A 144,179-nucleotide genomic window follows, 5' to 3' on the forward strand; every position below is an offset into this window, starting at 1 on the left:
AAGTAACTGTGTTTTCAAAATCAAGGGACGTTATGAGAACTAGTGGACAAAATGCAAATACATTTCAGACACAATTTTAGACATTTTATAAACATTGATACACTTTTTTGTTTAAAATTTTATTCGAGTGCTATGAAACTTTGGAAAGTTAATGAAATTACTTCCGAGAAGGATTCTACAAATATAAAATGTAATTTCTAATAGGCGGCACTAGGGAGGGTTAAGATTTTTTATAATACACGGCTTGGCGCCCCGAGTTCCATAGAGGAATTCTTAGCACTTGCTATCCGTTATTTGGGAGCGTCCCGAAAAGCGTATAGGGGTACTACTATATTCAGCAGTAAAGCTGCAAAAGACGTAGCCGCCGGCACCCCCCCCCCCCCCGTACCCTGAAGCCGAGTGACCCGAAGCGCCCCGGGCTCCTTTTGCTTTATAATTTCGTTTAAAACATAAGACTATACACCAATATATTATGGGCAATAAATTCGTTAATTGTATCGAATCAGGCGGGTCAACCGGCGACCTATCAGGGGGCGATTTGGCACCCCGGGCTTTCCGGTGAGCGCAATGGCGCCTACGTTCTTTCTTCCTTCCTTCCTTATACGGAAACCGGCTTAGAAGGTTCACTTCCATTAGCCAGGCAGGCCTCAGTGTGGCAAACCCCGAAAGAGTTTCCCACACATCGGTCGCTACTTCCGTGGGCTCTCACCGGGCTTTCCTTTCCCACCCACCAGACGCGGGACGTCGTCCTACCGCCTGGTACCCAGCTTGATCGTGGGGGGCATTCCGCCAGATCAAAACCCTCTAGCTGCTGTTATCTGCCACTGGCCATTCCGCAACCACTAGGGGGGACATGAGTTTGGTCGGACCAGTGGCATTATTCCGAAGCCCCGTTAAGGCCGCCGCTTAAAGTCAAAATAAAGATCTGGCGGCGAACTCTTTTGGTTCCCGGCAGTCTTTTACCTCTCCTCTCCCAAGCTATTATGTTGGGGACTTGGGAGTCGGACGTACCAAGCTCTTTGGAAGAGCCGAACGCATACAGCAGTTTTACCCGACCAGATAAAAAACCTCCAGCTGCTGTTGGCTACCACTAGCCATCACGCACCCACCAAGGGGGTCATAAGCTTGGTCCGATTAGTGGCACACATCCGAAGCCACGTGAAGGCCGCAGCTTTTAAAGTCAAGACATCTGGTTAGGGTCGAGAGCAAAACCCTTCTTGGTTCCCGGCAGTCTTGCACCTCTCCTCCCCAGTAGCGTACGCAGGGGGGGAGCAGGGGGAGCGGCCGCTCCCCCTCTGGCCATTTTCAGCAAAGTGGCGCCTTTTTGGAAACCTTTTAAACTCAAAGTTTTAAACAATGATTTTTGTTAAAAAAGTTATTTTTATTCGGCACATCTATATAAATCACAAGATTTCTTTTCATGCAGCAATAAAGCAGAGTTGTACTAGTCTAGTAGTGTCTACGTTTACAACACATATTAACAGCTGTATCAAGTTTGTCATTCTAAAAATAACCATTACGATCCATTGCAATTTTAAAAAACCTCTACGGGTAGTATCACTTGGCAAGAGGGGTGTTAAGTTTAAGGCAACTGTATAATGTATTTGCTTAAGAATAAGTGATCTAGAAAATATTATACATAAATCTTCACCCATAATTACTTTATATATACAGTTTAAATCGTGTAATTAATTTTTTAAAATTACAATACAGACACAAATACAACTGATGTGGCGCCTCTATTTAAATTTACTTATAGGCAAACTGCGTAGTGGTGGAGAAATTTTGACAAGGTCAACAACGTCATCACCATGACGTAGTAGTATTATGACAGTTTGGGCGATAGTGATTACGATTACAAATTATATGAAACAGTTACAACCCCCTCTCGAATGGACCCCTCTGTAAAAAATATTGTCATAATACCACTGCTACTCATTCAAATCTATTTCTGAATCAGTATATATGTGTATTGAATATGTATGTTTAGAACAGTCATCTAAAAACTGACGCTATGTTCACTCTGAGTTGGTTATCCCCCCCCCCCCCACCCCCCACACCTCACCACCACAATTATGTAGAGCGACATTAATGTCACACCTAAGTATACACTGGGTTGGATAATTGACCTAAAGTGACCGGACAGTGGTGAATGAAGTTGAACACCCCCCCCCAACACACCCCGAACTGATCTGTTAAGTACTTGTAGAAAAACGCGTAACGATGTACCAAAGTACCATGCCGCAAGAATCAGAGCTTTTGCAACAGGTAAAAATCTGTGAATATTGTTTTTGCAATTACCAATAAAAAGGTGTGTTATCAATACACTGATCTAACCCATACCTATCACTATGTTAAAAAATGATATTTAAAGAACAGTAAATTAAAAGATGTATGATCTGAACAAAAGACCGATATTTTAGTTAAATGTAAGCTATAATTCCGAAAGTTTTTCTATTATATTTTAAAACGTGTTTTTATACGAACTCTTGATTTCAAAAACTTTCATTATGCTGTAATACTTTAGCATTTATGATGACGATATATTTAATTCTGATTGTAGAAAAAAAATTATAAACACGAATATTGTTAAACAAGTATATTACATGCTAAATCTAAAGTAATTATTGATTTGTTTTGACATTTATAATTAAATATGTATTAAATTTGTAGATATATACATATTTATATTAAGAGAGTGAATATTTCCCCTATTTTGCTTGTCTTAATTAATGTACCAGGAATTATTATGTAAATTTTTTTTTTACAAGAATAACAAAACAGATTCTGTTGCGTTTATTTTTAGCGCAATTTCCATTCTGGAGAATTGCGTTTATTAACCTGTCATTTCTGGATGTATGAATGAATGGATGGATGTGTCTCCGCAGCTTTAAGTCGTATCTTCTCCTCAACGAAGCAATATCGAGGACTAGTTCCAAAAGCAATTATATTAACCCTTTATCTACTGACGGTACTTATAAGTACCACTTTAATTAAGCGCCTGTATAATTTTTAATTTAATACGAATTTTAAAAATTATTGATGTAATTAATAGTACCATCAGAGCACACGGTCATTTTTTAGGATTTTTAGAAAATCGAAGATTTTTTATGTGGAGTTACATAAATATTGTCCTGATAATTAATTATCGAAATGTACTCAAAACATAATATTTACACATTTATAAGAAAGTTAGCATATGGTTTACCTAAAAAATATTGTAATTACATGTTGATTTCTAATAGTAAAAGAATAACAAAAATGAAAGTAGTAGTTGCATGCTCGTTTACTAGGTTTAGTATACTTCATTTGTATATCAAAGCCTAGTTCTAGTAGTAAGATTTAATTTGTTGGGTTTCTTTCACGGATTTCCCGGAAAAGCCAAAACACCTCGAAAAAAATGCAGTTTTTTTGCCCATATCTCGGCAACCAGACCACGTAGCGACTTGAAACATGTACCAATCGATTCCTGTCATAATTTAGAACAATATTGCCGAAGAAAGTTCTCAAAAATATCCTTTCGTTCGGTCACAAATTTATTTTTAAATTAATTAAAATTTGGACCGAATTAGTAGGCATTTTTATCCAACCACACCATACGCGTCATCACGTTCAATAGCTGCGCCATCACGTTCAATGGCTGCGTCATCACGTTCAGTAGCTAGGCGCGCAATGGTTTTTAGTCATGTAACTCTATTGTAAATAAAACATGTATTTTAACCAATGGTTTTACTAACCCTGCTCTTGATTTACGCTACGACAGAGCTATTTTTAGATAACATAAGGAAATTGCGCTAAAATTGTCACTATACTTTTTAATTACCTTGTTTTGGTTGTGGTATATATATATATATATATATATATATATATATATATATATATATATATATATATATATATATATATATTGTTTAGATTGATACATTTTTTGTTTTGTCATCCTACATTGTGTGTTTTTTCTTATTTCTTCAAGTGCTACTTACAATTTATTTTACAACGTAGCGAAGTAATGACATACAGCTAGTAAATAAATAAATTAATTAATTAATTTAAAAAAAACAATATATATATATATATATATATATAATACACGTATATACTACGTGTTAAAAATTCGGCGCCTTTTTTTGCTCTTTTCGCTCCCCCTACAACGAAAACCTGGATACGCCTCTGCTCCTCCCCCACGTTATTTAGAGCAAGCAATGGAGATTCGCCCGTCTAGTGCGGACAAATCTCCTGGCTCGCTAACATGTAGGGATTTTGGAGTCCGACGTACCATGCTCTTCGGACGCCTACGTTGCGAAAGAAAATATTAAAAGTCGTTTACTAAACCAAATCAGGCGCTTTACCCGGCGTCCTGGCAAGGTGCAATTCTGCGCTCTGGGCTGTTTTTTGAGCGCTACGGTGCGATAGAATAAGGATAAAATAGGACGCTGTAGTCGTTCACTAAATTGAATCAAGCACGTCCGATGGCACCGCGTCAGGCTGCTATTTAGTTCTCTGTTTAATCGCTAGAGCACCATGGCGCCTACCTTAGTTTTAAGGAGACAGGGGCCGTACGCGACGCATCTGAAGTCGTGTAAAAGCGTGCTCCAGAGAGCGCCCTGATACATGGACGGTCACCGAAGTGTGTTCTACTTCACTATTACCGTGAGTGATTAACGTAAACTCAATGCTTTCATGAAGTAGTATAGGTAAACCTGTGCCCCGATAAATATGGTTCAAGCTCAGGCATTGTTTACATTTAAAGAACTCAGTTTTAGAAAAAACAAATATCTAAGAATATACGATTGAGGCAACTCTTCTTATAAATTTCGTCAGAATTTTTTTCTATTCTCGCGGGGACGGGCAAGCTAGTTTTTAAATATAATTTATAATTATTTTGTAAAGCTCATAAATATATCTATTTTTGTTTGTTTTGTTATTAACTATGATTAATGTTATTAAAAATATTATTTTTTCAGAAAATGAACCCCGTAAGTGTGTACGCAATTCATATTTTAAAATATATAATTTTACTTTTAGCATAGATGAATGACTCTCCTTTTAATATAAGAAATTTTTTAAAAACAATTTCAATTTGCTTCGAAAAACAAAATTGCGAAGTAACTCGCATAATGTATACATTTAAAATAATCAGTATAAAGTGTTTAAAAACAATTTTTTTTTCTAAATTTAAGGCCACTATGGAAAAAATTGAAAGACGCCAGGGCGGTGAAAACATTGTCATCTATGGATATCCAACCAACGATACCTCACAGTTTGTATTAATACATAATTAACCTTTTTGGTTCAGTAGTAAATATTTTTTAATTAAATACCACAAGTATTTACATGTTATACTTTGCCTAGAATTGGGCATGTGATTTATTTAAAATCTGATGATTACAAAGAATGCAAGACAAATGATTATGCAAAATATGTTGGACGAAAATGTTTCACATTTTAACATATTTTAAAAATTTTAATCAACAAGTAATGTATAAAAAAATAGAGAGTACTTTTTAAATTATCAATTACTATTATTTCAAATTATTGCCATTTATAATTAAGATATGTTTGATTTTTTTGTTCATAGTAAACTATTTTTTTCAGCTTTAGCATTAACATTAAATGCATAGAGGATGGCAGTGGAAATACTGTTTTCCACCTAGACGTAAGATTTAATCACGCGGGTGACATTAGAAAAACTGTCATTGACCATTATCAAAACGGAAGATGGGTACAATATCTTGGATATGACGATTTTGACTTCGAAGTTAAAAAGCAGTTCATCATACAGATTTTAACACGTCCAGGTTCAACTTCGGTAATTTTACAATTTTTTTTTTAATTTAGATACCACAGATAAAAATTATTTTTATTTAACATGTTTCAGCGTGATTAATAAATCCATATGTTAATAGTTGTTAACCTTCAGACAAAAAAAAGGATATAGCCACTAATAGCAGTTCTTGTGGTCATGGAAACCACGAGAAGGTGTGAAAACTAACACCTTTTCAAAACTTTGTCTGTTCTCAAAAGAGATTTCTTATATCTGACATCATATTTAAAAATTTCTCAAACGAATCTATACATTTATATGTTTTGACATTTTGATAGTATGTATTCATTTTTAATACACATTTTTACGAACAACTACGAACAAACATTAGGGGGTTGTGCTATATAAATATCAATATTGCCTGGAGCATTGCAGTTAACTTACAAACAAAGTTTTGAAGATTGGAATAAAAAGGTGAATGCATTTAAAAGTTTCAGTCTTTTACGACAAAGGGTTCCAGATCATTAGCGATTTGAATTTCGCGAAAAATTTCTAAGTGAGAAAACTTGAAAAGAATGTTGGAAATGGCACTGTACGGTTCCTCTTACAGGAAACAATAGAAGACGTCTTGTTTAATGTGGAAGATTCATTCGAATAATAAAATGCATATTGATTTTAGTTTTAAATTTCAGAGTTTTTTTTATATAAGCAGAAATAATGTATACAGGATTAATGACTATTATAATTATACATTAAATATCATATTCTCCAAGTACTATTCTAATAACAACTATTAATTGACTAGAATAAGTTCTGTTTGTTAGCTTGTTTTCTCACTTCTATACAGTGTCTATCACTTCTTAAATTTTAACGTGCACACGTTTATTGACTCTTGATAATAGCCTATAACCCAATTCTGTGTTCAGTGCTAGAGACTCCCCCCACCTGCCCATTGATGTTAATGATGTTCAAAGAGCCTTAAATTACAAATGATCATTCAACCGTGAATAACACTTCCGCGTAGTTAGCATCAAGTATTACGTTAATGCTTCAGCGATCCGTTTCGAATTTACATGAGTGTTTGTAAACCCTACAAGCAACAAAATGCTTACAAATTAACACATGTGTCGTTTATAGTACGGTGTAAAGTCTAATGTACCCGTTCAAACCTAACACAAAATAATGTATCGCGATTAAAAATAAGTCGTTGGTTGACTATCACACAGAAGAATAAGGAATGGGCTTTCGTTCATTCTTTAAACTTACTGGCGTTAACTCAACGTCTCTGAAATATGATCTTTCAATAGTTGCATCTTATGAGTATCAAAGGTAAAAACAAAACAAAAATGACAACCAATTGAAAAATGTCAAATTTTACTTATATCATCAGACATACTTTACATATTTTGCGCTTAGATATTTTGTCATGTTATATTTTGTTCTGTGATCTTATGTTAGTTAGATCATTTGTTTCTTGGTTGTAATTCGATTTTCCTAAGCCGCATTACCAATAAGTGTAACTTAATTTTAATCCCTCGTATGCAAAGTTAGAGTAAGTATAACTGTAATCCTACATAAATCGAAGTCGGTATTTTCACAAGATACGAATTTTTACACCTCCCTGAGTCAGAAAAACTTAATTTTGCAAGTTTTTCCGTATGTCGGTGTGTCTGTCAGCCCGTGGTTCTTTTTTCTGTGTGTCTATAAACACGATTTCATACATGTTCAATTTGTGTGCACATTTTTTTTTCTACTCTGTTCTAGAAATGTATTTCAAAAATGAATTTCAAAAATTCTAAAGCCCTGTCGGATAGCAAATGCCGTCCTAATTATTTTTATATCAGAATATTCGAGAAAGATTATGATAGATTAATCCTGGTTTATTTTAAATTTGTAATGATAAAACTAAATTTCTGTGAGATATCAACTGATTCGTTCTATAAAAGTTTCTTAATAAAAACGTGTAGTAAAAATTATTTAAAATAAAAAAATGATAACGATTTGAAAACGAATTACTTCAGGTTAAAGTAAACTCCAAATTCGAAAAGAGGTTGGATCACAAAATGGACTGCTATGATCATGTGGAATATGGGGGATACGTGAAAGTGGAGAAAATATTGACGACATAAGCCTACAACAGAGCTTTACACTTGCACATACGATGCATTGTATTTTCTGTAATAGTATTACTTTTAGAAATAATAAAAACAATTGTACACATTTTATTTAAATAGTAAACATAATTACAAAAACAATCTTATACTGAAAAATGTATTATTGCCTATTTGTAGTAATCCAATTTTCGAATACTAATTGACCAGGTGCAATTTCAACTTTTTTTTTATTTGGTAAGGGTAATTGTCGATGCTCTCTTAAATTTCAATTTTAAAAATCAAATTTATTTAAAAATTAAATTTGTTAACCTTGTTTTAAAATTGTATATGATAGTTTGTCATAAAGCTCTGAATCAATTGATTTTGTGTTTATTACTTAATTTCAGAAAAAAGTGTGTTTTTCAATGTTATGATCCTTGTTAGATCATGCAAATAGGTGCGAATGAATGTTGGTGCGGGCGTAAATTGAACTAGTGAAAGTGTAACTCGGTACACGTTAATGTGACGTTTAGGTGTAGGATCGTTGTTGCCGGGGAAGAAGCTTAAAGAAGTCTTGTTCTTTCTGTCTAGGGTGAGGTCATGTATGTAGTCAGGTTTCAATATCGTCCGCCCAAGTCGTAATATGTATTATTATGGTGCTATAAATAATGAACTTAAATAATGCGATCTTGTCAACGTTAATGTCGTCGTACTTGTCAGAACTCTAGTGTAAATACAGAATTGGTTAGAGAGGAATTGAATGATAGTATAATCCATCTCACTGCATAACTGCTGGTTACATAGTCCCCAGTTATAACACTTGAAGGTATTTACAATAAACGTAAGGATATTGTCTGATTGAATATTGAATAATTTTTACTAGTATTAAATGCAAAAATCCAAATGAATCACGAAACAATTCGTTTTTTTGGTAAAGGTGCCAAATTGCACAATTGTTAAAGGTTAATTATAATTAAGGTAGTTGAAAACAATTCTGGTTTTACAATATTATTTTTTCTATCTTTTGCTTTCTTGATGAGGTCTAGTCATTTGCTCTTAGTGCTTTACACCTTCCAGCCATAGGCCAGAGACAGTGTTTGCAGGTTTACGTAGTAATACACTCAGAGAAAGACCACTTTAAAATCATGGCAAAGCATATACATTTTAAGGGAGTACTGTTTTAATATTTTTTTTTCTTTTTTTTGTTTTCATTTTAGGATTTCAATATTTTTCAATACAAAAAAAAAACAAATATTCATTGTTCAACCTACTATTTAATTTTAAAAGTGTTATTAATTGTGTCTAGATTTTCGACCAAGCATCTGAAGCCCCCCCCCTCCCCGAAGAAAGTCTACCGCTCCCCTCCGCGCGAACGAAATTAAATTTATATAGAAAACTTATACCTTTACAAGTATCCGCCATCGTGGAAAATTTAGCCCGCCCCTCCTGAAATTATCAAGTGCCCCTACGGAGAACAAATGTCTGGAAGAAACACTGATTGTGTTATGGTTTTTCGGGATGTGTTTCAATTTTTAAAAATTTCCTGTTTAAATAGTTAAATTTAACTGTTAAAACTACAATAAACCTTAAACACAAGTCAGAAACCTCTGCAGATGCGTTTGTCGCAAAGGCCAGAGCTGGACCTGGACGAGACGGCTCGTACTAATTCAAGTCTATAGTTATTACTATCATCATCAATCATGCTTTAAAAGTATCAATATAGTTTTTATTTTCTCACGTAAAATCATTGCCAATTCTGTTTAATTATTAATATAAGTTATCTTTTGATTTTGACAACCGATGCAGGGTAATCCTGAAAAAAATAAAGCGTGGGTTACCTCCCGTAGTTATTAATCATGTACTAATTAATTTCGATAACTCGCTACAATAGGAATATATTTAGACACAATACCCTTGTATAACCTTTTCAATTTAGAAATGCAAGTAGGGGTTGTTAGTACTACACCAATTTCAAAGCAATTGATGGGGGGGGGGGGGGTAGTGACCCAATAACAAACTCCTTTTAACGAAACAATCCTACATCCAGCTTTATTAACAACCGACTATATATAATATCGCTAAAACTATCTGCTCACAATTTAAATCAATCAAAAGTGGAGGGGGGTGGGGGGAGATCCAATATAACAATTTCAAAATTTACCCGAGGAAAGTTTTTTTTTTGGAGAAAATGTAATAAATGACTAAGTCATCCACGTCTGGAATGAGGGGCTGGTGAAGCATTTTTTATTTTACTACAAAGACCTTTTTTTTTCATAAAAAATAATGCCTTTAACCCCATAATGTCTAAATTATGGTCCAAGCGTGTACAAATGTATTTGTGCTGATTTTCTCTCATCATACTGACACTGAATTTGAGGTATATAGTAAATTTGGATTTATTTTTATGCTAATTACGGTATGTCGCGAAAACGCGACATCAGGCACTTATGGACCAAACGGCTACTCAGTGCCACTGGTGTGGGTACTCACTGCTATTGTTGATGGTACCCTATGCTTCCGATTCGTGCTACAGCAATTGTGCTCGACTGATTCTGCTATTGATTACAAATGACAGTGCTGTAGCTACACATTGCAATTGGTATGGGTACTCAGTGCTGAAACAGTGTTACTGAAGTCGGTTCTTGGTGTCACTGCTGTGGGTACTCAGCGCTGGAGCTATTGGTAATCGATAACGTTGATGTGGCTACTCTGCCTTAGCAGTGGGAACTTAGTATCACTGCTGTGAGTGCTTATTGCTCAAACTGTGGTTGCTCAGTGTCACTGATGTTGGTACTCAGTGCTGAAGATGTGGGTACTCAATAACACTGCAGTCGGTACTAAATGCCAGTATAATGCCACTAATGTGGGTATTCAAAAGCACTGCAAAGGGTATGTTTGACAGTACTCAACTTTACTGTATTTATTACGAGGTGTAGGTCTATGCTTACTGTTATTATTGTCAAGGTCACTGTGAAGACCTTTCTTTGGTGGTATCCACGATAGTGGTCCACCACCTCACTTCCTGTTGTCTATTTATTTTTTTATGTTCTCCTAATATTTTACAATGATATTTCAAAGCTAAATTCGTTATATTGTAACCAGTAACATTATCAAATTATTCCAGCATCGCTCTCTCTCCATATGCCAATGGCAATAAAACAGGTGAACTCTCCTTCACCTACCATGTGGACATTAACGTTCTAAAGTGCACTTTTATATATAGGCAAAGACTTATTGTAAATCCTTTACTTATTTATAATCATACTTCAATGAATGACAGCTTGGCGATGCATCGTATTTCGTTATACCTGCTTGCCACACAAGTTCCATTTTATGTCTTATTGCCGGATGTCACAAAAAAGCGACAAACCGTAATTAGCAAATAACTTCCAAAATTATTCTGATAAGTGAGTTATACTGTTTATATACATAAAAGAGTGAATAATGAAGTTATTAGTATTTTTGTGTCAAAAATGGATCACCTATTCAGTAATAATAATCAATGTAAGTAGGCTGAATTCACAAAGTTAAAAAAAAAAATTACGATGCGCGTGAGTCAAGAGAGTGTGATGTCATAAATTTCGACTTGACAACGTGACCAGAGGCGTAGCGACCCTTCCCGGCGCCCGGGGACATACTTTCAATTTGGCGCCCCCTTGGGAGCAAATTTTCGATTTGCACCCCCCCCCCTCGAACTTTTCATTTGCACCCCCCCCCTCAAACTTTCGATTTGCACCCCCCCTCGAACTTTTCATTTGCACCCCCCCTCAAACTTTCAATTTGGCGCCCCCCCTAAGGTCGGCGCCCGGGGACATATGTCCCCCCCCCCGCCCCCCCCCCCCCTCGCTACGCTACTGAACGTGACCATTGGTACCGATACAACCGTCTGAATGTACCCAATACACAACGACCGGCAGCAGTAGGATAAATGTACCTATGCGCAAATGCTATGCGCTAAATCGGTATGTCGCGAAAACGCGACAGTCAGCGTTAAGGGGTAAAATGCTTTTTACTGGTGGATTAATATTATGTTTGCACAAATTGACGATATTCGACAAAACGTCAAGCTTGCCGTTTGAAACTTATGTCGTTTGTTTGTTTCTAACATGCCTTTACCAATTTGAGACGAGATCAAGACGTAGTGCAGGTCAATTTAAATTATTGATAAAATATCATGTGAGATTTATCTAAATAATTAAAGGGGACGGCGTGGTCTAGTGAGTTCGAATCCGGGTTCAAGTTAAACGAACACTCCCGAGTCTTTCTAGCTCTTTAATAAATAAATATTTGTTTAGGATTTCAAAAACACAAGTCATTTAAAGGGCCACATTATCTCTTCACACACCATTTGTTTATGCCTTATTTTTCGGCAGTGGAATATATACATCAGTTTTCTTTGCGTGAAAGATATCAGATGTTCATAGCTTATCTGTAGAATATTTATTTACATTTAAAGCGACATTTTGAAATTTACTTCCACTTTGTTTTTTCGTGTTTTTTGTTAGTACACACGCCATATCAACGATTTTCAAACTCAAACCAGGTGCGATATTGAGCACCTTTGTAGTAGTGCAGGGGTCTCCAAACTACGGCCCGCGGGCCAGATGCGGCCCGCGAGGTCCTCTCATCCGGCCCGCGGCGATCTTTTTGTCCACGGAATAAAATGTTTGTTAGAGGTGGCTGAGGAAACTATGCCCAGAAAATTCAAAACAATTTGAAAATGTAGCTTTGGATGCAAATACCATTGCCCGCCGTGCTGCAAACATTGGTGAAAACATCGTGACTCAAATAGCAAAAATGCAAGCAAGTTAGGCAATTTTTAAAATTGTAATGGATCAGTTCCACATCTCAACTGCTTATGTTCATTAGAGCTGTGGATGAAGACATAAATTTAACACAAGAGCTGGCTTCCCTACATAGAATATATGGCACTTTTACCGGAGAGAATATAGATAGTTCAAAGACATGTTAAAAGATAGAAACACAGAATCGCAAGATTTACCATATTTCACAGCAGTAAGATGGCTAATTTGCGAGAAATTTTTCTGAGCAGAATTTTAAGTTAAGGAAATAGGTGGCTTCTTTGAAAGTAAAGGCAAGCCACAAGCTGATGTACTTACTGTCTGATGAAGAGTGGGTATAGAAATTGGCTTCTGCTGCAAACGTAACTAGTCATTTAAATTTTCTGAACCTAAAACTACAAGAGATGGAAATATAGTTTCTGATCTGTACACCCACCTAAAGACTTTCAGATCCAAACTTGTCATGTCTTTGGAACAAGTACAAGCCAACAACTTACGCACTCTCAGTAGTGCAAGGTCTTTAGGCTGAAGCAACCACTGAGTTCTCCACGTCATTTGCATACGAGATCATCAAAGACTTCAAGCTGCAGTTTCAGTAGCGGTTTTTTTACTTGGATTCAAAGACAGAAAAATAGTGAGACTGTTTCAGAACATCAGAAGCAAATGTGGCCAGTTGCAAAGGTGAACTGCAGCTGGAGGTCACAAGAGACACGTTCAAAGAAGGTCGAGTGGGTTTTTATAAGTTTTTGCAAAAGGAAGATTTTCCTAATATTAAAACTTTTGCATCAAAGTAACTTTCAAATTTTGGAACAAGTAACCTGTGTGAACAAATATTTTCAAGATTGAAATACGTGAAGAACAATTTGACAGCAAACTTGGACCTCGAGTGTGATTTTGTGTATATTTCTATATAAATTATATTTCATTAAGAGGGGGGGGGGGGGAACGGTACACGTTTTTTCGGGGGGGGGGGGGGCACTGCCACCCCTAAGATCTAAGGTGACATCTGGCAAACAATTAGCAGCTAAGCCTTTCCAGGAGCCACGTCACTTGCCACGTATAGGCCACGCAGTAAAGTAGACGCCACATCTAGATATCGGCCCAGCAGTTATTACAAACAGTACTTAGCAACTTGAAAATAAAAATGTTGCCTGCTTCATAACTTGAGAATTCTGGGTGCGGATAGGTAAGTTTAGTGTATTTTAGTCTACGAGATAAATAGCCCGTTTAGGAAGGATACAATTGGCACTAGGTTGATAGTGTTGTCTTTCTCTTTAAAAAAAAAACCAAAAACAAACTATCACCACCTCAACTTCAAATTTAACCGTAAACGAAAAATGTAATTGGAAACAGATTTCCGACCAGAATCGACATTTTTACCGGAATTAAGTTTGATCTACGCGAGTTACTGCATATTGATACTAAACATAGTGAAAGTCATATCCCTAAACCTTGCATCTAATTTCAAACACGACATAAGTCGCCTTAAGGGGGAGGGGGGTTCTGCCCTGCGCAACCCCCCCCCCCCCTCCCCACACACACCCTAAAGGACGTCTACCGTCCTATTCAAGGAAATATAATTTTTATAAAAACATATTTTTACCAGTGTCCGCCCCCTTCCAAAAAATTTAGTCCAACCTCACCCAACCTCACCCGGATTACTTTCAATTTTTGTTTTCCTCTGATAAACGGAACTCGTACTTTGATCTGTTTCTAAAGTACCAATAACTCATACCGCTTACGTTGGCGTTACACATTTTCAACATAGGTAAACAATCCTTTACTATTCATTCTTTCAAATGTGTGCGTGATTCCAGACGAACGAAAGTATTACTTTCTGCGTTTCTTCTTTTTTTCTGAAAACAGATTACTTCAACAGGAAAGATTTGTATGCAAAATTCACATAGATCTAAACTCGATAATATAAAAAAAAAACTTTCGCTGCGTTAAATTTTTAATAACTTTTTCAAAACTAGTTTTTCCTATACATTATACGCAGATAACTTACGTATTTTTGAATTCTTTGTTTGATTATACGATTATTTTCTAATTAATTGATAAAATGTAGGAGACATTTTAAACTCTTGAGATGAAAGTATCGTGTTTTTATCTGTAAACTCTGCCGCCGTTATTTTATTATATTAAGTCAAGTACTTGTCATAGCTTGTTTGAATAGAGTCTAGTATCAGAACTTTCGGGTTTGTTATCTGGTTCTATATAATTCGATAAAAATCTTCACCGTTCCCCATTAAATGGGTTCTCACTAACCGTCCTTGTTTACTCTAGTATACTAAATATGAATCATAGAGCGGGTATTGTTTTGTTTCCTAATATAGACCTACGTCTATGTATATAAATATGTGTATGTGTACGTGTGTACGTGTGTACGTGTGTACGTGTGTACGTGTGTACGTGTGTACGTGTGTACGTGTACGTTTACGTGTACGTGTACGTGTACGTGTACGTGTACGTGTACGTGTACGTGTACGTGTACGTGTACGTGTACGTGTACGTGTACGTGTACGTGTACGTGTACGTGTACGTGTACCTGTACGTGTACGTGTACGTGTACGTGTACGTGTACGTGTACGTGTACGTGTACGTGTACGTGTGTGTGTTTGTGTGTTTGTGTGTTTGTGTGTGTGTTTGTGTGTTTGTGTGTTTGTGTGTGTGTGTGTGCATGTGTGTGCGCGTGCGCGTGTGCGTGTCCGTGTGCGTGTCCGTGTCTTTGCCGATGCCGATGCATACGCAAACGCAAATGTATATGTTTACGCAAATATACATACATACGCCATTCGACAAAAAAGTACTTTGGATTAAGATGAAGCCACTTTGACAATTTTACTAATCTACACATCATTCTATCAAGCAATTTTTTATATTACCAAATACGATTGCGTAAGAGTGTGTATGTAACTGATGGCATGTACGTAAATAGAGGATGGTGGCTGATATAAACTGTAGCTGTAGATTTGATTATTCTTATGTTAGTTAGCCTTATATCAATACGCAAAATTTTTCTTTAAAACACTATAAGTAGCTGGTTAAGGACGATAACCACTCCTCTCCTTCCCCCCCCCCCTCAGTTAAAGTAAACTCTCTTAGTTTTCTCCCCTACGTTTAAAATAGTTTCAAACTAAATTATCTGCCCCTAATAGTCGTCACTTAACCCGGCTCTGCATGTAAACATTTAGCGTGAACCACAGCTCACCAGACCATGTAGGGGTGGGGGTGGTAGGGATCGCGCTTACAGCTTGTTTTCTAGCGTCTCCCAGAAGAGAATTATATATATAGATGATTTTTAATTTGCAGTGTTTCTTCTAGACTTTTGTCTAAGAGGGGGGGGGGGGAATGTAATTTTCGGTGGGGGGGGGGGGGGGGGGGGATCACTGTTAAAAGTATATATTTTCTATATAAATTCCATTTCACTCGGCGGTGGAGGGGGCGGTAGACTTTCTTTGAGAAGAAATGCCCGGAGGAACCTCTTTTCATATGTTTAATGGGCTACTTTCTATTTCTATTAAAAGTTGTGTTATGTGGGTGAAATAAAATTTATATATATATATATATATATATTTTATATATATATATTTAATATATTTTTTCACGGAATTGTTTCATTGACATAAATATATTTATGACAATATATATATATATATATATATAATATATATATATATATATATATATATATATATATATATATATATATATATATATATATATATATATATATATATATATATATATATATATATATATATATATATATATATATATATATATATATATATATATATATATATATTTATATATATTTATATATAAGTATATATAGTCCTAGGCACTATACGTTTTTTTTCTTTTTAGTTCAAGACGTAGTCCAAATCATTTTTAAGTCTTTATGAAATACGATGTAAAATTATTTTTTAAATATTTTTAATTAGTGATATAATATTATTAATCTGTCTAAATAATTAAAGGGGACAACGTGGGATAGCGAGCTGTTAGTAGAGCAAGTTAGTAGATTCGAAAACGTAATGATAACATTAACAAATAACAGACACTTATAATTGCATATACGTTTCATTTTGTTTTCTGTAATGGTATTGTTTTCGGTATCAAAGTAATTAAATACTACAAGGAAGTGGATTTTATATATATATATATATATATATATATATATATATATATATATATATATATATATATATATATATATATATATATATATATATATATATGGATACCATAGAAAATACCAAGCTGTAAGTGCGCCTACTACCCCCACCCGCACATGGTCTGGTGAGCTGTGGTTCACGCTAAATGTTTATAATTGTAGAGCCGGATTTAGTGACGGCTATTGGGGACAGATAATTTAGTTTTAAACGATTTTAAACTAAGGGGAGAAAACTAAGAGGAGGCTGCTTTCAATAGGGGGTATGGTAGGGCTTGGGGGAAAGGAGGGGGGGGGTATCGTCCTTTACGACCTACAGTTTTAAATCAAATATTTTAAGTGGCAGCATTGGTACTCTCGAATTCACAAATTATGAATTACTGAAAAGTAGAAAATAAAACAAATAAATAGCGGCGTATGATACGCACACACACACATACACACACATTGTGTACACTGAAATGTTCATATAATTAGTTCTTCGTTGCTCACATTGTATTAATAGTAAAAAAAAAATTAAAAATAATTTCACACATTTTATTTAAATAGTAAACATAATTGAAAAAATGAATCGTATTAATATATGTGTAATTAACAGTGATAAAAAATATTAATAACTATACAAATATTGTTGAAAATGTCTGGTATAAAGTTAATGGTTTAATTTAAATAATTTTTTACATGAACAAGATTATTGATCTCGCTGATAATTTAATTACTGAGGTCTGTGTTTATTCACTAATTGAACAGATGCTGTTTAAACTTTTTTTTTTAATTTTTTACTTGTTAAGTAAATTTGTCGGTATTTTTTTATATTACAATTTTCAAAATCAAGTTATTATCCTCAATTTTTTTTATTGCTCATAACCTCTCAATCAAAAGGTATTTTGTTTTTCACCTATTAAGGACAGAAACCACACACGTTTTCGAAAGTTTATATTTATTTCAAATCTATACTAAACTATTTCAGACCGTAATTATTTTACATAATACTTTGTTTATTTAAGTATGGAATTGGATAATAAATTATAAAATACAGAAAATGAGATTTTCAGAAGTTATGCTAGAAATTTGTCTGATCTGACATTTTTAAAACATGCTTATGATTTCAAAGTTATGTAATTTGTCTGTTTATTTAAACAGAAATCAAATTGTGGAACTAATTGAAAAATGTGTGCAACCATTATATTTTGACACGTCCATAAAACGTCATAACATATTCAATTATGTAAGTAATTAATGTAAGTCAATTTAAATCAGTGGTAACACCTGGCAAACAATTAGCAGCCAAGCCTAACCCGAAGCCACTTCACTTGCCACGTATAGGCCACGCAGAGTCTTGTAAACGCCACATATACATTTCCATCCAATATTTATTACAAACAGTGCTCAACAACTCCAAATACAAAATATTCGTTGCATCAGAAGATAAGTGTTCTTGGTACGGATAGGTAAGTTAAGCGTATTATAGAATATATTATTAAATTAAAGCTCATGTAAGAACATATCTCTCTCACTCTCTTTCTCTATCTCTCTCAACATTTTTCCTAAACTATTAGATCAGCATCTTTAGCAACTTGTGTAGAACTTAAAGATTCGAACTTTCGTTGAGAAAAAAAATGATAATACAAAATGGGTCATCTACAAAGTATTTAACAATGGAATTAAAATTAAAGTCATATTCCTACGTGGAAACACACCTTTAATTTATGCAACCTGAGCAATCATTTTTCAACAGAACTTTCGAGAGAAACAAACAACTATCACGGCAAATACAACGACGTCATATTAAAGGAATTAGACAATATTTAAAACGAAACAAAGTAAATAAACGGTTTAAATGAAAGAAATAATTGATTGCAGAATTTTAAAAAAATAGAATAAAAATGTAAATGTTAAGAATAATACATAATTCTAATTACGTTATTAATAATTGAGCAACAACCACAAAGTCCTAACTTATTTGTCTCATATTTAAAAAAAAAATCAGTTTGCGTTTAATTTAGTTGCTATTTTGCTCCTATTTTGATTATATGTCCGTCTCCGTATTAAATTTGTGGATCCAGTTAAAATACCGGTTAAGAAGTTTTAGTTTCGATTAAAATTTGTTTAGGCTTAATATTCCGTTTCTCCATTAACTTACGTTTGCAATTAGATGTCTGATTCCTATTAAAATACAGGTTTAATTTATCAACATTTACGTTTTGTAATACAGATAAGAATCTAGTTTTAGGGTAGGTTCCGTTTCATCTTAAATTTCGTAAGTGTTAACGAGTTGGGTCCGGTAACTGTTTAAAATTTAGTTTCCGGTTAAATTTCCGTCCCCATATAAAGTTCCGTTTTAGATAAAAATTTCGTCTTCAATTACATTTTATATACTGGCTAAATTTTCATTTCCGATTACATTTCAGTATTTGTTTTAAAAGAAGTTTCCCGAAACAGTTTAAGTGAAGGTTAGCGATCATATTCTGTTAAGAATTGCGGTTACGGTTAAAGTTCTATTTTCGGTTTTGTTATCCGGATTGGAATAAATTTCCAATTTGAATACAATTTTAATTACATGCCCCAATCATCTGCATTTATTTGCCGTATGACTTTCGTTGAATGTTATTTTTGTTACTACTGGGCAAGAAGACTATAACAGTGAAATATTGGTGGATCGTATCTTGGGAGTGTGTGTGTGAGATTGCATCAGGGAGACGGTGGCTGTGCGCATGCGCGTAAGGAAGAGGGGAACAAGGAGAAAAAGGAGGCAAGAAGATGGCGTAGCTTGGTTGAACATGCGGCCTGTGTGAAAACGAAATAAATATGGAAACTGTAAAAGAAGGCTTGTCTTTTGAGTTCGTATGTGTGATATATAAAAGGTAGGAGAAAGGCCTGTGACAAGTTTATATCGTGAACCCAGTCACACAAAAGGCTTGTGACAAAGACTTAAATTTTTGTTTAAACACTTTTTCTGAGAAGCTCTACTTAAGTGTTTTTATGATTTAGGGCGTCGTGTAACGACAATGAAACTACAAGTGTTGTTGGTTTCTTATCTGACTACTTTAAATTGCTTGTCGTGTGTGGATGGCAGAGATGACGAGACCAGCACTAATCTTCAAAGCAGATCATCTGAGGGAGTAAATCTTGCCTGTCGTTATAATTATATATTATTTATTAAATCTTAAACTCTTCTATATTAGGTTCACATGTAATTTGGATACACACACACACACACACACACATATATATATATATATATATATATATATATATATATATATATATATATATATATATATATATATATATATATATATATATATTACTTATTACCTATTTTACTTTCTCGCATACAAATAATAGAGGAAGAAGAGTAGAAGTGTGAAATATCGCAATCGAGATTTTCTCGAAAAAACGTAGTGTTTTAATTTAGTCTGTCGGCCTGAATGCCAATCCGAGTGCTTAGTGTCTCTTTGTCTTTATGAAAACAAGATAACTTGATAAACGTGTCAGTTATGTTAACAAAATGTCATCTATGGGTATTATATTTAATTTGTAGCTCTATATTTATTTTCTGTATTATCTTTTGAATGTTTTCCGGTAACAGGAAATATTCTAAATTAATATCATCGATTCAAAAAGCCAAGAAATTTTGTATCGTTTGTTCAAGTTGACGAAATTCGAAGTAAAATTAAAGTAATTACATTTTAATTAATTTTAATAAAATTTTTACCAAATTGTAAACGATTTCCGCTAGCCGAAAGTGTATTTTACTCTATTCACTTTTGAAGACTGTACTTTTTATTATGTATTCTAAAATAATTATAAATTGAGTACCGTTTCAGCTAGGTGTGCGAATTTATAAAGAAATAGGTAAACAAGTCTATTCTATTGATTCTTTCAAATGTGTATTTACTTTCAGTGACAGAAATTTCTTCTTTCTCTTATTTCCATTTCTGATGAAAGATTTTTTCTACAAAAACGTTTTTTTTTTTCAAATAATTCACTTTTATCTAACCTCGATAATATAAAGTTTTGCTAAATTAGATGTGTTTTTTACTTTGTGAAATATTTACACAGTTAAGAATTGCAATTTTTTAAAATCTGAGGCCATTGTGATAATATATATATATATATATATATATATATATATATATATATATATATATATATATATATATATTAAGATTATTTTTTTACAGTATCCATTACCTTATGTTGGAGCAATTAAGTTTCCAATGTATTCAGGAAAAGAGATAGTTATTGAAGGAGTTATCCAAAACCAAGCTTCATAGTTAGTTGAAAAATATTTTTACGAATTGAATCGAAATTTATAACTCTTTTCTTTTTTAGCAATTATGTTGAACTAGCCTTCCTTGAAAGGTCATGTACTGGCTAATAATGTATCTACAAAAGACCGTGACTTGTCTGTTTATTAAGCATCATATACGCAGCATCGCTCTGTTTTAGGAAATACACTAAACACAATCAACCAAAACTAAAACACACAATCAAACTCAAACTCAGTGAAAAAACAAACGAAAAGAAAACGAAACGCAAAAATTAACGCAAACGCAAACATAATCGTAAACACGCACTGAAACACAAACACAAACCCAGACACAAATTAAATACAACACAAAGCATAAACACAAAAAGGATAAAAAAAAAACAGCAAAGAAGAAACGCAAACAAAAATACAATTTAAAAAAAACAATTCAAACACGATGGGAAATTAACGCAAACATAAATACAAACGCATACGGAAATGCAAACACAAACGCAAACACAAAAACTAACGCAAACACATAAGCGAAAAAAATCAAACACAAACAAAAGCACAGACGACAACATCAAAACAAACTAAAAAAGCAATTTATTTATGTATTTATTTCTATTAATTTTTTATGTAACTGATAAAAAATGATCTAATTTGCATACGTTTTTGAAACAAAATAGAACATTTTGCAAAGGTAATATTTTTAGTTTAGCTTTGTTCTTTGCACCATAGGTCAATGAAAAATAATGTTGTAAAATGAAATAGTAGTTTGACATTAATCAAAAAATATGTTTTTAATCAATAAATGTCGATGAAGTTGGTTTTTTTAACTAAAAGCATGTCATACAAGCATGTCCGTCCGCCCGACACATAAGCGCAGATTATCTTTATAAATTAAATATAAATAAAGATTAACTCAGCATTACACGTCTTTTTTTTAGAGGAAAAAAATCTATAAAGTTGGTGCGTTTCAGTTTTTTAATGTCAATGAATATCGATTGCAAATAAATTCCAGCCTAAAGAAAAAAAAAGAACAGTAATTATTATGAAGGAGAAGTAAAGTACAATTTGAATTTAATTAAATTTTGTATATACCACAGCTTCTCAGTGAAACTCTGCAATTCTGATATGTGTGACTACAACTTGCCTTTCATAATGTTAATTGACTTCGTTGAAAACAAGCGGGTGATGTCATCCTATTATGATTTCCCCACTGAAGGAATAGAAAATACAGGAAACTTACCTTTCAAACATGGACAGCAATTTAGAATCGATTTAAAAATTACAAATGAACTTTTTACGGTAATTACACGCATATATATATATATATATATATATATATATATATATATATATATATATATATATATATATATATATATATATATATATATATATGGTGACAGGACAAATGATCTGCGGACATATGGTCTCAGAAAAAATATCTCACGGACAAATGATCTCAAGACAAATGATCTCAGGACAAAAGATCTCAAGGTAAAAATGATCCCACGGACAAAAGATACCAGGACAAAATGTATCGGTACAAATGATACTATGGACAAAACCATATTGACAGTCTATAAAAAAAAGTTTAAATCAACTAAAATCATCGTACATCCTATTAAAATTTTGCTCTAAGATATTTTGTCTGTGATATTTTGTCTGAGATCATTTGTCCATGATATCATTTGTCCTAACATATTTTGTCCTGATATCTTTTGTCCTTGAGATAATTTGTCCTGAGATATATATATATATATATATATATAATATAATATATATAAGGTTCAATTCTGTATGTTTTTATGTTTGTCGTAGATTACATAGGAATAAAAAAAAACCCGATTCTTCCATTGTGTCAAGTGTTAAATGTCTAAAGTACTCATCGTCTAAATTTATGAGTTAAAAAATTAATATTGAAAGTCTTTAAAAACAGTTTTCGTTTTGCAGACTTAGAATAATAATTTTCAATATGAATATTACATTGAATTAAATAAAAATGTATCAACGTTTATATTATTTGCATTTATTCCTTTGGCGCTCATTACGTCCCCTAATTAGGAAACCACAGTTACTTCTCCTTAAAAAACATTCCATGGGGGTGGGGGGGGGGAGAATTTACTTTTTATTACTTTGTTTTAGTGTTAGGAAAAAAAGTAATTAAATGATTAGCGGAGAATTATTAAATGCAATGTTGTTTGTATTTTTAATACTGCCTTTTATTTATTTCATACACTGATTCTTTTTTTACTCAATGACATTTGACATAAAAAAGACATTTTTATTAGAGAACGGAAATTTAAATTTCAACATGTTATTATTTGTGGGTTTTTTTGCGCATTCTTTTTTGTCTGTTTTTTTTTTTGCGCACGAAGAGGAATTCGTTTTGGTCGGTCGCACTAGAAAGCTCTTTTTTAGATACCTGCATCTAATTGCAAGAAGATATACCATTTGGTACAATACTAGCTGTCCCGGATTGTGTTGTGTTTGTGTTTGTGTTGTGTGTGTGTTGTGTTTGTGTTGTGTTTGTGTTGTGTTTGTGTTGTGTTTGTGTTGTGTTTGTGTTGTGTTTGTGTTGTGTTTGTGTTGTGTTTGTGTTGTGTTTGTGTTGTGTTTGTGTTGTGTTTGTGTTGTGTTTGTGTTGTGTTTGTGTTGTGTTTGTGTTGTGTTTGTGTTGTGTTTGTGTTTTTTTTGTGTTGTGTTTGTGTTGTGTTTGTGTTGTGTTTGTGTTGTGTTTGTGTTGTGTTTGTGTTGTGTTTGTGCTGTGTTTGTGTTGTGTTTTTTTTTGTGTTTCTAACATATCATGTCTCAGGTTTGGGTTGACGGAAAATTGACTGACTCTTTCAAAAATGAAATGCCTTTGGAAGTTATTATGTACGTGCAGGTCGACGGGCAAGCAGAGGTTAACTGGATTCTATTCTCAGTAAGTTTTCAATGTGCAATATGATGAAAAAAAATTGACTTGCCCTGTCGCAAATACGTTTTATATTTTATTTATGTCATTTACTACAACACACAACGTACACAAGCATTAGCAATGTATTATATCCAGGAATTAAATATATTTTTTATTTTTTATATACTCTTTAACACACGCTGTGTCTTTTATGCACTACTACAACTTTCATCGGAGCACCGTGAAACTTAGCGAAAAAGCTTAGAATACTCCTAGAGAGGTGTATTCGTAAAAAAAAATTCAAATTTGTAGGGGTGCACCGATAAATATGGTCCAAGCTCAGGCATTGTTTATATTTAAATAACTCAGTTTTAGAAAAAAAAAAATTACACGTCTAAGAATGTAAGATTAGTGAAACTCTTCTTATATATTTCGTCAGAGTTTTTTCTATCCGCGCGGGGACGGGCAAGCTAGTATTAAATATAATTTATAATTATTTTGTAAAGCTCATAAATATATCTATTTTTGTTTGTTTTGTTATTAACTATGATTAATGTTATTAAAAAACATTTTTTTTTCAGAAAATGAACCCCGTAAGTGTGTAGGCCTACGCAATCCATATTTTAGAATTTAATTTTAGTTTTAGCATAGATGAATGATTCTCATTTTAATATAAGAAAAACAATTTTTATAACAATTTCAATATGCTTTGAAAAAAGAATTTGCGAAGTAACTCACAGAATGTATACATTTAAAATAATCAGTATTAAGTTTTTAAAAAAAACAATTTTTTTTTCTAAATTTAAGGCCAGTATGGAAAAAATTGAAAGACGCCATGGCGGTGAAAAAATTGTAATCTATGGATATCCAACTAACGATAATTACGGGTTTGTATAAATACATAATTAACCTTTTGGTTCAGTAGTAAATATTTTTTAATTAAATCCCTCAAGTATTTACATTTTATACTTTTCCTAGCATTGGGCATGTGATTTATTTAAAATCTGAGGATTACAAAAAATGCAAAACCAAAGATTATGAAAAGTATGTTGGACGAAAATGTTTCACATTTAAAACTTTTTTTTGAAATTTTAATCAACAAGTAATGTATAGTTATAATAAAATAAAATAGAGAGTACTTTTTAAATTGTCAATAACTATAATTTCAAATTATTGCCATTTATATGATAAAGATTTGTTTGATTTGTTTGTTTAAAGTAAACTATTTTTTCAGGTTTAGCATTAACATTAAATGCATGGAGGATGGTAGTGGAAATAATGTTTTCCACCTAGACTCAAGATTTATTCACGGGGTTGATATTAGACAAACTGTCATTGACCATTATCAAAACGGAAAATGGGTTAACTATGTTAGAAATGACTATTTTGACTTCGAAGTTAAAACGATGTTCATCTTATAGTTATAGTAAACTTTTTTTCAGATTTTCATTTAACATTAAATGCGTACAAGATGGAAGTAAAAATATTGTCGCCCACCTAAACCCAAGGTTTACCACTAGAGAAACTGTTATTGACTATATGCAAAAAGGAGAATGGACTATCTATGCTAACTATGACTATTTCGACTTCAAAATTAGAGAGCAGTTTATCGTTCAGTTTTTAACAAGTCCAGGTTCAACTTTGGTAATTTTACCATTTTTATTTTTTTTAATTTAGATACCACAGATAAAACAAATATTTTTATTTAACAAGTTTCATCGTGATTAATAAATCCATATGTTAATATTTGTTAACCTTCAGACAAAAAAGTATATAGCCACTAATAGCAGTTCTTGTGGCCATGGAAACCACGAGGTGTGAAAACTAACACATTTTCAAAACTCTATAACTGTTCTCAAAAGCGATTTTTTATATCTGACAACATATTTACAAATTTCTCAAAATAATCTATACATTTATACGTTTTGACATTGTGATAGCATTTATTTATTTTTAATACACATTTTTCGTAGAACTAAGAACAAAAATTAGGGGTTGTGCTATATAAATATCAATATTTCTTAGAGCATTGCAGTAAACTTAACTTACAAAGTTTTGAAGATTGGAATAAAAAGGTGAATGCATTTAAAAGTTTCAGTCTGTTACGACAAAGGTTTCCTGAGCATTAGCGATTTGATTTTTGCGTAAAATTACATAGTTGAGAAAACTTGAAAAGAATGTTGGAAATGGCACTGTACGGTTCCTCTTACAGGAAACAATAAAAGACATCTTGTTTAATGTGGAAGATTCATTGGAATAATAAAATAAATATTGATTTTAGTTTTAAGTTTCAGAATTTTTTTTATATAAACAGAAATGATGTATACAGGATTAATGACTATTATAATTATACATTAAATATTGTATTCTCCAAGTACTATTCGAAGAACAACTATTAACTGACTAGATTAAGTTCTGTTTGTTAGCTGGTCTTCTCACTTCTTTACAATGTCTATCACTTCTTAAGTTTTCCTGTGTTCAGTGCTTGGCGCTAGAGACTCCGCCCCCTTCCCCCCATTGATATTAATGATGCGTGAGGGATAAAAGAGCCGTGAATTACAAATGATCATTCAACCGTGAATAACATTTCCGTGTAGTTAGGATCAAGTATTACGTTAATGCTTATCAGCGATCCATTTCGTATTTACATGATTGTTTGTAAACCCTACACGCAACATAATGCTTACACATTAACACATGTGTCGTTTTCAGTACGGTGTAAAGTCTAATGTACCCGTTCAACCCTAACACAAAATGATGTAACGCGATTATAAACAGGGCGATGGTTGACTATCAAACAGAAGAATAGGGGATGGGCTTTCGTTCATTTTTCAAACTTACTGGCGTTATCTCAACGTTTCTGAAATATGGTCTTAAAATAGTTGCATCTTATGAGTGTCAAAGGTAAAAGAAATGAAAACCAATTGAAAAATGTCAATTTTACAATATTATCAGACCTACTATATATATTTTGCCCTTAGATTTTTGTCATGTTATATTTTGTTCTGTGATCTTATGTTAGTTAGATCATTTATTTCTTTGTTGTAATTCGATATTTCTAAGCCGCATTACCAAAAAGTGTAACCTAATTTTAATCTCTCGTATACAAATTTAGAGTAATCCTACATAAATCGAAGTCGGTATTTTCATAAGATACGATTTTTTACACCTCACTGAGTCAGAAAAATTTAGTTTTGCAAGTTTTTCCTTATGCCGGTGTGTCTGTCAGTCAGCGAGTCTTTTTTCTGTGTGTCTGTGAACACGAATTCATACATGTGCGTTCAATTTGTGTACAAATTTTTTCCACTGTTCTAGCAATGTATCATAAAAATGAATTTTTAAAAAATTCTAAAGCCCTGTTGCGCAGAAAATGCCGTGCTCATTATTGTTATATAAGAATATTCGAGAAAGATTATGATAGATTAATCCTGGTTTATTTTAAGTTCGTAATGATAAAACTAAATTTCTGTGAGTTATCAACTGAAATGCCAGGTTAGGTAGGTTCGATCTATAAAAGTTTCTTAATAAAAACGTGTAGAAAAAATTATTTAAAAAGAAAAAATGATAACGATTTGAAAACGAATTTCTTCAGATTAAAATAAACTCAAAATTCGAAAAGAGGTTGGATCACAAAATGGACTGCTATGATCATTTGGATGTTCATGGAGACGTGAGAGTGGAGAAAATATTGATGACATAAACCGACAACAGATCTTTACACTTGCACATATGATGCATTGTATTTTATGTAATAGTATTACTTGTAGAAATACTAAAAATAATTGTACACATTTTATTTAAATAGTAAACATAATTACAAAAACAATCTTATATTGAAAAATGTATTATTGCCTATTTGATGTAATCCAATTTTTGATTACTAATTGACCAGGTGCAATTTCAACTTTTTTTTTAATTGGTAAGGACAATTGTCGATACTCTTTTGAATTTCAATTTTAAAAATCAAATTTATTTAAAAATTAAATTTATTAACCTTGTTTTTAAAATTGTATATGATAGTTTGTCATAAAGTTCTGAATCAATTGATTTTGTGTTTATTACTTAATTTCAGCAAAAAAAATGTGTTTCTCGATGCTTTGATCTGTGTTAGATCATGCAAATAGGTGCGAATGAATGTTGGTGCGGGCGTAAATTGAACGAGTGAAAGTGTAACTCGGTACACGTGAATGTGACGTTTAGGTGTAGGATCGTTGTTGCCGGGGAAGAAGCTTAAAGAAGTCTTGTTCTTGTTGTCTTAGGGTGAGATCATGTTTGTAGTCAAGTCTCAATATCGTCCGTCCAAATCGTAATATGTATTATTATGGTGCTATAAATAATGAACTTAAATAATGATGTCGTCGTACTTATTCAAACTCTAGTGTAAATACAGAATTGGTTAGAGAGGAATTGAATGATAGTATAATAACTCTCACTGCATAACTGCTGGTTACATAGTCCCCAGTTATAACACTTGAAGGTATTTACAATAAACATAAGGATATTATCTGATTGAATATTGAATAATTTTTACTAGTATTAAATGCAAAAATCCAAATGAATCACGAAACAATTCGTTTTTTTGGTTAAGGTGCCAAATTGCACAATTGTTAAAGGTTAATTATAGTTAAGGTAGTTGAAAACAATTTGCTTTCTTGATGAGGTCATTTGCTCTTAGTGCTTTACACCTTCCAGCCATAGGCCAGAGACAGTGTTTGCAGGTTTACATAGTAATACATTCAGAGAAAGACCACTTTAAAATCATGGCAAAGCATATACATTTTAAGACATTGCTGTTTTAATCTTTTTTTTTTCGTTTTGTGAGGATGTAGTATTTATTTGTACTTTATTTATTTGTACAAAATTTATTTGTTTTCATTTTAGGATTTTAATGTTTATCAATACAAAAAAAAACCAAACAAATATTCATTGTTCAACCTACTATTTAATTTTAAATGTGTTATTGTGTTCAGATTTTTGACCAAGCATCTGAAGCCCCCTCCCCTCCCCGAAGAAAGTCTACCGCTCCCTTCCCCGCGAACGAAATTAAATGTATATAGAAAACTTATACTTTTACAAGTGTCCACCATCCTGGAAAATTTAGCCCGCCCCTCCAGAAATTATCAAGTGCCCCTACGGAGAAAAAAGGCTGGAAGAAACACTGATTGTGTTATGGTTTTTCGTGATGTGTTTCAATTTTTAAAGATTTCCTGTTTAAATTGTTAAATTTAATTGTTAAAACTACAATAAACCTTAAACACAAGTCAGAAACCTCTGCAGATGCGTTTGTCTCAAAGGCCAGAGCAGGACCTGGACGAGACGGCTCGTACTAATTAAAGTCTATAGTTATTACTATAATTAATCATGCGTTAAACGTATCAATATAGTTTCTCGCGTAAAATCATTGCCAATTCTGTTTAATTATCAATATAAGAAATCTCTCGATTTTGATGAAAGACAACTGATGCTGGGTATTCCTGAAAAAAAAAATAAAGCGTGGGTGACCTCCCGTAGTTATTAATCTTGTACTAATTCATTTCGATAACTCACTACAGCCGGAATATTGAGACAAAATACACTTGCACAAGCTTTTCATTTTAGAAATGCAAGTAAGGGTTGTGACTACTACATCAATTGCGTTGAAATTTGATTTGCACTTTATTCTATTGTCTATACATAATATACATTTGTTTCCATGAAAAGAGTTATTTTGTGAGCTTAATTATCAAAGCATTGTTTAAAAAAAAATCTGGCATTTATCCCCCTGCATAACCTCTACTGAATGTATGTTTTATTCTCAGGCAAAAAAGGAAACATTGATTATGATGAAAGGCTAAGAATTTTTTGTTTCATTGTGTTACTTTTCGTGTAACAATACATCAACGATTGACCCAGACATGTTATAATTTTCGTAGCCGTTCAATAATGGACTTTCATAGTTACTTAATGTGTTAAAACATTGACACAAACATATATATATATATATATATATATATATATATATATATATATATATATATATATATATATATATATATATATATATATATATATAAACTAGGCATGCTGCCCAGCTTCGCTTAGGCTTTCGAAAACATTGAGAATTTGAATGCTTAATTAACTTTATTTACGGAATTATGTTCTGAATGAGATTTTTACTTAAACAATGTGTTACTATATTGCTTTTGGCACATTCAAAGCATATGTCGAAGGAAATTTCGTTTCATAAATTTTTAATGGCCCAAACACATATTGTTACTTATAAGTACCGTCAGTAATCTAGGACATTTTTTTTCAAAATTTTTTTTTTACAAAACAGGAACAAACGATACAATTTATTAACTAATAACATGGCAATCATTATAACACTCATTTTTTGTAATTTTCACACATAAATACAGCACAAACGTATATTTTGAGTACGATTTTTACTGGATTTTCTATCGGAACACATCTTAGACCTCAAACACAACAAAAGTAGTCGACATGTCATGCTCCCTCAATCTTGTCTGTGGTCTTTCTGGTGTAGCAACGGTTGCCGGAATGAATATGCTTTTGCTGGAAGCTTCCAATAACTAGTACAATGAGCCGCATAAACAAACAAAAGCCTAGTCATTCAGCACACAACTACTAGTAATACTAGTATAATTGTAGCCTACTAGAATGTTATGACAAGTCTACACTACAGTGCAAAGTTCATAAATAGGAGTGAGCTCAATGTGTTTAGGATAGCCGTAGTGGATTACTCTTTTCTGTTTACTGATTAAAATTTACCTTATAGATCTATACTATATGCAGAAGTATGGACTATTACTAATCTACAGGTATACATTATGTAAATGCTAGTTGTTGTAGGCAAGACAGTTTATTGCAATAAATATAACTAACAAATTAAATCTTACAACTAGAACTAGGCTTTGGTATACAAATGAAGTATACTAAACCTTGTAAACGAGCCTGCAACTGATACCTTTATTCTTGTAATATTTTACTACTAGAAATTAACATGTAATTACAATATTTCTTAGGTAAACCATATGCTAATCTTCTTATAAATGTGTAAATATCCTTTTTTGAGTACATTTCGATAATTAATTATCAAGACAATATTTATGTAACTCCAACTATCAAATCTGCCATTTTCGAAAAATCCTAAAAAAACATGACCGTGTGCCCTGACGGTACTTATAAGTCCACTTGTAAACATCGATCTAATACAAAGACAATTTGATGAAAATTGTATATTTAGAAGTTAAACGCGTTTGCCTGACTATTGAAGGTGCCTATAAAAATATTTGGGGTTGAAAACTTGAAAAATAAGGTAAAACAAAGGGAAATCAGGAACGTGTGTGAGAAATGTACAGAAAAATTGAGAACTACCGATATAGCAAGACATTGAAAAAGCGCCACACCATTAATTAAAAAAAAAACATTGATACCTCCGACTACCGGCGACTCAGGGGAGACAATACTATGAAATACATCAATAATTTTTAAAATTAGTATTAAATAAAAAAAATACAGGCACTTAATTAAAGTGGTACTTATAAGTACCGTCAGTAGATAAAGAGTTAATTCGCCCGAGGGTCGGTCTACGACCTCAGGAGTTATGAAGAGGTTCCTACGTGGACATTTATTTTTCGATTTATAGCTCATATAAGGCGCCGGTCAGTCGAGGTCAGTTTTGACCTTCTCATCGTAGACTTTTCGGCCAACCGGCCCCGTGTTCTGTCGCCCAAGGCAAGATCCTGCCAAATTTGAAGCTCCTGCGGCGCCGGAAAGTGCCCTGTCGGGCACCCGATAACTTTGCTTTATATATTATAGAGATTAGCAAATTGCATAGATAAACAAATATTTCAATAAAGTAAGTAAGGCCTGAAATACTTTAGTATTGAAATGTATTATTTGAACAGATTCTATATTTAGGTAGGGTCTATATCTGTGTAAGTCTAGTTTTTTCCGTAGATCTAGATCATCTAGATCTAGATCTAGAATCTCTAGATCTAGAATCCTAATAGCATTTTTTTCTTTGTTTAGCCCGAGCAAAATTGTATTGTATAAATTTTATAGCGTACGTAGATCTAAATCAAATTTGAATGAAATAGTTCATTTCTTTATATTCCAAAACACGGCAAATGACGTCATTAGTTAATGTATAAACATTAGTGACGTCACTGTTTTATGCATTCTTTTTACAACTATAAACGCTTTTCCTGTTGCATAATTAAAACTGTTTCTCTACATTCGAATACGCCTTTATTTTTTATTTTTCTTCTTTAAATAAAATTGTGGCTATACATTTAAAACATCTAACATATTATTTTCAACAAAAGTCCGTATAAAGGTATCCATATATCGCTGCCGATTTTGACGTGATATCCGGCGAATATATTTTGCGGGCAGACAGAGAGAGAGAGTAAGAGAGAAGTGCGCACATGGTCTATTATATATTATGATACATATATATATCAATCACAAACCGTCTATCTCAAAAAAATCAATTTTTCTTACATAAATCATAAGCCAATTTGATTCCCCTGAAAATATTCTAGAAATCTGTTGTATGATTATCGAGATATAATCATTTAAACAAATCGCCTATTATTTCTAGCGCTAAAAATCTCGGCGCGATACGAATATCGCTATATTTGTAAGTACACTTTTCAGTGGCGTAGGCAGGAAAGGGGGGCGGGGTTAGGACCCAAGGATCCATCTGTAAAAAAACAATTACCTTCATAATACCATAAAAATAAAATAATAAAACAGAGGTCATCAAAATCATAACAGCCAGGACCTGCCCATACAGCTAAGTCGAGAAGATTTACGAGAAACAAACACATTCACATATCTGTGGTCAATAAGAACGGGGGAGCAGACGAGGAAATAAAATGTATCTAATAAAGATAGGCTACAGTCGTTAGACAAACACATGCTAACGACATATAGGGCCTACTTAAAATAAGATGGCCAGACAAAATATCAAAGACATGTAACAAATTTCAAAACAACAGCCAATAGATAAGGATATCAAGGCCCGTAAATGGAGATGGATCGGACACACGTTAAGAAGAGAAAAAGAACATATTTTAAAACATGCTATGGACAAGAATCCCCAGGGAAAAAGGAAAGTGGGCCGGCCAAAGAAAACATGGAAAAAAACGATAGAGGAAGAGGCTGAGACCGCTGGGTTCACTTGCGCACAGATTAAGGGAGCAGCCCAAAAACCGAGGATATGTGTAGTTGCAGCCCGTTGCTTCCCATGGGCCACAAATGAACGCTGATTATGAATACCACTGTTACTTGTTGAAATCTATTTTGAATCAGTATCTATATATATAATTCTCTTCTGGGAGCCGTTAGAAAACAAGCTGCAAGCGCCTACTTACAGTCCCCTCTCTTTCTCTCTATCACTAACACTACCACCCCCACCCCACCCCCACATGGTCTGGTGAGTTGTGGTCACGCTATTTTTAAATGTTTACAAATCGTAGAGCCGGGTTTAGTGACGGCTATTAGGAGCAGATAATTTAGTTTGAAACGATTTTAAACTTAGAGGAGGTAACTAAGAGGATGCTGCTTTCACGTGGGGGGAAGGGGGGGGTTTAGTGTTTTAAAGCAAATATTTTCAGTGGCAGCATTGGTACTGTCGAATTCACAAATTATGAATTACTGAAAAGTAGAAAACACAACAACAACTAAATAGCGGCGTATGATACACCGCGGGTCGGCTCGTATATGTATATTTGTACATGTATATTTAGAACAGTCATCTAAAAACTGACGCTATGTTCACTCTGAGTTGGTTATTCCCCCCGCCCCCCACCTCACCACCACAATTGTCACACCTATGTATACGCTGGGTAGGATAATTCACCTAAAGTGGCTGGATAGTGGTAAATGAAGTTGAACCTCCACCCCGACCCCCAACCCATCCCGAACTGATCTGTTAAGAACATTTGGGAAAACGCGTGATGATGTACCAAAGTACCATGCCGCCAGAATCATAACTTTTGAAACAGACAAAACTCAGTAAATATTGTTTTTTTCAATTACGAGTAAAGAGGTGTATGATCTATACAGTGATCTAACCAATACCATATCATTTGTACACAAAAACAGTAGCTAATTAAAAAAAACGAATGTTCGGAACTTGCAAGACCAATAATTTAGTTATATGTAAGCTATTATTCAGAATGTTCCACTTATAAAAATTAGTTTTGCTATCAGATAGAAAAGTTTGATTTTATACGAACTCTGATTTAAACACGTTTCATAATGCTGTAATATTTTAGCATTTATGATGACAATATATTTCATTCTGATTTTAGACAACATATTTTTGTAAAAACAAATAGTGTTAAGCTACTGAATTACATACTAAAGTAATTATTAATCTGTTTAAATTTGTAGAAATATATAAAGTTATATTAAAAGAGTGATTATTTCCCCTAGTTCCCTTTTAATTAATTTATTTTCTAGGAATCATTATGTCAAATTGTTTTTTACGTGGATTACAAAACAGATTGTGTTGCGTTGATTGTTTTTGGATGCATTGTGTGTATATTTTTGTTTGTTTAGAGTGATGAATATTTATTAAGTTTCCCTTTCAAACCTGACGGTCTATGGGGCAAGTGAAGTAGAGTTCACTTGTTTCTGTGACCTCGGCATATGAAGAGATAGTGTGGTCAGCACTATGCCCAGCCGCTTTTACTTTCCCTAACGTGAGTTAGGTACCCATCAGAGTTGGGTGGACTCAGGGACTTGAACCCGGATTAGAGCTCTCTACCGCTAGACCACTCCGCCCCATATATAATGCTGGGAAAAAATTGCCAATGATGTAAACATGTAAATTATAGACAAAACAATGCTACATCAAGCTGTATTAATAATCGACTATACATAAACAGCGTTAGTATTAAATGTGAACCTTTTAAACCTTTTACTTGGGTAGGGGGGGGATAACACGTGTAAAATTTATAGAGAATAAAAAAGGGGGAGTGACACCATCAGTTACCTAGCGACGCCACTGAAAATTGAGATGACTATTCCGTTTAATAAATAAAATGCATGCTTGAAAGATTACCACATTATAAATTGGGCTTAGTAGTTAGCATGCTAAAGTGATAAGTGTTAAATGTTTAGATTTCAGATCAACATTGAAATTATCAAATCACATGATCTGAAATTGTATTTACAGATAGTACCATACATTAGAGCGAGGAAGCTGAGTAAACTTAACTGGCAACATCAAGCCCTCAAGCAACAAAATAATTTCATTTCTATAGCCATAAAAATATTCCAGTTTGAATTACCAACAAACGATTAGTTTTATCTTTTAAGATACCAGTCTCCCTCAGCAGACCAGTCTCTCTCAAAAGACCACTCTTACCATACACAAGATAGTCCTATCTCAAAACAACACTCTTACAATACAAGAGATCAACTGGGTCAGGGGGGGGGATAATTACACTTGGGTTATGTTCTAAGCGTAAGTGAGCTAAAATGTAATTATACTTGACCTGAAGGTGGGATAATTAAAGGGGGTTATTGTTATAATGCGAGCTCTTGGACAGGGTCGATGCTGGACGTTGAACAATATAGGACGACGATTCAATAGAGTATACAGAACGACGATACGATATTTCATTTTTTATTATATACAATACATACAGCTACATTGACGACGACTTCTAGACATCCTCACATGACGACGACAAGACTCAGACTGACTTCAACTATCTTCCTAACAACCAAAACATACTCTCCTACGCAGAGGCGTAGCGAGGGGGGGGGGGGGGCGGGGGTGCGGACCGCACCTGGTGACACCATTTAGGGGGGTGACACCAAGGCAAAAAATAGCAAAATATATAGAGAAAAACTTGAGGGGGGGGGGGTGCAAATCGAAAACTTGAAAGTTTGTCCACGGGAAGGGTCGCTACGCCTCTGGGGGGTGACACCATTAAGTGCCGCACCGAGTGACACCCGACCTCGCTACGCCACTGCTCCTACGTCACATGCTTATTTTCTTTTTCACGCATTCAGAGTCTTTTATTAATCACACTACACTCATACTCTCAAACCATCAACATCATTATTAAACCCGTTCAACCACACACATACTCTCGAACTCATTCAATACACTAAAGCCCATTTACAACAGTTATGTTGTAAAGCCAGTTAATACACACCATATCCCAGACACAACAATGACATGATCACAACAGTTTGAGACCCCCTTTACTCAAGTGCGTGATATCCCCCTATATACCAGTTTCATACTTGAAACTGCATTGCTTTGTGTTCCTTAAGCCTTACTTTGGTTACACCAGCTAACCCAATCCTCTAATCCAGATCTAACTCAAGCGGTATCCCAGATACTCATGTTTCGTCTACACATCACAAACACCGCCACTTGACTGAGTTTTAACCATGTCTGACTAACATGCGGGCTCATAAATACTGGTCGTATTGATTTTTTTTTTATTTCAGGGTTTGTTATTTGGAAAATGGTATGTATAAGCAAAGGGGGGCGTAGCGACCCTTCCCGGCGTCCGGGGACACACTTTTCTATTTGCACCCCCCCTCTCTCAAGATTTCGATTTGCACCCCTCCCCCTCAAACTTTCAATTTGCACCCCCCCCAACAACCTTTCAATTTATTTTTCCAACCCATTTTGGCGCCCCCTAAGGTCGGCGCCCGGGGACATATGTGTCCCCCCTGCCCCCCCCCCCCCCCTCGCTACGCTACTGTGTATAAGGGTAGGATTAAAGATAGGCAAGAGATACAGACTAGATTAACTGATAGGGGTAATAATAAAGACATTAAAATTAGAAAAGGAATAATGATAAAGAATATCAATAGTAATAGTAATAGAAGTATTAAGAAGCATACGGGTAGGCATAGAGTTACTGGAAAATTGTTATTTAAACTTCCCGCATTCGTTAATCTTTTTTTTTATTTCATTTTTATATGAATTATAACAATCTTTGTTTTTGTCTTATTGGTTGTATGGCCGTGTGGTAGAGCTTATGATTGCTATCCCAGAGGTATCAAGTCAGAATCCTGGGCTCGTGTGAAACAATGTTCGACTGTTCATAGTGCTTACCAGGTTTATCCCACAGTATCCACATCCACTGAATCTACGTTATATTTTTCATGCAAAAAATAACGGAAACATTGCTTATGACAGTTATGTATTCTTCGTGAGATTGTATTACTTTTCATGTAATTTTAACACAAGGATATAACACAATGTTTTAACTTTAATAGCCGTTCAATACTGGACATTCGTGATTACTTATTGTGTTAAAACATAACAGTATTGACACAAACCTCCTGTTTGATCGTACTGCAATTTGGCCAAAGTCAGCGGAAATATAGAGGAGGGGGAGGTGAGTGAAACGAGTGGGACGGATTTAATACGACATACATAGGCCTACGAACTGCTGTTACTGAACAGAAGGTATTTAATTATCTTTTTTGTAAGTCCAAGCCTAAATTAATCTACACACAAGTGTTATTATTATTATTATTATTATTATTATTATTATTATTATTATTATTATTATTATTTTTATTACTATTATTGTTAATATTTTTATTATTATTATTACTATTATTATTATTATTATTATTATTATTATTATTATTATTATTATTATTATTATTATTATTATTATTAATATTATTGTGATTATGATTATTATTATTATGATTACTATTATTATTACTATTATTACTATTACTATTATTATTATTATTATTATTATTATTATTATTATTATTACTATTATTGGTAATATTTTTATTATTACTACTATTATTATTATTATTATTATTATTATTATTATTATTATTATTATTATTATTATGATTATTATTATTATTATTATTATTTTTATTATTATTATTATTATTATGATTATTATTATTATTATTATTATTATTATTATTATTATTATTATTATTATTATTATTATTACTATTATTATTATTTTTATTATTATTATTATTATTATTATGATTATTATTATTATTATTATTATTATTATTATTATTATTATTATTATTATTATTATTATTATTATTATTACTATTACTATTATTATTATTTCTATTATTATTATTATTATTATTATTATTATTATTATTATTATTATTATTATAATGATTATTCTGATTATTCTGATTATTATGATTATTATTACTATTATTATTATTATTACTATTATTATTAGTATAATTATTATGATTATTATAATTATGATTATGATTATTATTATGATTATTATTATTATTATTATTATTATTATTATTATTATTATTATTATTATTATTATTATTATTATTATTATTTTTATTATTATTATTATTTTTATTTTTATTATATCTTTATAAAGCTACACAGTTTATTCATTTATGCCATGATATCAGTATTTCCGGTCGGGTAGATAAGTTAAATAGGTGTAATGTGACTGGGGGGGGCATTTAAAGTTGACGAAAAAGATTAAAGATAGATATAGACAAAAAGACAAACTGAACGGAGTTTGAAGGCGCCCCCTGGCCTGACGAAAAAGCGGTTTGGTAAATTTAGATTGATGCCACATATTTGATTTTGTAATGATACTTGCATTTTTGTTTTAATTTGCCTTTCAAAATTGTCATTTAAAAAAAAAAGTTCATGCTAATTTGTATCAAACTCGTGTGTGTATACCGAACAAAATGGTTATTTTTAAATACAGTTATGAGTGAGAATATGTGGTGATACATTTCGCTAAGTCAACTGATGTTTAAACTGCAACCAAAATAGTTATATCAATATTCCACTGATTTAATATAAGTTAGATGATAATTACTTCTTGTAAAGATTATAGCTAGCTAATTTAATTGGAAGTTACATCATTTGACTAAATTTCCACGTATGTGCCACGTAAAAGTTTGGTAGACGCCACATGTACATTAAAGTAAAGTAAGTTTCCATATAGCAAATATTACGTTTTGAGTTATACTTTCATTACAGATTTGTTTAAGTGCAAAATTAAAGTTTTTAAAAATATAATTTATGAAAGTAATTTTAATTTTAAACAAAACATAACGCAATTGTGTTTGTTCTGAATTATACTCGAGAAATTTGTATTGCAGTTACCATCATGAATCAGAACGTTTTGGTAATTTATTTTCTGGCAAAAGTAATTGCTTGGGCATGCGTAGAAGGTGCAGATAGCAACACAAGCTCAACTGTAAATAGCGTCGGTGACATGACCATCACACATTTTCAAAAAAGATCTTCTGAAGGAGTAAGTCTTGATTGTTAAAATTTTAACTTTTGACGTTTTTAAATGTGAGTCTTGCATGGTATATATATATATATATATATATATATATATATATATATATATATATATATATATATATATATATATATATATATATACGAACATCGTATGCGCCATAGTGCTAACGAGGATGCATGGGGCACTCTAGGTCAAGATGAACTTCTCTTATGTTACAAGACTTTCACTTATATTTCTCTAATTTACAAACACCGTACTGACCATTTTGAAATTTACTGCATCAAGTTTGAAGTGTAAAATAGATAATTGCAAATCTGACTTACACTGGTACAAATCTAAACTCAAGCCACTACCTGCAAAAAAAAAGTAATACGATAATATATCTTGTATAAAATTTATTACTTACTTCAATAAACCTCGTTAATAGTTTCATGTAATATCGTAACTTTTTCTGATAACATATTATTTCCATATCAATTACACGGTATTTTTTTAAAAAATGAAATAAATAAAAGGTTTGATATTAACTAAAATAACTACAAACTAGAAATTTATACAAAAAAATTATTTAAAACATGCATATATGTAAAAAATATGATTTTCATTAAATATATTATAATACTCTTCTATGTATATAATTTTAAAGAAAAGCGTGGGTCAGTATAATATGTATAGGATACTTTTACTAATATTTAAGAAGAGTCTAATGCTTGTTATTTTAGTTATTTAAACAGTAGACTATGGCAATTTATTAAAAGAAAATCATTTGTTTTCTCCAGTTTTTGTGAATTATTTCATAAAGCGTTTCATTAAAACGTTTTTATGCATTTTTTTAATAGGCTTACTTTAAATTTCTTACTAGAGATGCATGACTAAAAATAAAACGCACCTAATGAACATGATAACGCGAGTATAATAATGCGGAATACTTGGATAAGCCTTGTGACCTACTTAGGTCTGTTTTGCTTTATTTATATTTAATCTCCTGAGTTATGTATTTGTCCTTGGGAGAATTGTCAGTTCACTGGTACAAACCGGTCAACTGAACTCTGTCACATCAGGTGATTCTATCTTTAATCCCTGGCAGAACCTCAACCAATGGTCTTGCGACCGTGAGGATCCTTGACAGATCCTCAACCAATAGTTGTAAGACTTGAGTTATTTCCCCTATTATTGAATGCTATTTAATCTCGGGATTCTCAAGTTCAAAGGCAGCCAGATTGACTTTGGACCAGGAGAGCTGTGCCAGTGGTTATGTACGCCATTTTGCAGTATTGTCATTATGTGACATGATTTTCACCTTTGTATAAGGAATTATGTGACTAGTTGTAGTTTACTGAATATTTTGTTCTGGTGTATTATTGCACCTTTTTGATTACTTCGGTGATAGTTAGATCCTTTATTTGGATTTCTATTGTTGTAGAGGCAATAAGTCTCTTCTTGGTTTTTTGTGGTATTTAATATGCCATTCAGTTGTGTGTAGTAATGATTTATTGGTGTTTAATATACTAAGCCACAGCTGTGATATATTGTGATTTTCTCAAACTGTAAGTTGGAGTTTTTGAGGTTATTTATTGTACTCATAGAATCTGTACATTTTGATCTTACCTAGTGTCATTATCTTGTACATAAATTAAAAAGGTATTCATAGTTTAAGTCGTGTGAGTCTCTTCGATTTGTCGTGTTTTACCCCTAGACAACATTAACGAGTTCACGGCAAGTTGTTGGGATTCCATTACAATGACTTCTATCGGTACCATACCAAACGAACCTGGGGTGTCCGCTCCCTCCGCGGCTGTCGGAGGTCGGACATAACAGCCTACCTAAACATGTTTAGTCATACATTTAAGTAAAATTCCATTTGCCTCCAAGTCATGGCCCACGTGCCAACTTTGAAACAAATCTGTCAGTTAAAAGTGTCCGAAATTTCGCTCGCCGTTTCAATCTATGACGACAGACAGACTGTCTAGAGACGCCTGAAGGCAGGCAGAGGATGCAAGTCAAATAAAAGGTTTTAAAATGCAAAAAATAATATGTGCAAAAACATGTATAAGTTGCTAATATGATAAATTCAAATTAAAAATTAGTATAAAATAAAAATAAAAAAATAATGTCGTTCTTCCTAGATTTTGTTTTATTGTTGCAATGATAAGAAATAATCATTTTGTTATCGCTATAGTAAATAATAATTGTAGCTATATATTTTTAAGTCTTCCCATAACTTTTATTTCAGTATACTTTACCATATTTTGGAGAAATTCGTTTTCGAATGTACTCAGGAAAAGAGATAACAATCGAAGGAGCTATCCTAGAAAATGCTACAGAGTTTGTGGAAAAATTTTAACCTTTGTAATAGTATAAGGTCTTTGAGATTTTAATTAATAATATAATGGTCTTGCAAGTCTTTTTTTTAAAGCGCGCATATAGGTTAATTAACGTGAATTATTATTGTTAGATCTATGCAACACTACATATGGCCTATAATTTTTTTTTTTAACTTTTGAAATTTTTTATTTAGTATGAGATTTTTCTACTATTGATTGTTACTAAAGCAAATAGATTATATCACAGCCCTAACTGGCTTGAAGTAAATAACCCAAACTTGTTTATAATTCTAATAATATAAAAATAATTGTAAACTTTACTTAGTTATACAATGTTTTGATTATGTAATCTTAATTAATTATTATTATAATTTTTTATAGCTAAAATATATTTACTAACAAAAGTATGTAACACTTGAATCAAGACATTTTTTTTTTAACTTTTTCAAAGTTCGGTTTATCTATCCTAACAGCTTCACCGTTAGGATTTGCAACACACCTTCGTGTAATGTAATTATGCCTCTCGAGCTTCACTTTAATTTAAAAGGCAATAAACTGGTCAGTTACAACACATTGGGTGGCGAAAGAAGAAGACTGAAAGAAGATAAAACAGGTCTACCTTTAAAGAATGGACAACAATTTAAGATAGATTTAGCAATTTACGACTCCGAATTTAAGGTATCCATTTTTCTCTTTCTGTTATGAGTGTCTGATGTTGACGGGGGTTAAAGGATAATGAACGCAGAAATATATATCATTATAAATTAGCCATCGGTACCCGTTACAAGGGCAATTCCGGTGACTGTTTGCTCTCTTCTCTTTATATAAAGGCTACCCGGTTTTTCTTTTAGATATTTATCTCGGGGTAGGGCATTTAAAACTGTTCGTGGGAGCGTGTGGGGTATGGGGGGGGGGGATAGGGGGTAGCGGATTCTGGTATTTCTATTTTTTTTATGAAATGAAAAAAAAAACGGTAGGGATGCCTGAAGAAACTGTATATATATACGGAAAGTGAGAGATACAATGAATTGTAGTTCAGCTTTTAAAAAAAGTCACTATCGGAATATTAGAAAAAAGAAATATTTTATTGATCAGGATAATTGAAATAAAACATTGTTAAGATTTTGAAAAAAAACGAAAAGAAAGGGTTTTGTTTAATGTACGATCTATGTTTATACTTGTTTAAAATAACATAGACTACTAATACCAATTAGAAAAATTACAACCAAATTATACACATTATTAGTCAACACTATATTAAATGCACACTCATACCCATTCAGTACCCTAAAATACCATTCACAACTCTCTCATCATATATATTTGTCCTGAGATCATTTGGCTTTTATAATAAAAGCCGCCAGTAGCATTCGCACTTCCGTTTATCCGTCATTGGTGTGGCCACTTTGTCTTCGCTGATATAGCTGGGAAAGTGCAGTCGCGAGTGGGGAGCTTATGCGCTGACGTCCGTGGAAACGTGTTGTTAGGCGACAGTTCAGATTATTCCTCGGGTCTGGTGGAGAATTGAAATCTGAGCGGACGTTCTTGACATTGTTGGCTCATCTTTTTTTTACCCTAGTATAATTTTCGTGAATATCCATATTCACACCAAAGTGATACAGCTCTGAAGAAATATCCGCCCCAACACCGAGACGGCCACCAATTTTCACAAATTTTACACATACTCAAGGGGCGTGCTACAACCACCAGAAATATATATATATATATATATATATATATATATATATATATATATATATATATATATATATATATATATATATATATATATAAATACAGTATTTTTTCAGATAATTCTGGACAAAAATTTATTTGTCACTTACCCAAACCAATTGCCCATTGACAGTATCAATTACGTTAATGTCTTTGGCAACATTGTGGTGCACTGGATTCTATTCTCAGTAAGTTGTCTACAATTTCATGTGATGGAGAAAATTACGTTCCTGTGCCATGTTACAAATTTTATTGCCCTACATTTGTTTGATGTCAAGTGTATCATATTAAAGTAAAATTTTGAATAAAGTGCAAATAGATTTTTCTCCGCTGTTTTACGTTCTTTGAAAAGAATGTATAAACCAAATAAAATCGAAATATATTAAGTATTACTTTTTGTATCTATATTTTCTGTCCTTGGTGTGTTGTTAAATAGAGTTTGCAGTTGTCTAAAAATAAAAATAAATATTATTTTATTACAGGATGTTTTACCCGTAAGTGAATATATATGTAATAATTACTAATTTGTTTTGTGCGAAGTTAAATTTTAATAGCATTATATTATTTCTTTTTTTTTAACATAGGTTTTATTAACATCAGTAAAGCTAAAAGTATATATGACTGTGATTTAGGCTACTATACTAATTCACTTAAACCTTTACGAATTTTTCTTTTTTAATTGCAATGTAACTTGAACAATTTTTAATATACTTTCTCAAATTAAAATGTTAAAAAAAATCTATTTTGTTGAAGGAAAGTCCAGTAAAAATTGAAAGACGTACGGGCGGCGAAAAAGTTATCATCGATTGTTACAGATATGCAAATACTATTGAGTAAAACAATATATTTTAAAATATACATATCATTGTTTAATTATTAAACATTTATTTATTAAAACATCATTTTATGTTTAGGTTTATGATTGTGTTGAAATTATGGTAATTTGTTACTTGTTTAAAAAAAAAAAACCAAGGATTAACTATTTTACACGATTCGACAAACATAAATTGATTTACACTTTAAAAAAACACATTCCAATGTACACATTTTTCTCTTGTAAAATGGTTTGACATTTATGTATAAAAATAGGCATAAGATTTTTTGTAAAAAATCATATTTCTGCAATTAAAATTAAACAAAAAATTGGAAACTTACGAATCAGATTTGATTTAAAATTTAAAAAAAAATTAAATAAATGCAAAAAGTGTTTATGATACACACAAATCTGTTATTCACACCACGTATACTATTTAAACAGCGTATTTAAAATAGCACACACGCACACACAGACACCCACAGACACACAGACAGACACACACACACACATATATATATATATATATATATATATATATATATATATATATATATATATATATATATATAAGTTTAATACAATAATTATTTATTAAGATTACTAATCTGTTTAATTGACAGTACACTAATTGCTCACAGGTTTACATTTAACATTCGATGCCCACCTGAGAGAGCAGGAGTAATGGTCCAATTTACCCCGAGGTTTTATGGTGATTTTAGTGATGTCTATTTTGTGTGCAGATATCAAGATGGAAAGTGGTTTGGACCATATTGTTATAAAATAGGCTACGTCAGTCCTGAAACAAACCTTCAAGTAGAATTTGTAACAAACCCAGGTTCAACTATGGTAGGTTTAACATAATCTATCTATAAACTACTAAAAAAGAGAAGTTTGTATGTATATATTTTTTGGTCTGTTGAGTTAGATCAGAGCATCTGTATTATGTGTAGACCTGAAAAATACGTATTTATGTACGGAATAATGTTCATTTTCCCTTAATGTTATTTACAAATTTATTTAAAGACGATAATTAATTTATTTATGTTTTTATTAGTAGAAACACCCCTTTAATTTTTAAAGTTCAAAACAAATACTTTATTTACTTATTTTTATAAAAAAACATTACTGATTCCATTTAATAACATGTTGTCAATTCAAAAGTTTAATGCACTATAAAGCTAAACTTTCTGTCGGCTATATTTTAGAAGATCCGTCTGTTTGCTAATATTTTTTTAGGGTCCAGCACTATTATCAATTGTCAATAGGATATGCTTGGCAGTTCGTCTAATTTGAATATGCAATACATGTATTTAGATCTACCGATAGGCCAAAACAAAATAAAATAGAAATAGAAATTTAAAAAAAGTATAAAAACCTAATAAATAATTGAGTTTCCTTATTAAGTTATTTTTGTCCTTAAATATTTCATATAAATCATAGCTTGTAGCTTTACAACTATTCTAAAATACAAGGCATTTATCTTCAGCTACGGATAAACTAGATTTAAGCCATTTTCGCCAGCTCTAGGATGTAGATTTAGCTCTATCTAGATTCTAGATCTATAAACACATCATGTTAATGTTCATTTTTATTTGTTTTAATTCTTCTCCATAGAGAATGTACAGGAATAAAAAAAAAAATACACGCGACTGATTCTAAATCAACATTATTAGTTTGTCGTTAGCTTTAATATTTTATTAATCATTTTAAAACACTTGTAAGCTGAGGTGTGATTTCCTTTTAGACGTCAATGATAAAATTTCCTCTTTGGACTTAGCTGGACACTGGGCAGGTGGAGGAGAGTTCGCCTGTTTCTTTGACCTGAGCGTGTGTATCGATAGTGATTTCAGACCCTCGCTCAAACGATTTCGGTGTTTTCAAAAGAAAAAAAAATCATGTCTGAATTGTGACTTCTTTTTAATATGGGTTCGGACTTTGTGTGACGATGTGTGACAGTGGGGAGGAGGAGGAGAAAGAGAAAAATTGTCAAATAAGTGACGTCATTTATGCATATGCAGAGGGGAGGGGAGGGGAAAATATACAAATCATCAAACGTGATGACATTGATAGATGAACCCCGAAACCCCACTGTTATCCAAGGATAACGATGAGTCTATTATATCACTAAAAGCGATAGGTTTGTATGTTGTTTATTTTTTTTTTTGCTTTTTTTGTTTACTTGTCTGTTACGTTAGATGAGAGCATCTAAAATAGAAACACAACTTTAATTTTTAAAGTTCAACAATCATGGCGGCTTCCATGAGAAATAATGTTGCCCATTCAAACGTTTAACGCACCATAAAGCTATTTAAGACTATAGCCTTAACAATATGGTTATTTGCTATTGTATTAGGTTCCGACACTGTTATCAATTTTCAATAGGATACGCACAAAAGTTCTCCTGATTTGAGTAGGCCTATACAATACATTGATCTCGATAAGGTATTCAATAAAAAACGGGCCAACCAGGGGGTCAGAAAAAAAATTGTGTTACGCTATTTTTTTAGATAATATAAATAATTGTTACAAATCTGGAATATAGACCTTAACATGCAAAACAGAAAAAAAGAAGTGTCATAATAGTTCTACTAATAATTTTACCTCTTTTATTAGCGAGTGATGTGGTGAACGGATAATAACGTCACGAACCCGAGTAAAGATATTACTTTTAGTTTCATGCCCACCTACCCCGACTCCCACCTCCTCACAAACGCTTTGTTTAATACTAGCGGGTTCCGCTGGAGATTATTTGCCTTTGCCGTGCAAGCATTGTAATTCCTTGATAGCCTTAGTGGGTTAAACTGATTTTTAAAAAAGTAAGCCGTCCTCAACAGGTATATACAATTCTAATAAATATTTGCTATAGATCTAGATAGTGAGATGCTACCAAAAAATTAAGGTATATCATGCATTTTTATCGATGTCACGATCAGCAGAATCTCTTTTAAATACAAAACAAGTTGATATAATATGGAAATGTTTTATCTAAACAAAAATGTAACGCTGAAACCGTATCGGCTTAAAGAAATTTCAAGGCGTCGATAGAACCCTCCACCCCTCATTAAACGCATTAGCTTTATGATCGACTCATATCCTTATTCCACCACTTCCCCACCTTTAAATACACTCACTGCTAACTACTATTTAGAAGATGAAAGTTTGTCCTCTGCTAAACTATTGACCCTTCCTTGTAAAAAAGAATATGGTTGAGTGAGGTGGTGAAGGGGGGTGGGAGGGAGTGGAGCCAGGGAGTCATGAAGCATTTAGATTTGTTATACTTTTAACTGTTAGCGGTTTGAATTTTGTTCGAACCGTTCTGCTCCTACCTTCCTCCCCCACTCCTACACTGAGTACATAAAATCTCTAGGATTTATATTTTAATATTCACTCTTTAATACCGTAACTACGCTCCCAGCGTTCGATCAAATTTTCTGGATTAAATTTGTTGTTTTTCAGAATCCAAGTTTTTAATTGTAAATCTAGGTCATGATAACGCTAGAGCGGCTATTTACTTCTTGTAGTTTTCTCGTTACGTTGATTTTCTCTTTTATAAAAAATTTTTTGTAAAACAACTCTCAAAACGGCTTTTTTAACACTACGGAATGCCGCATCTAAACGTTTACGTTGCCGCATTGTAAAATTAACTAAAACTAAAATATGTATACTTAAACTAATCCAATCCATGCTTTTTTATAGAAAAATGGATGTACTTTTTTTTTCTATGAATAAGATCTTATGAAAACGAATTCTTAATATTAATTTTCCCGACAGAAGCGTAATTTTAGCCCGAAAAAAATCAACTATTTAGTTTTTCTCCTTTATGACTAAGTAATTATCTTTCTTCAATCAATTAATAATTACTTAAATTTTATATTAGTGTGTAGGTCTTTCAAATGCAATTAACTTTTATCATTATGTGTGATGTTTGAATCAACGGGTAAAGAGATATGGGTCATTTAGCCACACGGGGTACTTAAAAAAAAAGGAGTGAAAAAAAAATAATTCCGTTAAAACGTGAAAATAATTACGGGCTTAAAGAGTTTATTGAATTGTTCAAGTCAAAATCCATCAGCATACCCCTCCCACCCCCCCCCCCCCAGCCCCACTCAAATTACTACGCGAGGATCGACCTCAGCACAAAGCTTTCAATATTTCAGATGTCAAAAAAAAAAAATCAGGAAAGGGCGTCTAGTCTATGTAAAGACCTCACCTTCATTATTCAGCTGAAGAATGGGGTGGATGGGGTTGATTAGAATGTAACTGTATGTAATTGATTAATAAACTTGGTGGGTATCCAAAGCGAGCAAGATTAAGTGATGCCCCTAAGTCTTCTAGATTCAGCTTTTTAATAATGATAATAACTAATAACATAATTTCTTTAACACAATTTAATTTCATTCGCTCAATGAAATTTCGTTAGCTCAATTAAATTCCCTTCCCCCAAATAAATTTGAATCTGTTGTGAAATACTCTCACGAGTGTATGTAGGGCGGGTTGGGAGGTTAGAACATGTTCCCTATTGTCCGTATTGAAATATGTCGAAGGCAGAAACTATTTAATTGGGTTATTACGTGATCAGACACTGTGCGGTGGGTTTGTAAATAAATACAACAAAATTGCATGTCGCACAGCAGTCGACGCATTTTTTAAATTTAACATTTTAAAATATATTGATAGGTATATTAATGAGGCTCTGGTAAAAGAAAAAAACTTTTTGAATACTCGTTAGAAAACAGTTATATTTTTACAGCTTTACTAAGATACATCCGCATATGCATTTATACTAATAAAAAAATTGGTGGAGAAATCTCTGTAACTAAGACAACGGCGGCCATCTTGAAAAAAAATCCCTTTGTAGGTTTTCCCACCATTCATAAAATATTATATTTTAAGCCCAATAAACAACGAATTCATAATCTTCTTCCATATTTTGGGGTACTCAGCGAAAAATTTTAAGTGCATAACTTCTAGATAATTTTTTATGAATTTTCAAATTGTGGGTCCATTAAAAACACTTGTTTTAATGCTCAGAAATTCCCTAAAATTAGGGTTTTTTTAAACGTTTATAGACCGATAATAATTTATTGACTATTTTCTTTCAATGTCTTCAAATGCGATAGTAGGAAATAAGTCAAGGAAAAATTTTTACAAATGTATATTTGCGTGGATTTTGTTAACAACTTTATATATTAAAAATTCATAAAGTGCAAATCAACTTTTGATTAATTAAACGTAGTGTAAAGTGCGTAGGTTGTATTCGTATAGTGGTATTTATAACACACGTAAAAAATATTTAGTATGAAATTTGCAGGTTGTATTCCATTATAATATAATTGTTGTAGTTCAAACCGTTGTAAGTCAGAATTACTATTGTAACGATGTTTCCAAATACTCCAAAAACAGCAAAACAAGGACTTAATATACAGTTTATGATCAAGTTTTTGACAATAATTACATCGTATGGTAAATCACAGGCTGATAAAATAATTTATTTTGCCAAACTTTCATTATTAGTCATATTGATGTTAACGTCTCAATCATAAAATAATCCATAAGATGCTGAACATATTAAAAAATAATGAAAAAATATATAATATGTTGACATATATATATATATATATATATATATATATATATATATATATATATATATATATATATATATATATATATATATATTAGTATTATATTATTAGTATTTATATAATACATATATTAGTAGACTGCTTCATTAAATTTTAATCTATTTTTTTTATTGTCCAGCATTTCATGTTAATTGAAAATTGTAAACCAAAAAATACATTTATACAAATCTATACATCGACCCTTACTCTTACACTCACAACAATTACACCTTTATTTTAACTAATTCCTAAATTTACAACCACACTTATATCTACACCAACCCCTACACCTACACCTACAACTGCACCTGCACTTAAACCTTAAGTCGACATAAAACATTTCATCATAAGTAAGATTAATTTTTTAAATAAAAAAAAATAGCTACGCTGTGTAAACACTCCACCGCTTTAGCCAACGTCGTTTTAGAATTTTTTTTCGACCTCTTTTCTATTACGTTCTCCCTATCCCCCACCACTTTTCTATCTGTTTCGAACATTCGTCACTGTTCAGTTGATTGAGAAAACTATTATGCTACATCTATAGGAGAAGATAATTTTTTTAGGCCTAAATGGTATAGTGGTTTACTTTCTTGTACAATGATGGGAGAGTTCTCAAGTAACATGTCAATCAAACTCGACCTAAATTGTAAGTGACAGACAAAGGCTCAGCATATTTACTCGTTTACAAATTTCAGTACTCTAACTCTCAAGAATGTGTAATTTGTATTTGTTATTGGTCCATAAAACACAACTGATGATTATATGCCTTAACCAGTTTAACTGTATAGCTCGTCGTCTGTTGAGCGCGTAGGGAAGTATTGTCTCTTTTTCAGAAATTATATATATATATATATATATATATATATATATATATATATATATATATATATATATATATATATATGAATTTAATTGCTTATTTTAAATATTTCTTTCAGTATAAAATAAACGGCGATTACGAAAAGACAGTCTCCACTTATATCAACTGTTATGACCGTTTGGAATTCACAGGACCTGTCAATGTAACTTTTATTAGGATGTCATGAAAGCGTATGCTTCAGATACATTTTATTTTATACATTTTAGAAATTTTATCATTTTTTACTATTTTAAAATAGGATTTTACATATTAGGAAGCTTTATTTAATCTTTTTTTCTCTCTCTATCTCTTTTTTTCTATCTTTTTCTTACACAGTTGCGGACAATTAAACATATAGACACACATACACTGTAACACAAATACCATAATATGCTTACTTTGAAATAAAATAAAAGATGTAAACATTGATACTTTTGTTTTCTCGTTGTTATGACGACAACTCGTATAAAATATCCATAGCCATGTATACGTAATTTTTAGTAAAATACTCTTTTGAAACTTCTTGCTTTTTTAAAAGTAATTGAAACCCCAAATTTAAAAAAAATATAGTTATATTAAAAAATCATATTTTAATACAAATTGTTCATCGAATGGAACATGAAAAAACTTCAAAATATTGTATTAACATTTATTCTACTGATTAAAATAACAAAAATACTATAAATGCAATTAAATTAACACATAATATAATTTGAATTTATTAATTTTTGGGATGGCTTTTTATTAATTAATCTTACATTATTTATTTATAATATTTTCAATTTTTTATGTTTTGTTTAAATGAAAGTGTCGTAATTTCATCTCAGTAATGTTTAGTTTTAGAGCAGTAAGTGAAATCTATTCATTTATTAAATAGTTTTTTCAAATAAAAGTATACATTTATAATAGAAAAGTGCATTTGTAGTCAAGTCACCAATTGTTTCAAAAACAGCTCTAAACACTAATAAAGGAAAAATGCACCAAATATTTAATTGTTATTTAGTGTAAATTAAGCACAATACAGATTTACAGTTTCAGTTATTGGAGTTAATAACATTATACCGTACCTTGTTTTGTTTTCTTTTGCAAATAAAAACATAACCTAGAATCAATTTTTTTTACCGAAAAATTGTCTATTTACACACTAACGTTTCTACGATTTCATGGGTGAGTATGCATTTGTGATGTTGTGTGTTGGGTGTGTTTGCAAAAAGTATGCGTAATGTGGGATGATGTGGTATAATTTCATAGAAAAGGCATACAGAAAATAAACCATACATAGGTTAATATTGCCAAAATATATACATAACGCAATGCATTTTGTACATTGCAAACATTCCAATGTAAATTTAGGTTAAAAAAAAATAAAACTGACTGAGAATTATGTATTTTATCCATTACAAACATTCTGCTATTAATTGAGCTAAAACAATTTACAACTAAGAATTAGCTCTTAAAATGTATGATGATGGTTTTGAACACGTTTTACTTGATGCTGCCGAGAATGCGGATGAAAATGGAAACATAAGCGAAATTTGACCCCAAGAAAAGACAGAGACATAAATGTCAGTTTGAATATGATTATGTTATTAATGACACGACTTTAAAAGAATCAGAACTTCAAATGTGTGCTATTATGTGTAATGCAGCAGCTACTTTCAACAATAGAATCTTTCAATTAAACAAACGACACAAAATTATAGACAAAAACAAGGAATATAAATTATCTCAATTGCTGTGTTTGTGTGGTGACAGCCTTCTGTTTTTATTATAGTTGTCCAACAATATTGAACACAAGACAAAAACCAAGGTATCTTTTTTACAAGGAGACAATTATACGAAAGAAAATATTTCCTTATCTTTAATTCCCAAAATTGTATACAATTATTGTAATGCAATTGATTTCTTCTTTGTATACGTAGTTGCAATATCTCTTTTACCTACATTATTAAAATGATATTAAACACTCTTTTTTACATTTCTTTCTTATATACGTAGGTCTATTTTCCAGACGCGTGAGAAAAAAAAGTACTGACAGATGGATACGTTAAATAAATATTAGATACACGTTTATATTTTCTACATTATACAAATTAAGATTATCAAATACATAAGAAATCCAGCTTTCCAGTGATGCCAAATACAATATGATAGTGGATATATAACTTTTCGTAGATAGGGAAAAATTAATTTTATTTTTTATTAGTTGGGTCACAAAATGGTATTTTAAACCTTAACTTATTTTAAATCTTACTATATAACAGCTCAGCATTTTTCAATACACCAATATATATATATATATATATATATATATATATATATATATATATATATATATATATATATATATATATATATATATATATATATATATATGTGTGTGTGTGTGTGTGTGTGTGTAAACATATTATATATTTTTACATTATTTTTAAAATATGTTCAGCATCTTATGGATTATTTTATGATTGAGACGTTAACATCAATATGGTTAATAATGAAAGTTTGGCAAAAGAAATTATTTCACCAGCCTGTGATTTACCATACGATGTAATTCTTGTCGAAAACTTGATCATAAACTGTATATTGAGTCCCTGTTTGGCTGTTTTTGGAGTATTTGGAAACATCGTTACAATAGTTATTCTGACTTACAACGGTTTAAACAATTCAACGAACATTATTTTGACCGGGTTGGCTGTGTCTGACATGATCTACTCCTTGGTTAACATATGGAGCCTTGTGCCAACAATTACTTCGTACTTTAATATAGAAGCTGCACTAAACCTTAGTGCTTACTACATAGTTTATCTACTAGGCTGGAATCAATTTGCTGTGTGCTTGAGTATCCATATGGTGACACTAATCGCTATAGAAAGGATGATTGCTGTTTGTTTTCCATTCGTAACCTCATCGGTTCTCAATCCTTACAGGATAAAGTGTTGTGTTATAGCCATTTATCTGTCTGACGGAAATATTTATATTCCACGAGCGTTTATGAACTATGTAACGTGGTCATTTACTACAATGACTAACAGCACTGGGGCATTTTATTATCCTACCGAGTTCGTTATGAGCAAAGGCTTTTCAATTTACAACCAATATTTTATTGCTATTATAGCTATAATTGTTCCCACAGTAACTATAATAATATGTTCTATCATGATAACAGTAAAACTTACAATTTCACACACAAAAATAATGAATATGTCTTCATCTGACGCTTTGTCTAAAAGAGTCAAAGACATCAGATCCGTAAAAATAACTCTCACTATTTGTTTACTCGTTATAATATTAGTTTTATTCCCAACTAACTTTTACAATTACACTTCTGAAATTCAACCTCTTTTTTCCAGAAACTGCTCCTTGTTTATCCGATTTTTTGCTTACTTAATCTACCAATTAAACGCTTCTATTAACTTTATTATTTACGTTATAATAAGCCCTAAATTTGCAAGAACGTACAGAAAATTGGTATTGTGTATGCATTAATAAAAACACACTCAAATCAGTACATTCAGATACACATTTTAATTTTATATGTATATATATATATATATATATATATATATATATATATATATATATATATATATATATATATATATATATATATATATATATATATATATATATTAATTTAAATTTATATATATATATATATATATATATATATATACATTTTGGTTATGTCTGTTGTAAATTTAGTTTTTCTCTTAATCAATTTTGTAATCCATCGTTAAATAAATGTTCAAACTCTGATGTGTGTCTCTGAACATATTAAACAAAATGCATGCTTATGTAATTATATGCATGCAAATTCCTTGCAACTAAATGTTCCTAACAAAAAACGTAATTTTCATACAATCCTGGTATTTAAAATAAAAATGTACGTAGAATGTTATTAATTTGTTTTACAAATTAAAATAAACGAGCCGACCCGCAGCGTATCATACGCCGCTATTTAGTTGTTTTATTTTCTACTTTTCAGTAATTCATAATTTGTAAATTCGACAGTACCAATGCTGCCACTGAAAATATTTGCTTTAAAAACCTAGACCCCCCCCCCACTTTCCCCTAACCCCGACCCTACACCCGACCCTACACCCCCCCCCCCCCCCGTGAAAGCAGCCTTCTCTTAGTTATTTCTTAGTTACCTCCTGTAAGTTTAAAATCGAACTAAATTATCTGCCCCTAATAGAAACCCGGCTGTACGGCTCTTCGATTTGTAAACATTTAGCTTCGTAAAAATTTAGAGTGAACACCGCTCACCAGACAATGTTGGGGTTGGGTGGGGGGGGGGGGGGTGATAGTGATAGAGAGAAAGAGAGGGGACTGCAAGGAGGCGCTTGCAGCTTGTTTTCTAACTGATCCCAGAAGAGAATTATATATATAGATATTTAAAAAAAGAATAATGAAACGTTACCTAGAATTTTTTTTTGGAAATCTGTCTTTAATTACCTTAGCCATAGCCAACTTAAAAACACATTTGTTATAAATAATATTTTTAAAATATTAAATGAAATCTTAATATTATAGTAAAAACACATTTGATATAAATAATATTTAAAACATATTAATTAAAAAAAAGACATTAACATAAATATTTTAAGAACAAAAATGTATAGACCGCTTTCTATCAAAGTACAATTGTAAATTACAGTAAAGTTAATAAATCTAGTGTTTGCATACTTCACATTACCATTGTAAGCTTACATATTTCCATTTGACATTTTCTACGTTATATTAATTACACAATAGAAATATCATTACTAGATTTTTCGCGTCAATGTCATTTTACTGAAGGACAGACTATAATATCTACTGTCAATTTGCATGCTCGAGTTTAGGAAATTTTGATTAAGTTAGGACGTAATGTTTTAAGTCAAGGTTACGCTTGATCCCACTTTTTTTTACAACAAATATTATATATAATTACATTTAATAATTCTTAATTAATTAAATAATATGAAGTGAACTGAAGCTCCCCATTCAGACCAAAGAAGATGAAGTAGAGCTCAAAGGTTTCTGATCTCGGCATATGAAGGATGATATGGTCAGCACATGTATGATGGGGGGGGGGGGGGGGTTATGAATATTCCTCCATATTCTACTACTATTCATACGTCAGCTTGTGAGGAGGACGGGAATCACTCTTATGTTCCGCAGACATTAATTAACAGTATCAAAAACTTTGTTTATGAAATAACGTGAACTATATTAACACACACTTATAGATCATTTGCACAATATCAAAGAATACGTACGTCCTTTTCTATAGCTAACCCCCAATTAACTTCACTGCTGCGTCTTACGTCATCAGTACATTGTCGCGTCATGCTCACGCCACAAATATTTTATTAAACACGCGCACAATACTCTCGCACCAAATCGTCTACTGTCAAGTTCGCACCGCCCTCAGTAACCTCTACCAGTCTAGTCCAATTCTATATATCTACGCTATGACACTATGCCAACCAGTCATTACTTTTCCCAGTGAGTCATGTACCCATCAGTAGTGTTTGGACTAACATATAGTAACTATTACTAAACTGAGTTGTAAAAACGCATTTAATTACTTAGACCTAAATGCTGCTAAATAGTGCAATCAATATTTTTTTTTTCAATTCGTCCCTGTATTTATTAAAGCTACCACTTAATTATGATACAACTATAATTAGTGCAGTAACGTTTTTAGACATACGAGCCGACCCGCAGCGTATCATACGCCGCTATTTAGTTGTTTTATTTTCTACTTTTCAGTAATTCATAATTTGTGAATTCGACAGTGTTATGATAGATTATAAATATCTATCATGGTGTCTCCACCTCTCCCCCCTTCTTGCTACCCCACAGGTAACGGTACACACCTGGACCCTAGTCCAGCGGTATTGTAAGGCTGACCGGGCCTCGACCTCAGACTGCGGTCGTGAGGGCGGAGCCTGAGTCATGTGACCTGTAGGGTAGGGACGCTACAGTCCAGTCACTCTTCCTTCTCCCCTATTCGGAGGTACACGTTTTTTTGGTGCTTAGGCACTAGCCATTATTACATTATAATTATTTTGGTGCTACGGCACTTGTTCTCCTCGGAGAAATTAAACGTACGTTTGGCAACGTGTGTAGAGGACTGTGTGGCTTCTTTGGAAGGTAATTAACACTTACTTTTATTAGCTGTAATGTTATAATACTAATTAATAAGTATGGAATGAGTATAAAACAATGTATGAATGAAAAGCATATTTTCTAGTAATGTTTATTGTAGGCCTTATGTAAGGCTAATGTAAATGTATTATCTTGGTAACAATTGTAAACTTGTATGTGTCTGAATGAATGTGTATATCACACATATGTTAGGAAGTTGTCACATGTATTTTACAGCCGGCGAGCTTGGGGCTAAAACTTAGTACAGAGGTCTGTGTGTGAGGAAGTGTGACCACGCCGCTCTGAAGACCAGTCGCCCCTTCCAGGCTACTTTAAATTGTATCGTTATTACTATGCCAATAATTAATGTATTAATAAAAGTTAAAGGATTGTGAAACTGAGTTAATTACTCAATCATAATTTTAACCCTTTTCACTGAGCCAACTATCGGCAATCAGTCAATAATAATAACACAACATTGTGACAACATTAATAAACGCAATATTACTATTAAGGGACCTCTTGTCCAACGAGACAAACCCTAGACTAAACAGGTCATTCTGTAGCTGCGGCTATATTTATTTATGTGCGGTATGACTCGCTAGAGCATATTTGCCACAGACAGTACCAATGCTGCAACTGAAAATATTTGCTTTAAAACACTACCCCCCCCCTTTCCCCTAACCCCGACCCTACACCACCCCCCCCCCCCCCCGTGAAAGCAGCCTCCTTTTAGTTATTTCTTAGTTACCTCCTGTAAGTTTAAAATCGAACTAAATTATCTGCCCCTAATAGAAATCCGGCTCTACGGCTCTACGATTTGTAAACATTTAGCTTTGTAAACATTTAGCGTGACCACAACTCACCAGACAATGTGGGGGTGGGGTGGGGGTGGTAGTGATAGTGATAGTGATAGAGAGAAAGAGAGGGGACTGCAAGGAGGCGCTTGCAGCTTGTTTTCTAACGGCTCCCAGAAGAGAATTATATATATAGATTAATTTTGTAGTGAAATATACAATAAATATCAATTTGTTTTTAGAGAGAATAGGATTACTACACACATTACTTTAAAATAGAAGAGTTGCACACTGTTTGAAAAGACGTTGGGTTTAGCCTGCTAAGATGATCATGAGTTTTGGTATATTAGATTTCTTTGTTCTTTTCAGTAATTTAGTTAATTAACTATATTTTAAATTCAATCTAATTATATTTCTTTTTTCTCGTGGTTATTTTGAAAATTTAAATAATCTTAGTTTGAAAATGATGAAAATGAGCAACAAATTAGAGACACAATTTATAGTTATTGAAGTTTATATGCTAAATAATATGGTATCATTATATAAAAATTCAAACACTATTGAACTAACGATAAACAGCTGCAGTTTACTAAGATATACACATTTTTAAAAATATGGTTTTATCTTTTTTATATCTTTATTATATACACTACCTATAAACAAATGTTATGTCTTTTATTTTATTTTATTTTTAGAAACATCGATTGAAATTTTGTTTTATTATACATTTTAACATGTTAATTAAATGATTTATTCATCTTAGATATTCGTAAATATCTGTGCATATTTTATTTGAAATTCATGAACTAAATGTTTTTTTTTATATTATGTATTTTGTTTAATAAAGGGTCAATTTTATAACAAGTAGTATTAAAGTTTCTTAACTTTTTAGAAATATATTTTTGTGGTCCAACCACGATAACATTATCATTTTTGTTTATCCTTACTTTTTCGTATTGATGTTTATATTATTTTTATACTGTCTCGTATTCTAAATATAGTGAAGCTTTTTAATTGTGAAAAAAAGCAAATGTGACTGACAAATTTTGTCAGTTTTTAGCATTCTGAAGCCGAAAAAAAACGTATCTTATCAATTGTGTATGTGTGAGTGTGTGTGTATGTGAGTGTGTGTGTTTGTGTGAGAGAGTGAGAGAGTGAGTGAGTGAGAGAGAGAGATAGAGAGAGAGAGAAAGAGAGAGAGAGCATGTAAACAAGATTACTGGAATACCATTTCACTTAGGTTGACGAAATAGTACATTTAAGAACAAGAATTTATTCTTGAATTGCTCTATTATTTTGAATGAACTCTGATACACGGAAAACTTACATATTTGTGTTTCCGGTTTCTTAAACCGGTTTTCTTAAATGTAAGTACCGATTAACTTAGGTGTAAATTTTACACATGGGTATACAATATATTACCTTCATGTGTTTAAAATTGTTATTGATTTTCGATTATAAACTCCTACTTCTACTAAAACGATTTGTTTCAAAAATTTTAAGGAGGTCAAGACATGCACTGTGGAATAACAGCTTAATTAATTCGATATTTAATAAACTTTTTAAACGATTATTCAAATTTTCTTAATAAAGTGCTATTTTTTTTCGCAAATATTATTTACGTTCTTTTGGTGTGCAATCACTTTTTATACCGAATGTACTGTAATTACAATTGGGAAATTATATTGATAAAAAAAAAACAATTTCACCGAAAGTACGTCATTCTTATAAATATATAATACACTACGATAACGTTTTGGGGAGATTACCCCCTCTTTATTTATTCTCACGATAGTGAACGGTTAAGAAAAGATCAGTAATGCTAGTAGATATATATTAGTTAGAACGCAAATAATTTACAACTAAGCCTGTACAAAAAAAGTTGATAAATAGAAATAAAATTTGAGTATTCTAAAAACATCTGTCTTATATTCTTACAAAAACGATGTTTAACGTTTAATGGTTTATATGTGTTTTTGAATAAATTTCTAGCTTAGATATACTTCCGTTCACGCCTCAAAGTTATTTTAATTTCAATATAAAATAGTATATTATTATTAGTTATAATAATTTAATTAAAAAAGTAAATAGTGATTGATCTCTAATTATTTACTTATAATTACATGATTAAATAGACGAATTTTTAAAAATCAATTTGCATTCCGACAGTTAAAAATTTGTTTTAATGAATAAGCAAACTTTGAATTGTAACGTATATAAATAATAAAATTAACGGACGCATTGAATTGAAAAATAAGATGTGAAAGATCCACTAAAAGAGATAACACTAAACCACTAAATTGTGAATTTTCAAAGTACGTGAAAAATATATCTAAGGTATTCGAAGGAACTAAAACTAAAGCTACTAAACTGCAGCATAAAAATAGAGTAACTTTTATTGATTTTATGTCGTTTATTCTTTTCTCATAAGAATTTAATGAGGATATTTTAAAATAGTTTTTCATTGACAACGTTAGTCTTAAAACAATTAAAAAAGAACACGCTATTATAGTGACAGTTGGGAGTACTGCATTTGTAGTTAACATACCGAATTTTCTATACGCTACGAAAAAACTTTGATTATCTTCATAAAATTGTGTTCGTTGAACCAATACACGTGTAACATTAGTACCATTAACTGTTATTTCAAATAATCCGTAAGACAAAACAATTGGAATATATATTGGTACAAAAACAAAATAAATTATAATAACTAAACATTTCATTCGAAAGGGAGATATACGACGAGATACAGAAAATGGATACCAGACCGCGATCATTCTTTCTACAGCAATAACTGTTACAAGTTGAATGCTGATTGTCGAAGAATACTGATTCCAGGTATACAGATAAACAAAAAAATATGAAAAAAATGTTTCCGAATAATCAATATCAAATATGTAGATTAAAAAAGGAATTTGATATACCAATTCAGTTACCGAAAAGAACAAATCTGATCCTGCCAAACCAACTAGTGCGATGTTTGTAGAAACATTAAATCCGTGATATACAATAACTTTGATTATGATAATATTTCCTAAGATCCCTAATAAACATATTATGTTTATTACAAAACATCTAATAAAAGTTCTTAACAAGATATATGTATCAAAAGGTAAATCATAAACATATGCATCATAACGAATGTTTATAAATACACTTGAGTTTTCACTAGGCATTACTGCTTTTTATTACTTCGTAGGTGCTGTAAGTGAAATAGAAAAAAAAGAGAATTTATTCGTTTAAATATCATAAACTATATTTAATTAGTGTATATTCTTTAAACAACGCTTAATTTCATATGTAGAAAATATTACTAATCGCATTTAAATGCACACTGGTTATTTGAATACTTCACAAACTTTACTTTACAACATTATAATATTGATATAAAAATATAAAAATATAAGAGAGTGAAAATGTGGCGATATATTTATATATATATATATATATATATATATATATATATATATATATATATATATATATATATGTTTTTACGTATAGGATTTGATGTTTTTATACTTTGGTTGAAGTGATTCTAGCAAATTGTATAAGCCCTACCAACTAACTAATCAATTTTTGATTGTATGTGATATGTATGAAATAACGTTTCTGGATGCAGTTAACTTGTATTAAACGTATTTTAGTTACGCTGGCTTTAAATGTTTGCATAACATATTCGATGATATCACAACCTATACTAACACACGCTAATTTTAAATGATTACAAATTCTTAATCAATCATTTTTCAGAAGTATTTAAAATAGTTACTATTCAAACCTTCTATGATATTTTAGTCTAATAAGGATCATAATTGTCAACAATGTAAGAAAACTTTGGTACAGAATTTAAATTAATCAACAAAACACTATCTAGTAACAAAAAAATATATCAAATCTAACAAAGTTGAGTAACATTTGTTGCAACAACACTAGAATCTATAAACAATTCGAATGATAATTCCATAAAATGAAAACAAAACACATGTAGCGTTCATAATAATTAAATCGATTTGTTTTAATACATCTAACCGTATTTATATAATTTCTATACATTTACGAAACAGCCATTTATTTTACAATAATAACAGCTTATTTTGACAATTTTGTGTATTTATACCTAACATAAAATATGACTTTGGTTACAAAGAAGAAAAAATGAGTTTTAATATATGGACAGTTGTTTTCGACTGAGAATAGGCCTATATTACTATAACAATTGTATACAGTATCTTATAATTTTTAATATCGCCCATAAATTTGAAGGTAATACATTCTTAGAAAGCACAAACCAAACAGTGAATGATTTTAAAGTCAGTAGTTCTGACAAAACGCATTTACCTATTTAAATGCACCTGAAATAAATACAATTTGCTTTCATTTAATGCTAGAAGAGTCATTTATATAATACCCGCTTTAGTAGGTTGTGGTATCTATGTCATAAGTCCAAAGTTCTTTTAACACGTTAGAATATTCTCGGGAAATGTTCTAGCTTTCAGTATTTAATATATGCTCTGTGAACATAAAACGAACATAGCACTATAATCATTATTTGTACGCCAAATGACTCATATATATATATATATATATATATATATATATATATATATATATATATATATATATATATATATATATATATATATATATATATATAAGAGCATGTTCATGTGCCTCAGAAATGGTTTACTTTGTTTAAAAAAAATTAATAAACAACAGGTACACTGTAAATAAAATAAAGATATTACTTTTATGCACATGTATGTTTTTTAAAAACATAAATGTGTTTGAAAAAAGCAAAAGGGTAGCTAACTATATTAGTTACTAACCAACCTCAGACAAAGAAGGAACTGAAAATTGTCTTTTAAAGAATGCAAGCTATTGAAATCGTTTTAAAGTTGTGTGTTATTCACTTCAGTAAGAATAAACGGTGTACACACTAAAATGTGTGACTGTATAATGTTTTGAATCATAAAATATTGACTAACGATATAATTTTTATATTTAATTTATTTTTAAAATGTAGAAAATAAAACAACTATTTGAAGCGTTTAAAAATTGTGTAAATACACTAAAAAAACACCATTTTTCTTTTTAAAATTCGTAGGTAAAAAAATATATGTAAAATGACATATTTTCTTATTTTCAGTGCATTTAAACGTTTATAATTTTATTTAGTTAGTTTAATTTTCACTTTTAACATGTGTCTTTTTTTTCACCAAATTTATATTAGTAAAAATTGCTTGCTCTGGTCACAACCTTAATGACAGCATCTCCATTATCAGCTATTGATATTCTTGGGTTGAAGGAGGTTTGATTCAATAACGATCTAAAGTCTGAAGTCCATTTAAGTTAGATCGCACCATCTATCTTTGTCACAAAATCTCAATTAGCATTTAATAACTCTTGCTAAATTAAATAGTATAGTTACTAAAATGTAGACAATATTCTTTAATTAAGTTGTAATAATACAGTTGCGGAAATATAAATTAATAATAGGTTTCTTTAAATCATTTCCAGTATTTTTCAAAATAGTAAGTAGCTTCAGTTCCCCTTCCAAATATGACGATCTATGGTACACGTGAAGTAGATTTCACCTGTTTCTACGACATCGGAATATACAATGGTTCCGTGGTCAGCTCTATTCCCACCCACTTCTACTTTCACTAACACGAGTTAGGTACCCATCATAGCTTGGTGGACTCATGGACGGTCTACTCACTGGAGCCCGGATTCGAACTCGAGACTTGCGGGTTAGCAGTCTAGCTCTTAAACTGTTGGCCACTCCGTCCGTATTCTTCTAAATATACCCCTCAGTATATGCCGTGAGCAACACTTATAAATCGTAAATATTTTTGTTTTCGTGTTTGAAAATTACGTTGAGCCTGCTAATATAATCACGAGTTTGGGTAACTGGATATAAACGGCCGAAACTTGCACAAAGTTGTTAAGCTAACTAAAGACAAGGAGCTTAACAGATTGATTATTTCCATTCTAGTTTAATAAATAAGGAAAAATAACAGTAATGAACATTTTGTATGCTCTTGCAAAATAGAAAAAAATTATATTAAGACCGTATAAATAAGAGTTTATGTCAAGGATTTCATCACTATGAAAAGGGTAGTAAGATACTAGAGTGCCTTCAATAACCCTTCTGACGAAATGAAAAAAAAAGTTTTTATAGGAAACATAATATATAAAATCTAACCAGTGTCCACTCTCTCCAACCCAAAACAATGGAAATGCACCCTTCTTAACTTCCCCCTTTCCCACACCCGTAGAGAAACATTTCATAAAGAAAGCCAGGCATAAAAGAGCCATGTGTGGAAGAGCATTTTACCGTCAGTTGGCCGAACTGACCCTTATGTGCACGCCAGGTGGGTAAGGAACACGGGGAAATATAGAAAAGAGAGATTATTAATCCTTTACAATATAGTAAAATATAAATTTAATATGATATATTTTTACCAAATACTTTTCTACTACGAAAATAAACCGGGAGTGATCTCCCCTAAACTTTCTCGAATATTCTTATATAAAATAACAGGGGATGGGAACTCGGGCTATAGACATGATTTTTAATCCATTTTAAATACTTAAAGTTTTAAAAATAGAATAAAATCTCGTAGACAAATTAATTGCACACCAAGTGAACGCCTAATAAAAAAGCGCATAATAGTGCGCAATAGTATTAGTACTTAATAAATTTACATTAGTTTTTGAGAAATCGAAAGTAGCGTAAATTACTACTTCCGGTCAACGGAAATTACTCAAAATTTAACAGAAGGTAGAGAATTAGATCTTTTACTTACATGTGAAATTTCATTTATCTATCTGAAATAGTACTCAAGTTATAGGCTTTTGAAAAATTCAAAGTAGAAAAAGTACCACTTCCGGTTGTCGGAAATCGCTCAAAAGTTGATACGGATCTACGATTTTGATATAATACTTATATATGAAATTTCATCAACCTAGCTGTAACGGTACTCAAGTTATCGTGTTTACACACGGACAGACACACACACAGACACACACACAGACATACGGACAGAATTGCAAAGCCCAGTTTTTCAGACTGGATTACGCATAAAACCTCTTAATTTTGATAAATCTGGATTGATAATTTTTGCCCGATTAAAATAAGTCCTCTATACTTCGGATGTGATGAAGGACTGAGGTGTAATACGGTGAAAATTGTTAAAATTTCAAGTTATTTTTGTGCACGATTACAATACTTTCTCTATACTTCGTATATACGAGAAAGTAAAAATAAACTAGATACATATTGCACATTTTTAACACACATTTAATTCACAAAATTAATGCTACAAGTGATCAAATTTGTTTTCAAAAAATCATATTTCCTTTCAGAAATAGGTTTTAAATTCAGCAGATAAATACATTTTTTAAAGCATTTTTATTCAGATTATACGATTACATTTTTTTTATTGTCAATCTTTTAGTAATATTGTAAAACATGTGAGATAAAGTGAATATATAGGTTTTAAATTCAGCAGATAAATACATTTTTAAAGCATTTTAATTCATTTTATAATTTTATTTTATTGTCAATCTTATAGTAATAAAGGAAAACATATAAGATAAAGTGAACATATTTTAACTATGTTCCAACCTGACGCCCAAGGAGGGTATCAAACACTTGATGTCCTGGAACTTGGTCGTAGCCTGCAGGGCAGTCAGTGACGTAACGGCCTGGGTGGGAATCACCAGGAGCTTGACCACTGCGTTGTTGCAGTCGCTGACGCTAAGTGTGTCAGGATTAAGAGAGAAGGCGCCAAACACGTCGTTCTGTGAGAGAAAAGTGGTGGGGTAGATAACTCCAGCTACTTCAGGGACACAGTCGATAAAGGTTCTGTCTTCTTCTTCTTCGTTCTTAATTTGAGTGCTGGAAGGAATCCCCCTCCAACACAATTAATTAAACGTGTTAACTGGTTATGCTCCATTGAGGCCATAGACTTTAATTTCAGCCTGCTTTCCATTTTGGATTTTCTTCAATAGCCTTTTGCCCAACCAAGAACAAACTACAAGTCATGCTAATTATATAATTATAGCTTGTTATAGTTTAGCCTCAACTTGAATTGTATTCAATGATTATCTCTTACAACTCTAACCCGCCATATTGTTCTATACTACACGCCTAGCTCTAGTTATGTTATTTACTTTATGTTATTTACCTTATGTTATTTACCTTATGTTATTTACCTTATGTTATTTACCTTATGTTGTTTACCTTATGTTATTTACCTTATGTGATTTACCTTATGTTATTTACCTTATGTTATTTACCTTATGTTATTTACCTTATGTTATTTACCTTATGTTATTTACCTTATGTTATTTACAGAGGTCTAGTTCAGGAACAAATCCTGTGGTGACGGTGACAAGGCGAGCGCAGTCATACGCGTTGTAGGCAGAATCTAGTGGTATAACTGATCTTTTTAAATCTACTCACTTTTCGGTTGCCATGACTTACCATGTGGCTTTGATTTACCGTGTAGCTATGACTTATTGTGTGGCTATGACTTACGTGTGGCTATGACTTACCGTATGGATGTGACTTGCCGTGTGGCTCTGGCTTACCGTATGACTTACCGTGTGGCTATGACTTCCCGTGTCGAAACGACTTACCTTGTGGCTATGATTTACTTGTGGCTATGAATTACTACCGTATGGCCATGACTTACCGTGTGGATGTGACTTACCGTATGACTTACCGTGTGGCAATGACTTAACGTATGACTTACCGTGTGGCTATGACTTACCGTGGGGCTATGACTTACCGTGTTGCTATGACTTACCGTGTAGCTATGACTTACCGTGTTACTATGACTTATTCTGTGGCTATGACTTACCGTGTTGCTATGACTTATTCTGTGGCTATGACTTACCGTATGGCTATGAATGACCGTATGATTTACCGTATGGCCATGACTTACCTTGTGCCTATAACTTACCGTGTGGCTATGATTTACCGTGTGCCTATGACTTACTGTATGGCCATGATATATCGTGTGCCTATAACTTACTGTATGGCTATGACTCATCTTAGTGATATGACTGATCCTTTTCAACCCACTCACCTTCTGTACCATGACCTGGCTCTCCACGGGTACCTTGTACGTCCTTCTCCATCCAGGCTCACACGTGAAACTGTTGGTGCCGACATGCTTGAAGCTGGATCTAGAGGAGTAGGTCAATGTCAAGGTCTTATGAACAGCCTACTTAATCACATTGTCGAAGTTTTATATTATCCATACAAAAAAGCCTCATCTAGACCAAACCAATAACTACCTTTATAACGTGTATACTATGTTATCTTAGTTATGTCCCATTCACAATGAGGAAACAAAATAGTGTATCTATAGTGACTAATCATTTTATTGCTTTCCATCAGTTGGACATTAATATTTACAACCGTTGCCATGTATCCGGATCCACACTGTGTTGACACACGCAAAACAGTACCATCAATGTTTCTTGAACGATTATTGAATTAAAAAATATTCGATATTTGGTTTTGTTGGAAGAAATTTTAAATGTAACACATTTTTTACTTTCTCGTATATACGAAGTATAGAGAAAGTCTTGTAATCGTGCAAAAAAACAAAAATCGAGATTTTCAGAAATCTCGACGATTTACACCTTAATGATACGGAAAAACATAATTTTGCAATCTTGTCCGTATGTCTGTGTGTCTGTGTGTATGTGTGTGTGTGTCTGTGTGTGTGTCTGTGTAACTGTAAACACGATAACTTGAGTACCGTTACAGCTAAGTGGATGAAATTTCATATATAAGTATTTTTACTTTGAGCGATTTCCGATAACCGAAAGTGGTACTTTGTTTACTTTGAATTTTTTAAAAGCCTATAACTTGAGTACTATTTCAGATAGATAAATAAAATTTCACATGTAAGTAAAAGATCTAATTCTCTACCTTCTAACAAATTCGGAGTAATTTCCGTTGACCGGAAGTACTAATTTACGCTATTTCCAATTTCAAAAAACGCATGTAAATTTATAAAGTACTAATAATATTCCACACTTGTATGCATATTTTGTTTTGGCGTTCACTTGGTGCGCAATTTTTTTTTTTCTACGAGATTCTATTCTATTTTTAAAAGTTTAAGTAATTAAAAGTCATGTCTATATTCCGAGTTGCCATCCCACGTAGTGTTATATGAGAATATTCGAGAAAGTTTAGGGGAGATCACTCCCGGTTTATTTATATACAAGTACGCTTACGTGGCTATAAAACATTTTATCAATACAAGTAAAGAATATTCGAAGAACGTCATACCCTGAAGGTCTGAAAACAATAAGGTTTAGGGGTCCAGCCTTTTCACAGTAGTAGTACCATTTGGTTATTTTACCATTGAATGGGATTCTGTGGAGAAACAAGGATGAACGCGTAGATGCGTTGGAGAGAGGTGACATTGCACGATGATTCTAAAAAATCAGACGAGTTTTGTGCTATGGCTCCGTCAAAACATTAGATTTAATGGACCGATTTAATAACCCAAAATTTAGTATTTTTTACCAGATTCAAAATTTGAAAATTCATAAGAAATTAGTTTGCAGATCTGCACTTAAAATTGTTAGTTGAGTACCCCAAAATATGTCAGGAGATTATAAATTGTCTTTGTTCATCTATCTATCTATCTTAATACTACTAAAAGTCAAGTTTGTTTACATGTTTGAATATTTATTTGTTTTTTTGTTTGTTTGTTTGTTTGTTTGCCTGATTGACTATCTCGCATGGTTGCACTCATCGTGGAAAGCTGTAAAATAGTATGTAGGTAGAGAAAAATTTTTGTTTTAAGACAGACTGTTAATCACACATTTATTTAAAGACGTTAATTAATTTATTGATTTATTCATACGCAGAGTAACCCATTTTTTTTTTAAAGTTTAGAACGACCACTACACTCGGCGGGACCGTGACGTCACAGTTTTTTGTTTACTCTTTAGTACAATAAAATGGCGGCGTCTATCGAAGAAAATTGTGTTCCCATTCAAAAGTTTAACGCGTTCTAAATCTAATTTTCTGTCGGTCATAACTTTAACAATACGTCCGTTTGCTGTATTTATTACGTTCCAACACTTATATCAATTTTAAACTGTCTTTTTTCATTTAGTTTTACAATAAATTTCTCTAGATCTAAAGATCAGCTGTCGAAGGAAAGTTATGAATCTAGCCTAGATTCTAGATCTAGCCTAGATCTAGGTCACTCTAGACTCAATGTAAATTCAAGATCTAGACTTAATGTAAATTCTACATCTAGAATCTATTTCAGGCCTTAATTATTTATATACATCTTTGTTTGGCTAATTTAAGATAAAATTTAATTTGAAAGTTACTAGATTCTACTACTAGACTTAGATCTAGATCTATGCGCGGAGACTCAAAAGTATAGTATAAAAATTCATTTGTGACGTCACGAGTAAATAGCTAAGTTTGTCGCGTAGTCCGCTCTCATGCGGGTGGTACAGGTTCTAGACCAATATGTCAATGATATTTTTTTTCAATTTTGTTTTTTTTTATATGTGAATGATAAAGTTGCCTATCTGAACTTGGCAGGATACAGGGCATGTGAAGTAGAGTTCATCTGTTTCTTTGTCCTAAGCATATGAAAGGATAGTGTGGTCAGAGACATGCTCGGCTGGAATCGTTTTTTAAACGATAAAAACATGTTGTCTGAGACTTGGCGGGACACTGGGCAGGTGAAGTAGAGTTGAGTAGGTCACATGTGACGTCAGTATATGAAGGGATAGTCCGAAATCGGTGTTTTCGGTGTTTTTAAAAGATAAGAAACATATTTTTGAATGTGGGGTCTGTTTTTGTGACGATAAGTGACACTGCAGTAGCGTAGCGAGGAGGGGGGGGGGGCGGGAGGGGAGGAGGGGGGGGGGCGGGAGGGGAGGCGGGGGGGGGGAAGGGGAGGCGTGAGGAGGTGGAGGGGGGGGGGGGCGGGGGGGACATATGTTGGGGCGCCAAAATGGTTTGGAAAAAATCAAATCGAAAGTTTGAGTGGGGGGGGGGGGGTGCACATCAAAAGTTTGAGGGGGGGGGGGGGGGTTGAAAATCGAAATCTTGGGGGGGGGGGGGGTTAAAATCGAAAAGTTTGTCCTCGGGCGCCGGGAAGGCTCGCTATGCCTCTGAGTGACAGACGTGATGTTTTTTGATGGATGACCCCCGAAACCCACAGTTATCCAACGGATGACGGGTATTCTAGTTGGACTTAAATTGTAATATATTATGAATGGTGGAAATCCTACGAAGAGGTTAATTTTCAACATGGCCGCCGTTGTCATAGTTACCAAAAAAATGTAACATTTTTTTTAGTGGAAATGCATTTTTGATGTACCTTAAAAAAGCTGTAGAGAAGACATGTTTAGCTCTCTAGTATTAAAAACTTTTTATTTACCGGAGCCTACCACCTTAAGATAACAAAGTTCACATGAAAGTAACAGTGTATCAGACCTGTATTTGGCATCATCCAGCAGAAATGCAATTTCCTTGGGCAAACTCTCCCGTCGGTTTCTGATGTTTCCCAACTGGATATCTACTGGCAACGGTGTAGCTTAAAAATAGTTGAAATATGAAAATGTTTACAAACTGCATAGAAACAATAACAAATGTAATATTATTAGAACCGCAACTCCCTACTCTTTTTATGTTGAGTGAGATCGTACAGAAGTAGGTTAATTTTAATTAGGCCTACTTTTAATAACATTTCATAAACAACTAGATCAAGTTAGTAATCAGAGTTTCTTCCAGGCATCTCTTGCTTCGGGGGGGGGGGGGGAGGGCTCTGCCCCACAAAGCAAATCTACCGCCCCCCCCCCCCCCCCGAACAAAATGGAATTTAAATAGAAAATATATGCTTTTGACAGTGTCCGCCCCCCCCCCCCCCCCCCCGCCCATGGAGAAAAAAAGTCTAGAAGAAACTGTGTTAGTAACACATTTATACTTTAAACCAAATTTAGCTGCCTGTTAATGCAAAGTTTAGCAAACTTATAAATGTCTTCTTTTTTCTATATCGACATTATTAGTATAAAACAACAGACGAAAGTATCTACGTACTGCGGCAAACTGGTTCTGACCCCAATAATGTACCGGAAGTTGAACACGCCCTGCTCAGGTCGCCACCCACGTGATAGAAACCATCATGACAAGCAAAGGTCATGACCTGGCCAGGGGAAATAACTGCAGATTGAGACGACCGGGAGTAATTTTTTCCTGCTGGTTCATTGCAGTGTATTTTGTCTGGAAAAAGTTATGGTTAGAGATTTATTGCTGAAATTAAATGGTAAATGAAACGTCATATGTTAAAGAAACAAGGCTAGGAAGAACTTATTCAAAATTTTTAATGGCCGGCCACATATGCTGATAGCATTACAATTTGTTTTCAATATATTTTTCACTCTAAAAAAAAACAAATTAACAATTACTACATCAGCTAAAAGAAACCAACACACTAAAAACTATTAAAGATGACACCTTAATAATAACTTGAATTACTGGTCTTTTAAGACCGGCGAAACATTACCTGAACATCCACCACAAGATTTCTCACAGAACGTCAAGGCAGAAATCTTGGAACTGCTGTAAGTGCAGAACTCAGGGAATTTGGTCAGAATCGTTTTACAGCTCTGGATTTTGTCGCCACAGGAGAAAGCCGCTGGAACAATCATAAGTTTAAACATAAGTCGAAAAATGAATTGGGTTACATTTGAAAATGTCCGATTGATCTATCATTATATATATATATATATATATATATATATATATATATATATATATATATATATATATATATATATAATACAATAAGATAGAGATTTTTATACTGGACTTAACATCGCTACAGATTTCGAAATTGCTTTGGGTTTTTAAGCCAATTGTATTTTCTCGCATGGATGCTTGACTGTAATAAGGACGAACGAAGTAGAACAAACGAAAATGGCGGGATACTTAATAATTTCAAAATTTTAAATTGTATTTTAGTTGGTTTTGACTTACAACCTTCTTAAAACACCAAGTTCAAACCACACTTTTTAGTTCTCAAATACACCAAATATCATACCCGTCAACGTTTATTTTGAAGAACATTTTAGGAGATTAAAGATGTGTTTTATAAATTAATTTTTATTACAATTTTTGTTTTCTTTTTCAGTGCATCACCAATAGTTTGTTAATATAAAACGTTTTAATTCGTATCCGTATTATTAAATGAATTTAAATTGATTATATATATGACAATATGACGTTAGATTCCTATTTAAAATCGTACTTGAAATCTTACGGGTTTAATACATTTACGTAATATAAAATGAATTAAAACTGATTGTAATTTAGACCAAATGAAGGTAGATTCTTATATTTTAAAATCTTACCGCTACAATCAGACGCCTGACCGGACCAGCCGGATTTGGTACATCTAATTATGTTCACAAAAGCCCCGGATGTCGTACAGGTGACGTTAATGATCTCCCCTTCCTTGTACCCTGACTTTAATCCTCCAGCGGCGCTTACATCAGGTGGCAGCTTTGGTGGGCTGCATGTCGCTGAGAAACAGAGAATAGGCCAAAATTCTTTACAAACTAATAAACCGAATATTTCTAATAAAAGACTTTAATGCTGTGACCTACTTAGGTCTGGTAATGTTTATTTTTACATTTGTTATAATACCATATATGGTCTGTGGTGCCATGACCGGTTTTTTTCCGCTGTCTTACTAAGAGAGTCTTAGACTCAGAAATTTTCCATCAAAAGATGATTGATTGATTCAGACCAGATGACCACCCCAACCAATGGCCTTATGATTTGAAGGTGACCTTCCATGTTGCCTAAGTCTATAAATAGACTGCGCACAGGCGTCTCGAGGCAGTTCATTGACCAGACGTCGTTGAGAGACATAAGCCCTGTGTGTTGCCGTGTAGTACTAAGTTGTATAAGTAGCATATTCTTATATTACTTGTGGTTAAGTAATTCTTTATGCTTATAGCAGCGTTGTGTAAACTGTGGTGATTTTTCTGAAGTGTTAAAAGCTGTGATAGTGTATCATATTATTATTTCCCACAAATTGTAAGTTGGGTTTTGTTCATTCTGTAAATCTATTTTATTCCTGTATAAATCTAGTGTTCTGCCACGACTTTGTACACTCATTACAAGTTATATGCAGATGAAATGTATTGTTGGCATCAGTAGTTTCTCTAGTGTTTCCCCTAGACATCAATTACGAGACCTAGTGAACTAGTGTGTTAGCTTTCTTTTATTTAGGCTTGTCGCCATCTGTGTATAATCAGTTAAACGAATCCGGGAGCGTTCGCCAACTATCTGGCTGATAGATTGGTGTCCGTTACAATGCAAAGAAGTTGCAAACACTTGGCGAGGCACAATAAGTCTTGTAAGTAGGTCACCAACCAGTTCTACGGCTCTATAAAACCTGCATGAGCCATAGAACTGGTTGGTGACCTACTTACCGGCCCTATTCAGTTGAGAGTTAAAAAAAGGCGAACACGACAAATTACCTGGCTTAAACTTCAGTTTTGACAAACTGCACGTGCTTAAACATCCGTAACGCTCAACTGCGGACTTGCAAAAATCAGAGTCGTTCTTCTTCAGTGCTGAACAATTGCTTAGAACGTCAACCGCGTTTACTATTTAAATGTATATGCATAGATAATGTATTTATAAATTATAATTACATATAGTGACATATATAATACAAGGATACATTTGCTTTTCATAATAATAAATAAAGTTGAAAATCGCTAAAATGTAGATGTAGATGTAGATGGTGTAGATGGTGTAGATGGTGTAGATGGTGTAGATGGTGTAGATGGTGTAGATGGTGTAGATGGTGTAGATGGTGTAGATGGTGTAGATGGTGTAGATGGTGTAGATGGTGTAGATGGTGTAGATGGTGTAGATGGTGTAGATGGTGTAGATGGTGTAGGTGTAGGTGTAGGTGTAGGTGTAGGTGTAGGTGTAGGTGTAGGTGTAGGTGTAGGTGTAGGTTTAGGTGTAGGTGTAGGTGTAGGTGTAGGTGTAGGTGTAGGTGTAGGTGTAGGTGTAGGTGTAGGTGTAGGTGTAGGTGTAGGTGTAGGTGTAGGTGTAGGTGTAGGTGTAGGTGTAGGTGTAGGTGTAGGTGTAGGTGTAGGTGTAGGTGTAGGTGTAGGTGTAGGTGTAGGTGTAGGTGTAGGTGTAGGTGTAGGTGTAGGTGTGGGTTTGGGTGTGGGTGTGGGTGTGGGTGTGGGTGTGGGTGTGGGTGTGGGTGTGGGTGTGGGTGTGGGTGTAGGTGTAGGTGTAGGTGTAGGTGTAGGTGTAGGTGTAGGTGTAGGTGTAGGTGTAGGTGTAGGTGTAGGTGTAGGTGTAGGTGTAGGTGTAGGTGTAGGTGTAGGTGTAGGTGTAGGTGTAGGTGTAGGTGTAGGTGTAGGTGTAGGTGTAGGTGTAGGTGTAGGTGTAGGTGTAGGTGTAGGTGTAGCTGTAGGTGTAGGTGTAGCTGTAGGTGTAGGTGTAAGTGTAAGTGTAGGTGTAGGTGTAGGTGTAGGTGTAGATTCAGGTGTAGGTGTAGGTGTAGGTGTAGGTGTAGGTGTAGGTGTAGGTGTAGGTGTAGGTGTAGGTGTAGGTGTAGGTGTAGGTGTAGGTGTAGGTGTAGGTGTAGGTGTAGGTGTAGGTGTAGGTGTAGGTGTAGGTGTAGGTGTAGGTGTAGGTGTAGGTGTAGGTGTAGGTGTAGGTGTAGGTGTAGGTGTAGGTGTAGGTGTAGGTGTAGGTGTAGGTGTAGGTGTAGGTGTAGGTGTAGGTGTAGGTGTAGGTGTAGGTGTAGGTGTAGGTGCAGTGCAGGTGTAGGTATAGGTGTAGGTGTAGGTGTAGGTGTAGGTGTATGTGTATGTGTATGTGTAGGTGTAGGTGTAGGTGTAGGTGTAGGTGTAGGTGTAGGTGTAGGTGTAGGTGTAGGTGTAGGTGTAGGTGTAGGTGTAGGTGTAGGTGTAGGTGTAGGTGTAGGTGTAGGTGTAGGTGTAGGTGTAGGTGTAGGTGTAGGTGTAGGTGTAGGTGTAGGTGTAGGTGTAGGTGTAGGTGTAGGTGTAGGTGTAGGTGTAGGTGTAGGTGTAGGTGTAGATTCAGGTGTAGATTCAGGTGTAGGTGTAGGTGTAGGTGTAGGTGTAGGTGTAGGTGTAGGTGTAGGTGTAGGTGTAGGTGTAGGTGTAGGTGTAGGTGTAGGTGTAGGTGTAGGTGTAGGTGTAGGTGTAGGTGTAGGTGTAGGTGTAGGTGTAGGTGTAGGTGTAGGTGTAGGTGTAGGTGTAGGTGTAGGTGTAGGTGTAGGTGTAGGTGTAGGTGTAGGTGTAGGTGTAGTGCAGGTGTAGGTTTAGGTGTAGGTGTAGGTGTAGGTGTGGTGTGGTGTAGGTGTAGGTGCAGTGCAGTGCAGGTGTAGGTGTAGGTGTATGAAGATATTTAATTTTGTTGTTTTTGTATCTAGAGCATTAATTAAGATATTTGCCTGAGGAGGCAATACTTTCTTGTAACACATCTATTTAGTGCTTACTTACATAAATTGCATACGTCACAATAACGTCTTTGACAAACAGTGCCGTTGACAAATGTATAACACCAGGGCTGAAGGAGAGCTCCGTTGGGGTTTCTACAGCTACTTCCGCTTTCTAACAGGGAAATCCCGCTCAATCTGTAGTCAATTTTATAATGTAAATATTTAAATACAGCAAAAGTGACAAGTTTCACTAGCTGTTGTATAGGTAAATAGTTACAAACATGGATTCAAATGTACACTTACACATATAGACACATACAGATATTATCTGATCATTGATTACAGTGGCGTAAAGAGGTCGGGTGTCACCCGGTGCGGCACTTAATGGTGTCACCCCCCCCCCCCCCCCCAGAGGCATAGAGACCCTTCCCAGGGACAAACTTTCAAATTTTCGATTTGTACCCCCTCCCCCCCTCCAAATTACGATTTGCACCCCCCCCCCTCGAGTTTTTCTCTATATGTTTTGCTATTTTTTGCCTTGGTGTCACCCCCCTAAATGGTGTCACCCGGTGCGGTCCGCACCCCCTGCCCCCCTTCTCGCTACGCCCTGATTGATTACTTATTAAACAAAAAACATAGCAGCTTACCCATCAAAGGGGAAGTCATCACAAGATGTGGCCTTCTCCCAAGGGACGCAAGGCTCGAAAGTTTCTGTATAAGATCTGTCGCCGTAGTAGTCTGCCCCTCTAGTGTTTACATCGTAGCACATATTTTCAACTAGAACAGAAATAAACGAAATACGGTGCTTATCTTGTGTGGATAGGGTTAAAATCTAATGGGTTTGGACTATAACTCGTTAGCTTCATCCGTAGCCTTCATAACTCTTAATAAGTATGCATGTCTTTTACTCGAAACACAACCAAGACAATAAACGAAATAATATTGGCACAGTATGCATATATATATATTAAAATCAAACACACACACAAACATATATATATATACATATATATATATATATATATATATATATATATATATATATATATATATATATATATATATATATATATATATATATATATATAAACAAAGAGAATATTTATTTATATATTCACCTAGTACAACATCTACCTTGAAGTTAATTCCCATGTTGGTTGTTGTCTCCCATGAAGACCAGTATTCTAGAGACAAGTAGTCTCCCTCACTCACCAACTGGTACGGCTTGAAGTTGTTGTTGATCCTGAAAAATTGTTTTCGAAATATTTTTTTTTAAACGGCATTTTCGTTTTCAAATGCAATATATTATAAGAAGCAATGAAAAATAAACTACACATTATTAAATATAACATATAAAATTGTTGTTAGAAAATAAGTTTGCGTATGCAAGACATGTATATTAGCAAGTATCATTTAGTTACATACAAGTAAATGAGACAAATATACTAAAATAATTTTTATTTGATTACAACACACTCGTCTTTAAATTGTATTGTGAGTACATGTTGTCACAATCACACATAGTACACATTCCTAATATAACTGCACGAACATGACAGGGTCGTAGCATGACGTCACGAGCATGACAGGTCGTAGCATGACGTCACAAACACTCACTCGACAGGGACCTAGCCTGACGTCACACACACTTACATAACCGGGTCCTGCCACTTGTGAAAACGTTTGACTAGAAACAGGTCGTTGACGTGTGGGTCGAACGTGTTCAATGTCAGACGCAGTTTGGAACCAGCAGGTACCTAAAAGACGTGATTACAGAAATGGACTTTCACAATATTCAAGAGAGTCGAATGATGTCCTGTTGCATTAACTATTCCATTTTTTAGAAGCAATGGTTAGTGTATACGAAAACTCTTCCCGGTGTAAAAAAAAAAAGAAAGTCTTAGGCCTATATGTAAACAAACTAACAGTGTAATACATTGAGGCCAGTAATGAATTCTTGCATTATGATAACGAACAGTCTTTTATTTGGACAACGAATAGCATCTTATTTTAAGACAACAATGTCTTTGATTGTAACAACAACAAAAAATATATCCATTGAGGCAACGAACTATGTCTCGTATAATGAACAAATAAAAAACAATAAACGCAAATATTTATTGAAGAACCTAACACATTTTAAAATTGAAATAAAAAGTTGTATAACATTAAACCAAAGAACAAAATCTCTAAGTGAGGCAAGAAATCATTTAACCCAAACATCGAACACATACATAAATTAAGACAGCAAAAAAGTCTTACATTGAAAGTCATTGAGACACGAAACACAATCTTTTAATGTAAGAACAAAATATTACATTGAAATAACCAACAAAACCTGACAATGAAAAAAATTAACAATGACATACATTAAAAGGGTCTACGACAAATTTCCGGCATTCGGGCAAACGGCATTCGTGCAATTGTCTTTCGGAAAAACGTACGGCTCCCACATTGAAACAACAAAAAAAACCCTGACAGTTAGACAACGTACGATGAATTACATTGGAACTATCTAAATCTGACAACGAAACAACGAACGATGACATTACATTAAAACAACCAACACAGCAAGCCTGCAAAAGATACAACGAACGATGGCATTACATTGAAACAACGGAGCAAGCCTGACAAAAGATACAACGAACAATGACATTACAATAAAACAACCAACAAAGCAAGCCTGACAAAAGATACAACGAACGATGGCATTACATTAAACAACAGAGAAAGCCTGACAAAAGATACAACGAACGATGGCATTACATTAAACAACAGAGAAAGCCTGACAAAAGATACAACGAACAATGACATTACAATGAAACAACCAACAAAGCAAGCCTGACAAAAGATACAACGAACGATGGCATTACATTAAACAACAGAGAAAGCCTGACAAAAGATACAACGAACAATGACATTACAATGAAACAACCAACAAAGCAAGTCTGACAAAAGATACAACGAACGATGACTTACATTGAAACAAAAGAGCAAGCCTGACAAAAGATACAACGAGTGATGACTTACATTGAAATTGTAAAAACATCTCCTGTCTGGCTCTCTCTGGGTACCGAACCCAGGTGTTTTGATAGTCACTGCTAGATTCTTGCTATTAAGATTTACAACCTGGCTGCAGCCTTAGAAAGTGAGAAAATAAGATAGAAAAACTTAAAATTAGAAGTCACTTTAATTGTCGTAACAAAGAATTTTAAATCACTGATATATTTAAATTATAAATGATGGAATCATTAAATTTGTCAAAACAAAACTTTTGGAAATAGTAAAATAGTGGAAACAAAAATAATTGAATCTCTAAAATGTATTAACCTAAAATTTTGGAATTTTACAAATTTGTCTGAACACTAATTACATAGTCATGAAAATTTTAGAAACAAAATCTGTAAAGTAAAAAACAACGTTAACACGAAAAATATGAGCAAATTAAAATTGTTGAAACACATAATGTTGGCCATAAAATCACAAGTTGTGAAATTACAGACACTTTTTTCCCCTTTATTGTTATTATCAAATAACGAGCGTCTAAAGCTTACCGTAGATAGGAGGCTGGTAATGGCACATGTAGTGGAGAAATGACGTCCGGAAATAAAATCCGACGGGCGGAACGGCACCAAACGCTGACGAGTTAGTAGTCCATAATGTCAACTTAGAGTAGGTGCTTTTCATTCCTGAAAAAAGGAATGTTTTTGTATAGGAAATAGTGCATTCTTGGTAATTAGTCGGATTAATCTAATCGGTAAATCTAGGACATTATTTTATGCACGTAGAACATGATTGCAAAAAAATAGAAGAAGAGATATATTTCAATGTAAGTAGCCTACTAACTATATTATGTAATATTTTTCATTGAAAAATAAATAAACTGAGCAATTAAGTAGGAGTATATTGAAATAGAGTTGATGTAAATGTATACACACTATTTAACTTCCAACAACCGCTTTTGGTAAATACCAATGTATATGCTCCCAAAATATTTCTGGCTAAAATTTAAGTTCACACAACAATTCTGACTAAACTTCTCACCAAATTTGAATTTTAAAAAATCTTCACACAACCCCGTTCGGACTAAAATATCTATGTATTGTTAAAATTCTTACTAACTTTGTGGCTAAAATACACAGAATTCAATTTTAGGATATGCAGTAGCATTTTGTTTAATTACATATAAGCACAGTTGACCCTTTATTTGAATGTTTTTGACTTATCATTATCACTTGGGTATAAATACACATGATTACATAACTTTTATGTTATTCAGACTTATCACCAGCGTTTAAACTATTTAATATGCTAGATGGTGGATTGTTAAAAATCAAATAATATTTCTATAAAATACCCACATCTAACCAGGAGAAATCCTATATATGGCTATAAAGAACCCACCTCTAACCAGAAGAAATCTCTTATATTTTTCTAAAGTACCCATATCTAACCAGGAGACATCTCTTTTATTTCTATATAGTATCAACATCTAACAAAGAAAAATTCTTCATATATCTATAAAGTACCCACAGTTAACCAGATGACTTATATATCTATAAAGTACCCACAGTTAACCAGAGGACATATTTCTATAAAGTACCCACAGTTAACCAGAAGACTTATATTTCTATAAATTACCCAACCTTAACCAAGAAAAATCCCTGATATTTCTATAAAGTACCCACCTCTAACCATTGGACATCCCTGATATTTAGGTACCAGCTTGAAAGGCTCCGCGTTTGGTAGATCAATGACCATCGCCTGATTCTCCTTGTCCCGGCAGCAGTACTTGATCCTGAGCATGGAACCATCGATTGAGACGTCCCCCACGTCCCCCTCAGGGCGGTTCTGATTTAATGACATAAACTCGATACCACCTTCCTGAAAAACTGTATGGAAAATATAGACCAATCAAAACATAAGTCATAGGTCTAGTCAGCGGTGTCGTAAACAACTGAAGAAAATAAAACCCAATTAAATTGACGACTTCATCCAAATCTAAACACATACATTTAAAAAAAAAATAATACGGAGCAGGCTACTTGTAGTGCTTAACATACCAAAATAAATGAGGTTGTAAAAAAAAAAAAAACAATCCTAGGCATTACTTGGTTCCCAAGTTCTTTTTTTTAAAATTTTTTATTATTTATTTCGTAGTTTAGAAGAGAAGCAAAAATCATCTTTTAGAAAACTTGGGAATTCAGAACTTAATACTTTTCATACAAATAGTTTACTTTTTTCAAATCTTAGAAAATGAGTTTTTTATCTTTCAATAAAATATACAATAAAAAAATTAACATAACATCAGTGCCGGCGCCAGGTTATTTAGCGCCCTAGGCAAAAGTTATTAAAAGTGCCCCCCCCCCCCCCCACCGCAAATTGTTCCGTGACCCCAGGACAAACTTTTGATTTGCACCCTCTCCTCAAACTTTCGATTTATACCCCCTCCCATTTCAATGTTCTTCCAACACTTTTTTGGCGCCCCCCCCCCCTCCCTACAGACGGCGCCGTAGGAAACCGGCTAGTTCGCCTTATAGGTGGCGCCGGCCCTGAACAACAGACAACATTTGAATAATATTTTCTACTACCCAGTTACCTCCACCACAATCTTGACCTCTTGGCTTGACGATACAATATTCCCCGCCCATGGGCCACGTTTTCCAATTAACATCTGCTTTGTTCACGGGGGTGGATTTCTTACAGCCCAGGATGTTGATGGTTTTATCTTCTATCGTGTAGTTGTTTGGTAGCGGTTCTTGCGTCGGCGCATAGGTCCCTGTAATTGGCAGTGTGGCTGGACTAGGATCGAATCCAGTGGGGCACTGCTCACTTCCATACAACACAATTTGAGTATCAGGCCAGGAGAGGTTCTTGGTTGCTGTGTTAACAATACATACATACATATATATATATATATATATATATATATATATATATATATATATATATATATATATATATATATATATATGTATATATATATATATATATATATATATATATATATATATATCAGAGGCGTATCCAGGTTTCGTTGTAGGGGGAGCGAAAAGAGCAAAAAAAGGCGCCAAATTTTTAACACGTTCTATATAAGTGTATTATATATATATATATATATATATATATATATATATATATATATATATACATATATATATATATATATATATATATATATATATATATATATATATATATAGCTGTATGTCATTAATTCTCTATGATGTAAAATAAATTGAAAGTAGCACTCTGAAGAAATAAGAAAAAACACACAATGTTGGCCGACAAAACAAAAATTGTATCAATCTAAACAATATATATATATATATATATATATATATATATATATATATATATATATATATATATATATATATATACTACAACCAAAAACAATGAACGTAACACAATCTGTTTTGTAATTCTTGTAAACAAAATTTCTTACATAATAATTCCTGGGAAATTATTTAAGACAAGGGAAATAGGGGAAATAATCACTCTCTTAATATAAATATGTATATATCTACACATTTAATTCTAAATTTCAAAACAAATAAATAATTACTTTAGAATATAATGAAATTGTTTAAGACTATTCGTGTTTACAAAATGTTTTTGTCTGTAATGAGAATTCAATATATCGTCATCATAAATGGTAAACTATTACAGCATAATTAAAGTTTTTAAAATCAGAGTTGGTATAAAAGCACGCTTTTCGTTATGTAATAGAAAAACGTTCGGAATAACAGCCTACATATAACTAAATATCGGTCTTTCAGTTCAGTTCATATATATTTTAATTATTAACTACTGCTTCTTTGTGTTCTTTAAAGATCATTTTTTTTAACATAGTGATAGGTATGGGTTAGATCACTGTATTGATTACACACCTTTTTACTGGTAATTTCAAAAACAATATTCACAGAGTTTTACGTTTAAAAAGCTAATTTTCTGTCGGCATGGTACTATGGTACATCATTACGCGTTCTTTACATGTACTTAACTGATCAGTTCGGGGTGGGTTGGGGGGGGGGGGGCTCAGCTTCATTCACCACTGTCCGTTCACTTTAGGTCAATTATCCAACCCAGTGTATACCTAAGTGTGACATTAATGTCGCTCTAACAATTGTGGCGGTGAGGTGTGGGGTACGGGTGGGGGGGGGGAGATAACCAACTCAGAGTGAACATAGCGTCAGTTTTAGATGACTGTTCTAAACATACATATATATTACACAAATATATATTACACAAATATATATTACAGAAATAGATTTAAATAAGTAGCAGTGGTATTATGACAATATTTTTTTACAGAGGGGTCCATGGGGGAGGGGGGGGGGGGTTGTAACTGTTTTATATAATTTGTAATCGTAATCACTATCGCCCAAACTGTTTCTGAATGTAATTTTTTTTAATTAATCACACGATTCAAACTGTATATATAAAGTAATTATGTGTGAAGTTTTATGTATAACATTTTCTAATTCAATTATTCGTAACCAAATACATTATACAGTTGCCTTAAACTTAACACCCCTTTTGCCAAGTGGTACTACCGTAAAGGTTTTTTGAACATTGCAATGCATCGTAATGGTTATTTTTAGAATGGCGAACTGATGCAGCTGTTAATACGTGCTGTAAACGTAGACACTACTAGACTAGTACAATAATGCTTAATTGCTGCATGAAAAGAAATCTTGTGATTTACATAGATGTGCCGACCAAAAATATTTTTAACAAATATCATTGTTTAAAACTGTGAGTTTAAAAAGTTTCCAAAAAGGCGCCACTTTGGTGAAAATGGCCAGAGGGGGAGCGGCCGCTCCCCCTGCTCCCCCCCTGCGTACGCTACTGATATATATATATATATATATATATTGGGGAACAAGATAAACTGTCTCCAGTTGTATAATGTTCAACATTTCACAGAGTTTAACTTTAAATGTTTCAATAGAATGAAAGTCTTTATGCTTTGTCTCGAAATTCGAAATTATGTTTTAAAATTTGTAAACATTAGCTTAACGAATTCACTATGATTTCTCTTACGGCGTAGGACATGATGCTGCTGTAGCTTTTATTTTTAGCTGTTTTTTTTTAAATTGTATTCTTTTAGGGTACGTTTTAATACAAATTTACTTGCTTAAACTGACCGTAACATCCAGAGATGTATTGAAATAGCCAGGACAAAGCCTAGCCAGAACGGCCGGTGCATTTGATACTTTGTGAAAAACATAAAACATAGCCCCCAAACACAGATTGTATTAACTTAACTCACGGCCATTAATGTGTTCTCTACAATTCGTGTTGTGATCCCACTCTTCCGGACAGACACAGCGACACCGTCCATTGATCAACGTGTGGTAGCCTGGGCCACAGTCCGTCTGATCGTTGTTGCAGAATTGTTCTGTTGGGAAAGTCATGCATGCCTACAAAAGTGACTCACCGTTACACCCGTCTTTGTGCATGTCTATGTGTCTCACTGTTGTTATGTAGGTCTGTGTGACTTACAATTTCACCGTTATCTATAAATGCCGACTTTACCTACCTTTGTGATTCACCATTATACACGTCTATGTAGAATACTATTACACCTGTCTATGTATCATTGGTATATGTGTGATTCACCAGTATACAGGTATGTAGCTTACTGCTACACCTATGTATGTATTATTGGTATATGTGTTCTTCACTATTATATAAGTCTATGTAAGTAACTGTTACTATGTGACATTGCTATTGTGTGATTCACCATTATACAAGTAAGTAGCTTATTGTTACACCCGTCTATGTATCATTGGTATATGTGTGATTCACCATCATACACGTCTATGTAACTTACTGCTACACTTGACTATGTAACATTGGTATATGTGTGATTCGTCATTATACAAGTGTATCTAATTACTGTTAAACATATCTATGTATCATTGGTATATGTGTGATTCACCATTTTGCAAGTATATGTACCTTACTGTTACACTTACGTGATATTGGTATATATGTGATTCATCATTATAAAAGTCTATGTAACTTACTGTTACACCTGTCTATGTATCATTGATATATGTGTGATTAACCTATATACAAGTCTATGTAACTTACTGTTACACTTGTTATTTGACATTGGTATATATGTAACTCACCCTTTACTCTTGTATGACGCATCTTCTTTAAGCGCCAATTACCTTTGCACTTTTTTTAATACATTTCGCCATTTACTCAAACATGCGAGAGACCTATAACCCTGAAAATATGTGACTCACCGTTGCACTTGTATATTCTAGAAAGTTCGCTGAATACCACGTGTTCCTCTGAGAAAGCCGGAAGCCTGTTGACGAAATCGTCCCTGAGTGGCGTGTAGGTCTCCTGACCCGTCAGATGCCAAGTCTGTTGGTCAAAAAGCCGCTAATTATTAATCAAGGAAATCAACATTTTAGATGTAGCCTACACGGGTACACAATGACAAAAGTACATTGTTATACTTGGTAGTCCATAACTCTATATTAAAGAAGATGGGGATTAGAATATTCAGTTATATTATGGAAGTGGATGGCTAGGGTTAAAACACAATACCAGGTCTGATGGTAACCATAGATTTGAGGAATAGCGTTATTTTCATTGGCCTTGACACAAGAAAATGATTGGTCAGCCTAATGAGTATCCGTTTTTAGTTTTATAAGAACTCTGTTTTTTAGGCTGATACTAGCATTGTCTTCATTGACTTTATTTAATTATGTCGAAGACCCAACTAACTAAACTAACTAGCGTTCTGTTTGGTTATCATTCGTCATTGCTAGCTCAATCAAGCTGTAGAAGGATGCTTGCTGACTTTACTTTTGTAACTTGTTTTCATAGGTAGAATTATGGCACGATATAGATAGTTTGAGCTATAGCTTAAAAAGCACCTTATTGTAATTTGTTCTAATTTTACTCAGAAAATGGACAATAAAATGTATTATAACAGTTGTAAAACTGTACTAAAAAATATATTGAAACACAATATAATAAAATATCCTGATCTTCAAATGTGAATAACGCAAGCAAATATACACAATTTCAAGAATGAAAGCCGACGTCCGATGTGTATAATATAAGGAGCTATCTAAATTGTGAATGTTGTATGCCCCTATATAAAATGTGAATTATGTAAGCATCCATCTAAAATGTGAATTTTGTAAGCATATATCTAAAATGTGAATGTTGTTTGCCCATATCTAAAATGTGAATTTTGTAAGCCCATATCTAAAATGTGAATATTTTAAGCACATAACTAAAATGTGAATAGTGTAAGCACATATCTAAAATACAAATGTTGTAAGCCCATATCTAAAATGTGAATGTTTGTAAACCCATATCTTAAATGTGAATTTTGTAACATCAAAACTGTGTAAAATGTGTACAATGGATATATTACCGCTGTGGTGTACATCATAATTGAGTACGGATCAAAGTAACGCGCATCTAGTGTTGGCTGTTCCGGGATTTTCTCATAAGCTCCAAGTAACTCTGAGGGACATAACACAAAATACAATTTCAAAATCATTTTAATTGGGAAATTATACTAGTGTGCTAGCTCTGAAGTGTGCTAACTCTTGGATGGGGTTGATTGATTGGGATGGGAAATAGTTATCGATGTAACGAAAAAAGGAAAGTAACCACCCACCTGGCTTGATGAGTGACGTGTGGATGCTCACATAGCTGTCTCTAAGTGGTGATGAATGGCTGTGGATGACCCCGAGTGAGTGAAGGATCTCGTGTAGATTTATCCCCTACATTCATAAAATACATAAATTTTAGCTATAAGTGCGTATATGTATATATATATATATATATATATATATATATATATATATATATATATATATATATATATATATTTAAATTCAGAAGTTGATCAATAAATGACGGATAGCAAACAAATATGCTGACATCTAACCTGAATTGTAACCGGACAATTATTATAAAATGTTATGTGACAGTTAACATGCTATTTAATACCTAATGTGTTATAATAATTTTCTGACCAAAAAAAAACCCGACATTTTTACTCACAAATCCATCACAAGCTGTGACAACTCGGCCTTTTGGTTTATTTCCCTGGCCATTGCTGGTTGCGCACCTTACATTGAAAAGAAAACTTTCTTAGCACGTTTTATTTCTATTAGCTGGGACCAGCGCAATTATAACTTTGATTAAAAACTAAATCAATTAAGAATAATTAAGAATTAAGATATATTTTAAACACAAATCACTTAATAATTGTATAGTTTCTTTAATCCATGGTTTATGATTAAGGTATATTTTAAACACAAATCAATTAAGAATTATATAGTTTTTAATAAATTATATGGTTTATGATTAAGGTATATCGCCATTGCTACAATAAAGATTTAGAGAGAAGTTCGCGTCAGTTTTTTTATATGCTAAAGAAAACTTTCAACATAAGAGATACAACCTACCCATCTGTTGTTTTTATCAGCATATACGAGTTGGTTTCGAACCCGTTGCTAGTGAACCACGTGGGATTCTCCGGGTCGTAGGTGCTGGTGACGTTTTTGAAAGTGATACATACACGGCTCGAGATGTGATCCATCACCTCTCTCAGGGTCACCTGGTTACCTGAACACATAACCATAAATGGTAGCCGTTAAAGCTTTTGTTCTACTTTCAAAGTCGATCTATCGTTTATTTTACCCGTCTGCCTAATTACTCTATCGGGTTTGATTTTTTGCTGTTATGTATGAAAGACTCATTGCAGGCAGGACTGACTGTCTTAGTTGTTTTGTTTGTGCTACGCAAGTGTGTACATGATAAGTGATTGTGTATCTATTACGCGACTGTGTACCTACAGTTAATTGTGTACATTCTACGTATTTGACGTTCTGTCCATTTCATCTCTCCGATAAACGCTAGTAATTCTGCCCGACTTAATACAAGAGTTTGTCTTCAGTTCATTCAGCTTTCATATGTTGTCATGGCGTAGATTTATTTGTGATTGGACTAATCGAGAAACATCTAATAAATATATTATAGAATGGAGTGTGTTCAAATTGAAGGTTGACGATATGATTCGTGAGTATTTGCTGTTATTCTAGCTTTGTAAAATATGTATGGTTTGTATATAATGCGACGGGTGCGGAATGACGCTGAAATTTAAAAGGACTGAAAGTTAGTTTTAAAAATAAAGTAATGGTGTAAAAACTTTATAATTCAAGTTGTGTTCTTTGAGTGCATGGTTATTATATTCGATAACCGTCATCTTCGATAAGGCCTTTACATATATTCGTCAACAATATTACGTGAATATCTATGTCATTTAAAGTCCCACCTCTAACACCTATGCCTGTATGTTGCTTTGTTTTATTCATATTTTATGCAACAATATAGTATGGTGTTGTAATTCTATATGTACTAATTCGAAAAACATTAACATATTAGAAACTAAAAATCAACAACACATGTGAGTTATAAGTGAACCAGAAACAGACACCAACAGATAGACACTGATCATGCTAAATGAAGCGTGTTGTCAAATCCATTCAATTGTTACATTTTAATGCCATAAGTTGACTCGCCTGTGTAAGAAACGTCGATGACGTAAGGGATTATGTTGGGCCAGGTCCTGGATTTGTCGTTGTACGTGGCCCTCTTGTTAAGGTAGACGTGCTCTATCCACTCGGCCATATGGGGTGAGATAGACCTGTAGGCAGGTAAATATATGGTCATCTTTCTAATCAACATTGGGGTAGGCGTGGCCTAAGCGGTAGATCTTTATGCTGCTAACTTGAGTTCGAATACGGGTCTAAGTCAGTAGTACGTATATAAGTCTACCCAGCTCAAATGGGTACCTAACGCTAGTTAGGTAAAGTAAAGTAAAGGCGGCTGGCTAAAGTGCAGACCACATTTTCCCTTTGTATGCCGAGGTCAAGAAACATAATATGAACTCTACTTCATCTGCGCAATGGATCGCTAGGTCTAAAGGGGATTCTTTACTTTTATTTTTTTTTTACTTTCTTATTGTCAGCTGTGGTCACGTTTCATAAAACCAAGGATAGTATAAAAGCTGGTACAATTCCACTTTAGTTATGTACTAAAACGTAAAGTAAATATGATGAGACAATGTCACTAGACCTGGTAAGACGTGTAGAGATGACAGTCACATTGGTACCATCCTCAGCGTTACTCTGTAAAAAGCATATATGATAAATCACAATCAGTTGTATGAGTAGATTTAATCTAGACTAAATTTCTTCATTTAATTCAGATTATAAGTGGAGCTTTATTTACATTTTTTTTTAGATATAGCTACATTTAGGCTTGTGTTTAGATTGTGTCTTCAATTTTTCTTAAAAGTTTTGTTCGTTTTGTAATTTAAGTTTACAATATTTTTTTTCTTAATTTATTTCACTAGAGGGCAATGCAGCAGCTGGATTTAAAATATTAAACATTCAATCTGTATGCTTCTGATGTGGAATATATTTATGCAATATTGTTTTGGTTATGCTGTTCTTGAAATGCATAACCTCTTGCAACATTTATTTAAATATTGAGATTTAAATTTCTTTTGTTGTCAAATTCTGAAAAATATATAAAAATAGTTAACTCTTAAGTTCATGTGAATAATTTTTTACGCTGTATTTTAATCCTCGTTTTAGGTTTTGGTATGGTTCCACCCTTGGAAAGGGTCAGGGGAGGTAATTACAATTGGGTTACGTACTAAGCTTACGTGAGCTAATATGAAGTGACAATGGGACGGAGTGGACAGAAGGTGCGATAATTTAAAAGGGGAATATGTTGTAAAGCCAGTTACTACAGCCCCAGACAGAACAATGGCATCACAACAGTTTGAGACTCCCTCTACTCTGTGCGTGTGATATCCCCTACATTGTTTTGTGTTCCTTAAGCCTTACTTTGGTTACACCAGCTAACCCAATCCTCTAATCCAGACCTAACTCAAGCAGTATCCCATACTTAACCACTCACTGAGTTTTAACTATGTCTGGTTAATCTCTAGGACTTACCTGATTAACATACGGGCTCACAAAAACTGGTCGTATTAAAACATTTTTTTTCATTCCAGGGTTTGTGATTTGGAAAAGGATACGTATAACAATATAAGGGTAGGATTAAAGATAGGCTAGAGATACAGCATAGATTTTCTGATAGGGGTAGTAATAAGGACATAAAAAAGAAAAATGGATAAGGATAAACAATATAAAAAATAATAGGAATAGGAGTATTAAGAGAGATAGGGGTAGGTATAGAGTTACTAGATAGGTTTTTTTTAACTTCCCGCATACGATAATCTCTTTATATTTAATTTTCCGATTATTTATAACAATCTAGCTTTGTCTTAATGAATAAAACAATAAGCTGCAAGAAAAATTTGATTTGGGTAAAAAACCATTCTATAGACAATAAGAAAAATAAATTCAATGATTTATTTAGCATGTGTTTATGTCCTGTAGTTTGATATGTACACATTCCTAAACGAATCTACCAGATTTAGTTTCACCAGGACATTTCGTGTTAAATGGGTATTAGATACGGGCGAAACATGATATTATTATGTTCAAAAACTCTTAGAAATGCGTTGTATTTGCAAACATAAAAAAACAACATAATAAACCTCTCTATTGAGTACGATATTTTTATTTTGACAGCCGTTTGCTCGCGCATTTTATTACGAGATCTTTACTGTGCATGAACATTGGCTTCCTCATAGATTTGGGAAATTTTTTCAAGGATCCAGCTATACGTCACTTAATGGTGAAACACGGCTGTCTGTTTTCATTTTAAAAATTAACAAAAAGGCACCAGGGAACAGGAATTCAAAACCTTTATATTTTATTTCATGTAAGCTACTTTCGCACAAAGGGAAAGGGGTGGGCTGTTAGGTTAATGCGGTAGAAGGTAAATGGTAATGGGTCGATGGTATGATAAAAGTGAGAGGAAGAGGGTGATAAGTTAAGGATCATGATGTGGTTGATTGTGATAGGTTAAGTTTGAGGGTGAACATGAGCATGGGGGTGAGGTTGATCATGGAGGTGGGGGTGGGGGTGAGTATGAGGGTGGGAGTGAGCATGACGGTAGAAGTGAGCATGAGGGTGGGAGTGAGCAAAAATGTGTGAATGGAGGTAAGCATATAGGTCGGGGTGAGCATAACGGCAGAGGGTGGGAGTGAGCATGAGGGTGGGAGTGAGCATGAGGGTGGGAGTGAGCATGAGGGTGGGGGTGAGTATTAAGGTGGGGGTGGGGTGAGCATAATGGTGAGGGTGGGATTGAGCATGAGGGTGGGAGTGAGCATGAAGGTGGGGGTGGGGTGAGCATAATGGTGAGGGTGGGAGTGAGCATGAGGGTGGGAGTGAGAATGAAGATGGGGGTGGGGTTGAGCATGAGGTTGGGAGTTAGCATGAGAGTAGGAGTGAGCATAAAGGTGTGGGTGAGGTGAGCATAAGGGTAAGGGTGAGAATAGTGGTGAACATGAGCATGGAGGTGGGGGCGAGGGTGAACATACTAATAGGGATGAGGGTGAGGATAAGTTTAAGGGTAAATATAAGTACTATGGTTAGGGTTTAAGAAAAAAAAACATATATTATTGTGTGTGTGTGTGTGTGTGTGTGTGTGTGTGTGTGTAAGGTACGAATAAAATGTTGAATGATAGATGTTTAAGATAGGGATATGTTGGATAATTTAAGGGGAAGCGTAAGAGCAATGATAAAGAAAGGCATACATTAATTTAACAGGGTAACTTTAGAGATATGTAAAGGGATGCGGATTGAGATTTAGGTAGGGGTGAGGCTAGATTTAAATTTAGCTACTGGATTTGAACATGGATATGTAAAATATACTTTGTTTACTGAATGGTAGAATGTAACTGGCAGGGAGCGGGTAAGGCCGGTGGTGATTACAGGTGGGTAATTGACTTGGTTGTATTATCATACAGGAATCAAATCAACCATTATCTATCTCTAACTACCACAATACAATAACTTAAATACAATAAAATCAGTACAATTGAAATATAACCTGGTGTGAAATTTTAAAATTTCTTTAACACCCCCCACCCTACTCCACCACCACCAACGTTTACTGTCTTTCTCATTCCCTTAAAACGCTACCATAAACCGAACGTCCCCCTCCTTCTCTATGATCCTGAGCAACAACTACAACAGACCGATGCATACATGTAACATCAGTGTGAGATTTTCACCTAAAACTCTTTTCAAGCACACACTAACCTTTTTAAAATACAATACAAAAATAACACAAACACACAACACAATACACATAAGGCATTTTTTAAATTCTACCAAACTACACAGAAGCACAATGCGAACCGATATGATTTGTTTAATTACAATATATTAGTTTGAATGTTTTAACCTTAACTTTGCTTGATGAAAGATAGAAATAAAGTTCGCTCTAGAATGTTAGGTTTAAACTTCAAGTACTTCAAACCACTTAATATTAATCAGTGTTAAACTATGGTAAATGTAACGTTTATTAAAAAGGAAATAACCTACCTGCTGTACAACGGCAGTGAAGCAAGGGACACAACAACACAGGAGTGTGATGAATCGTAAGCAGAACATCATCACAGCGATCATCTGTAAACATTAATGTCTGGCGTTCAGTGAACGTGTTATATACACGTATATATGAGATGCTAAAATAACCAATTGGATTTCTCATTGCAAACAACTTAGTATAAAAATACACACATATACCAAAAGAATTATTGGTGATGACCAATAAATGAACATACTTAAGAAAATGTGCGATGTTTTTAACTGAAAGTTAACAGAGCAAGTATATTGTAGCTCAGTTGTCTGTCTTGAAATAAAATTGCGCTAAGTTTGTTCTAGTGACAGCTTTATATACCTGCATATTCGCTGCACACATTACATTGAAGTTTTTTTTTTTTAAATTGATTAGCGTGGGCTTCACAAAGCGATAATTTTACATACTTCATGATTAGTAATATGATGGCGTAATCTCATTATTTCTGTCGTGTTAGATCCTTTTGTCTCGTTTTGCAAATCCCTGCCCTGTAAGGAGCAACTGTTTCCGATTAGCAACGATCCAGCCACTATGTAATCTCAGTCTATAATTCCAAAAAGGATGAAGGAAGGGGGGGGGGAGTGTTCAGTGTAATGTAACGATATGTTAAGATAAACACAAAACGTTTTTGCAGTAAGTTGTTTTTATTAGTTAAATTATGATATTGCCAGGGCAACCATAAAAATATAATCACACGTTTTTAAAAAACAAATTGCAACCTAAGTTATCATTATCGGGAAGAAAGGTAAGTTTACACTAACTGAATAATATCTATCTATCTTTTTCTTCTTCGTTCTTAATGTTTAGTGTTGCAAGGGATCGAGTCTTATTTGCTGAAGGGTTTGAACTCGAGACTTTTTCGAATTTATCAAAATGAGCTTATGCCGACTCGACCACGCCTCCATCACAATTAAGGATACGTGTCAACTGGTTATGCGCCATTGAGGCCATTGACTCCGATTTCAGCCTGCTTTTCTTTTTGATTTGCTTCCATAGCCTTTGTCCAACCAATAACAAATTTGCAAAGCAGCAGTTGTTTGATTTTGGAGTTGTCTCTCCTAGAAGAGTGGCCGTCCCCAGCTAACGAGCCTCATCTGCCCGAGGGATCGAACTCGACACTTTTCGGTTTAGCAGCCATTAGTGGAAAAAAAAAACCTACAAAACATGTAAAAATGTGACGTTGAGGTAAGACAATAGCTTTTATTCTTTTAATGCAATTTAATATTTTAATATTTTTTTCTAACTTTAATTGTTTCTCATTGTCAAAGTTTACTCAAATCTGTATCAAAATAAAATCTTAATATTTGTGTCACAATGGTCGTTCGAGTATAAGTGTTTACTAGCTTTGACAGAATTAATTTGATTTGCATTATGTAAGCCTATTATATATTTAAAAAGATTCGCTTATTTTCATGATACGTGTCTTTGTTAAAACTATAATAAAAAAACACACATGATGAAATCGTTTAATTCTAAACGTTAAACAATATGATAATAAAAGCATTTTTTAGACTTTAAGCATCATCTTTTATTCTTTCTACAATTATAAATACAATTGTGCATTAAAAAGAACTGTATGTGCACATAAACATATAAATTATATATATATATATATATATATATATATATATATATATATATATATATATATATATATATATATATATATATATATATATATATATTATATATATATATATATATATATATATATATATATATATATATATATATATATATATATATATATATATATATATATATATATATATATATATATATATATACAAACATTATTTGTCACACTAAAAGGGTGAAGGAAAAATGACATTTTTGGGAAATAATGTTTGATATTTCAGGAGCCTTCAACACAGAAGTGGGAAATAATTTAACAACTAAAGCAGTTTGCAAGGTTAGCTTACGTGGCAACTACTTGAAATAAACTTAATAAATCGTAGAAATACAGATTAGTAAACTCGGTTACTACTAACAACAAAAACATCAATTTTATGAAATGTTAAAAAAAAATTAATAATATATTAATTAAGCGCACAAAGATTATTATAACTAAAGACTATTCAATTCTCATCCCTGTTTAAAAAAATAAAATTGTGCAGACATAATCTCCATGTGTTTCATTAAAATAATTAGATCAGTAAAACACTACCAACAATTTCCTGTTAAAAATAATAACGACTTTTTATTCACCGAGTACAACATAGCCATAGCGCCACAAGGCGCGGGCTGGAAACGATCCGATGGGGACGACACCAGAAAAAAAATATGTCTAATGAAACAAGGTTCAATTCACAATCACCTTAACGACATTTGACACCGTGTGACAGCGTCGCTGATTGGGTTGACACTTTATTGTTTTAAGGGGTCATCCATAAATGACGTCACGCTTTTTTTGACGATTTTACCTCCCCCCTCCCCTCCGTCACACCACGTCAAAAAAAGCCAACCCCCCCCCCCCCTCAAAAATGACGTCACACCTCCGCCTACAAAATTGCAGTTATTTTTTTCTTAAAACATCGATATTTTTCCAAAATCTTGTCTGAACTCTGTCGACATAGAGTACTTTAATCAATTTCTATTACAATTTATTAAAACAGTTTTCTAAAATGCAAAATAACATCTACAATTAGTTGTCTAACATTGCATTTTTATAATTCAGAAGTGTGACGTCGCACCATTTGAACCCTCCCTCCCCCTCATCACACACCCTCACAAAATTACGGACCCCCCCTCCCCCCTACGAGTGTGACGTCATTTATGGACGACCCCTAATACGTCATACATAGTCGCTACACCAGACCTGGTGACCCCACTTGCAAGATGTAAACATGTCAAATTATTCTGTTGTTTTTATATTGCCACCTTGAAAAATTACATTATTTTTCTAAAAATAAAATTAAGTACTTTACAGGGTTCGATCACCATTGAATATATTTATATTATTTTTAACGGCGAAGAGCGTCTACATTTTAGTTTCTAGCAGTCCGTTGATTAAAGCAAGTCTGTCCTCATACTTTCTGCCTCCCATGCCCTCCTCATAACACATCAATGTCACAAAAGTCCAAAGCCATCCCATGGAGTGTGATGTTATCTAGGGAAGACTCATAAATGTTAGATTTAAAAAAAACGACTGGCTATTTAATCATACACTTTTTAACTGTATTGCATAATAACCACGCTACTCTTTATATAAAAAAAAAAACTTTTTGGAAGGCTTACTACTTATAATAAAGGTTTATTTAAATTTTGTGCAAAGAAATACATAAACTATCGGTTACTGTTTTTTTGTTGTTGATTTATTACTCTCTTACTTGTTTTTCGAACGGCAAATAAAACGTTCTCTGAAGGTTTTTGTAAATTTTGGACTAATTATAACGTAAATAACAAAATTGATTGAGGCGTTTAATTGATAGATAACAAAGACTATTTTGTATAAAAAAAAGAGGCAATTATCTGAAAACACCGTTGTTTTGTCTACAAGAAGATTGAATGTGTTTGTGGGAATCAAAACCAATAGCAATACACAAAAAGAAAGTGTTAAAGTTATTTTTATTGATCTGATATCTTTATTTCTCTTAGATCGGGCTCCAGATGAAGACATTATTTTCATGTTTATGTAAGATAATTTAAGTCTTAGTAAAATCAGTATTGTGCAAACTAATAATAAACATGTTGGAATGATAACAGCTATGGTGGTCGTTATTGGTCGGTAGTAGTTATTGAAACCATTGCTATAATAAAATTCAGTTTGATACACTAATGGTAGTGTGCTGTTGGTATAAAATACCCATCTAATATAAAATAAAAAGCAACGTGGTATATAGAATATTGCTACAGAAGCATAAATAGCTAAGACTATACACCCAAATTTGAATGGGTTAAGAATAGTTGAAGCTACGAAAGGAAAACACACAGCTATCATTCTTTCTAAAACTATTAAAGTCACCATATGAACACTAATACACACAGCAAACTGGTTCCACCCACTGCCATACGTTCTATAAAAAGCGTCAATGTAAACTGCGACTTCAAAATTGAATGTTAGTGTGATCCAAGCTATCTTGGCCCATAACAGTGTACATGAGAAAAACAAGTCGGATACAGCGAGCCCTGTTAATACAATGTTAGTCGCCTCATTTAATCCATTAGAAGCCAATATGAAAATTGTCATAACATTTCCGAGAATTCCAAATATACACATAATGGGAATTATGACAGTGTCTAAAATAATACCGGTTAAATATATGAAATCATTAGACACGTCGCACAAATAAGCTCTTGATGTTGTCAATGTTTGAGTTGATTCAATGCTGTTATTACTTGACAGTGCCATTATTTCAAAGTAAACTGCACATAACGATATTGCTATTTTTTTACCTAAATTAACAGAGAAAAGAAAGCACTAGGATACGATATGTAAATTTATATATGTATATACCTGTTTAACATAATTAACTTCTGACTTTTACACACTTATTATTTAGAGCCTTAAAAATATTTCTTGTAAATAGATGTTATTGTAAATGAATTACCAGCAAGTTAATATAAATAAGTCATCTAACTCAAAATACTATCAAAAGCTAGGATAAAGAAAAAAAACTATAACATTCAAATATTCCGAGGTCAAGTCTTTAATTTTGTTACGCTTCCTATTTACAATTCTTACTGATAAGCGCATTACTTAGAAAAGTTGAGTTTATTAGACACAACTGGTTCAATGTTATATAAAAGATACACTACATGCATATATTATTACAGTTCGTCGTTTTATCGCGGTTTCACACATCCGAGAAAATAAATAATACATTAACATTGTTATCATTGTTAAAATTGTTATTAATGAGAATAATTTTTAGGGAAACTTTAAATTAAAACTGTTAAATATTCATAATCCTTGCTGGACAGACAAGCCTACTTAAAAGTTATTCATTTGAAGTTAGATATTGCCAATTATTTCAATTATTTTCTTCTAATTATAAACAGGGATCAATGTAACCGCTGAAATTTACTACAATTATTCCTCATCAAGGAAAATAGTGAACATAAAATATAATCTTTGTTACAAATAGATAATTGCCGTAAAGCTATTATTTGAAACCTACAATTACATCTGATTATTTTCACAAAGATGTGCAACAGTATTAATCTCACAGTTATACTTATTTTTAAAGGCTATATTTTCCGTTCTTTACAATTACTTCAAGTTACTTATTGTTGAAACTAATTTTCGTCATTTTCGGGGGAAAAAAATATAAATTCAAACTAAAAACAGCTCATTTCATCTCCGTAGAATCTTATAATAATATTATACTTACTACATTGTTTATTTAGAGATATACAATATTGTAAGATTTTTACATTGTGTGTAAGCAATGTTTTGAAATAAATGTATTTTTCTAGCTTTGCCTATTTATAGTATAAAGGAAAGAGATATAGTTCTCATTTCTGAATTCTGCTAAGTATTTTTAACTATGCTATTATTTTCAATTTATCAGATAAACGCTCCTGTTATTTTTCTTATTTATGTTATATAAGCCCGAAGTTTTCTTTAAAAAAAAGCAAAAAATTGGTTGTATGTATTTCATCAAGCAAGTAACGCATATTGTGAAAACAAGTTGGCTATTAATGTATGCTATGTTATGTGTGATGTTGTTAAGGAAAATATAGGACAATATAATGCTTGATTTGCTGTCTCACGCATAGCCACAATGTACTTTATCTACATTATGAATAATGTAATGAAATAGATTTTTATCATTGTATCGGGTCACTGGGAGATCAGATCAGAATAAATTAGAATAGTCCAGAAATTAGGAGTGTGAGTGGGCTGTTTAGGTATTGTTATCCCAATGTCGAGTGTATAAAAGCTGGAGTGAACGATTGTAAGAGGCTTTTAGTTAGTAGTGGCTAGGGACGTGGGCTGCTGTGTAATGTGTATAGATGAGAACAAATAAAGTATTGAACATTTTCTCGGATCGTTTTCTGCATTGAATAAAACCAAGACATTACAATCATATTATAAAATGTACAAATCATGTGAATTTAAAGTATGACTTTTAAAACACAGCTGGATTTTAAATGTTTGCATGAGAAATGTTGTAATTACTTTAAACACATAAGCGATTGTATTGCATTATGTAGGCTATTAATATGTATATCTTCGATGTATAAAATATTAATTGGGATAAAATATCGCGTCATAAATTGGATATCGAATAACAATCTATATATATATATATATATATATATATATATATATATATATATATATATATATATATATATATATATATATATATATATATATATATATATATATATTCTCTTCTTGGAGACGTTAGAAAACACCAAGCTTTAAGCGAGCCTAGCAGTTCCTTCTCTTCCTATCTAGGCATATCGCAACCCCCCCCCCCATGGTCTAGTGAGCTGTGGTTCAGTTAAATGTTTACAATCGTCGAGCCTATTAGGGGCAGGTAATTTAGTTTGAAACTATTTTTAACTTTGGGGAGGTAACTAAGAGGAGGCTGCTTTCACGGGGGAATGGGGGGGGGAGGAGGGTTTTAGTGTTTGAAAGCAAATATTTTCAGTGACAGCATTGGTACTGTCGTATTCACAAATTATGCATTTCTGAAAAGTAGAAAATAAAACTAAATAGCGGCGTGTGATACGCCGCGGGTCGGCTCGTTGTAACTAAATGTGTTGAATTGAATTTAACTAAATAAAATTATTTTCATTTAGAGAGACAAGACTCAACATTTTAAACCGAAAATATTATTGACATATATACCTACTTTTATATTTCATTCGTTGGGTATTGTTTGTTAACAATTTAATTTACCTTGTATTTACTTGGAATCTGTACTTCTATACACGAGACAATACACCGCATCAGTGGCGGAACTAAAAAATAAGGGCCACCCCGCAAAATTTTTTTAGCCCCCCCCCGTATATATATATATATATATATATATATATATATATATATATATATATATATATATATATATATATTTATATATTCACGAATTACGAACATAGGATACTCATTGCTGACTTGTTCGGAATTAGAAAAAAATCAATTTTTAAAAAATCATGTCATGTGTGCAAGTGCATTAGTGTGTTTTGTGAAAATCAGTTTTAGTTAATTTTTTTAGAAGCCTTCTTAACAACTAGTCGGTCAAAAAAACTTAAAACATGAAAGCTTTGTATAAGTAATGGTGTTTCGTGTTATGTTTATTTTTATTTTTTTTTTTTATTTATATTACACATTTTTTAAATATTATTGATTTAATACATTTCCTTTTTATACAATGTCATTCTTTAGTAATTACTTTATTAAAAAATACTATTTAAGAGAAGTAATTGCTTTTTAATTTGTTTAGTATAAATCTATTAAAAGGATCACCCCTATTTGACTATTTTTTTTTAAAAAAGGGAAATAAGTCAGGAAAGTGGTTTGAACATTTGCTTATCTTTGATACGTTTAATTGTATGCCCCCCCCCCCCCCCCCCCCCCCGAAAAATTTTTACCGCCCCCCCGAACGATATGAAATTTATATAATTTATAAAGAAAATATATACTTTTAACAGTGTCCGCCCCCCGAAGAAAGTTTACCGCCCCCCCCCCCCCCCGAAGATTTCAAGTGCCCCCCCCCCCCCCCCCGGAGAAAAAAGTCTGGAAGAAACACTGAACACTCGGCTTTCACAGTGGTTTAAAAACAAGGGGAAAAAGAATATTCAAGAACGTGGGTGGTGTCTATTAACTGTCTATAGAATAAGATATTCCAACCGCAGCTACGGTAATTTTTACAAAACAACCATCAAGTCAAAAAGTGAAAGAAAATTTACTTTTTTTTTTAACTATAAAAAAATTAGTATGGTCTGCTCTGGGCCCCTAAATGGCGTGGGGCCCCCCGCATTGCGGGGTCTGGCGGCACTGTAGTTCCGCCCCTGCACCGCATGCAGCTTTCGTTGGATTATTTTCATTTTCAATTGCTTAAGTAAAATTTCATATCTTTGCTCAGAACATGCGATCAATCGCAATGAGAAAATGTACTTATAAATAGAGTGTTATTTCAATTCAGTATATTATAATGTTCAAAGGATTAAACACATAAAACTTAATTTTCCAATGCAGGTTTAATTGAAGAAACCATGCATGAAATCAACAGTGAACCGAATGTATCAAGCACTATTGGGCTGAATATTATTCACTACCCTATATGCGACGCATCTGACGAAATAGTTGTATCTGCACGTTTAGGTTTCAACTGTGTCTTTATTCCAATTGTTTCCTTCTGTGGAATTCTAGGCAATGTTTTGACCATTATAATTCTAACTTACAATGGACTAAACGAGTCAACAAGCATTATTTTAACAGGCTTGTCTGTTTCTGATTTGATTTTCTCAATAACGCAATTGGTTGGCGTACTTCCTTTTTCTTTAAAATTTTTCTTCTTTAATACTGCTATCAATTTGTATAGTTATTATACTGTTTACATAACTGGATGGAACCAATATGCGGTTTGTGTTAGCATTCATATGGTGACACTTATAGCAATAGAGAGGATGACGGCTGTGTGTTTTCCTTTTAGGGTTTCTTCTGTTCTCACGCCAAACACGATTAAATATATAGTCATTGTTATATATTTTTTAGATATTATGATTTATATTCCTCGAGCCTTCATGACTAAAATAATTTGGGTGTTCTATAGTGAAAATAACAGCACTATCGCTATAGTCGGTCCAACTGATTTTCTTTATAGCGATGGCTTTTTTATTTACAGCCAGGGTTTTATGAGCACAATTACAATAATTATACCCACAGCTACAATAATAATGTGTAGCCTCACGATCACAATTAAACTGACCATTTCTTTTAGAAACATGTGGAATATGGCTACAAACGATGGAAGGTCTAGAAGAGTCAAAGATGTCAAATCTGTTAAAATAACCCTAACTGTGTGTATATGTGTGATTTTATTCGTTCTCATTCCAACAAACATATTTAATTATACTTTTGAAAATAGAAATCTATTTTCCTATAACTGTATGTACATCCTTGGTTATTTCGTGGCTTTAATATACCAAATAAACGCGTTTATAAACTTTATTATCTACGTGGTTATGAGCACAAAATTTTTCAATACTTATAAAAAATTATTTCTATTTCGTTTGCCAGGTTTTACAAACATAAAACAAAAAATTAAATATTACAACTAAAATTGGTTCCTTAACATCAAATCGGAAAGGGTAATTATATATATATATATATATATATATATATATATATATATATATATATATATATATATATATATATATATATATATATATATATATATATATATATATATATATATATATATATATATATATATATATATATATATATATATATATATATATATCATAGTAGCCTATGACAAAACCAGTGTTACACAATGAAAGGATTTAAAATAGTTGCCCATACAGCGATTTTTTTCTTTAAAACAAATGTCTTTTATTGCTCATGCTGATACAATATTCAAAAACTCACAGCATCTTAAGTAGGCTTCGTGTATGCAGTTGTCCAAATAACGCACCTATGTCAGCCTTTGACGGCTATATCGTATAGTCCATCGGTATGTACCACGCCCATCAAACATTGAGCTTCATTAAAACTGCGTTAACTCTTGTGCTGAGATATTCAATGCCTCTTACACTTTTTTGCCAGTGTTGAAACTTAATTAGCCATGATATTGCAGAACTCATACGGTGAACAGACTTGTCATAACATTCTAGTAGGCTACAATAATATTAGTATTACTATTAGTTTTGTTTTCAAAATATTCGTTTATGCGGCTCATTGTAATAGCTATTGGTAGCTTCCAGAAAAAGCAGGTTCAGTTCGGCAACTGTTGCCACACCAGAAAGACGACAGACAAGAATGAGGGAGTATGACAAGTCGACAACTTCTGCTGTGTTTGAGGTCTGAGATGTGTTCTGATAGAAAATTCAGTAAAAATCTTACTCACAACATACTTCTGTGCTGTATTTATATGTGTACAAAAAATATGATTGTGATAGAGATTGCCATATTATTAGTTTTATAGAGATAGCCATATTATTAGTTACTAAATTGTATCGTTTGTTCCTGTATTGTAATTTTTTTATTTTTTTTTTGAAAAAATGTCATACATTCCTGACGGCACTTATAAGTACCAATATATGTTTGGGCCATTAAAAATTTATAAAACAAAATTTCCTTCCACATATGCTTTAAATGTGCAAAAAGCAACATGATAACATATTGTTTAAGAAAAAATTTCATTCAGAACCTAATTCATTAAATAAAGGGTTAAGATAATAATTGTTATTGTTTTTGCAAATATTCCAAAAAAAAAACAACATACTGATTGAATCGAAAAACATTTTAGTAATATAGATATAATATTGTATATATCATCAGAAATGGCATACATGGATCTAGTACTGTTTATCACAATAGTGGTCAAGCTTTGATTTATGTAGATCATGCTTTCAAAATAGAAACAGACATGAACTAATTGTTGAAAATGTTATTCTGTCAATTATTCTGAAAATACACCTAAACTTTTTTCATGTTTTTTTTTCAATGTGTTTAAAATAAATGCAATGTTATTAAGGATTGGAAACAAATAAAAATTTGATTAACACATTACAATCTAATATATAAAGCTCAGTTCTGTATGTAATGCATTTGTATGTCGTTGGAATTGTACGATTTTAAGTGTTAGAAAAATTATCGTGCGCATTTGTCTAAATTTATGAGCTAAAAAATTACCATTGAAAGTGTTGGGAAATAATTTTCATTTTTCAAATTATAGTAATAATTGTCGGCATGTTCATTAAACACAAGTTTTAAAAAAAAATATCATCTTTTACAAAAATTCTAATTATGTCTTTATTTAGTCCTATAGCACTTACTTCCCTTTGATAAATTAGGAAAAACACAATTACTTCCCTTTATAAAAAACCATTGCATTCCGTGAAAATAATTTACTTTTTAATTACTTTGTTTTGGTGTTGGGAAAAAAAATAATTACATAATTAGCGGGGATTGATCAAGTGCAAATGTTGTAGGTATTTTACGGATAAGCTTGGAGTATTAAAATTGTTTATTAAATTGAAACAGGCGCGTTCGTTTAAGTGAGTGCAAAAGACTGTGAATAAGTTGGGGTACTATAGTCGTTCATTAAGCTAAAACAGGTGATTCCGCCCCGGGCGTTTATGTTCGCGTTAGTGTTTTCTTTGTGTTTAGGTGGGTTTGCGTTAGTGGTTGCGTTTTAATTTGGTTCGTTTTTGTTCTTTCTTTTTTCGTTTTTGTTTGTGTTTTTTTTGTTTGGGTTTGTATTTGTGTTTTTGGTTGGTTTTGCGTTTGGATTTGGTTTGTTTTCGTTTGCTTTTTTCGTTGATTTTCTTTTTGTGTTGGTATTGGTGTTTGTGGTTGGGTTTGTTGTTAGGTTTTTGTTTTCGTTTGCTTTTTTGTTTGTTTTTTCTTTGTGTTTGTATTGGTGTTTGTGGGTGTGGTTGTGTTTGTTGTTAAGTTTTTGTTTTCATTTGTATTTGTAATTGTGTTACCGTTATGTTTGCGTTTTGTTGTTTTGGTTTTGGTTGGTTGTGGTTTGGGTGGGCAATGCCGGGTTTATGATGATTACTAAACACACAGGTAATGGTCTTTAACAGAAAGGTTTTTCACAGAAGCCAGAGCAGGGCCTGGCCGGGACGGCTAGTTATATATAGAAATAGTATGTATTTTAAGATACGTCGAATGAAAAAAAAACATGTATTGAGCATAACTCTTAGTCACTTTAAACAAGCCTTAACTCGATGTAACGATGAATCTCGTGTATTCATTACTAATTTCAATGTTTGTCAGCTGGCTCTTACAACTGTCAACTAACCGTTACACTTCCTTCACAAGTGTTAGAAAAACCAAAAAGCCCAATATAACGAAAAGTGAAACAAGACGTTGATATCCTAACTAGAAAATGCGTGATTATCCTATAGTTATAGTAAACAAATGCTGTAGTAAATAAAATCATGCACGTGAATTATTGATGCAATATTGTAACTTGTATTTTTAAAGTTATGTCTCTATTTTCTTGCCTTTATATTCCGATTTAATTGCAGCTATGGCTTTAGCAAATTGCTCGTTATGGGAAGTAACAACTATGGGGGATTATGGGTACATTACTAGCCAAAGTCTATAAGTGTCATCTTTGATGGTGACTCAGAGTTTAAATATTTTATTATACTAACCTAAGCACCTATTATTTTAATAATAATATGGGTTTTCCAATGACTCAGTAAAAATAACAGTATTAAAATAACAATGGTAGAAAAATATCCCAACATTTACCAAACATAAAAAGATCCCATCATTTCGTCTTTGTTGCCGAGTTTGTTATCATTATTACATTTTGCTTTTTTTTTTACAGCTACACTATCCTAATCAGTTTATATATATATATCCAATTTGTTCAGGTTTTTAATGTTTAAAAAAATAACAATTTACCGTTTAAGACTTTGCGTTGCCTTATATATGCAGCTTAACTTTATATGTTTATATTTTTCGGTAACAATTTATTTATAACTTACAATTTTTAATACAATAAAGTGTTAACCTTTTTTATTAATCGTTTATTCACGTGCTTTGTTTGTTTGGAATTCTAGTAAATGACAGTTATCGTCTTGGTCTACAACTGTTTTAAATCGTCAATGTATGTTGCGTTAGTTAACTTAACTTCGAGTGATTTGTTATATTCTATTACAATCGTAATATCGGTTTCCAGTTTTAATCCAATGATTCGACAATTATTTGTAAAATACATTTTATGCATGCTAACTTAATTACTTGGAACCTGCTTGCTGTCTCTTTTAGCATAGCTATTGTCACGGAAATAGTAGTAGTAAAGGAGATTGCTGTTTAGTTTCCTTTTATAGTTTTTCGAATGATGTCTAAATTCAAAATAAACTGTGTAGTTTCACTTATCCTTTATGTGATTTTCTGCATGTACCTTAGGATTTAATTTCAATAGAACCGCAGATTACATCACATATGCACAAACTGCCGTAAAAATTAACTTTTTTATGAAATCTAAACGCTGTTGCACCAAAAACCCTAAATTTTATTAGTTCTGTGTCGATAATTTACACGCTGAAATGATAAAAAAAACATATGACCTGACGCCAAACGCTTGTATAGATTGCTAATGATTTATCTATATTTTACTAAAACTCAAATTTGTTGACAAGGTTGTATTTTTTTTTTTTTTTGTTTGTTTGTTTGGATACAGGAAAGAATATGCACTATGTGTAGAGCTGTAAAATACATATTAATTTAGAAATAAATATTACCTATTCACCAAACTGTTAATCACAAATTCATTTAAAGACGTTAATTAATTTATTGATATATTCGTTGGTAGAAACACCACTGGAAATATAAGTTCAGAACAATGACTTTATTGTGACATCACATGATTCATTTACTTTTTTACATCAAGCATGGCGGCTTCCATGGAAAATCATGTTGCCCATTTAAAAGTTTAACGCATTATACTGCTACATTTTCTGTCGGCTATAGCTTTAACGTTACGTCCATTTGCTATTTTTATTAGGTCTCAACACTATTTTCAATTTTCAACAGTCTTCTAATTCGAGTATACAATACATTTCTCTAGATCTATAGATAAGCTGTCGGAGGAAGGGAAAGTCCAAGTAAAACATAGAGCTCAAATCCAGGTCAAACCAAAATTAATAAGTTAAAAATAAAAACAACTATAAAAACACTATATATATTATTGAGTTTCTTTTTTAAGCTACGTTAGTCCTTAAATATTTGAAATACATCTTTGCTTTTTTAGCTTCAACAGACTTAAGCCAGCCGTAGATTCTAGATCTAACTCTATCAAGATCTAGAATCAATGCCAATGATGAGTTTCTATACTAAACTATTTCACGCCATAGTTTTTCTATAGCAATCTTTGTTTAGCCATGGAATTGTCTAATTTGGGATATAACTTAATGTGAAATAATAGGACCTATTCGCGTAACTCAAGTTTCTTACGCTGGCTCTAGATATAAGTAAAGCACCCCGGTAATTCTTCACATGATCGGAAGTACATAGATAGCAGTCATGACAGTGTAATAGTTACCATGCGGGTGGTACGAGTTCAAAACACATCACGTCAAATTAAAAAAAAAATGTTTCAAGTTTTTTAGATGTTAATGATAACGTTGCCTATCGGAACTGGGCGGGAGAGACAGGGCGCAGGTGAAGTAGAGTTCACCTATTTCTGTGTGTTCGTCATATTAAGGGAGAGTGTAGTCAGATCCATTCTTAGTAGAGGTCGGTGTTTTAAAAAGACAAAAACGTCTGAGGTGTGACGTCTTTTGAATGTTTCGGGCGCCGACCTTAGGGGTGCCAATATAAGTTGGGAAAAATAGCTCATTTTAGCTACAGTTTTGAATTATAAATATAAATAAAACGGGAGTGATCTCCCCTAAACTTTCTCGAAATTCTTATATAGCACTACGTGGGATGGCAACTCGGATTATAGACATGATTTTTTAATTACTTAAACTTTAAAAAAAAATAGAATCTCGTAGAAAAATAATTGTGCACCAAGCGAACGCCAAAACAAAATATGCATAATAGTGCGGAATATTATTAGTACTTTATACATTTACATACGTTTTTTGAGAAATTGGAAGTAGCGTAAATTACTAGTTCCGGCCAACGGAAAGTACTCAAAATCTGAAATAGTACTCAAGTTATAGGATTTTGAAAAATTCAAAGTAAAAAAGTACCACTTCCGGTTATCGGAAATCGCTCAATATTGGATACGGATCTACGATTTTGATAAAATACTTTTATATGAAATGACATCAACCTAGCTGTAACGGTACTCAGGTTATCGTGTTTATAGACACACAGACAGACAGACACACATACACACAGACATACGGACAAGATTGCAAAATTATGTTTTTCCGGTTAGTGAGGTGTAAAACGTCGAGATTTGCAAACATCTCAATTTTTTTTGCAAGATTACAAGACTTTCTCTATACTTCGTATATACGAGAAAGTAAAAATATAGACGCCAAATGGAAAGTTTGTCCATGGACGCATGGGAGGGGTCGCTACGCCTCTGAGTTAACTCTAAGCTGCTTAGAGGGGCAACATTATTTGTCTGTCTCGTTATAAAGTCTTTAAAAAAATGTATAACTTCAATCGACCGTTTGTATAAGGGCATAGACTCTGCTCGTTTAAGTCATTTCGAGAATAAAATTGGGTTATATCATGGTATGATATGTTTCATTACACAAAATAGTACAATAGAAATAGCTTAGACTTTATATTTCTCATCTATCGGTGTTTATTATTTAGTATTTGGCCTAGAAAAATTGTAATATAAAACTGCATAACTCAAAATCAAAAGCAATTTACTTAAAACTAGTTACCTGATCATCACTACACATATTTGTTGTGTGATTTGTAAAATAATTGCTAATTAAATATATTAGATGCCTATTTATAGTTATTTAGAAGATAGGGATGGCATATTCTAAAACTTATCTAAAGAAACTGCAAACATTTATTATTTGTACATTAGGTATTATTTGTCAGATGGATTTGACTTGATTAGCTGATATCAAGTATTGTTTTGATGATAATATGAGCGAACAATATATTTAGATATTTCATAACGTTTAATAAATATTATTTTAGTTTATTTTAAACTAAGTAGCAACTCTGTTTGTCATTCGTAGTGATAATGTTGCAGGCCATGCAGAACATATAAATCTTTTTAGTCTTTTAAAATTATTTTTTAAATCTACATTTAATGTTAAGCAATGATATGTTAAATTCTTACTTAACATGTTACATTTATGTAATCTCGATTAAAATGTAACAGTTAATAAAAAAGTAAAGTTAGTTGTTTTTTTTTCAGCTTACAACGTAAACATTTATGGCTCACTTCAATCAAACCTCAACACCACCTGAAAGCAATATAAGTCAAAGATTCATATATGAGATTTCTGAAGATACTTTTAAAATGTTATCAATACTCTTAAATAGCATTTTGATACACGTAATATGTCTATTTGGTGTGATAGGAAATACACTTACAATGATTGTTTTGGTACACTGTGGCTTTAAATCGTCTACAAATATTGCATTAGTAGCTTTAGCTGCTTCTGATTTGTTTTTTTCAATCAAGGAGTTTTTGTATAAAATACCGTATATTATACAGTTTTTAGACTATGGAGTTGCTAACACTTTGTATGTGTATTATCGTGTGTGTATTCATGTATGGAACCAGTACTCAATTCAATTGAGTATAAACCTGGTTATGATAATAGCAGTAGAAAGGATGACTGCTGTATGTTTTCCATTTACAATTTCTGATCTAATGTCCCCATTTAGAATGCAGTGTATTATAATTTCTGTGATCATTCTTTTAGTGCCGTTGTACTTGCCTTATGCTTTATATAGCAAAGTAGCTGTAATGATCATTAATAACTATACGATAATAATACCACAACCTTCTCAATTTTATGTTGATAATGAATTTTACTATGCAATTCATGGTAAATATGTTTTAATTATCATAAATGTATTTATCCCAACATTAACAATCATAATAGGTTCAGTGTTGATAGTTTTGAAGTTAACTTTGTCAGCAAAAAATGTAAAGTCAATGTCCTCTGCCGTTTCAGATAAGAGAGTTCAAGATTTAAAATCCATTAAAATTACACTGTTTTTGTGTTTCTTTATTGTAGCCTTGGTTTTAATTCCATTAAACACGTTAGACATTTATTTGACATATGCAGATAACGTACCGTTTGGCGGCGGAATAATAGCGTTGATTGCGTGGATACTACAAGTCATATGTCAAATAAACTCTTTAATTAACTTTATTATCTACGTCGCGTTCAATTCAAAATTTTCCAAAACGTATAACAAGCTGTTCAGATCTGCCTAAATGATTTACAGGCAAAATAGCATTTTCTGTTACATTAAACGGATCACACAAGTAAATTTCCTGTACCATAAGCAAGCGATCAAATAAAAATAACATTATTTTTAAAGCCTTAGAGAAACAACACACCCAAGAAAATTTAAGATTGAGTTTGATTAACGTACTATTGGAATGGCAAAAAATTAGCGTTTCTATGTGTAATTATTTTTAGCGATTCTAGACAACCCAGGAATGTTAACATACACATTTAATAGCTAAAAACTAATGGTATTATATGGCTATTTTCCTAAAATATATGTCCTTTGAATATTATTAACATTGAAAATATCCCGTTCTATTTATTATATTCAATAATGCATTGCTTTGTCTTTTTCCCCGTTGTATAGTTTTACTTCGACTATACAATTATTTTTTTACATTTGGCGACAGTTTCCATCCACAATTTCATATATAAGAGGGGTAACAATATTTAAATCTGTAGTATAACTTCGCATTGTACAGTAGTATATGGTACTAAATTAACATGATTAAATAGTAGTAAACAGTAACAATAGTTTATGTAAAGTATATTTTTTTTAAGTTTATAAATTAAAATTGTTTATTGCAATATTGGGTATAACCATTTTAAAGTGGTGCTTTATCTAAGAGTGTATGCGATAAAGATAATGCTTCTGTGGGAAAACAGTAGCACACTTGCAAGATCGAGATTGTTACATTTATAATAGTAGCAACTTCAAACTTCAACGTTTGTTATGTATGTCGAGATACATAATATATACGCAAACACGCTCATTTGACGTCCAGATCGTATACTAGAGATTGTGAATGCTAACACGGAAGTCTCGTGTTCGGGTTCCTGACAAGTATTATAGCACACCCCAGAGTTCACCCAACTCTGATGGGTACCTGACCTACGATTACGAAATATAAGTGCTGCAATATTATTTCTTTATCAGCTATTGCCCCTTGATATAAATGAAATCTAATTCACTTGCCCTTTGAGCGGCCAAGTTCGAAAGGGAACTATACTTATCGTTGAAGCATTCATATTGGTACTAAAAGAAAAGTGTTGTCTTTAGTCCATGCGATGCAAGCATAAATATTATTATATAAAACAGACAAGTGCGTAAACGATTTGATTTGTAACCTAGTCATTTACTTGTTTGATGCAAACGGGAATATTTAAGCAAATACAATTTCGATATGAAAATTAGCAACAATGTGACCTCTTGTACATCATAAAAAATTGACTCAAGTATAAAAAATAAAAATAAAAAAATAAAAAAATAAATATTATATATATATATATATTTAGATTATATTAGATTATATATATATATATATATATATATATATATATATATATATATATATATATATATATATATATATATATATATATATAATAGACTAGAAGGATCAGCTATTTAACATCCAATCGACGAGAACAAAATGCAAGAAACAAATGAAACTCGTGTATACATTTCTACTGTTCAGCTTCTTGATGTTCCCGATAACATATTTTATCCACTGTGTGTGTTGTTCAACTGCTTCATCGTTCCAAGTATCAGTGTGTTCGGAATCGTTGGAAACAGCCTAACATTTGTTATTCTTGTTTACAACGGTTCAAGGGAAACAACCAACATTATTTTAACAGCCTTGGCCGTGTCTGATCTGTTCTACTCAGTAACACAATTGTGGTTTCAACTGGCGCGAATTTCAAAATACTTTGACTTTTTCTCGTTTAGTATCATATCATCGTATTTCTATGTTTATATAAGTGGATGGAACCAATATTTTGTATGCACGAGTGTTCAGATGGTAACTGTAATTGCTGTGGAAAGAATGACAGCTGTTGTTTTTCCTTTCGGTGTCAGTAAAATATTTACAATTGTTCGAGTCAAGTGCATCGTCATTGCAATTTTCTTGTATTCAGCACTGCTTTATGTGCCGAGATCATTTATGTACACCATGGATTGGATATTCTCTTACTTAACTGATGGCACTGTGCTAGTGGTCAGTTATGGTGTATTCTTAAAGTGCTATGGAAGTTTGTTTGACATCTACAACACTGGTATCATCATACCCTACGCTGCTTTAATTCCTACTGCATTAATATTAATCAGCACTGTTTCAATAACTATAAAACTTACAGCGTCGAACAGAAATATAAAGAAAATGTCTTGTACTAATGCGCAAGCCAGGCGGAACAAGGATATTAATTCTATCAAGATAACACTAGCTATTTGTTTATGTGTGATTTGTTTAGTTTTAGTGCCAACAAATGCTTTTACGTTTTTAAGTAATCTTAGCGCTTACTTTAAAGTAAACGCGCGTATAGTAATAGATATGTTGGTTTTGTTTATTTATCAAGTAAATGCTTCAGTAAATTTTGTTATTTACGTCACAATTAGTCCAAAATTTTCAAAAACATACAAGAAACTTTTTATGTGTCGCAATTCCCTCCAAAGGGTATAATAACCCCCACGTTGTAACATTACAATAATGGAAACTAATAAATATAGTTATGAATAAAATGTCTATTTTTAAATATCAAAACATATATATTAGATGTATTATTGCCCACTTGTTAAATTTATTATTCAATGTAAAAATGGCTACTGTCATATGTTTCATCAGATAATTGGCATATTTGCTAAATATATAGGTTTAAAATCCAAATATATTTTTTAAAATTTTCTTTTCAAAATTTATTTTAGAACAGCATTAAATCTAATGCTTACTTTTTCTTTCTTTTATTATTTAAACCTAGCTTATACATTAGGTTATAAATTTATATAACTCTGCATTAAAAGTGGTATTACTGGTATCTTTTAAACAACCTCTCTATGAACTGACAAAAATTGTACTTATCCACGTGTTTACTAATGATTTTATTTTGAAAATGCTCATATTCTTAAGTATTATTATTACAACAGAATATTATTAGAGTCGTATTTAGATTTACCATCGAAAATATTTGGCGAACAAACAAAACACTGCTATAGGCAACCTATGTTTTGAATTATTATATTTGTTTTCTCACACGCCAAGTCAACACCTGGAAAATTGCACTTTTTCTACTTCAGCAAACACAAAACTAGTAAAACAAAAGGTGTAAAACATCAAAGCTGTCGAAATTTATTTTTTTTATGATTACAATACTTCCTCTATACTCTGTATACGAGAAAATAAAAATCAATGCTTTCTTATTAATATATCCAATGCCCTTAGACATTGACAATCTATAATTATCATCGCTTTTCCGCATCCACTGAATACTATACCTAAAAATAAACAGGGAGTGATCTCCCCTAAACTTTCTAAAATATTCTAATCTAACACTACGTGGGATGGCAACTCGGAATATGGACATGATTTTTGTTTACTTAAACTTTTAAAAATAGAATAAAATCTAGTAGAAATAAGAATTGCGCACCAAGCGAACGCCAAAACAAAATATGCATAATAGTGCGCAATATTATTAGTATTTTATAAATTTACATGCGTTTTTTGAGAAATCGGAAATAGCGTAAATTAATATTTTCGGTCAACGGAAATTACTCAAAATTTAATAGAAGGTAGAGAATTAGATCTTTTACTTGCTTGTGAATTTTCATTTTATCTATCTGAAATAGTACTCAAGTTATAGGCTTTTGGAAAATTCAAAGTAGAAAAAGTACCACTTCCGGTTATCGGAAATCGCTCAAAAGTTAATACGGATCTACGATTTTGATATAATACTTATATATGAAATTTCATCAACCTAGCTGTAACAAGTTATCGTGTTTACACACACACAGACACACACACAAACACACAAGATTGCAAAATTATGTTTTTCCGTATCAGTGAGGTGTAAAACGTCGTGATTTGTAAAAATCTAGATTTTTTTGCACGATTACAAGACTTTCTCTACACTTCGTATAAACGAGAAAGTAACAAGTGATAGATTTTGAACATATTATTTAAGCAATAACAATAAAACAGATAAAATGAAACGTTTTCTATAAATACATAAGGGTAACTATATAAAAAATATGACTGTATTTTAATTTGTTTTATGTATACATTTTATTTCCCAAATAGATAATTCTTAGTTAATCCTAAAATATGGTTATTACAAAATGTTTTGAACACTCCATTATTTAAGCACGTGTATATTGAAAACTTTCGTCGGGAGGGTAAAATTCAAGCACTTCAATATAAGGCGATTGTATGAAAAGTGTAATAATACAAGAAAGACACATATCATCCGTTTTATATCAATAATTTTACCTAAGCGACACTATGCACGGTAAAAATTCACGACAATTAATCTTTATATTAACTTTTTTATTGTCTTTTTTCTGGGGCACATAAAAGGTCTTTCCCCTTCCGTCGAGTGTGTGCAAACTTACTAAAAATGTCGATATATATTAAAAAAGTAACTATTGCTAGTTATATTTTACGTCTTTTTCTAAGTCCTTATTTTCAAAAAAAAAAAAAAAAAGAGCACGTTCTGCTTAAGTCTTTTCATTTTAAAAATGATCTTTATTTATACCGTCTTATATGTGTCTTATAAAAATAATTACTGGCCCGAAAAAGTAGCTATAACATTTTGCACATGTTTGATAATTGTCTGGTATCAATTAGTTTAACATTGGCAATTGTATATTGAAAATTTCACGCTGAAAAGAATGCGACCACACCTTCAAAATACTAATTACAATTGCAGATTTGTTTAAAATTAAGTTTTACCTTAAAAGCAATGAGTTAGATTGTTTGTTATAATACAATTTTAGACCATGTTTGTTTGTTATTTGACTCTTGTTCACGATATGAATGAGAGAAATTATTTACAGAAAACTCCCAATACAGAATTATAGGCCTACTGTTATAAAGTGAACATATTTTAAAATATTTGACGTGTCATTGAGAGAAAATTTATAAAAAAAAAAACTTACGTAAAAAATATGTCAATAATTATAAACTGTTTAAAAAAAACATTTATTAAAATAAAAAAATAATAATTCGTTTTAAAAATAATATTGAGACACGCTCTTTATACATTATACATCTTACATACATAAATTCATCTTTTAAGGTAATTTAAATAGTAATTTCTATTTAATATTTGTATATGCATTTTTGTGAGTTTTTTGCTAATTGTCAAATAAATTAAAAGTACACTCTTTTTATTGATATTGATTATTAAAAAGTGTTGATTATTTGTTTACTTTTGCACATGTAAACAGCTTTTCAAATGTTTTAGAAAATTTCTAGTTAAAACTGACAAAGATTACAAAGTTTATTGAGGATTTTAATTGACTAATGACTATCAAAGAAGTAGGCCTATATAACAGAGTAAGGAATTTCTAACTGTATAAATAGACGCCATTGTACTGAAAAACATTTCAACGCCGTTTGAAGGGACTAACACAAGCACCACTATACTAAAACATAATGACACGGTTACTTTAATTGACTTTAAATCTTTAACCCTTTCTTCAGCAGCTTTATTTGTCGACAGATTTTTTATTTTTTTAGTTGACATTGTAAGGTTTAAAACTATTAACGTTCAACACACAATAATTATATTTGTGGGTATTGTTGCGTTTGTGTTGAACAAAACATAAGTTCGGTATATTTCCAGAAAGTGAATATTGGTGAAGAAAAACTCTCTAGCTGCAGCAATAACTATTGTGTTGTTTGTTACAATAGAATTTACTTGACGTAACTCTACATACAAAACGAATGGAACATATATCGGTGCTACAATGACAAATACTGTAAGCACAATAAAAAACATTTGAAACGGTGATAACACTAGAGAAACTTTAAAAGGAAACCACACTGCGATCATCCTTTCCATGGTTATTAAAGCGACGACATTTATGCTGATGGAAGACGCATACTGTTTCCTTATATGAATATATACACAATAACAAGCTTCCATAATGTCTCCCAAGTTAAAATCAAATTTCCGGATAAAACATGGGATCCGATAAAGACTTTGTGTTACCAAGTAAAACAGATCAGAGATGGCAAGAGCTGCTAAAACAACGTAAGTCGACGCAGCAAAACCGTTGTAGTTCAAGACGATAATGGTGAGGGTGTTTCCTACCATGCCAAATACGCAAATTATTTGAATAAGGAAACAGTCGATCAAGGTATTCAAAGGTTAGAAAATACTAGCAGAAATATCATTCAAATAAACATACGCAAGTTCAATTGTCTGTGTTTGATTACTTTGAGTATAATCAGCCATTTTGGAACTTATAACGTCAAAATGTAAATCATGTATTAAGTATTTTTTTAAATTTTTATCCTCCTTTTGGTCAATAATAACAAATGTGTTAATTTTTTTTAAAACGTATAACTGCTATTCTAAGTATTTTGTGCACGTGCTTTGTGTGTAGAACAAATATAGGTCGGATGATAAGTTTTCGTCTTTATTAGTGAATAGTTAGAGTCCATTAGCGCCGGATGTCGCGAATTACATTGAAACATAATTCAGGCATTAAAGGTATAATGACACAACTCGCAGCATCAAACAGTTTAAAACACAACATGTTGAGATATGTCACACAAAGAAATGTAGAGTGTATTTATTGTGTTTGATATTAGTGGTTTATAAAATATCTCAGCCATGTTTCTTTCTACATTAATGCCCCTTTTGTTGAGAATATACATTATTTGCTTTTTTCAAAACACAAGCTATAACACTGTTCATGTATGTGCATGGATATCTCATTCCAATAATACAAAATGTATAGTTTATAAGGTTTTGGATGACGCTCACCAAAGCACACATACAACTACACATAAAAATAAAATTATTAAGTATTTTATATACGTAATAAATTATTGTTACATGATTTTCTTGTTTTCTTGTATTAACGCAAATACGTATCTTTCTTTCGATTTCTCTTTGTTTATTCTGAATGATGAAATGTATAATTATACTTAAATATTAATAATATTTCCTTCTAATGAATGCTGTTCAAATGCTGATAAGTAATTATTACGTCAATTTGTAGATTCGGTCTTCTACCTTAATATTATTAAAGTTAACTGTAGATTATTGTCAAAATCTGTAATAAAGGCTTTGTTTTAATAGTGTATAATTTTTACTACACTCGCAAAAAATAATAAAGTAAATTAAAAGTTTCAATTATGCTATTATCCGAGAAAATGACTTTTATGTATGTTCTTTGTAATTTTCTAAAGAAAATTTCTGACTAGCAGGTATTTACTTCGAGCTATCATTATATCTGACAGCGACAATACACACAATTTGACTTATCTCGTCTATTTTACAATCAATATGCAAAGCTCAATTCTTCATAAAGCTAAATGTAATGTATGCGATATGTTTATAGGCTATTAACAATTGTAAGTATAATACGCTTCACAAGCCATCTAATTCGAGCATACAACGAATTTACCTAGAGCTACTGATATAATAAGCTTAAGCTATTTTTAGTTTTGTTGGAGAATATTTAGATCTAGATCTAGAATCTGAGGCGATCTATGGCCAACCAAATTAATTAAATTTTAAACATAATAAATGTGTGCATTTCTTATCTAAACTATTGCATACCTAATAGCCTAATATATATATATATATATATATATATATATATATATATATATATATATATATATATATATATATATATATATATCATACACATGTGTATTTATAGCAAAATGAGAAGCTAAATTAGCGTCTACTTTAATTTAAAATAATATTCCATGTATATGGAAAGTATATAAAGAATTCGCAATATTTTCAACTTAACGTATGATCATAGGTAGACAGTGCGTTAGTGACTCTACAATTGATATGGGTTATAAATACATTATGTCAGTGTTACAATTTTATTGTTCATTTTTTTTAAATTAACCCTCATAGAAAGCATACAATGGGAAATCACAACGCACACGAACAGTTCAAATGCATTACATAATCTGACGATAGCCTAAGCAATTTATTCAGACGTTATCATTGCCAGAAATCGATGTTTTTAAAAGACAAACACGTGTAAAGTGATGTGTGTTTTTTAACGTTGTCTTACCAACCTGTAGGGGCAAGGATCAGGTGAAGTAGAGTTATGCGTTTTCAGAGCCTCAGTACATGAAGGTATACTGTGGTCAACACCATGCTTAATCGAAATCGATGTTGGCTCAGGTGCAATTTTAGATGTTGTGATCTGGCTTAATGTGACGATGCGTGTTAGTAGCGAGGGGAAAGGTGGCAGGGGCGATACGAATCTTCAAACAAGCTAGATTACATTTATAAATGACCCCAAAACTGATTGTGATTTAAAATATACTGAGTTGTCAAGTAGTAGTTAAATCAGTTATGTATTATTACTTCTTTATGTGAAATAACACCTTTTTAGCTAACCCGAAAGTCTCGAGTTTGTATCTTCGGGCAGATTGCTCATAAGTAGTGGACAGAAACGCATCTAGTAAAGAAAACTTCAAAATCAAATAGGGGTAAGTTCCTTGATTCGATAGTATTACCAACCCATAAGTCATTTCGGCAAATATCGCGACACTGCTGATGCCGAGCTGCAATAATGTGTGTGTTTATTAGACTCTGAGGCAATATTTTTATGTACAGTATTAATAGTCACTCTTCTTTTACATTTGGTTTTCAGTTGACAAGCTTAATTTTATAATAACGTATTCAATTAAAATTAACATAATCATGATATTATTGGTAATGTTTTATTGAACATGACATTTAATTATTTTGTGGATATATTTTTTTAAAATTGGCACAAAAGGCGATTAGATATTTCCGACAAAGTTTTCAATTAATTGCGTGATCGTTTTTTCAAACATTCAAAGTCCCACTGTGTAGGTTTCATTAAGTGTAAGGTAAAGCAAATTAGAGTAAATAGATTGGCAGTGACATTTAACGTTTAGAATTAGTATTTCAATATTACTAGACAGAAAAACGTTTTCTGTACAAGGATTGTGCCAGGTGTGAAATTCAATTTCAATATAAGTGTTAATGTTTTCTATGTGGATTTCTATGTGGATTAACATTTGTTTTCAGATTTGTGTTTAAATAGAATATAATTCTAGACTTTCAAGTTGTTTTGTTTTTTAATAATTAGCATTCGGGCATTTGTCGCATTCGGGCAAGTGTCCATTCGGGCGTTTGTCCCATTCGGGCAAGTGTCCATTCGGGCATTTGTCCCATTCGGGCAAGTGTCCATTCGGGCATTTGTCCCATTCGGGCAAGTGTCCATTCGGGCATTTGTCCCATTCGGGCAAGTGTCCATTCGGGCGTTTGTCCCATTCGGGCAAGTGTCCATTCGGGCATTTGTCCCATTCGGGCAAGTGTCCATTCGGGCATTTGTCGCATTCGGGCAAGTGTCCATTCGGGCATTGTCGCATTCGGGCAAGTGTCCATTCGGGAAATCGGCCTTCGGGCAAACGGCATTCGGGCAAGTGTCTTTCGGGAAAACGTCCGGCTCCCCTTTTTTAAATATCGATTTTTTTTTAAAAAGTCCCATAAATGGGACGCTAGCAACGAACGGCCCCATGTACATTTATTGAAAAATAAAATCATATATCACGAAATATGGCTATTCACGCGAAAATTAAGCTGTATACTTATTTTGTATTGTTAGACCAATGATTAAATTGTTTAGGACAGCTAAAAATACTGATATTGATCAATTGGGTTAGCCATACCATGGTCTAAAATGCAGAAATTATGTTCAAAAGTCTAGTTTTCTTTCAATCTAGCATCCATCAAAGTGAACAACACTTGGAAATAAGTAAAGCTGTGACTAGTACATCTAATTATACACACATGATCACAAATATTGTTATTATTCATCGAAACTGTAATATAATTAAATATAAATAATTGATTTTTTGGTGGGCGTACTTGAAATTTTCAGGGGTGGGGACTTAAATTTCAGGGGAAGGGTGGACATTGGTAAAAGTATGTTTTGTATATAAATTCCATTTTGTTCTGGGAGCAGAGCCCCCCCCCCCCTCCTCCGAAATGATGCCTGAAAGAAACTCTGCCCTCAGTAAATTTGCAAAAGATGATCCGGTCCAGTCCCAGATGTCATCCAGCCATCTTCTCTTTTGTTACCCTCGCTATCCCCCCCCCACAAGGGTGTACATTAGGACATCAGACATCTTATTTCTAGGGCACGGGTACGTCTCTGGGGGCTTGTATTGAGTGTTCATGGCTCTCATCCATGTATGCACCTCACTATGCGAACAGCTCCCAATCTAACACCAGGGATCTCCTAAAAAAGTTAACACAGTAAAACTGGTATTGGGAAGCTTTGGAGGGGAATATTATTGGGGCATGACAACTGTACACAGCTAATTCACATTTCTGCTATATGTAGTTTTAGCTCTCTTATATGAATAGAGTTAACCAACCCCCATGACTGAATCATTTCACCTAAATCGTGGCCATTGTTATTATTCTGGTTTGTTAAAAGTTTAATATTACACGCTAGTAAATTTACTGCAATACTAAATTAGTTTGTATTCAATGGTATTAAATACTTCAGTAAGTGTAATTCTGAAAACTTAAAAATAAAATGTAAGTTTTTCAATATTTGCAATTTTTTAATACAATAACATATAAGGAAATATAGCTCAAGGTCATAATTACATATCTATAAATACTACTTAACACCCCAAAGTCAACAGTTAACAAAGTCAACAATTGTTTCACCATAAATAACCATTTAACATAAATATTTGCATCTGTGTTTCTCGCTAGTGTCCAATAAATGTGACGTTTGTGTAACAATCTGCATAAATATAGGTCAAGGTCATAATTAAATATCTATAAATACTACTTAACACCCCAAAGTCAGCAGTTAACAAAGTCAACAATTGTTTCACTATTAATAACCATTTAACATAAACATTTGCATCTGTGTTTCTCGCTAGTGTCCAATAAATGTGACTTTTGTGTAACAATCTACATGGGGCCATTCGTTGCTAGCGTCCCACTTGTGGGACGCTTGTTGTACACTTGATATAACGAAGTAGTAAAAAAAAATTGTTATTCTTAAATTTTTATCAGATAGAAATATGGTACTGCTACAAGTTTCAAATGTATTTTGCACTTAAAATGTTAATATTTTAGAAGATATGCATTTTCCTGTGCGCATGTTTTCTTTTTTCCGCCATTTTGACAAGTCCTGCAAATCCGGCACTATAACATTTTTCTAAATTAATTTTTTTCACAAAACACACACAAATTCAATAGTCTAGCCATTTTGTAATACAATGAAACATAATTTGTGTTTTAACTAGTTTTTAATAAATTTTAGCAATTTTTTTTTTACAAGCGTCCCACTTATGGGACAGAATATTGGTTAATGAACAATCGCCACCTGATTTGCTAGATTTCGTCTTTATCCGTTGGTGATTTTGATTTAGAAAAAAGAGACAACACTATCAACCTAGCGCCCGTTATATCTCGTTAAAATAACACGACGAGGGATTGCAACTTGGGATACAGACATGCTATTCAATTTTTACATACATAAACTTTTAAAAATAGAATAGAAAAAAGAATTGCGCAAGTGAACATCAAACTATGCGTGTATAATAATGCGTAACATACGAACATTATAAATTAAATGCGTTTTTGAGAAATCGGAAAAGCACAAAGTACTACTTCCGGTCGCCGAAAATTACTCAAAATTTGATAGAAAACCGAGAATAATATTTTTTACTTACGGTACTTAAGTTATCTTGTACACAGACAAAAATACACACAGAGAGAGAGAGAGAGAGAGAGAGAGAGAGAGAGAGAACTATGTTTTTCCGACTCAAGGAGGTATAAAAGTCGAAATTTCTGAAAATCTCCATTTCAATTTTTGTGCACGATTACAATACTGTCTCTATACTTAATATATATCATAAAGTAAAAATTGATCGTTAAGATTAATAAAATATATAAAAATAAGACCTAAACAAATTATATCAAATTATGCACTAAGACAGAATAATGATACATGTATAAGTGTAATACAAACGTGTTATTTTCTAATGAGTAATTTAATCGTTTAATTTATTTTGTTCCAGATGTGAATAGCACCACGATACAAAAGTCGTAAAATAAGAGAATAAAATGAATTTTAATAATGATAACATAACCCTTCTTTCAAATGACACTCTACGGTATGGGAGTAAAGGACAATACAAACTACCAGTGTACACTATTTCTGACGATGTGTTTTACATCTTAGACATGTTCTTCATAAGATTTTCTCTTGAAGTTTTTATTTTACTTGGAATTCTTGGGAACAGCGCCACAATAATAATTTTATTCTACAACGGGTTTTCTTCATCAACAAATGTTGCACTAACAGCTTTAGCAGCATCGGATTTGTTCTATTCAACAACAAACCTGCTTATATTCATAAACAAATACATAGAACTGTTTGATATCTACACAGCCCAAACTGTAAACGTTATAACATTTGTTTCTTTTTACAATTTGAACCAGTGTTGTATAACAATCAGCATTGAACTGGTTTCAATTATAGCCTTTGAGCGAATGATTGCTGTGTGGTTTCCCTTTAGTGTAACTCGCATCATTACACCTTTTAGAATGACCTGTACTGTCATCACTGTTTATATTGTCATAACACTTGTTTACCTGCCGTTGATAATCGCGTACAAAATAATATGGACGACAATAGTTGGAACCAATATCACTGTAGCTTATGGAATGTCAAGTGATTTTTACTTAAACAATCGCAACTTTTACTTCGAATATAGAAAATATTTTTATTCAATTATCACCGCTTTTGTTCCTGCTGCTCTAATTGTCGTGAGTTCTGTGATGATAGTAATAAAACTAAATACATCAACAAGAAATGTTACAAATATGTCTTCGACAAAGGCATCTGAAAAGAGGAGAACTGATATGAAATCGATCAAAATAACTTTAACATTATGTGTAAGCTTAGTCGTCCTGGTTTTAATTCCTTCAAATATTTTTGATTATATATTTAATTACGGCGACACTAGTGTATTCGATCTAAATACTGTAAAAATAATTAATTGGGTTCTCTATAATATTTTCCAGCTCAATGCTTCAATAAATTTTATAATATATGTAAAATTGAATACCAAATTTTCAAGAACATATAAAAAACTATTTTGTTGCAAAGTTAAATAAACATAGGCCATAGTTTTAAAAAGGTATTCCCAACTTACTAAAACTGTTGTTCTTGTATACAACAATAGGCTTTGTTCTAAAAAACATATTGTAAACAGAGATAAACTATTAGTAATAAGTAGGGCCTACACTATAAAATAATTACAAATGTTTTAAATATTTGATTTAGTAAGCGGTAATGGAATTTGTTGCAGCACATATAGACAACTATTATAACAGGAACTGTGTGATCGCAGCGGCGAAACTAGAAAAAAAGCGCCCCCTCTCCCTGAAATTATTTTTTCCTCCCCCACCCATATAAATAAGTTTTAAATCATTTATTCAAACCATTTCCTACTTTTATAATAGAACCTATTTCATGGCAAAGTATACCCATCGTGAGACAAAACATTCACACAAAATTATTCTAAATCTGATTTCTGGCCTGATATATTGTTATTTATATTTGTATGATATTTGTTTTACAATAAATAATTTGGAGAAATAAAATATGCTTTTTACTATAATGCAGTTATATTGAAAGGCAATAAAATAACTACAACTTGATTGAAATATTACATAATGTGCATAATATAATGCTATTGCAATTTTTTTAAAGAAATGTATTTTTATTTAATTATTTTCTTTGTTAACTGTAAATACAAAGCTTATATGTTTGCAAAAATATCTTGATTTTTTATAAATCTGTCAGTAATATACAGTTTTTGAAGAAATAATACAACTCTAAGTAGTGTACATATAGTTTTAATATTAAAAACTGTAATTTGATAAGTTAATTAAACAAAATAGGTCAAAAGTCCGATCATAAAACATTTTATTATGTCAATTTTTTGCAAATGTTTTTTCTGATTCTTAAATTTAATATTTAAGGTATAACATTAATTATGGGAAAATGACAAGTTAAATTTATACATTTTAATATAACAGACAAAATAAGTGTTACTGCAGGACAATTCATAAAGTTGGATCTTTTGTAAAATGTATCAAAATAATCTAATTCATGTAAATATAACTAGTGTTGGAATATCACAATAAAATTAAATAATTTTGGAAGTATAGCTCAAGAGTTACTTTTTTATGTAAATCATAATTTTAAGGATGCATTTTACATATATCAGCTTTATCAGCCCAAAAACATTATTTAAAAAAAACAACATATTCAAATGAGGTTATGTATTTTGATAGTTTTTTAATATTGTGAGATTTGATGGTTATTATGTAGCAATTTGCATTGTTTAATTCACTTTATTTTATATAACATGTCACGATAATAATATCTCATTTTCTTGTGTTTTAAATACATTGCACTTCACCATTTTGTAGATGTTTAGTATTGATGTATGCACATTTTGTAAACACCAGCTGTATTACAATTTTTTTTAGAAAAATAAAATATATGTATATTAAGCTGTGCAAAAATTTATGAATTTATTATTGTGGGAATTGCTTATATTTGTGAACTCAAATGTTGATTAGCAAAAAGCATGATCTTCTATACAAATACCATTAAAATAATTGCCGGTGATCACTGTCAGTTAAAATATATATTTTACCTGACATGTATAAAACAAAAATTAAACAAATTCTAATGAATGTAGTAATACAACTACACTCACATTTATATTAAAATACATATTAAAATTAGAAATTAAAACAATAAAAAAGAGGAGTTTTCTTACCTATATTGCAACACATTTAATGTAAGTCACATAAAAATATCAGGTAGGATTTATTTTACACTAGTAAGTCAATTTATGCTTGATATACTTCAGTGCATCAAGAAGCAATTGTTTTACTAAACAGATGGAACAATTAGATTCAAAATTTAGATCAGTTGATTTAGTTTTAGACAAAATTAAAGCAGTAAATAGAAGTCTTGAAATGAAGTCTTGAAATGTACCAACAAATCTCCCAACATTACAAGTTTTGCAGAAAGCTATGAATTCCTCAGGTTTTGATTTGGCAATACCGATAAAGTTTCAATAGCCATCAGTATTTCTCGATATCAGTCATGAACGTCAGCAACACTGAAGTAAACATTGCCTGAACTAGGAGTTTACCGTGAAACAGAGAAATCTCCAAGCTGTGATTTGTCACCATTAAATTCAATCTGGATCAGAAGTGCCAGACAGCAGGCTTGAATGTTATCTAAACTGAAGCTTAAAATACAATAATTTTCCAAAATCCTGTCTGGACTCTGTCAACATAGAGTATTTCAATCAATACCCATAACAATTTATTACAACCGTTTTCTAAAACGAGAAATAGCGGCTAAAATTTGTTTTCTAACATCGCTTTCTTATAATGCAAAAATGTGACGTCACACCATCTGAGCCCCCTACCCCCTCCTCTCATCACACACCGTCACAAAATTATGGACCCCCTACCCCCTACGAGAGTGACGTCATTTATGAACGAACCCGTACTTGCTTTAAACTATCTTTTGACCGTTGTTTTTTTATTATAACCTGTGATTATTGTTAATTGAAAGAGAACTAAATTAACAATGACTATTATATTTAAAATTTGGCTTTTCTTTTCTTTAATTAATTATGATCTTTTATTTTTATTTTCTCGTATATACTAAGTATAGAGAAAGTATTGTAATCGTGCAAAAAAAAAAATCGAGATTTTTACATATCTCGACGTTTTACACCTCACTGATACGGAAAGACATAATTTTGCAATCTTGTCAGTATGTCTGTGTGTGTGTGTCTGTCTGTCTGTCTGTCTGTCTGTCTGTCTGTGTGTAAACACGATTACTTGAGTACCGTTATAGCTAGGTTGATGAAATTTCATATATAAGTATTTTATCAAAATTATAGATCATTATCAACTTTTGAGCGATTTCCGATAACCGGAAGTGGTACTTTTCCTACTTTGAATTTTTCAAGAGCCTAAAACTTAATTACTATTTCAGATAGATAAATGAAATTGCACATGTAAGTATAAGATCTAATTTTCTCATTTCTGTCAAATTTTGAATAATTTTCGTTGAACAGAAGTACTAATTTACGCTATTTCCGATTTCTCAAAAACGCATATAAATTTATAAAGTACTAATAATATTGCGCACTATAATGCACATTTTGTTTCGGCGTTCGCTTGGTGTGCAATTCTTTTTTCTATGAGATTCTATTCTATTTTTAAAAGTTTAAGTAATTAACAATCATGTCTACATTCCAAGTTATGTAAGAATATTCAAGAAAGTTTAGGGGAGATCACTCCCGGTTTATTTATGTGGGATTTTTATTCTGCTAATTGTTGTTTCTAGTTAACTTTGCAAACGCTTATAATGAAGTAGTGCTAATACAGGATTTGTTTTACAAATACAAATAAAATTACGGTATGGAATTGCCTTGGGTTACCCTTCTTATGTTTGTAAAACATTTTATTTTAAAATTCAATGTTCTTTATCAGCATTTTTTTTCTAAAAGCAAATTATTGATTCGAGTATTTTAAATCAAAAGCATCATTTACTTACTTAAAGCTATTTTTGTCTGATTACGACGCTGTCTTAAAACGAGAATAATAATGTTAAATTCATCCACTCAATTACCTTAGAGGGTGTCGTTGTTTTTTTTTAGCTGGGATTTTTTCCCTCTTCAAACACATATTAATCATAAATGTTTTCGTTGATTTGATTAGGCTAAACACTAGCTGTATCATATTTCAATGAATATGCTAGCAACGATTGAATCTTGCTCGGTAATTTCTTAAACATTTTCGTGTTTAACTTACAGGCAAAAGAGTTCTTAACAGTTCAGGTTTAGGGAACATCATGTGATACACTCTCGTATATTAAAGATGGGATTACAATAAAATCGGGTTCTACATTTCTACCCATGTTTCTCTGGATAACACTTTTCAATGAGAGACAACTACAATATAAACAATTTCTCATTACGTGAAATACAATGACAAACGTCATGTAAAAGCTATCATATTCACGGGAACTACGCGGATGTTTCGTTAAAACGGCAGCAAAAGTAACTTTCATTATCATAATCGACCTGATTTTCTCTTCTCACTACTAGTAGAGGTATTATGATTCTTAAAATATCGCAGTAAATTAAGAATATAATATTCCGTTTATTGTAGCCTAACCTCCTAAGTAATAGTGTACGTTAATGGTTTTAGCATATACAACTTATTTATTCGTAGAGTAGTTTAGTTCGGTTGTTACCCTTCTAAAACTGACGATCTGTGGGGCAAGTGAAGTAGAGTTCACCTGTTTTTGTGACCTCGGCTTATGCAGGGAAAGTGTGATCAGCACGATGCCCAGGCGTGTTTGCAGGTTGAATTAGCAGTGTGACTCTCTCCGCCAAGCCACTCCGTCCATTCAGACAGATAAAATTAACATAAATTAGGCTTTTGGGATTAGTTTTGATGTCTTATCAGTCGGGGTTTGTTTGATAAATTAGTGTCCCTTTACTTTAATGTTTTTTTTTTTCTAAATTGTTAACAGAATCAAAACTCTAATAAAATATTTAACTTCAGAAACTATATATATATATATATATATATATATATATATATATATATATATATATATTTCTGTGTATTTAATGTCTAAATAAACTAAATAAAGACGCATCTTTTTCGATTTTTTTTTCAACATTTCCTAATGTTATATATTTGAAAAAATCAATGCGTATACGACGCTAAATACAGCACATTAACTGTATTTATAAAAAAAACAAAAAGGTCTTGTTTTTTATTTAGAAAATTATTACCTAAGTATTCTCTGACTAATATTTATATAAGGTATTAAAGTAATAATAGTAGCGGGAATAGAGCTTGGCTTAAAACGATTATAATATGTAGTGATTATCTCTCTAAATATATGTACAAGTAATTATCTCCAGCTTTTCTAGATAATCAAGTAAATGTAATAGTCTCATTTTAAAGGAAATAAAAATAAAATTATTATACGTTTCCTATAATTGTCGAAATCATAGTTCCTAAAAAATAAGACAAAAAGAAATTCAAAAAAATAACCTATTAATATTGATGACAAACATAGAAAATATTTGTATATATATTTAAACCAATTAGAACTTTATTAATTCGTATATGCTGAAAATATGAAATTAGAATATTATTTTTTTAATATATATCAGGAAAATTTTTTCAATCTCCGCCAATTTACGAAAACAATATTTAACGAATTATTCAGTAAAAAGCGTTAAGTAGCCTATTTATACTGTTTACTGTCTTTATGGTCATTTGTCTTTTTAATGTTTTCAAGTTATGCGTTGCTTGGTCATTGCTTTAACGAGCTGCTAACCCTGCCGAATGATAGGCATCATCTTAAAAGAATGTCGTGTTTGATAATTCCCTCTTAAAGTCTGCTCCTGTGTTAAACGCTTTAAGCTGTGACATTTAACATGCTAACATTTATATCATTCAACAAAATTAATTGAAAAACGAGGACATTTTTAACACCTGACAGAATATAAAAAAATAACCTAAATATTCATGCTATGCTATCATGTTCTTTTCTTTCATAGCGTACATAGCTCTAAATCATATTTGAAAGAAATAGTTCATTTCTTTTTATTCAACATTTCACGCGAGCTGGTGACCTTCTGCTCCATTTTTAATGGCTTAATCAATGCTTGCATTATAGATTAGATTGCGTACAACGAGCGATAAAACTGTATAAAAGCAGCAACGTATGTTCATAGTTAGCTTCTTTAAACACACCATACAACATGCTGAAATAAGTTTTATAAATAAAGGACATTTTTTTAAAAACTCCGGTAACCAGTACACAATTTAAATTCGTCTCCATTTTCAATATAAAGGACTGCATGATAAACTATGTATTTTAATTAGAAAATGCTTGTTGAATTATACTATGAATTCCGAGTAAATCAAACTGGATAGAGCCATTATTGGAAATTAATGAAGCTAAGGTTAATTTTTTATAGGATTTTTTTTAAATATACAAAATTGTAATGCAGGAAAATAACAATACAAATTCAAAAACAATCATTGATGTGCCGTATGAAACTGTTGTCATGATTGGCTTTATTGTCAACTGCGTTGTCCTCCCAGTTATTTGTATATTCGGTATTGTTGGCAACAGCATTTCTATTGTAATTCTAAGTTACAATGGCTTCAAGGACACAACCAACATCCTATTAACGGCTCTTGCAGTGTCTGATCTGTTTTTCTCTATGACACAGCTGGTGTATCAAGTCGAACAAATTATGGGCAGATTTAACAGAATATCAGCATATATATTGCATGTATATTACGTTACATATTTCTATGGGTGGAACCAATATGCTGTGTGTATTAGTGCTCAAATGGCTACCTTAATAGCTGTAGAGAGAATGATAGCTGTGGTGTTTCCTTTTACTGCCTCGATATTACTTACAAGTTTTCGTATTAAGTGCATTGTTGTTGGCGTGTACTTGTTTTCAGCAACGATATATGTGCCGCGGGCATTTATGTATACCATAGTACCCGTTTTCTATAAGGAAATAAATATGACAATAACGAGTCTAGACTTGGGTGATTTTTTAAAATACCATTTTGATTTGTATAACATCTATAACGTTGGTATAATAGGAACATTTGCTATTATCATTCCGACGGGGACAATACTTATAAGCACCATTTCAATAATTGCAAAGCTTTCAGCATCATATACCAATATTAAAAAATTGTCTTCATCCGTAGCACAATCAAAACGAATCAATGATTTCAAAACAATTAAAATAGCATTAACTATTAGCTTGTGTGCTATTGTTTTAGTCTTGATTCCAACTAACACATATTACTTTTATAATACAATGGGAGACAGTGATTTTTTTTCAAGTAACGCCATGTGGCTTATAGAAGCATTTATAAAATTAATTTATCAAATTAACGCTTCAGTCAATTTTATCATCTATATCTCTATGAGTCCGAAATTCGCTAAATCTTGCAAAAAAATATTTCTCTGTAAATGATAATTATCAAAAGTTATTCACATTCATTTGAATCCATATTCGTTTGTATACCTTAATATCTTGTGTTCATATTTTCTTCTGCCTAGCTCACTGCAACAATCCAGAGTATACTTTTAAGTCTCTACTAACAGTTAACAGGGTAATGCACAAAAAAGCCTACAAATTAGTATTTTATAATACTAGGCATGCTGCCCAGCTTCGCTTAGGCTTTCGAAAACATTGAGAATTTGAATGCTTAATTAATTCGCCCGAAGGTCGGTCTACGACCTCAAGAGTTATGAAGAGGTTCCTCCGTGGACATTTTTTTTCGATTTATAGCTCATATAAGGTACCGGTCAGTCGAGGTCAGTTTTGACCCCCACATCGTAGACTTTTCGGCCAACCGGCCCCCGTGTTCTGTCGCATCAAGGCAAGATCATGCCAAATTTGAAGCGCCTGCGGCGCCGGGAAGTGCCCTATCGGACACCCGACAATCTAGATCTAGATCTAGATTTCTAAAAGAATTTTTTTTTAAGTTTAGCCCGAGCATAATAAAAAATAATACATTAACCAAGTTGACTTGCTGTGTCTCGAACCCGCACCACCTGCGTGGTTTAATGTACATTAACATCTCCGCTATTTAGGCACCTTATAAAATACGGAGAATGAAACACGTATTTTAAAATCTTAACTTACGCGAATATGCCTATTCTTTCAAATTAATTTTTTATCCCAAATTAGCCAGTTCCAAACAAAGATTTTGTATAAAATAAATAAGTCTTGAAATAGTTTAGTCCTAATATAGAAATTTATTTTTGGAATTTATTTTAGAGAAGTTAGAGTCTAAATCTAGATCTTAGCGTCTACGTCTAGATCTAGTTATTGCGTAGATTTAGATTTAGATTTAGTCTAGATCTAGAATCTCTAGATCTAGAATCCAAATAAATAAAATAAATTTTATGAGTTTAGGCCGGAAAAATTGTATTGTATACATTTCATAGTGTACGTAGATCTAAATCAAATTTGAATGAAATAGTTCATTTCTTTTCATTCAAAACACAGCAGATGACGTCATTAGTTAATGTATAAGCAATAGCGACGTCACAGTTTTATGCGTTCTTTTTCATATGTGTTAATGCTTTTCCGGTTGCATAAATAATACTGTTTCTCTACATTCGAATACGCCTTTAATTTTTATTTTTCTTCTTTAAGTAAAATTGTGGTTATACATTTAAAACATCTAACATATTATTTTCAACAAAAGTCCGTAAAAAGTTCTCCATATATCGCTGCCGATTCTGACGTGATGTCCGGCGAAAATTTTTTGCGGACAGAGAAAGAGAGAGAGAGAGAGAGAGAGATGTGCGCACATTGGGCTTTTATATATTATATATTAGGATAATCTACTAAAATTAGTAACACACTGAAGAAAACAAATAAAACTTACTTCCTGAACTTTATCTGCTGTTACTGTTGTCGCTTGGTAAATTTATATAGACTAGATACTCATTGATAATAATTTATCATTTATGGTCTGTAAGTTTTTAAAAAAAATTTAAATGTCTTATTAAATTATTAGCAGTATTTCCTTGAGACATAATATTTCTAGTTATTTCAGAGCATAAATTATTACATATTAAAACGAATGTAAAAATATTCAACATTTATACAATGCATATTCACATATATTTTAGTTTAGTAAAATAAGCACACACACACACACACACACATATATATATATATATATTGCAGTGACTTATAAAACCATTTGTGTGGGGTGTTCATGGATGGGGACAAAATTCACTGGACGGACACTATATTTGTCTGTGAAGGACGTAAGCACTATATCATTAACGGGTAAATATATATATACTAGGCATGCTGCCCAGCTTCGCTTAGGCTTTCGAAAACATTGAGAATTTGAATGCTTAATAAATTCGCCCGAGGGTCGGTCTACGACCTCAGGAGTTATGAAGAGGTTCCTACGTGGACATTTTTGTTCGAATTATAGCTCATATAAGGCGCCGGTCAGTCGAGGTCAGTTTTGACCCCCCCACCCCATCATAGACTTTTCGGCCAACCCAAGGCAAGATCCTGCGAAATTTGAAGCGCCTGCGGCACCGGGAAGTGCCATATCGGCCACCCGACAACTTTGCTTTATATATTATAGAGATTAGCAAATTGCATAGATAAACAAAGATTTCAATAAAGTAATTAAGGCCTGAAATACTTTAGTATAGAAATGTATTATTTGAATAGATTCTAGATCGATGTAGGGTCTACAACTGTGTAAGTCTAGTTTTTCAGTAGATCAAGATCATCTAGATATAGAATCTATTCAAATAATACACCTGGAAAATTGCACTTTTCTACTTCAGCAAACACAAAACTAGTAAAACAAAAGGTGTAAAACATCAAAGCTGTCGAAATTTAATTTTATTTGTATGATTACAATACTTCCTCTATACTCTGTATACGAGAAAATAAAAATCAATGCTTTCTTATTAATATATCCAATGCCCTTAGACATTGACAATCTATAATTATCATCGCTTTTCCGCATCCACTGAATACTATACCTAAAAATAAACAGGGAGTGATCTCCCCTAAACTTTCTAAAATATTCTAATCTAACACTACGTGGGATGGCAACTCGGAATATGGACATGATTTTTGTTTACTTAAACTTTTAAAAATAGAATAAAATCTAGTAGAAATAAGAATTGCGCACCAAGCGAACGCCAAAACAAAATGTGCATAATAGTGCGCAATACTATTAGTATTTTATAAATTTACATGCGTTTTTTGAGAAATCGGAAATAGCGTAAATTAATATTTTCAGTCAACGGAAATTACTCAAAATTTGATAGAAGGTAGAGAATTAGATCTTTTACTTACATGTGAATTTTCATTTTATCTATCTGAAATAGTACTCAAGTTATAGGCTTTTGGAAAATTCAAAGTAGAAAAAGTCCCACTTCCGGTTATCGGGAATCGCTCAAAAGTTAATACGGATCTACGATTTGGATATAATACTTATATATGAAATTTCATCAACCTAGCTGTAACAGTACTCAAGTTATCGTGTTTACACACACACAGACACACACACAAACACACTGTAAAAATCTAGATTTTTTTTGCACGATTACAAGACTTTCTCTACACTTCGTATAAAAGAGAAAGTAACAAATGATAGATTTTGAACATATTATTTAAGCAATAACAATAAAACAGATAAAATGAAACGTTTTCTATAAATACATAAGGGTAACTATATAAAAATATGACTGTATTTTAATTTGTTTTATGTATACATTTTATTTCCCAAATAGATAATTCTTAGTTAATCCTAAAATATGGTTATTACAAAATGTTTTGAACACTCAATTATTTAAGCACCTTTTATATTGAAAACTTTCGTCGGGAGGGTAAAATTCTAGCACTTCAATATAAGGCGATTGTATGAAAAGTGTAATAATACAAGAAAGACACATATCATCCGTGTCATATCAATAATTTTACCTAAGCGACACTATGCACGGTAAATATTCACGACAATTAATCTTTATATTAACTTTTTTATTGTCTTTTTCTGGGGCACATTGAAGGTCTTCCCCCTTCCGTCGAGTGTGTGCAAACTTACTAAAAATGTCGATATATATTAAAAAAGTAACTATTGCTAGTTATATTTTACGTCTTTTTCTAAGTCCTTATTTTCAAAAAAAAAAAGAGTACGTTCTGCTTAAGTCTTTTCATTTTAAAAATGATCTTTATTTATACCGTCTTATATGTGTCTTATAAAAATAATTACTGGCCCGAAAAAGTAGCTATAACATTTTGCACATGTTTGATAATTGTCTGGTATCAGTTAGTTTAACATTGGCAATTGTATAATGAAAATTTCACGTTGAAAAGAATGCAACCACACCTTCAAAATACTAATTACAATTGCAGATTTGTTTAAAATTAAGTTTTACCTTAAAAGCAATGAGTTAGATTGTTTGTTATAATACAATTTTAGACCATGTTTGTTTGTTATTTGACTCTTGTTCACGATATGAATGAGACAAATTATTTACAGAAAATTCCCAATACAGAATTATACTGTTATAAAGTGAACATATTTTAAAATATTGGTCGTGTCATTGAGAGAAAATTTATAAAAAAAACTTACGTAAAAAATATGTCAATAATTATAAACTGTTTAAAAAAAATTATTAAAATAAAAAAATAATCATTCGTTTTAAAAATAATATTATGACACGCTCTTTATACATTATACATCTTACATACATAAATTCATCTTTTAAGGTAATTTAAATAATGATTTCTATCTAATATTTGTATATGCATTTTTGTGAGTTTTTTGCTAATTGTCAAATAAATTAAAAATACACTCTTTTTATTGATGTTGATTATTAAAAAGTGTTGATTATTTGTTTACTTTTGCACATGTAAACAGCTTTTCAAATGTTTTAGAAAATTTCTAGTTAAAACTGACAAAGATTACAAAGTTTATTGAGGATTTTAATTAACTAATGACTATCAAAGAAGTATATAACAGAGTAAGGAATTTCTAACTGTATAAATAGACGCCATTGTACTGAAAAACATTTCAACGCCGTTTGAAGGGACTAACACAAGCACCACTATACTAAAACATAATGACACGGTTACTTTAATTGACTTTAAATCTTTAACCCTCTCTTCAGCAGCTTTATTTGTCGACAGATTTTTTATTTTTTTTAGTTGACATTGTAAGGTTTAAAACTATTAACGTTGAACACACAATAATTATAATTGTGGGTATTGTTGCGTTTGTGTTGAACAAAACATAAGTTCGGTATATTTCCAGAAAGTGAATATTGGTGAAGAAAAACTCTCTAGCTGCAGCAATAACTATTGTGTTGTTTGTTACAATAGAAGTTACTTGACGTAACTCTACATACAAAACGAAAGGAACATATATCGGTGCTACAATGACAAATACTGTAAGCACAATAAAAAACATTTGAAACGGTGATAACACTAGAGAAACTTTAAAAGGAAACCACACTGCGATCATCCTTTCCATGGTTATTAAAGCGACGACATTTATGCTGATGGTAGACGCATGCTGGTTCCATTTATGAATATATACACGATAACAAGCTTCCATAATGTCTCCCAAGTTAAAATCAAATTTCCGGATAAAACATGGGATCCGATAAAGACTTTGTGTTACCAAGTAAAACAGATCAGAGATGGCAAGAGCTGCTAAAACAACGTAAGTCGACGCAGCAAAACCGTTGTAGTTCAAGACGATAATGGTGAGGGTGTTTCCTACCATGCCGAATACGCAAATTATTTGAATAAGGAAACAGTCGATCAATGTATTCAAAGGTTCGAAAATACTAGCAGAAATGTCATTGAAATAATCATACGCGAGTTCAATTTTCTGTGTTTTATTCCTTTGAGTATAATCAACCATTTCGGAACTTGTGACGTTAAAATGTAAATTTTATATTAAGTATTTTTAATTTTTATCCTCCTTTTTTCAATACAAACACATTTTTTAATTTTTTAAAACTTGTTACCGCTATTCTAAATATTTGTTCACGTGCTTTGAGTGTATAGCAAACATAGATGGAATGAGAAATATGCGTCTTCAATAGTTGACCTTTAATTGGAGTTAATGAAAGGGGCGTAAACAGGGACAATACAAAATAAGCCATACACATTTCCTGAAGTCCTTTCATGTGTAGTGTGTTTCTGTAATGTAGTAGAACCACCATAGCCATGCTCCAACATACACATTGATATGAATTAGACAGTGAGCAGGTACAGCAGAGTTATATAACTCTATGCCTGAGCTACTAAACTATAGCTTTCATGAATTTCACATCTCCTTGCTTGTCCATATGTTTAGTTTTTGATATTCTATTGTTTGTGCATGGATAGTTAGAGTCCATTATTGCCGGATGTCGCGAATTTGAGACATCCCGTAATTAGTATAAAAAATAAGTCTTAGCGTCAAACTTGCAGCATCAAACACAGCAGTTTAAAACGTAGCATGTTGAGATACGCCACAAAAAGAAATGTAGAGTGCATTTATTGCATTTGTGTTTGATATTAGTGGTTTATAAAATATATCAGCCATGTTTCCTTCCACATTAATGTCCCTTATGTATAGAATACACATTTTTTGCTTTTTCAACACACAGACTATAACGCTGTTCATGTATATGCATGGATACCTCATTCCAATAATATACAAATATATAGACTCATTTTAAAAGGTTTTGGATATAGTTCACCGAAGCGCACACACACAACTACACATAAAAATATAATTATTAAGTACATTATATACAAAATAAATTATTGGCATTCGATGTACGCATATAAGTATAAAACGTTTGATTTATCTTTGCTTATTCTGAAAGATAAAATATATAAATATACTTAAATATTAACATTTCCTTCTAATGAATGCCGTTTAATTGCTGATAGATAATTATTACGTTAATTTGTAGATTCAGCCTTGTACGTGGATATCATTAAAGTTAACTGTAGATTATTGTCAAAATCTGTAATAAAGGCGTTGTTTCAATAGGTTATAATTTTTACTACACTCGCAAAAAATAATAAAGTAAACGGAACGTTCCTATTATGTTATTATCCGACGAAATTACTTTTATGTATGTTCTTTGTAATTTTCTAAAGAAAATTTCTGACTAGCAGATATTTACTTCGAGCTATCATTATATCTGACAGCGACAATATACACAATTTGACTTACGCGTCTATTTTACAATCAATATGCAAAGCTCAATTCTTCATAAAGTTAAATGTTATGTATGCGATATGTTTATAGATATGTCTGTTATTTTATAAAATCCCAAGACTATTTTCAATTTTAAGTATAATACGCTTCACAAACCATCGAATGCGAGCATACAACGAATTTACCTAGAGCTACTGATATAATAAGTTTAAGCCATTTTTAGTTTTGTTGGAGAATATTTAGATCTAGATAAAAAAATCTGAGGCGATCTAGGCCCAAACAAATTAATTAAATATCAAAACATAATAAATGTGTGCGTTTCTTATCTAAACTATTGCAATAGTTAAACTAAGCAATATTTTATGTACATTATTAATAGTCACTCTTCTTTTACATTTGGTACTCGGTTGACAAGCTTAATTTTATAATAAAGTATTAAATTAAAATTAACATAATCATGATATTATGATTATTTTTTTATTGAACATGACATTTAATTATTTTGTGGATATATTTTTTAAAATTAGCACAAAAGGCGATTAGATATTTCTGACAAAGCTTTTAATTAATTGCGTTATTATTTTTTCAAACGTTCAAAGTCCCACAAATTATATTTAATAGATTGGCAGTGACATTTGACGTTTAGAATTAGTATTTCAATATTTCTTGGCAGAAGAATATTTTCTGTACAAGGATTGTGTCAGGTGTAGGTTTGTTTTTGTATTCCCTGCGGATTTCTGCTCTGGATTTAAACATTGATTTCAATATCGATTTTGTTTGGAAATTCAATTTCAATATAGCTGTTAATGTTTTCTATGTAGATTTCTATGTGAATTAATATTTGTTTTCAGATTTGTGTTTAAATAGAATATAATTTTAGACTTTCAAGTTGTTTTTTTTTAATAATTAGCAGTTTGTATACTCCTCAAACGAATACAGCGAATATAAACAAAAGTTGGCTGGAAATACTTAGGTAACTCTTATACTGCTTATATATAATCCATGGTCTTAATTCTGACAAATGATTATATTTTTCTTTCGTTAATTCATGGACTTGATGGTCTGTTTTTTTGTTTATTCCCGTGATTATAAGGTACGCACCCATGTGAAATTTTAAACAAATTATCTGCATGCTCATTAGCAGACTTACTTATTAACCTCACCAATTTAAACCTCTGTAAATTTTATTTGTACCGTTTTGTAAATCTTTATCTTCATTTCTTTACTCTTCTATTAAAAAAGTACACGGTAAAATGATTAATTTTTTTTATTTGCGAACCGTTCACAAAAAAGATGACAACGTTGTCTATTGGTAGAGCGTTCGGCTACTATCCCCAAGGTCTCGAGTTCGGTTCTCGGTTCGGGATCGCGACTGCAGGACTTTCATTAGCCTACTAAGCTCTGACTCACTATAGGAAAACTACAGGCATCTAGGCATAGTGCTGACCACCCCATCCTTTCATATGCCGAGAAGAAACAAATAAACTCTTTTTCTTTTACCCTAGGGATCTCTGAAATGGGAGCTTTCACTTTTTTAACAATAAAAATTTCTTCTGATTAAAAGTAGACTGTTGTTTTTTTTTCTAGTGGCACGCGTTAACCACTTTCACCATAGTCGGCGTGGTCGAGTCGGTAAAGCTCATGGTTGCTAAACCGAAAAAGTCTCCAGTTCGAACCCTCGGGCAGATGAATCAGGAAAAGCCACTCTTCTAGGAGAGACAACTCCAATATCAAACAACTGCTGCCTTGTAGTTCGTTCTTGGTAACACAAAGGAAGCAAATCCAAAAAGAAAAGCAGGCTGAAATCGGAATCAATGGCGCATAACCAGTTTCAACCCATTTTGGCGCCCCTAAGGTCGGCACCTGGGTGACATATGTACCCCCCGCCCCTCCGCTACGCCTCTGCTCCCAAAACTAAAAATTAAGAACGAAGAAGAAGAAGAAAGATGCATTAGTAAAATCCTTTTTGTTTTGCCATTTAATGGCATTTCTTGTTATGCTTATCGTCGGCTTCATAGTGGCATTAATGAACAATCGCAACCTGCTTTGCTAGATTTCGTCTTTATCCGATTTTTTGGATTGTAAGCTGTCACATTGTTCTAGCTTAAAAATAGGCGTTGGTCTACGAGATGTAACTGCCAGTATTTAAACTTATCAAAGGTACTAAAAACCACTTTGAAGAAGGTTGTAAAAATTCCTTTTTTTGCATAAAAGCTAAGTAAATTTTGTTTAGTAATTCGGCGTGATAGTTCAAATAAAGCGGGAGTGGTGTCCCTTAAAGTTTTTTATCCATTTTAAGCTTAAACTTTTTAAAATAGAATAAAATCTCGTGGAAAAAGAATTGCACACCAAGTAAACGCCAAATAAAATGTGCATAATAGTGCGCAATATTATTAGTACTTTATAAATTTACTTTAGTATTTTGAGGAATTGGATATAGCGTAAATTACTACTTCCTGTAGAAGGAAATTATTCAAAATGTGAAAGAAGGTTGAGAATAAGATCTTTTACTTAAATGTGAAATTTCATTTATCTATCTGAAATAGTACACAAGTTATAGGTTTTTGAAAAATTCAAAGTAGAAAAAGTACCACTTTTGGTTATCGGAAATCGCTCAAAAGCTGAAACGGATCTACAATTGTGATAAAATATTTATAGATGAAATTTCATCAACGTAGCTGTAACGGTACTCAAGTTATCGTGTTTACACACACACAAACACACACACACACAGACATACGGACAAGATTGCAAAACAATGTTTTTCCGACTCAGGGAGGTGTTAAACGTCGAGATTTGCAAGAATCTCGATTTTATTTTTTTTGCAAGATTACAAGACTTTCTCTATACTTATTATACACGAGAAAGTAAAAAAGAATTGCGCAAGTGAACATCAAACAATGCGTGTATAATAATGCGTAACATTAGTACTTTATAAATTAAATGCGTTTTTGAGAAATCGTAAAAGCACAAAGTACTACTTCAGGTCACGGGCATTAACTCAAAATTTGATAGAAAACCGAGACTTAGATTTTTTACTTACGATATTTAAGTTTTCTTGTTCACAGACACACACACACACACACACACAGAGAGAGAGAGAGAGAGAGAGAGAGAGAGAGAGAAAGAGAGAGACGGACAAAACTCTTTTTTTCCGACTCAAAGAGGTATACAAAGTCGAGATTTGTGAATATCTCCATTTCAATTTTTTTGCACGATTACAATACATACTTCCTCTATACTTCGTATATGAAGTAAAAATTGATCGTTGAAATTAATAAAAAAATAAAAAGATAGTAAGTGAACAAATTACATAAAATTATGCACTGAGGCAGAGTAATCATACATGTTTAACTGTTATGCATTCATTTTATTTTCTAATGTTTAATTTAATCTTTTAATTTATTTTGTTCCAGATAAGTTTAACATTACGATACAAAAGCTGTAAAATAAGAGAATAAAATGAATTTTAATAAGGATAACATAACCCTTCTTTCAAATGACACTCTATGGTATGAAATTGAAGGGCAACCCGAACTGCCATTGTACACTATTTCTGACGATGTGCGTTACATCTTAGAGATGTTCTTCACCAGATTTCTTCTTGATGTTTTCATTTTACTTGGAGTTCTAGGGAACAGCGCTACACTAATAATTTTAGTGTACAACGGGTTTTCTTCATCAACAAATGTTGCGCTCACAGCTTTAGCAGCATCGGATTTGTTGTATTCAACAACAAACTTGCTCGTATTCATGAACAAATATATAGAACTGTTTAATATCTACACAGCCCAAACTGTAAACGTTATAACATATGTCTCTTTTTATTATTTGAACCAGAGTTGCATAACAATCAGCATTGAACTGGTTTCAATTATAGCCTTTGAGCGAATGATTGCTGTGTGGTTTCCCTTCAGTGTAACACGCATCATTACACCCATGAGAATGGCCTATATTTCCATCACTGTTTATATTGTCATACTGCTTGTTTATTTACCATTTTTTATAATTTACTACATAATATGGACAACAATAGTTGGAACCAATATTACTGTAGCTAATGCGGTGAGAAGTGATTTCTATTTAAAAAATCGAAATTTTTATTTAGAATATCGTAAATATTTTTATGCAATTATTACGTTTCTTTTTCCTGCTGCTCTAATTGTCGTGAGTTCTGTGATGATAGTAATAAAATTAAATATATCATCAAGAAATATAAAAAATATGTCTTCGACAAAGGCATTAGAAAAGAGGAGAAATGATATGAAATCGATCAAAATAACTTTAACATTATGTGTAAGCTTAGTTGTCCTGGTTTTAATTCCTTCAAATACTTTTGATTATTTGTTTTCTTACGGCGACGCTAGTGTGTTTGATCTAAATACTATAAAAATAATTAATTGGGTTCTCTTTAATATTTACCAGCTCAATGCTTCAATAAATTTTATAATATATGTAACAATGAATACAAATATTTTGAGAACATATAAAAAATTATTTTGTTGCAAAGTTAAATAAACATGGGCAATACTTTAATAAAGTATTCCTAACTTACTAAAAATATTGTTGTAGACAACAATAGGCTTTGCTTTGAAACATATTATCAACAGATATAAACTATTAGTAATGAGTATGGCCTATATATGCTATATTTAATTACTTGGAGCTAGCGTTCTGCCTTTTTAGCATAGCTGTTGTCATGGTGATAGTAGGAGAAAGGTATATTGCTATTTATTTTTCTTTTATAGTTTCACGACTGATGCCTAAATTCAAAATTCTTCTTCTTCTTCGTTCTTAATTATTAGTGTTGAAGGGGATCGAGATTTATCTGCCAGTGAGTTGAACTCGAGAAGATACGACTAACTCTCTTTTTTTCAGCTTACACCGTACATATTTATGGCTAACTTCAATCAAACCTCAACACCTGAAAGCAATATTAGTCAAAGATTTATGTATGAGATTCCTGATGATACTTTAAAATGTTATCAATGCTCTAACATTTTATTACACATAATATGTCTATTTGGCGTCTTAGGAAATACACTTACAATGATTGTTTTGGTACACTGTAGCTTCAAATCGTCTACAAAAAATTGCATTAGTAGCTTTAGCTGCTTTAGATTTGTTTTTCTCAATTACAGAGTTTTTGTTTTAAAATGCCATATGTAATACATTTTTTAGACTATGGTGCTGCTAACACTATATATGTATATTATCGTGTGTATATTCATCTGTTAAACCAGTACTCAATTCAATTGAGTATAAGCCTGGTTATGATAATAGCAGTAGAAAGGATGATTGCTGTATGTTTTCAATTTACAATTTTTTATTTAATGTCTCCAATTAGAATGATTTGTATTGTTTTGTCTGTGATCGTTCTTTTAGTTCCTTTTTAATTGCTTTTTGCTTTATATAGCAAAGTAGCTGTAATAACTATTAATAACTATACGATAATAACACCGCAACCTTCACAATTTCATGTTGATAATGAAATTTACTATGCAATTCATAGTAAATATGTTTTAATTATCATAAATGTAATTATTCCAACATTACCAATCAACAATCATAACATGTTCAATGTTGATCGTTTTAAAGTTAACTTTATCAGCCAAAAAATTAAAGTCAGTGTCCTCTGCTGTTTTAGATCAGAGAGTTAAAGATTTAAAATCCATAAAAATTACACTGCTATTGTGTTTCTTTATTGTTCCCTTGGTTTTAATTCCATTAAACACGTTAGACATTTATTTGACATATGCAGATAACGTACCGTTTGGCGGCGGAATAATAGCGTTGATCGCGTGGATACTGCAAGTCATGTGACAAATAAACTCTTCAATTAACTTTATTATCTACGTCGCGTTCAATTCAAAATTATCTGAAACGTATAACAAGTTGTTTAGATCTGCCTAAATGGTTTACATTAGAAATGGCGTTTACTGTTACATTTCACGGATCACAAAAGTAAATTACCTGTAACATGAGCAAGCGATCAAATAAAAATAACATTATTTTCAAACCAGTAGAGAAACACCACACCCAAGAAAATTTGAGATTGAGCTTTATTAATGTATTGTTAGAATTTACAAGTTACGCAGAGTAGTGTTTTGTCATAAACATTTAAAGTTAAATGAGGTTTTGTATAAATTCAATTACAACAATATTTAAAAATGAAACTAAATTGCCCTTGTTAATACGGTGGTTAGTACATAATTGGATGACAAGTTAATATATCAATACAAATTGTAAATTAAAATAGTTAAATGTTAATATCTATATCATAGAAGTTCGATATTATCATTGTTTAACTTGAAAGGACACTAATGAAATTAATGTAGAATCCAAAATGTAAATGATTTAGAGCTCCTGTACTGTAGTGTTAATATATTATTAAAATTCGATTAATTTCACTTTCTCTGAAACTTATTTTAATATTTTAAACTTTTGCAATATTTTAAACGTGAATATATTATCATTGTTATATGATTTAAGTAAAATGTATTGCTTTTTTAAATTTTAAAATGCTTTATATAGTTATTAAAATGCATATGCTTTTGTTCAAATATATGAAACAAATGTGCACATGATTTTGCATACTTATGGCTTCATGTAACGTAAATAATACAATTAACGGAAGCGTTTAAGCTGATAAATAAAGATCATACATTAAGCTATTACAAGTTTTACATTTAAAGAGAATTGCATTATTTGCACATTCCTACAATGTAATATAAAGTGCTTGAAGGAAAAAAAAATAAAAAAAATAAATAAACTACAAACGGCATATTTCTTGAATAATTGAAATATAATTAACTTCTTTAACTTATTTAAACTGCACTTCTTAAAAATATATTGTCTTCTTGTGTCTGTCACTTATAATCGAAAATATGTATTTATTTTTTCATTTAGTTGTGTAATGTTGTATTTTAAAATTGTGCACACAACTGACGTACAAAATTATGATTCTAAATAAATAACATTTTAAGTCAATATACTCGAGGTATTGTAATTTATATTACAATAATTTGTCTCCAAGATTACATATCAACACAAAACAACGTCAATCTTAGCACGCAAACAAATGTTTTTATAAAAACGAAATAATATAGCTTTTTACCATTATAATTATATGCTATCGATTTTAAAAAAAAATAATTTATAGCTATCATATTATTTCTAATAATAATAGAGATAATGCTTGGCTTCAAACAGTTTCAATAAGTAGTGATTAAGTCATAGCAATTCTATGTGTAATTATTTTTAGCGATTCTAGACAACCCAGGAATATTAACTTACACTCTTTCATAGTATATTTTTAAAAAGTTTATAAATTAAAATTGTTTACTGCAATACTGGATATAACAATTTTAAAGTAGTGCTTCATCTAATCTCCTAAAATATAAGTCCTTTGAATATTATAAATATTGAAAATATCCATTTCTACTTATTATATTAAATAATTCATTGCTTTGTCTTTTTTCCCCGTTAATTATATTGTTTTACTTCGACTATACAATTATTTTTGACATTTACGGACCGTTTTCCAATACACATTCATAAAATGAGATTACATTGGATACACGAGATATAACAATATTATAATCTGGCGTATAACTTCGCATTGTACAGTAGTATGCGGTACTTAATTAATATGGTTAAATATTATTAAACAGTAAAAATACTTTAGAAATTGAATTACGTAAAATATATTTTTTAAAAGTTTATAAATTAAAATTGTTTACTGCAATTTTGGATATAACCATTTTAAAGTGGGGCTTTATCTAGAAGTGTATGCAACGAATATTAGCCTTCTGTGAAAACATTAGCATGCTTTCAAGATCGAGCTTGTTACATTTATAATAGTAGGAATAACAACTTCAACGTTTTTTATATATGTCGAGATACATAATATAAACGCATACACACACATTCACATGTGTACACACGCTCATTTGACGTCCAGATCGTATAATAGAGATTGTGAATGTTAACTCGAAAGTCGCGTGTTCAGGTTCCTGGCAAGAATCGTAGCACAGAGTTCACCCAACTCTAATAAGTACCTGACTTATGATTTCAAAATCTAAGTGCTGCAATACTATTTATTTGCCACTTGATATAGGTGAAATCTAATTCACTTGCCCTTTGAGCCGCCAAGTTCGAAACGTAACTACTGCTATTCATATTTAACGTCTTTTTCTAAGTCCATATTTTTCAAAAAGAAAAAAAATGAGTACGTTCTGCATACAGACAAATAAGTCTTTTCATTTTAAAAATGATCTTAATTTATTCTGTCTTATATATTTCTTATTAAAAATAATTATTGCCCCGAAAAAGTAGCTATAACATTTTACACATGTTTGATAATTGTCTAGGATCAATTAGTTTAACATTGGCAATTGTATAATGAAAAGTAACACATTGAAAAGAATGTGACCACACCTTCAAAATACTAATTACAATTGCACATTTGTTTAAAATTAAGTTTTACCTTAAAAGCAATGAATTAGATTGTTTGTTCTAATACAATTTTAAACCATGTTTGTTTGTTATTTGACTCTAGTTCACGATATGAATGAGACAAATTATTTGCAGAAA

At 32.2% G+C, this 144,179-nt stretch overlaps 4 protein-coding genes and 2 long non-coding RNA genes across 6 annotated transcripts in view; 5 read left to right on the forward strand and 1 right to left on the reverse strand.

The window, feature by feature from the left end:
* The window catches only part of LOC131935660 (uncharacterized), a 24,582-nt gene extending 18,597 nt beyond the window's left edge, over positions 1–5,985 (forward strand). The window contains exons 6-9 of the mRNA XM_059292178.1: positions 4,965–4,976; positions 5,181–5,260; positions 5,596–5,798; positions 5,921–5,985. Coding sequence (XP_059148161.1) covers positions 4,965–4,976; positions 5,181–5,260; positions 5,596–5,798; positions 5,921–5,985 — 360 coding nt within the window. The remainder of the gene's footprint in view (positions 1–4,964; positions 4,977–5,180; positions 5,261–5,595; positions 5,799–5,920) is intronic.
* A 12,175-nt stretch (positions 5,986–18,160) lies between these two features.
* LOC131935661 (uncharacterized) lies at positions 18,161–24,604 on the forward strand. Its single transcript, XM_059292179.1, has 5 exons — positions 18,161–18,287; positions 19,828–19,958; positions 22,201–22,402; positions 23,916–24,026; positions 24,581–24,604. The coding sequence occupies exons 2-5, from the start codon at positions 19,906–19,908 to the stop codon at positions 24,602–24,604; spliced, it is 390 nt and encodes a 129-aa protein (XP_059148162.1). The 5' UTR covers positions 18,161–18,287; positions 19,828–19,905.
* Positions 24,605–24,800: 196 nt separating this feature from the next.
* LOC131935674 (uncharacterized) lies at positions 24,801–28,296 on the forward strand. Its single transcript, XM_059292192.1, has 3 exons — positions 24,801–24,886; positions 25,442–25,643; positions 27,592–28,296. The coding sequence occupies exons 1-3, from the start codon at positions 24,813–24,815 to the stop codon at positions 27,697–27,699; spliced, it is 384 nt and encodes a 127-aa protein (XP_059148175.1). The 5' UTR covers positions 24,801–24,812; the 3' UTR covers positions 27,700–28,296.
* Positions 28,297–37,013: 8,717 nt separating this feature from the next.
* On the forward strand, positions 37,014–41,617 carry LOC131935672 (uncharacterized). Its single transcript, XR_009385965.1, has 3 exons — positions 37,014–37,458; positions 39,138–39,292; positions 41,523–41,617. It is a non-coding gene; the product is annotated as an uncharacterized LOC131935672 (long non-coding RNA).
* Positions 41,618–44,100: 2,483 nt separating this feature from the next.
* Positions 44,101–51,189, forward strand: LOC131935673 (uncharacterized). The gene is made up of 3 exons (XR_009385966.1): positions 44,101–44,180; positions 44,803–45,010; positions 50,727–51,189. It is a non-coding gene; the product is annotated as an uncharacterized LOC131935673 (long non-coding RNA).
* A 13,795-nt stretch (positions 51,190–64,984) lies between these two features.
* LOC131935676 (uncharacterized) lies at positions 64,985–91,940 on the reverse strand. Its single transcript, XM_059292194.1, has 26 exons — positions 91,867–91,940; positions 91,625–91,708; positions 88,230–88,282; positions 87,674–87,798; positions 86,558–86,717; positions 86,151–86,217; positions 85,762–85,867; positions 85,513–85,604; positions 84,362–84,485; positions 83,374–83,502; positions 80,695–80,976; positions 79,784–79,987; positions 78,650–78,784; positions 78,126–78,235; positions 76,749–76,852; positions 76,214–76,338; positions 75,743–75,872; positions 75,157–75,290; positions 73,138–73,266; positions 72,001–72,171; positions 71,154–71,285; positions 70,688–70,870; positions 70,085–70,184; positions 67,901–67,987; positions 66,684–66,783; positions 64,985–65,391 (listed from the first exon to the last, which is right to left on the reverse strand). Exons 2-26 carry the CDS (start codon positions 91,706–91,708, stop codon positions 65,200–65,202), a joined length of 3,258 nt encoding a protein of 1,085 aa, XP_059148177.1. The 5' UTR covers positions 91,867–91,940; the 3' UTR covers positions 64,985–65,199.
* Between the last annotated feature and the right edge of the window lie 52,239 nt (positions 91,941–144,179).

The sequence above is a fragment of the Physella acuta genome, unplaced genomic scaffold (genome assembly GCF_028476545.2).
Source record: "Physella acuta isolate Inbredline_101_S28 unplaced genomic scaffold, ASM2847654v3 ptg000151l, whole genome shotgun sequence".
Lineage (NCBI taxonomy): Eukaryota > Metazoa > Mollusca > Gastropoda > Physidae > Physella > Physella acuta.

Coding starts and splice junctions, on each gene's coding strand:
- LOC131935674 (XM_059292192.1), top strand. CDS start 24,813: ATGGAAAAAATTGAAAGACGCCATGGCGGTGAAAAAATTGTAATCTAT. Junction 24,887..25,441: donor CCAACTAACGATAATTACGG/GTTTGTATAAAT, acceptor ACTTTTTTTCAG/ATTTTCATTTAACATTAAAT. Junction 25,644..27,591: donor CAAGTCCAGGTTCAACTTTG/GTAATTTTACCA, acceptor GAATTTCTTCAG/ATTAAAATAAACTCAAAATT.
- LOC131935661 (XM_059292179.1), top strand. CDS start 19,906: ATGGCAGAGATGACGAGACCAGCACTAATCTTCAAAGCAGATCATCTG. Junction 19,959..22,200: donor AAAGCAGATCATCTGAGGGA/GTAAATCTTGCC, acceptor TATATACCACAG/CTTCTCAGTGAAACTCTGCA. Junction 22,403..23,915: donor TTACAAATGAACTTTTTACG/GTAATTACACGC, acceptor ATCATGTCTCAG/GTTTGGGTTGACGGAAAATT.
- LOC131935676 (XM_059292194.1), bottom strand. CDS start 91,708: ATGATCGCTGTGATGATGTTCTGCTTACGATTCATCACACTCCTGTGT. Junction 76,853..78,125: donor GATGTTTTTACAATTTCAAT/GTAAGTCATCAC, acceptor CACGTCTTTTAG/GTACCTGCTGGTTCCAAACT. Junction 73,267..75,156: donor TTGTGACGTATGCAATTTAT/GTAAGTAAGCAC, acceptor ACATTTAAATAG/TAAACGCGGTTGACGTTCTA.